Genomic DNA, 121896 nt, shown 5'->3' on the forward strand with positions numbered 1-121896 from the left:
GCACCAATGTGTTGGAGGAAACACCGTTCACCTGACGACCGAGGTCAGCCTGCAGGCGCCCGGCCCGCCACAAGGAGTCACTAGAGCGCGATGAGCCAAGTAATGCCCCCCCGGCCAAACCCTCCCCTAACCCGTACGACGCTGGGCCAATTGTGCGCCGCCCTATGGGACTCCCGATCACGGCCGGTTGTGACACAGCCTGGGATCGAACCCAGGTCTGTAGTGATGCCTCTAGCACTGCGATGCAGTGTCTTAGACCGCTGCGGCACTCGGGAGGCTGCTACCCTGTTGTTTTGACCCAAAGTTGCCAAAGAAATGTTCTGTTTCTTTAAGTACAAAAACATCCATCACATTGTATTAAAGTGTCTCTTTGATAAACATACTGTGAATCCCATGGTTGTGGCACTTCACTTGACTTGGTCCAGTAAAAAAACCTAGCTGTATAAATGGGATACGCACAATAAGATCCTGCACAAAGTCAATGGCCTCGGATATTTGCCTTCCACTGAGCTTAGAAAACCTCACAACCAGATTGGTGAGTTTGTACAAGGCTTTCCTCTCTCTGTCCCGAGTCTCGACCCTGGTCAGAAACATCATCATGCAGTTTCATTGTTCTGCCCTCTTCAAGACAGACTGCAAAAAAAAACAGTCTCACCATGGTTTGCGTCATTTACTGACACCACAGTTTGTTTGTGTGGATGAGTTATTGACTTACCCCACTGGTATGTTCTTTGTTGTGATTACAAAGGCCTACTGTGACTATGTAGCCTGTGCAAACTGTCACACAGATTTTTTTGTTTTGAAGGGAGATTCAGGGTGATGGTACTCGTATGGGAAAACTTGGAAGCATACACCCCCCTTACTGTAAACGTGCCAATCCCTTTGGACATGCGGCCCCTTTACATAGTCAAACAATAGCCTGGACCTTGAGAGAGTGAGAGTGCTAGAGTTTCATGGGTGAATCTGGAATATGTATTTCCCACAATACTTATGTGTTTCCTCATTTGGAATGGACTATGCTTGAAATTTTACATTTGTTTTGTGGGGGAAAATTAGTCATCTTGTGGTTTTTCCATTTTTTGTGTGAAAATCTTCAATTCTTTGATCCGTTGCAAAATAAATCTAACAAGCCGAGTAACGCTGTGGCTTGGTAGGGCTTCAGCTAGCAAACCTCTGTGTACCACTTTGTGTATCCGTGTGTGTGTTTGTGTGTGTGTGTGTGTGTGTGTGTGTGTATGAGTGCATACACATGTTCGTCTACAGTAGTAACTGTGTGCCTGCCTGTGTGTGTGTTGCTCTGAGAGGGTAAAGGGACGTTGCAGCTGTGATTAGCTATAACGTCCCAAGCCCTCAGCCCTGCTAACCAAATGTGTGTCCAAGCACAGGGCTCTATACAGCACAACACACACTGCTTCCTGGTGGCCTGCGCTTCATAATTCCCATCCACTTCTGCCAACATCTGTGGCTGCCTTTGACACGCACACGCATGCACGCACACACAGAAATAAGCGCCTTCGCACAAACACACTTGCATACACACACTGGGTCAAACATCATGCTTTATAAATAGCGTTATGAAAAATACTTAACTCATCCTTTTGTCTCAGACGTGAGAAGGACATCTTTAGAAGACAGGAAGGAGAAGAGAGGAGGGAGAGCCAATCATCTCCTGTCCACTCCATCAATCAGAGAGCAGTATGAGCTGCCCATGACCCATTCCCTGAGATATGTAGTCGGCTTCTTTCTTTCTTTCTTTTCTTTTCTCTTCTCTTTCTTTCTCTTTTTTTATTTCCAAAATCTGCCATGCCCAGAAGGAATGGATTTCCAGGGTCCCCTTTGATCCTGTCTTTATGATTATTTTATTTGCTTTAACCACATCCTTCTCTCCACCGCACTCGCCCCAAGATGCTTTGAATTAGGGTGGTGTGGGTGGGAGGGTGGTGTTGCAGGGGAGGGAGGATGGCATTCACACTGAGCTCCAGGAGATGAAGAGGTGCTGGATGGCGGTGCTCCTCGGTGCGACCCGTGTAGAACGAAGCCATGAGGCAAGTACAGGAGAGACCAGGGGCGTTTGCAACATGTGATTATTTTTTTGATACAAAATGTATTCATTTATAACGTCTATGAGCATTGAGAACGTGGTCTCAATCACACCTTTTCCTTCCAAATGGAAATTAATCGCACTTTCACATGTCGAGTTCAATGCTAGCCTCACGTCTCACGTTGAGGACTGTAGGCTGTATTACCGTTGCGTGCCACTTGGTTTCCTTATTCTCCGGCAGCTCAGTCTGCTGATGATCCCCTGAGTTTTACAGAGTAAGAACAGCAGCTTCAGTCATTTCTCTATTTTCCTTTCAGTAATGTTTCTAGAAAATACATTTCAACAAAGAGGCTTAAAACGATAAGGACAACTCTCCGGCTAGGTGTCAGTGTAAGTCATTGTGGTGGATGATACTCTATTCTCCTGTGGTCTCTTTCTGGGTGTGTAGCTACTTTCTGCTCCTCTAACTTCTACTGCCTTTATTCGTTTTCCTACTGTATGGTAGCAGGAAGCATCATGTCATACGGTGTATGTGTATGAGAGAGGGGGTGTACAGTATGTTTATTTCCGAACATGCGTGTAATTGTTTGTATGCATGTGATTATGGATGTATATGTGTGTGTGTGCTTGTACATGCACGCTTGTGTGTGTCACCTTGAACAAGAAAGTACTGTGTGTGGGTGTACAGTTGCGTGTGTGTTTGAATGTATATAGAGATCCCATATACAGGCTACTCTCATGGGAAATGACCTGCAAGTGAATAGAAGTAGAATAAATAAACACAAATGATAGATAAATAAATAACACCCATTTTGGAAATACAGGGTCTGTTTCAGCAGCTGCCTATGATACTACGGCATTGGATCCGCATCCTCACAACAGACAGGAATTGTGACAGTTACTATACAATCTCCAATTTGCAGAGAGAAAATATAACCATTATTTTTAATGTGTTTCCCTAAATCTATCTACATCTTTCAAATTAAGGGCTGCCTGAATTATAGGAACTCCTCAGACAGAGAGGGAATGTATACACTGGGAATCAGTGGACAGGCAGGCCAAGACCAGTTACCGTGAAGCACACACATCGCATGCGGTGCTTTCCGCCTTTCATGAACCTGTGCTTTACAACACTGTCAAAACATTCCAAGCGCTACACTGTTTCCAACGTCTGGAATAAAGGATCATGATTTAACTCAACCTAAATGTATGTTCCTTCTCCTCAGGTAAAGCAATGAAATATAAGAGCAGAAGCACATAAATTTTAGTCATTTAGCAGACGCTCTTATCCAGAGCGACTTACATGAGCAATTAGGGTTAAGTGCCTTACTCAAGGGCACATCGACAGATTTTTCACCTAGTCGGCTCGGGGATTAGAACCAGCGACCTTTCGGTTACTGGCACAACGCTCTTAACCGCTAAGCTACCTGCCGCCCCATACATAGGAAGGAGAGATGCAAGATCTGTAAAGTTGCAAAAAGCGCTGGATATCTCCTGTGGGATGACAACGGCTGCAGACGGGGAAGGTGGAGGGCATTGGTGTGTGTGTGTGTCATATAGTGTGCTTTGGAATAAGCAGTCTGGTTCGACTTGTAGCTACACCAGTCTCTTTGCCATTACAGTATGTGACATAAATTGCCACAATCTGCCATATATCCATATCCATGCTTGCATCCATATTTAGTAACTGTCTGCTCAGCATATGCGGACACTTATGAACTGATGTGGACCCGTTTTGAAACTATGTGGACATGTGAGAAGATTTTGACACATTAGCGTCTACAGTAAAATGCTAATATTGACATGTGGTCGACATACTGGTATGTAGGTTAATAGCCAATACTTTAGGCTCTTAAGCTAGTGGTTAAACGGTCTTGTAATTAGGTCAAGGTGTGAAGGGATCTGTCTGGGTGTGGGCAGGTGGCTGCGGGCATGAGGGGGGCAGGGGAGGAAGAGGTAGCCAGGAGGGAGTGCACTCCCAGAGCAGAGGGAAGATGGAAGGAAGTGTGTATGGGGACACATTTGACACCATAAACACACACACACACCCTGGGCACATGTAACAGTATTGCTTCCGTCTCTCTCCTCACCCCAACCTGGACTTTAACCAGGGACCCTCTGAACACATAGACAACAGTCTCCTGCGAAGCATCGTTACCTATCGCTCCACAAAAGCTGCGGTCCTTGCAGAGCTTGGGAAACAACTACTTCAAGGTCTCAGAGCGAGTGATGTCACTGATTGAAACACTACTAGCGCACACCGCTAACCATTTCACACCGTTTTACGCACGCACGCGCTCACGCACGCGCACACGCACACGCACACGCACACGCACACGCACACGCACACGCACACGCACACGCACACGCACACGCACACGCACACACACACACACACACACACACACACACACACACACACACACACACACACACACACACACACACACACACACACACACACACACACACACACACACACACACACACACACACTCGCAGACACTCAGTCCGGTCTCTGGCTCACTGAACCGGACCTGGACCAAAATAAAACACCCATTGTTTATGATAGTAGGAGTGATTGGGTGGTGGTGGGTGGGAGGTATAGGAGTTTGGGTGGGTCTTCATGGTGCTTTGTCCTGGACCCCCTGACAGCAATGCTACTGGCCACAGGGAGGGGTTAGGAATATGGAGGCCAAACCAGAGCTCCTGAACCACCTCCACTTCACTCCAATGGGTTTTTGACACAAGGGTCTCATTCCTTTCTGCTTATGACTTTTTACATCAAATCCATTGTTATTATCATTAATTAGTGGTACTTCGCAAGAATACCAATGTCTGATTTTAGGCACAAAAAGGTCCTAATAAGGAATATTTATTTAGTTGCCTTCCACAAAATCTTGATCTCTTGAACCATTGCTAATATTGGCCTTCACGTAAAATCATGCATGACTGAAAACAACTCTATAAAAAAGTGAGATGCTCGGTGGCTTGGCTGAAATGATCAGGTTGATTTAGAGGTTGAATGAAAAATCTGATGTGTGTGTGCTGATCAGCTCTCTGCTCTCCTGTCTCTCTCTGCTCTCCTGTCTCTCTCTGCTCTCCTGTCTCTCTCTGCTCTCCTGTTTCTCTGCTCTCTGCTCTCCTGTCTCTCTCTGCTCTCCTGTTTCTCTGCTCTCCGCTCTCCTGTCTCTCTGCTCTCCTGTTTCTCTGCTCTCCGCTCTCCTGTCTCTCTGCTCTCCTGTCTCTCTCTGCTCTCCTGTCTCTCTCTGCTCTCCTGTCTCTCTCTGCTCTCCTGTCTCTCTCTGCTCTCCTGTCTCTCTCCGCTCTCCTGTCTCTCTCCGCTCTCCTGTCTCTCCTGTTTCTCTGCTCTCCGCTCTCCTGTCTCTCTGCTCTCCTGTCTCTCTCTGCTCTCCTGTCTCTCTCTGCTCTCCTGTCTCTCTTCTCTCCTGTCTCTCTCTGCCTGTCAGGGAGGTTCAGGCTGGGGGCCACAGAGTTCACACACACTGTGCTGCTGGCGTGTGGGCGAGAAAATGAGAAGTGAGGCGAGTGCCGTAAATTGAGCATCCTGCCTTCTCTGACAGCTAAATTACAGAGGCTGCATGCGCTAATGGTCGCCTGTCCTCTTGATTAGGGGGAGGACAAATCAGTAGATGAAACAGCGAGAGGAGGATTCACAGGCCAGTCCTAAAAAAAAAAGCTGCTCATGGCTGTTGGTGTGCCCCAGTGCCCTAAGTCTTTAACTGGGTAGGACACCACCATCACCATACCAGGTGGCAAGATGGAGGGACTTGTGGCCTGGTTGTTGCTACTAAAACTGCTGTTAGTTACTTATGATACAGCAGGAAACTCTCTTCTGTACTAAAAAATAAGCTGGATGTACATACCATTCTAATGTAACATTATAGTGTAGGCTAAATGGTAACAGAGACATTAATCTCTCAATATATGGTTATCTTGGTTACGGTTCAAAAGGCTGCTTGCACTAACAATGTATTCACACCACAAAAATATTGTCATCAGCAATATGATCGTGATACCAAGTGGTTGAGTACTTCTGGAATAATTGAGGGAGTCCTCCTGTGTTCAACTTTCTACTCTTACAGTTGGAAATTATCCACAAAATACACACAAGCTGCTTCAATCAAGATTAGGGAAATCTGGTTTGCAAGCAGGTTGGAATCCCACATGAAAACCATAAGAGATTCAGACTTGTCTAGTCATACCAAGAACATTGAGAACAGGCCACATCATACCATTTACTAATACACCACACTATTAACCGATTAATGGTGGGCAATGATGGGCATTGGGAAATGTCAGCCATCTACACTGTACCCATGTGCAAAGCTCCTATGTCTCTCTCATAATCATCTCATCTCTGTCTCATCTCTGGCTTGGTCTCAGAGAAGTGATACTGCTCGAAAGAGCATAAATCAAGCATTCTTCCCCTGGACTTCAGAAAGTGTTCGGAAACCACAAGAGCCGCGTACTCCAGTATGGAATTCACTGAAGACTGGATTCTGGCTTCACTGTCACGCAACGCTCCACACACATCCAGATTCCAGATCATTCCACTCCTCTTTCTTCGGAATATGAGTTGTGGAATACTGTGGCAGAAGTGAATTTCAGTGAACAAATAATCCCTGCAAGTGAGAAATGTTATGATTTGTGCTTTGGATGAATGTTAATTGGAATGAATCTTTTCAGTAACACAGGTGCTCAGTTGAGGTTCCCTGGTAATTTATGAATCACGATAAGCGACACATACCTGTAGCAGGCGACACACACCTTTAGCAAGCGACACACGCCTGACAGCTCTGTCCATGTATGAGGAACGTCAGGGGGACGTATGTGACAGAGTGGGGAGGTTCAAGAGGGCAGAGGCCCTCAGAAAGCCATGCGTGGGTTTGTTGCTGTCAAGGGACCTAGTGTTACATGTCCACTGTTGCCTGCATTTCCACACACAGACTGTTTTCAGTATAATCTTTTCTCAAAGGCATAATGTACTCAAATCAAATGTTATTTATCACATACATGTGTTTAGCAGATGTTATTGCGGGTGTAGCGAAATGCTTGTGCTTCTAGCTCCGACAGTGCAGTAATATCTAACAAGTAATATCTAACAATTTCACAACATACAGTGGGGAAAAAAAGTATTTAGTCAGCCACCAATTGTGCAAGTTCTCCCACTTAAAAAGATGAGAGAGGCCTGTAATTTTCATCATAGGTACACGTCAACTATGACAGACAAAATGAGAGAAAGAAATCCAGAAAATCACATTGTAGGATTTTTTATGAATTTATTTGCAAATTATGGTGGAAAATAAGTATTTGGTCACCTACAAACAAGCAAGATTTCTGGCTCTCACAGACCTGTAACTTCTTCTTTAAGAGGCTCCTCTGTCCTCCACTCGTTACCTGTATTAATGGCACCTGTTTGAACTTGTTATCAGTATAAAAGACACCTGTCCACAACCTCAAACAGTCAAACTCCAAACTCCACTATGGCCAAGACCAAAGAGCTGTCAAAGGACACCAGAAACAAAATTGTAGACCTGCACCAGGCTGGGAAGACTGAATCTGCAATAGGTAAGCAGCTTGGTTTGAAGAAATCAACTGTGGGAGCAATTATTAGGAAATGGAAGACATACAAGACCACTGATAATCTCTCTCGATCTGGGGCTCCACGCAAGATCTCACCCCGTGGGGTCAAAATGATCACAAGAACGGTGAGCAAAAATCCCAGAACCACACGGGGGGACATAGTGAATGACCTGCAGAGAGCTGGGACCAAAGTAACAAAGCCTACCATCAGTAACACACTACGCCGCCAGGGACTCAAATCCTGCAGTGCCAGACGTGTCCCCCTGCTTAAGCCAGTACATGTCCAGGCCCGTCTGAAGTTTGCTAGAGTGCATTTCGATGATCCAGAAGAGGATTGGGAGAATGTCATATGGTCAGATGAAACCAAAATATAACTGTTTGGTAAAAACTCAACTCGTCGTGTTTGGAGGACAAAGAATGCTGAGTTGCATCCAAAGAACACCATACCTACTGTGAAGCATCGGGGTGGAAACATCATGCTTTGGGGTTGTTTTTCTGCAAAGGCACCAGGACGACTGATCCGTGTAAAGGAAAGAATGAATGGGGCCATGTATCGTGAGATTTTGAGTGAAAACCTCCTTCCATCAGCAAGGGCATTGAAGATGAAATGTGGCTGGGTCTTTCAGCATGACAATGATCCCAAACACACCGCCCGGGCAACGAAGGAGTGGCTTCGTAAGAAGCATTTCAAGGTCCTGGAGTGGCCTAGCCAGTCTCCAGATCTCAACCCCATAGAAAATCTTTGGAGGGAGTTGAAAGTCTGTGTTGCCCAGCGACAGCCCCAAAACATCACTGCTCTAGAGGAGATCTGCATGGAGGAATGGGCCAAAATACCAGCAACAGTGTGTGAAAACCTCTGAAAACGTTTGACCTGTGTCAACAAAGGGTATATAACAAAGTATTGAGAAACTTTTGTTATTGACCAAATACTTATTTTCCACCATAATTTGCAAATAAATTCATTAAAAATCCTACAATGTGATTTTCTGGAGAAAAAAATTCTCATTTTGTTTTAAGTGGGAGAACTTGCACAATTGGTGGCTGACTAAATACTTTTTTCCCCCACTGTATATCTAATACACACAAATCTAAGTAAGGAATGTAATTTAAGAATATATACATATATGGACAAGCAATGACAGAGCGGCATGGACTAAGATACAGTAGAATATTATACAATACAATACAGTATATACATATGAGATGAGTAGTGCAAGATATGTAAACATTATTAAAGTGACTAGTGTTCCATTTCTTAAAGTGGCCAGTGATTTCAAATAGGTAGCAGCAGCCTCTAATGTGCTAGTGGTGGCTATTTAACAGTCTGATGGCCTTGAGATAGAAGCTGTTTTTCATTCTCTCGGTCCCAGCTTTGATGCACCTGTACTGACCTCGCCTTTTGGATGATAACAGGGTGAACAGGCAGTGGCTCGGTTGGTTGATGTCCTTGATGATCTTTTTGGCCTTCCTGTGACATCGGGTGCTGTAGGTGTCCTGGAGGGTGGGTAGTTTGCCCCCGGTAATGCGTTCGGCAGACTGCACCACCCTCTGGAGAGCCCTGCGGTTGCGGGCGGTGCAGTTGCCATACCAGGCGGAGATACAGCCTGACAGGATGCTCTCAATTGTGCATCTGTAAAAGTTTGTGAGGGTTTTAGGTGCCAAGCCAAATTTTTTCAGCCTCCTGAGGTTGAAAAGGCTCTGTTGCGCCTTCTTCACCACACTGTCTGTGTGGGTGGACCATTTCAGTTTGTCAGTGATGTGTACACCAAGGAACTTGGAGCTTTCCACCTTCTCCACTGCGGTCCCGTCGATGTGGATAGGGGGGTGCACCCTCTGTTGTTTCCTGAAGTCCACGATCATCTCCTTTGTTTTGTTGACGTTGAGTGGGAGGTTATTTTCCTGGCACCACACTCCCAGAGCCCTCACCTCCTCCCTGTAGGCTGTCTCGTCATTGTTGGTAATCAAGCCTACTATTGTTGGGTCGTCTGCAAACTTGATGATTGAGTTGGAGGCATGCTTGGCCACGCAATCATCGGTGAACAAGGAGCACAGGAGGGGGCTGAGCACGCACCCTTGTGGGGCCCCAGTGTTGAGGATCAGCGAAGTGGAGATGTTGTTTCCTACCTTCACCACCTGGGGGCGGCCCGTCAGGAAGTCCAGAACCCAGGGCCTCGAGCTTAATGATGAGCTTGGAGGGTACTATGGTGTTGAATGCTGAGCTATAGTCAATGAACAGCATTCTTACATAGGTATTCCTCTTGTCCAGATGGGATAGGGCAGTGTGCAGTGTGATGGCGATTGCACGTCTGTGGATCTATTGGGGCGGTACGCAAATTGAAGTGGGTCTAGGGTGACAGGTAAGGTAGAGGTGATATGATCCTTGACTAGTCTCTCAAAGCACTTCATGATGACAGAGGTGAGTGCTACAGGGTGATAGTAATTTACTCACAGTATAGGTTCAGCTTGGAAGCAACTGTTTTTGATTGAGATGATGGGAGCAGGAGAGGGCAGCTTACCTGACAACTCCCTTCTATGATGGACATCGCTACAGCCCTTGACGCAGAGGGAAAGTGGAGAAGCCTTGGAACAGGAGGGAGCTTCAGCCCAAATTGTGCCTTTTGCCAGAAAGAGCCCTCTGAATGTCTCTTTCCCCCTCTTTCGTTCATTATTTCCCCCTTCTCTCCGTCTTTCTGCTTATTGGAGATCTGGGAAGCTCCTTATCCACAGGAGGAAATGTTTGATTTGATGTGGCGCACAACCGGGGGCTTGGAGCTGGGCCCCTTCTCTGTCAGACCTGGGGGTCACTCACACACAGTTGGAGAGAGTGAATGTGCTGCTAAAAAGGCAAATCCGGGAAGCAAATGCAGGGGACGCAGGTGAACGTAACGAACAAACTACTGTTCATGATTCCACTCATTCACAAAGAGGCAGGCAGGATTAGAACTCAGTCAGATCAAGAATATAAGTGTTCGGGGCTTTGATCAATGCTGGGAGCAATATTTAGATGTTGGCCCGTAATAGATTTTCTTTACTGTTTACAAAATATATACAGTATATATACATTGAGTGTACAAAACATTAATAACACCTTCCTCATATTGAGTTGCAGCCCCCCATCCCTTTTGCCCTCAGAACAGCCTCAATTCGTCGGGACATAGACTCTACAAGGTGTCAAGCGTTCCACAGGGATGCTGGACGATGTTGACTCCAATGCTTCCCATGGTTGTGTCAAGATGGCTGGATGTCCTTTGGGTGGTGGACCATTCTTGATACACACGGGAAACCCTCAGCGTTGCAGTTCTTGACACAAACCGGTGCGCCTGGCACCTACTACCATACCCTGTTTAAAGGCACTTAAATCTTGCCCATTCACCCTCTGAATGGCACACATACACAATCCATGTCTCAATTGTCTCAAGGCTGAAAAATCCTTCTTAAACCGGTCTTCTCCCCTTCATCTACACTGATTGAAGTGGATTTGACAAGTGACATCAATACGTGATCATAGCTTTCACATGGATTCACCTGGTCAGTCTATGTAATGGAAAGAGCAGGTGTAATTCATGTTTTGTACACTCAGTGTATCTTAGCTGGCATGCCTGCTGGCAAAGTTGGTAGACTTTAGAAAAGCAAGCAATAACTATATCCCACTGGGCACAGACATCAGTTCAACATCTAGTTTTCATCTACATTTGGTTGGGTTGTCAACTAATGTGAATTCAATGTGAAATCAACAAAACATTTCACCATGTCATTGGATTTAGGTTAAAAGTTCAAAAAAAGACTAAATGCCTTTACGTTGACGATCAGTTTTTCCACATTGATTCAACGTCATAACATTGATTAGGAGGATACAGACAGCTCAAGAGGTATGCTTAGATATACAGAAAAAAATACATATTTTTGGACATAGAATTAAGCATAATGACTATGGCTATAGACTGCAGGATAAAGCTGTTTCAGGTGTTTCAAAAATGCAAAACTCTCCAACCACCCCCCAGCAATCCTCACGTACTTTGTGCCCCCTCAGATTTTTGGGATGCATGATGCCCCTGATAGGAATATTGGTGCCATGGGCTTGAGTTACACAGGATGTGTGTGTGCAGTATGGGTCTTCAGTGGTACAATATTGGTGCCATTGGGCTGGAGTGTCACAGGATGATCCATGATGCGGTGAACTCATCCTGTGCGGAGCCCTGTGAACCGCTCTGCCTGGACCGTCTGATTCACACACCCCTCGGATAGGCCTCCTCTCCCGGGATACGGGCCTTTCTTTCCATGCCTGCAGGTTCCAGTGTGGGATTCCTGGCCGGGAGCCTCCAGGAAAACACATTTCACAACATTCCCACAGTGGTGGCCACGGAATTACTCTTCCTCTTATTCTCTTGTTTTTCTTCCTTATTTTCTGCGGTCCTGTTGTCAGATGGTGGTATTTAAGCGGAGTGTTGATTCCCAGTTAGTTTGGTGAGGAGGGGCAGTCTGTGTCCCCTCAGACACCACGACTCAGGCTTTGTTCACCCGCCAACGTTTCTCAGCTGTGGAAAAATCTCCCATGAGCCCCCATACTCTACAGAAGCAATAAGGTAGTTTGGCATAATCGACACTGTCATTACAGATTCCCCCGGTCCCCACTTTTAACGAACAACAACATTAAAAGGTGTAATCTTTTGTAAACCTTTTACAATGTCCACATATCTGCTTCACCAATGATAGTATAGTATAAAAAGGGTTAAATCAGGTCTATCCATTTGGCACTTTGCCAGATGTGGCATAACTCTTTTCCCACCAGTAACATGGCTTCTATGAGAGCTTTATAAAATGTTCATGAATTCTTCATTTAGTCTTTAAAGTTGTTTGTTTATTGTGTGACCGCATTCAAAATGTGGAACATTGCTGTTTTCAGTGGGTTGAGTAACAGATGAAATTAGTAGATAAAGGTGAAGTACTATAAGCTGAGTAGGTACACTGAGTGTACAAAACATTAAGAACACCTGCTCTTTCCATGACATAGACTGACTAGGTGAATCCAGGTGAAAGCTGAAAGCTATGATCCCTTATTGATGTCACTTGATAAATCCACTTCAATCAGTGTAGATGAATGGGAGGAGACGGGTTAAAGAAGGATTTTTAAGCCTTGAGACAATTGTGACATGGATTGTGTATGTGTGCCATTCAGCGGGTAAATGGGCAAGACATAAAATTTAAGTGCCTTTGAACAGGGTATGGTAGTAGGTGCCAGGCGCACCGGTTTGTCAAGAACTGCAACGCTGATGGGTTTTTCACGCTCAACAGTTTCCCGTGTGTATCAAGAATGGTCCACCACCCAAAGGACCTCCAGCCAACTTGAGACAAATATGGGAAGCATTGGAGTCAACATGACCCAGCATCCCTGTGGAATGCTTTCGACACCTTGTAGAGTCCATGCCCCAAAATGGGGGGTATACTGTTTGGTATATTCAGTGTATATTAAAGGATAACATTCTGTCTTTAACAATATGTTGAAAAACGGTGACAATAATTACAGAAGCTATGACTTCCTTCCTGCGTAAAGCCACATTTCTCAACTACCGGTGCCTTTGGAAAAAGCCAAATGAAACACCATTAAGCCATTTTGGTTTCCTTTAATTACAGACACACATTTACTGGTAAATAAGCCTTGTTCAATATTTCCGGCCACATAACTTGCTTAATGATTTTAATAAAGCTCTAGAGGCTTTCCTCTCTTTTCACACCAGACCATTAAGACTGGGGAATTTTTGTGTGAAACCTGTGTGTGTGACCAATAGACAGAGGAAAAGAGCTCCCGGACGTACTATTGTACTGTAATTCACATGTAGAGCTTACATTATGACACTTCAATAAAAAAGTATCAGTATTATTTTTATTCACTCACCACACCCTGTCCTTCCTGTTTAATTTACCTGACACGGCTTCAAACAGAACATTTTGTTTCTCTTGGACTGTAAATCATAAATATTTGATTTTGTGACGGTCTTCTGTTCCTGCCGGCTTTTTATGTATACAACTTCAATTGTCTTGGATCCAAATGTCAAGTATTGGAAACATGCACTTGTCTGTTGTTTGTGTGATGTGAAATAAACACAGCAGAAAGCAGTGTGTCTGTTTGAGGAAAATAAGAGTGCTGGAAAGTCTAAGGTAGGAGATCATACAAACAAAGGTGCATGGCAATTACAGACAGGGTAAAATGCCAGTGCAACTGCAAGTAAAAAGGAGTCTCGATAAAGAGGTAGACAAAAAGAGATTGTGTGGAACTAACAACTTGCAGCTGTTTTTGCTCACAATAAGAACAGAAAGTTACTCTCTCACACACACACAAGTGTACATGTGCACATACACGCACACATGGAAGCAAGCTTAATTCCAGTTTCCTACTTAACTACAGTAAGTGCTGTGGTCATTCCTTGAAGAAAAGCCATCTGGAAAAGGAGGCCACAAAACAGTTAACATCTCTTGCATGTCAAATAACAACAGAACACTGTGGTGATATTTGCAGACAGACCCGATTTTAATTGCATTTTGTGGCACAAATAAATTCTAGAATAAACAATATAACACAATAAAATAGGCTACATAATATAACACTCACAAGTTGTTTGATAGGATAAGAAAACGGAACTGAAGTCAGAGGGCCTTAATCATACCGTATTCAGACCTGGGAAACCAAATGCGTGAACTTGCTGGCCAATCAGTCATAATTGATCGAATAACTACAATGTACAAAAGAAAACAGCAATAATTCGGCCCTTGTTACATGAGCTGATTAATCTAGATATGTGTGAGGGCATCCACAAGATTGTGTGTGTGTTGAAACCTTGGGGGGGAAACTACCTAGGGGGGTAAGGGTTAAAAACCTCTTGAAGCACCTCCTTGCAATGGAAACTCACCACAGAAGGATATTGGTTTGCCAACTTTCCATTCCTCACAAATGTTCCTCTAATGTAGTGCACAGGAGCTAATCTGTGAGTGTCTGTGTGTGTATGCCCTGTTATTGACAGACCTGGTTTAATGACATCCGAGATGAAGCACTCACACAGATACTGAGGTTTCCAGCTGCTCCTCTCCCCTTGAGGAAAGAGAGAGTGTAAGGGAGAGAGAGAAAGACAGACTGCCAAGCTTGACATGAAGAGAGTGCCATCTAGAGCCCTCCCTGAGACATCCCTGAGCCTTTCATTGACACAAATGCATCTCTCTCTTAAACCTCTTTCAAACAGAGAAAAGCATAATATCTTAACGTTTTCAGGCATTGTATGACCTCCATTCACACAGCCTGGTATTGAAGAACAATGGTACAGAGGACAGGACAATGGACACAAATGAGCTGTCTAGCCAACTCTAGCACTGTTTTACTCCTCAGTACAATCTATAGCGTGTTCCTCCGTCAGATAACTGGCATAAATAAAACAAAATACAAATGTTGTTTAACTGCAGTGTAAGCCAGGAGGGTAGAGGTCCAGAGAGACGGCCTGATCCTCAGCCTCTCATGTGGGGCTTGTGGCAGGCAGCTTAGTGGCTCCCCTCCAGCTCCACTGATGAATGGCGGAAATGAGAGGCATTACTACATTAGGGCTGTCCCTCTGAGCTGGCTTCAGAGTCTACCTTGGCTCAGTTCCATCGCCATTTGAGTATTTTGCCTGACACGTTTTGTTGGACTGGATAGGTGTAAACAATATGAAAACGATTGGAGTTCCACCTTGCCCTCCAATAGCCTAAGTCGAACTTCCACTGTACTGCTTTTCAAGTCTGTGATTGCTACGGTGGTACAGAGCAGGCTGAGAGAAAGGATTAGACTTCAGAGAAAGGGGCTATGAACAGAAATGGAACAAATCCCAACTCAACTTTGGGGACTGACCGTGGAATATACCTCCAATACAGGAGTAAAGAGAGGTTCTGAGTGTGGGTGTCTGAGTGTGTGAGAGCCCTTCTCTCCCCTCCTTGGCCAGACCAGCTGGACCAAGAATCCCTGGTTTCTACAGTGCTGCTGTTCTCCAGTACCACTGGCTCGGCCAAGAGTTCCCAGGCCCTGCTTTTTCCCCCCACTGTGTGGTTTACAACCCCAACAAGATGTGGTTCACTGTCACAGCATCCAGGAACAAACTGTATGCCAAAGCTCCAGTCACATCCAGGGATTGTTGGTGAACTGGACATAAAGCATCATGGGAATCTTTGCAGACGTCTTCCCCAAAGCTCAAAGGAGCCTTCTATTATATCCAAGGCCTATTTTTAGCGATGGATGTCATCTTGATATTTGCCTAGAGTTCTGTGGCTAAAGCTGTGGGCAGCTGCTCCAGTCTCTATTTCCTCAGTTCAATGTCAATCAACATTATGCTATATTTATATAACATGACTCAGCACTTAGCTTGTACTTCCTGTTGTAATGTCTTCTACTCAGATTGGAAGGGTCGATACTGAAAGGCTTTTGGGCAAAAATGGTTCTAGCTCAGTGGATTAGCCAACAGTTAGATTGGTGAATTTGCCAAAGGTCAAATCAAATCAAATTTGAATTGTCACATGCTTTGTAAACAACAGGTGTAGACTAACAGTTAAATGCTTACTTACAACACCCTTCCAAACAATGCAGAATACAATAAAAATAATAATAACATAAAAAATAGTAACCTGAGGAATAAATACACAATGAGCAATGATAGCCTGGCTATATAGTACATGCCTGTCTGAAGTTTGCCAATGAACATCTGAATGATTCAGAGGAGAACTGGGTGAAAGTGTTGTGGTCAGATGAGACCAAAATGGAGCTCTTTAGCATCAACTAAACTCGCCGTGTTTGGAGGAGGAGGAATGCTGCCTATGACCCCAAGAACACCATCCCCACGTCAAAGATGGAGGTGGAAACATTATGCTTTGGGGGTGTTTTTCTGCTAAGGGGACAGGACAACTTCACCGCATCAAAGGGACGATGGACGGGGCCATGTACCGTCAAATCTTGGGTGAGAACCTCCTTCCCTCAGCCAGGGCATTGAAAATGGGTCATGGATGGGTATTCCAGCATAACTGTTTGGGCTACAAACGAATGTTCTCACAAACAAGATGGTGTTCCCCGTTTTGCTCTACGACCCCCATAAGTGTCATGGGACACGTCTTAAGGTAACCGGTACCGTTTAAAAAAAAATTAATGGAAGTATGGAGGTAGTGTTGTGCTTACCCAAAAAAGGGGGTTAAATGTTTTTTTTAAAGATATATATATCCTGAGCTTTCTTATATCACCTAGATATAGGACAGACACTTCAAAACCTTATTCCTTATGATTAATTTTTTTATTGTATTTCTGCCATTTATGAATGTGTTATTCAATGCGTTTCTATAAGCTATAGTAGTAAAGGCCAAATTCAATATTTTAACAAATAATGTTTTAATATATATATATTTTTATACCTAAATCTAAATCAAATAGCTAAATTATCCATAGTATGACCATCTTAAAACAATTCCATATGTCAGCTTAGAACCAACCCCCCCCCCTCCAACGGCTTAAATTTACAGGGGTTAAAAGATGCATTGTGAACTGATTTTGATCAGATCTTATAAGTGTGAATGGACAAGATCAGGACACAAGACCCATGTTAGCGCCAGGTATAAACGGGACTGCCTGTCATTAAAGATGTGCTTTTCCAAAGAAAATGAAATTGGAAACAGGTGTGGGAAAGATAAATAATTGCTCTCTTGTTCTGCAAAAAGACAGAAGACGGGAAGAAGGGGGAAACAGATGTTGCTTTAGTGGCAGATCGCTTTACAGGTGGTACAGTAAGCCCTATTATAGAGAAAATGTGGGAGGTATGCAATTAAGGCAAGAAGCAACTCATTCAGAGTGTAGGCCTTGTCACAGCAAACAAGCAGTAAACAACTTTTCTGATGCACTGTACATTGAGTGTACAAAACATTAGGAACACCTTCCTAATATTGAGTTGCACCCCCTTTTGCCCTCAGAGTAGCCTCAATTCATCGGGGCATGGACTCTACAAGGTGTCGAAAGCGTTCCACAGGGATGCTGGCCCATGTTGATTCCAATGCTTCCCACGGTTGTGTCAAGTTGGCTGGATGTCCTTTGGGTGGTGGACCATTCTTGATACAAATGGGAAACTGTTGAGCGTGTAAAACCTAGAAGCGTTGCAGTTCTTGACACAAACCGGTGCGTTCTTGACACAAAAACTTTTGGCACCAACTACCATACACCGTTCAAAGGCACTTCAATCTTTTGTCTTGCCCACTCACAATCCCATGTCTCAATTGTCTCAAATATCCTTCTTTAAACGGTCTCCTCCCCTTCGTCTACACGGATTGAAGTGGATTTAAAAAGTGACATCAATAAAGGGTCATAGCTTTCACCTGGATTCACCTGGTCAGTCTATGTCATTAGGTGTTCCTAATGTTTTGTACACTCAGTGTATTTGTATAGAAATAAATTATTGATCTATTGTGAATTATTATTTGGCTATATGGATTCATAAACTTTTTTTGAGGCCTTTTTTGTCAACAATGTGGCCTCATTAATAAGCAAAACTCCCCTTTCCCATTTGTTTCAATTATGCCCAGCTCACAAGGTCCCTTGATGATGTGAGGCCTGAGGCAATTGCCTCTTCTGCCTTATGGTAAGTCCGCCACTGCTCATAATTGCATAACGATCATCAAAGACAAGGCCTGCCAGAGTCAGTTCTGGTGAAGCAGGAAGTTCTGAATGGGGTCCGGGAGCGGTAGAGAAGGGATGTATTTTAGCCGATGCTTCCCCATCACTTTCCTAATACTGATCCGACATTGGTAGGTCAGCCTACGAGGACATCCTGGGAAAAAATAAGGAATTTATTATCAACAGGATAAATATACATTTCAACGGTCTAACATCACATTTTCCATTAAACTTGAATGATACACATTAACAATAATCTGATGGCATTCATGAGAAAATATCGTATTAATCTACAAAACTCTTCCAATGGTGCATGGGAGTAGCCTACATGTATACTACCGGTCAAATGTTTTAGAACACCTAGTCATTCCAGGGTTTTTCTTTATTTTTACTATCTTCTACATTGTAGAATAATAGTGAAGACATCAAAACTATGAAATAACACATATGGAATCATGTAGTAACCCAAAAAGTGTTAAACAAATCACAATATATTTTATATTTGAGATTCTTCAAATAGCCACCTTTTGCATTGATGACAGCTTTGCACACTCTTGGCATTCTCTCAACCAGCTTCATGAGGTAGTCACCTGGAATGCATTTCAATTAACAGGTGTGTCTTAAGTTAATTTGTGGAATTTCTTTCCTTCTTAATGTGTTTGAGCCAATCAGTTGTGTTGTGACAAGGTAGGGGGGGTATACAGAAGATAGCCCTATTTGGTAAAAGACCAAGTCAATATTATGGCAAGAACAGCTCAAATAAGCAAAGAGAAACGACAGTCCATCATTACTTTAAGACATGAAGGTCAGTCAGTACGGAACATTTCAAGAACTTTGAAAGTTTCTTCAAGTGCAGTCGCAAAAACCATCAAGAGCTATGATGAACCGCCACAGGAATGGAAGACCCAGAGTTACCTCTGCTGCAGAGGATAAGTTCATTAGAGTTACCAGCCTCAGAAATTGCAGCCCAAATAAATGCTTCATAGAGTTCAAGTCACAGACACATCTCAACATCAACTGTTCAGAAGGGACTGTGTGAATCAGGCCTTCATGGTTGAATTGCTGCAAAGAAACCACTACTAAAGGACACCAATAAGAAGAAGAGACCTGTTTGGGCCAAGAAACACGAGCAATGGACATTAGACCGGTGGAAATTTGTCCTTTGGTCTGGAGTCCAAATGTGAGATTTTTTGTTCCAACCCCCGTGTCTTTGTGAGACGTGGTGTGGGTGAAAGGATTATCTCCGCATGTGTAGTTCCCACCGTAAAGCATGGCGGAGGTGGTGTTATGGTGTGGGGGTGCTTTGCTGGTGACACTGTCTGTGATTTATTAAGAATTGAAGACACACTTAACCAGCATGGCTACCACAGCATTCTGCAGCGATACACCATCCCATCTGGTTTGGGATTAGTGGGACTATCATTTATTTTTCAACAGGACAATGACCCAACCCACCTGCAGGCTGTGTAAGGGCTATTTACCAAGAAGGAGAGTGATGGAGTGCTGCATCAGATGGCCTGGCCTCCACAATCCCCTGACCTCAACCCAATTGAGATGGTTTGCGATGAGTCGGACCGCAGAGTAAAGGAAAAGCAGTCAGCATATGTGGGAACTCCTTCAAGACTGTTGGAAAAGCATTCCAGTTGAAGCTGGTTGAGAGAATGCCAAGAGTGTACAAAGCTGTCATCAAGGCAAAGGGTGGCTATTTGAAGAATCTCAAATATAAAATATATTTTGATTTGTTTAACACTTTTTTGGTTACTACATGATTCCATATGTGCTATTTCATAGTTTTGATGACTTCACTATTATTCTACAATGTAGGAAATAGTAAAAATAAAGAAAAACCCTGGAATGAGTAGGTGTGTCCAAACTTTTGACTGGTACTGTATGTCATACATGTTCAAATGCAAAGACAACAGCACACTGTATTTGTCTCATTGTGTTTATTAGTAATCAGTGCGATCATCATTTGGCAGCCCCTCACCCATGACAGCGTTAATAGAGTTCAACCTTTTTAAACGACTGATCTCCTTCTTAATTGATCTGAAGGATAGCACAGCTCTAGCTTTGTCTACACCAAGTAGCCTACCCCTTCTCCAGATCTAACCGATAATAATGGGTTAGACACCTAGTACCATAGAGATACATTAAATAACTTTCTATAGCTAGGTTTCCATCCAATTGACGACAGATTTTCATGCGAATATTCAAAAATCTGCATATAGAAAATATGTGCATTTTCCCAACAGTGGTGTTTCCACCAAAGTCAGTGCATGATGTGCGGATAAAAATCAGTGTGTGATGACGTAGTGATGATATGATGGTTATTATATCAATATTTGCGCATAAAGGAATTTCCACCTCCATTTCTCGCATTATTAATTTTACCAACACAAAAAGATCCCACCAGGTTGAACGAAAAATTATCTGTCAGCATTTATAAAATTGTACTGAAAATTCCTGTTTCCTTCACAGCTGTCATTATTTATTTTATTTTATACTCGCATAAAAACTGTGGATGGAAACGTGGTTTATGTTCCATTTAATTTTATGGCTAGTGCACACTGTGCAAAACTTTGCTGACCTGTCAGCAGTTCCCTATGGGGTTTTTTCCGGTAGGTAGGTGGGTCCAATGATCCGAGATAAACTGCTAGAGGAAGTTAGTCTAATTTCATGGAAGTAAGAAAGCCATGAGATAGTCGCTTATCTTATATCAGAGAAGTAAGGAAGTAATCTGATAGATGTGATGTGCAAGTCTTTTCCACACTTCAGTCCACGCTTCAGACAGCAGTGTTATAGCTCAGTGGAACCCCAGCTTGAGACAGATATGATACCTGTCGTGTTACTGTTGATTATCTGCGGGACTGCAGGTAGGATTCTGTTATATACTGATACACAATTGCATTGGTGAGACACATATTAAAGGTTCAATATGTAATTTCAATCGCCTGACCCAACCACTTTGTTTGGTAAGCTGAGGGATGGGGAAATGTAACCAGTCTCTCTCCAATTAATTGACGCAACCCTGGATGCAATGACTGACAGTCCATGAGATAATTTCTTAAGGCAGTCTTAAGCAATGCAGATGTTGATAGATCCGTAAGATAAATGGTGTTATTGCCATCAATGGGTTTGAGAGAAAATAAATACTTAGTGCAGATGTGATATGTAATATATTGTGTGTATATGTAATGTACTAGTCTCGTGTTACCACACCTCCAAATCACGTTGTTGTCACGCCACTCATTTGGAAGTCTGAAGATGTTTGTATTAGCCGAAACGGCTAGACTGGAGCGCGGCATTATTTTATGGTACATTTCAAGAACTCTTCCCCCCACATGCCCGTAGATTGGGTGCTGCGTGTTATGACGTGTGTCACTGGGTGTTCGTGTGCCTCACTCCGACGTTTTAGTTAGTAGGTTCTTGTGAGGACGAGAGTGTGGAGAACACATAAAAATGTACATTTGAGAAGCACTGCACACTCCCGTGCTACTGCATTACCTTACAAAACAAGATAACTACATAAAGCAATCACAAGCTTGTACCACAAGCTTACAATCACCAGCTTGTAACATAATTATCAATGTTCGTGGGTAGCTAGCTAGCTACCAATTCTTTGTCAGTTAGCCTGTGGTCTATGCACATTACAATGGATACTCTAGACAGTTAAACATGCCAAAATGGACACAGTATGTATTTATTAACGTATCAAGATAAAATATTATAGTCAGGCAACATACTGTATGAGATTGTGAGTGGGCAGATGTCGGAGTATATTTTCTATCGCTTTGGAACTCCGCCCAAGCAAGGCAGTTGATTGGTTTGACGTGTTGCCAGGCGTCACTGATTTACACCCTGGGGTTCCAACCCTTTTTAGCCACTTTCTACCATTGACTTCACCAGGTTTACCTAATTAGGGAAGCCTGGTTCTCCACGAGGCTAGTTATGTAAAATCAATAAATAAATAAATAAATAAGTAACGTAAATGAAGAGTTTAATTCCAAACACTATATATCCATTTTCAGAAATGTTGGTAAATTAGCTTTTATTTTTTAGAGAACTTATGAAAGAGCTTGGTGTGTTTTTTCACCATCTAATCATGGCATGGGGTTGTTCAATGACTGACATGTATTTGATTGAAATCAATCACTTGATGGTGTCATTTCAGAGAGACAAATATTCATGTTTTGTTGCAAAATGCTATATATCCACCTCACTCTCAGAGGAATAAGTAGTACTCATGGGTTTTACACAGTCAAATGTGATAACTTGATTCTTTTTTAATAAAGAACTGTACAAATAATACATTTGTGACATCAATATAAAACAATCTATTAATAGAGTGATATGGGATTTGTATGTAAAATATTTACATTTGACATGAGTCATTTAGCAGATGCTCTTATCCAGAGCGACTTACAGTTAGTGTATTTACAGTATATTAAGATAGCTAGGTGAGACAACCATATATCCACAGTCAAATATACAGAATACAAATATTCCATTCCAGCTAAACAATGGATATATAGCGTTTTGCAACAAAATCCATTTTAATACACGTCTCAAATCTTTGAATAAAAAATCTGAGAACAGTAATATTTTACACACACACGAAGTTACCTATAAGCAATCATTTGATGACAAAACACAAGTGTGAAAAATTGGTGGATATAATGTTTTGTAACTTAACTCTTCAAATCCATATTATTTTATATCAATGACCTCAAAGGTATTTGCGAGTGTTCATTTCCTATTTGTGATGTGTGCAATGTATGTTGCTGTTACAGTATGTACATTTACACTTCTGCCATATTGCCATGGTATGTTTTCAATAAACTCATAGGCGATAGTCAAATAGATATAAACAAATATAAACAAATAAATAAAGATGGGCTTTATACACCCAACCCACTACTACCATCATTAATATTTCTGTGACTTTTCATATCATACCGCCTCATGGCTCTGGATAAGAGCGTCTAAGTGACTAAAATGTCAATGTAATGGTGCTGTGTGAAGGTCAGAGGGGATGGAACTCTACTCACTCCTGGCCTCCAAGTAGAGCTGCAAGGCTTCGGAGTCGACCCTCTCTCGCCCCCCGGCGGTCGCCCCCTCTCGGTGGGGCTGCTCCCAGGGTACCAGGCTGGGCTTGGCCCCATGGTCCAGCAGCAGGCTGACGAATGCCGCCTCACAGCCGTGTCTCAGCACCGCATCCAGCAGGCAGGAGGCCAAACCCTTGGCTAGTGCCTCGCGGCTCACTGGTCCGTTGTAGTTGTAGTCCGGCTGGGCGCCAGCCGCCAGCAGCAGGCTGAAGCAGTGGAGGTGGCGATAGGCGGCGCTGATGTAGAGCGGGCACACCACCAGGGTGGTGAGGGTGCGGGCTGCGCCAAACGGGGGCCTGGCACCCAGCTGGTGGTCCACATCTACGTCGGCATGGAACCTGGAGAGATGGGTCGTGTCGATTAGGCACCATAGGGAATTGTTTTACTGAAACATGGAGGGACAACCTGACTGTCCAATAAGAAACGCTAATTTTCTAATTTTCCATTGTGTGCCCTAATGAACACGACCATGGTGATGGGACATGTTAGAAATAGACAACAACACTGATCAATCAGACAATAACACAAAAGTAATGGACAATAACTGCGTAATAAGACAATAAGGTTTTTTCAGAATGTATTGGTTTCCTCCCTTCACCAAGAAAAATGACCCCTGATTCTATTATTGTTCCTAGGCAATTCAATCAACAAATACTAGCAGATGACCCCTCCTATAGCCATTATTGCCTCCTTCATTCAATCCAATTCAATAAACTAAATTGGCATGGAAAGTTAAAGCACTCACCTGATGAGCTCTTGGAGTATGTCCACCCTGCCTACCCGTGCAGCGTGATAGACGGGAGTGCTGCGGTGGTGGCGGCTGCCGTTGGGGCCAGCTCCAGCTTCTAGGAGGATGGTCACACAGTCCAGGTGTCCGTTGACCACCGCCACGTAGAGGGCTGTCTGACCCTTCACGTCCACTAGGTCCACCTTGGCCCCCTGGCCTATCAGGTAGGCCACACAGGCCCCGTGACCGGCTGTGGCAGCGATGCGCAGAGGGGTGCAGGGCAGCCAACCACAGCACCACACAGACTTCTCGTTTATCCGCCTGACAGCCAATAGGAGATGTTAGCTCAGAACTCATACCAATTTAGTAGACTAGTTTAACTGTCAAGACGCTGTTAAATAAAGGGGCGGTATTGCCGATTGGTGTCTTATCCTAAAAATTGTTTCCAATACACACACACACTTACAAACTAAAGAGAGATACAGAAGGGTGGAAGGGATTTTCGTGCAATAGGCCTACGTCTTGAATATGACTGTGTTGGATATGAAAGGGGTAAGATAGTGGCTTTCTGACTTTGCTAAATACAGTATGTGCATAGGATATTTGCATGCATGTGGGAAGTGGGAAGGGTGCAGAACAGGTAGGAGATGGGGTTATATAATGCAGTAAGGTCCAGTGGCCTCCCTCCCTCACTCACTCTCTGAAGCTGTCCTCCTGCAGCAGGTTCCTCAGAGTATCCAGGTCTCCTACGTAAGCAGCGTTGTGGAGCAGGGCATCCTCACTCTGCTCTTCAGGCTTTTTATTGAACTGCTCCTGCAGCCATTCCTTCAGGTTACGGCCTGGAGGAGAAAGAGCTAAGCTAAAGCTCCAAATACCCAGATCAGATGATGCTGTGCTAACTGACAGGCCTACCATTTCCACTACCACTTGGTTGCATAGTGGCTATAAATAAATCATACACCATCCATGCATGCAAATATTGACTTGAGATGTGTCATTGATGTACACATTACCTAGATGAAATAGTGAAAATATAAATTACGAATAAATGAAGTGATAAAAGTGCTCAAATCGATGTAGTTCACTGACATGTTATAATTTGCGTAATTACGCAGGCATATGCAACGCAAGTTTTAACCAAATATAGCCCAGCCTGTTTACTGAGAATTAATCTAGTTTCTCACACTAATGCTAATGCTGCTGTGTTCTCTTGCACAGCTAGGTGGTAGAACAGTGTAAACATTCAACGTGTTGTGTTTTACCTGCAGCTGTGGGGCTGGGTAGGTCCGAAACCGTGACAAGGGGACAGATGATATTCGGCGCAATGGGTGGGTCGACAACATCACCCGCCTCGAAGCCTCCGCCGTCCGCCATTTCTCCCTAATAATAACTTCTCACGCTTCTTTGCAGGGAGTTTACTACGAAAAAGCACCAGAACTATGAAAGTGAATAACTAGCTAGTATTATCAAAACGACTTTGTCATACCCGTCCGTTGTGCCATTGTTGTTGTTATGGAATACATTTATGACACCGCACTGGTCACTCGCTTTCCCTATATGAGAGCCGAGAGCGCGACTTCCTGCTCTTGGGGTCCAATTTAAAAGGGGCAATCTCCAGTTGCTACATCAAATTTTGGATTGATAAATTAATGATATGTACCCATTTGATACTTGAAGAATATAACTTATAAATTCCTCATGAGCTTAGTTAAACTGTCAAAAGCTTGTTTTACTCCAATGTTTGTAAACAAAGTAAACGTAAATAAACACTATAGCCTCAAAACATGGTTTAAACTATAATTTTATATAATGGGTGGTCAGTCCTTGCATCTATTAGCACTGTCTAATTTCAGAGTAGTTACATTACTCCAACCCCATCCCACAGCCTTTTACCGAGATGGCTGCTGATTGCCCCTTTAACTGACTCCATGCATTATAGCTATAGTGAATACAAAAGAACCCCACGGTGGAGGTGTCATAATACCAATACAACCTAGCGGTCAAACAGGAAAATGGTTCCAATAGTTTTTCCACCATTCATTTTTCCCATAGGAGAGTTTAGAAACAGTTAAAATAAGGGCTGTGTTTTGTGTAGGCTTACCCTGGCATGACATTTGGATATCCATGCAAATCTATATCGGACAAGGTGACTTTTATCAATATATTCAGTTCTATTTACTCTCAGATTCAAAAATGCTAATTAGCATCAAAGTAGACATAATACAAAACTACAGTCGTGGTCAAAAGTTTTGAGAATGACACAAGTATTGGTCTTCACAAAGTTCGCTGCTTCAGTGTTATGAGATATTTTTGTCAGATGTTACTATGGTATACTGAAGTATAATTACAAGCATTCCATAAGTGTCAAAGGCTTTTATTGACAATTACATTAAGTGTATGCAAAGAGTCAATATTTGCAGTGTTAACCCTTCTTTTTCAAGACCTCTGCAATCCGCCCTGGCATACTGTCAATTAACTTCTGGGCTACATCCTGACTGATGGCAGCCCATTCTTGCATAATCAATGCTTGGAGTTTGTCAGAATTTGTGGGGTTTTGTTTGTCCACCCGCCTCTTGAGGATCGACCACAAGTACTCAATGGGATTAAGGTCTGGGGTGTTTCCTGGCCATGGACCCAACATGTCGATGTTTTGTTCCCTGAGCCACTTAGTTATCACTTTTGCCTTATGGCAAGGTGCTCCATCATGCAGAAAAAGGCATTGGTCGTCACCAAACTGTTCTTGGATGGTTGGGAGAAGTTGCTCTCGAAGGATGTGTTGGTACCATTCTTTATTCATGGCTGTGTTCTTAGGCAAAATTGTGAGTGAGCCCACTCCCTTGGCTGAGAAGCAACCCCACACATGAATGGTCTTAGGATGCTTTACTGTCGGCATGACACAGGACTGATGGTAGCGCGCACCTTGTCTTCTCTGGACAAGGTGCTTTCCGGATGCCCCAAACAATCGGAAAGGGGATTCATCAGAGAAAATGACTTTACCCCAGTCCTCAGCAGTCCAATCCCTGTACCTTTTGCAGAACATCAGTCTGTCCCTGATGTTTTTCCTGGAGAGAAGTGGCTTCTTTGCTGCCCTTCTTGACACCAGGCCATCCTCCAAAAGTCTTCGCCTCACTGTGCGTGCAGATGCACTCACACCTGCCTGCTGCCATTCCTGAGCAAATACTGGTGGTGCCCCAATCCTGCAGCTGAATCAACTTCAGGAGACGGTCCTGGCGCTTGCTGGACTTTCTTGGGCGCCCTGACGCCTTCTTCACAACAGTTGAACCTCTCTCCTTGAAGTTCTTGATGATCCGATAAATGGTTGATTTAGGTGCAATCTTACTAGCAGCAATAACTTTGCCTGTGAAGCCCTTTTTGTGCAAAGCAATGATGACAGCACGTGTTTCCTTGCAGGTAACCATGGTTAACAGAGGAAGAACAATGATTTCAAGCACCACCCTCCTTTTAAAGCTTCCAGTCTGTTATTCTAATACAATCAGCATGACAGAGTGATCTCCAGCCTTGTCCTCATCAACACTCTCACCTGTGTTAACGAGAGAATCACTGACATGATGTCAGCTGGTCCTTTTGTGGCAGGGCTGAAATGCAGTGGAAATGTTTTTCATGGCAAAGAGGGACTTTGCAATTAATTGCAATTCATCTGATCACTCTTCATGACATTCTGGAGTATATGCAAATTGCCATCATCAAAACTGAGGCAGCAGACTTTGTGAAAATTAGTATTTGTGTCATTCTCAAAACTTTTGACCATGACTGTACAAATCCCTGCAAGCTCCTGCACGCCATCTCTAGCTGACACCTTTGCTAACAGTTATTGTCAATTTAAAACTTGCACAAGACAGCTCACAGAATTGTCCATTTAAAAGAAATGTAGCCAATTTATTCATTACTACATTTAGCTAATCCAGAGATTCTTACCTTTGCCTCGATTCGGCAGTCTCGTCCAGATCATCATGGCATTTGTAGTTCTTTATGATAGCCACATTAGCAGCTAATTAGTATTTCATTTTGGGGGGTAAATACAGGCGAATATATTAATAAAAGTGAAATGAATGGTGGAAAAACTATTGGAACAATTTCCGTTTGACCGCTAGGTTTTATGGGTATTATGACTCATACTGTGGTACTCTATTCTGATACAGGTTGCATCCCAATAATATCACCTTTCTCACAAAGTGTGCACTTGTTCACTTCTCTTCACTGATTTTAAAGGAAATGACTGATATAAGAACTATAGTGGAAACTCCCTCTAGCTAGCCCATGCCTATGTCAATCCAATGCCTTTTGGAAATGTGTGGGAGTGAAGCTTGTGCAGACTTTAGGAGATATTATTGGGCCACTGTGTCACCAATGTAGGTGACCCTAATACAGATTTAACAAGTTATGTTACTTGTCAGCTTGCTGAGATAAGGCTCAAATTTAGGGGACAGAAGGTTGCATTGCCAAATCATTGGTATTTTTTAAATTAAAACACACATTTAATTGAATAGGTCATAGGTTCCACAGTATGCCAATTTCTGATTCAAATATAGCCTAGAGTATAATATTGATCAATACCATTATCATGAATAATATAGTGACCACACGCATGCATAAGATGTCTTCATTTTCATTCATGCTTAGTAGACCAGTGGCATGGCTATTAATAATTTGAAAGGAGTAGGACTTCTCAGCACCTATGGCCTGAGAATAAAGCTTATTTTATGGTTACAAGGAAGCAGACAGACTAGGGTCTAGGACCAACAGTCAGTCTGTGAGTTGAGTGTGAGTGAGTCGGGTGTCTTGACTCGAGGCAGCATTTCAACTCACTGTTTAACTGTGGTAGGTGACTTGATTGTGCCGCTGTTGAAGGTTTCATGTCGGCGGAGGTGGTGTGCAAGAATGGCTTATTGCTGCCTGACGACAGCTGAACCCTGGACGGCGGCCTCTAAAAATAAACAGGGGAGGCCAGGCGGCTCAATGTGTCACTCTGAACAGACTGGACCGTAGGGACCACGAACCCCCAGCTCTGTAAACACCAAGGCTGCTCAACAGTGGAAAAAGGAATCTGTCAAACATGTTGCTCCATTTAAAAAGTCCATGCTTTATATCATGGCTATGTTTGTGTCTAGCTACTCTTTTTAAGCCATTTAGCATCATGGATTTTAGTATGGTTGTGTCACATGAAGCAATATCTAAAATGCAAAACAGTCAGATTTTGAAGTGGTAAATTGTTGGGTATAACTGAAGGGTGGTGGGTATGTTAGGGGCCCACTCACTGAATTAAGCCGCTCATTAGCAAAGCAAACCGTTCTGAAGCTCAGTGTCCAAACACTTGAGTTGGATGAACTCAGTCCTTTTTAAAGGTTAAGAGACAGCCATTATGTAAACCCTACACGTGGCACAAGTCACTTCAGGCTAGTCTTCCAGGAGAGTTGACCCTTTTTTTTGAGTCCTACAACAGGAGGGCAAACGCAGAGGGACAATGGGAGTAGTGACTGCATGTGCAATACTACAGCCTGCACTAATCCAGCTATTCAACTTCAGACCAAGGCCAGAGTCTTTGCTTTAAGCAGGTGTCCACTTACCTTTATAAAGGGGCCTCAAAATCCTAACTTCTATCCCAAAAGACCAGACCAAAACCTCACTTAGAGGTTTAGGGGTTCTTCATTATTTTGTGTGCATCGCAGCTGTTTTATGGCTTGCCAAATTTATGGCTTGCCTAATGTTATAATACAGAGCTTTTTAAAGAAAATGTAAATGTTTTTAGTTATGTCACGTTAGGCCAGCCTTCAAAGGAGAGGGTCTCCATGTGAGTGTGACGCGGTCGTGCAAGACGCCACGAGGACTTTGGGTGAACCGGTCAGAAACACAAACTCGGGTCATTTGTCATTCTGCTCAGTATGCAGCGCTATCCAGAGCAGTTATTAAGATGCCATTGTAATGTTTACCTCACGTTAGCAAAGAGTCTAAAGTATTCCCCAAACCAAACTCAATCCCAGACCCTCCTTGCTTACTTCTTAAAAAATACTATCAAAAGGACAAAGTTATTTTATTGAAATGTAACCATTTAGTTAGTATACCCTGATGCTGTTATTACAGAGTTATTACACATGTTTAAGAGCAACTTATTTTAAAGTGTTAATTCTTTTGCAGTCTAATGTTAACATGTACATTTGATGTGCTAGCAAATACGCTTGGGCAATATACCGTATACTGGGGTATTTGGAAATAGCCATGGGATGGTTTTTCAATACCGTCAATACTGTTTAAACTATTTATTGGAAGTTTTTCAATACATTTTTTATATTTGTAGCTACTTTTTAAGTAAATACCTGCAGTCAATGTTAGGAGTTAAAGCAGATCATGTTCTTCATTTCATCTGTCACATTATTTTACATTATGAAGCTTACCGTACTTCCCCAGAATAGTTGAGCCAGTCAAGTGTTTGTTTGTAAATAGCACAATGGGAGAAAGCGGGAGCAGGAGGTCCAGCTGTGTATTGACAGGGATCACGTTTTATATTGAAAGTCAGTGTTTTTTTGCTTTAATAGAATGATCAGGGACGTGCAACTATAGTTTTAATTCATAGAAAATACATTAGTGCAACACATTCGGCAGAAAATAGCTTCAACAGAAGAGAAACACTATTTGGCTGGCAGCCACACGAGTAAATGAGCTTACAATGAAAAAGCAAAAACGATACATTTTCCAAATGTTTATCATAGAACAAATGTAGCCAGCTACATTTCCAAATGTTTTGCTTAAAGTTAATCTTTCATTTTACCAGAGAAAAGTAGGCTGGCTACACCGAGAAAAGTACCAGAGAAAAGTAGCTCCACATCAGTCAGGCCGCTGTCTGCTGATAGAATGTGTTCGTGAATTCTCATCTGAGTGAAGTGCAACTGAAGCACAAAATTAGTCTGATGCCGAGCAGAATTTACAAGAAGCATTTTAGATCTGCGTTTACAAAACGCAGCAAGATATTTCTTATGCGTTTTATCATTATTTTCCTGTGTGAAAAACACATAATTCTGCTTTAACACGACACCTAAGTTTAACTTGTAAGTTATCTAAGCAAGTGGCTGAATTAATAAGGTGACTGGGCATCATATAGTGTTCGCTTTCTGCCGTGTTTGAGAAATCAAAGCCCTTTGGATGAGTTATCTTTACAGCTGCCACTACTTGATTTCCTTGCGTTTTTCCTCCTCTCCATCCTCGGCCTGTCTGCTCCACCTCCCTCTTCTCTGAGCAGAGCAGGCAGGCCCGTTGCCCTAGTGACTTCAGACATACACAGCGTGTACACATGCTGCTTCAAAGCCAGAACTGTTATTCCTTCTGACAAGTATGTGTCAAAACTTTGTTCATTTGCACAATGTTTCTCGTTCACATTCGCTTGTAAATGTCCAAACTCACCATAAATGACATTTGGTAGCTTGTACCTATATATGTATAACTTTATGAGCTGGATTGTTTGTCTTTGCAATTTGTTTATTTTCATTTGCGCTCGTTAGCATATTTAGCTAGCAGCCTCCATGGAAATTAGCTATTACTTGTGCAAATTTTGTTAGCATTCTGGTAATAGATGCCCAATGGCCTTTTTTTGCGTATTGTGGCGCCCCCTTGGGTACTAATCCGGTAATACTGTAAATCCCGGGATGAGAGAAGGACAGTATGACAATATGAAAATCTGGATACCACCCAACCTTACTAGCTAATAATACTGCTATATAAAATGATGGATTAAAATCTGTACACAGTATTACTTGTTTCCACTTGTGTAAGAAGTTAAATAACTATGTAAATGTAATAAATGTACAGTTTGGTTCTCTATCCAATTGAAGTAACTGTTGGCCAAAAACCTTTAGTGTTATTTTCAGCATGGACAAATAAACATGTTACTGTAAAATGTGTGCTTGTTAGGGAATTGAACTGTGGTCCACTTTTTTGTACATTTATTAACCATGTGGTTTATATTGTACATGTGGTATATATTGTAGTGCAATTTCATCAGCTTAGTATTGCTTCATCTTAAAAATTATTTAGATTTTTTAAAGATTAATAAGAGTATGTAAATTAAACTCCATAAAACATGTCATATTCACTAGGTGGGGATAGATGTTATAAGTTTTTCTGAAAACCAATTAAGATGAAAGAACAATCATGTTTTGAACTTCCAAATCACAAACACCGCAATATGTTTCCACATGCAATTTGGGAACATTATCTACAGAATTTTAAATTGTCATCCTAAAAACATGACTGACAACTAATTATGTTTGCCTAAATATTTTGCTGTGCAATTTGGAATTTGTATTTAGGAGCACCAGTGCGCCTAGAAAAATGAAGGATTCTAGCTTATATATCTCAAATATTTGTCATTGTGCTCCTACATTTCTTTGTGTGCGGCTACATTTTTCAAAATAGGCGCACACGTGCTCCTTGTAAAAAAGGTCATCGTGAGCCCTGCTGTCTTGTCGATGGCTAGTGGTTGCCAGGAGGAACATTCAAAAGGACTGCCATGTCTTCTCCTACTCATTTACATTACATTTACGTCATTTAGCAGACGCTCTTATCCAGAGCGACTTACAGTTAGTGAATACATATCATTATTATTTTATACTGGCCCCCCGTGGGAAACGAACCCACAATCCTGGCGTTGCAAACGCCATGCTCTATCAACTGAGCTACATCCCTGCCGGCCATTCCCTCCCCTACCCTGGACGACGCTGGGCCAATTGTGCGCCGCCCCATGAGTCTCCCGGTCGCGGCCGGCTGCGACAGAGCCTGGATTCGAACCAGGATCTCTAGTGGCACAGTTAGCACTGCGATGCAGTGCCTTAGACCACTTAGACCACACTCGCGACTGCCTAGCCGTTAAGCACACCTCAGATCTATTGCTTTGTACAGGCTTTGAAGAACAGTAGAATTGTTAATTGACAGACATATTTCAATATTACATATGTGTATCAAATGTATATGGGTGGATGTGATACATTTTTTACACTTCAACTGTGAGAGACGAAATCTAAAACAAAAATCCAGAAAATCACATTGTATGATTTTTAAGTAATTAATTTGCATGACATAAGTATTTGATCACCTACCAACCAGTCAGAATTCCGGCTCTCACAGACCTGTTAGTTTTTCTTTAAGAAGCCCTCCTGTTCTCCACTCATTACCTGTATTAACTGCACCTGTTTGAACTCATTACCTGTATAAAAGACACCTGTCCACACACTCAATCAAACAGACTCCAACCTCTCCACAATGGCCAAGACCAGAGAGCTGTGTAAGGACATCAGGGATACAATTGTAGACCTGCACAAGGCTGGGATGGGCTACAGGACAATAATAATAATAATAATAATAATAATAATAATAATAATATGCCATTTAGCAGACGCTTTTATCCAAAGCGACTTACAGTCATGCGTGCATACATTTTTGTGTATGGGTGGTCCCGGGGTTCGAACCCACTACCTTGTAGTTACAAGCGCCGTGCTCTACCAGTTGAGCTACAGAGGACCACAATAGGCAAGCAGCTTGGTGAGAAGGCAACAACTGTTGGCGCAATTATTAGAAAATGGAAGAAGTTCAAGATGACGGTCAATCACCCCCGGTCTGGGGCTCCATGCAAGATCTCACCTCGTGGGGCATCAATGATCATGAGGAAGGTGAGGGATCAGCCCAGAACTACACGGCAGGACCTGGTCAATGACCTGAAGAGAGCTGGGACCACAGTCTCAAAGAAAACCATTAGTAACACACTACGCCGTCATGGATTAAAATCCTGCAGCGCACGCAAGGTCCCCCTGCTCAAGCCAGCGCATGTCCAGGCCCGTCTGAAGTTTGCCAATGACCATCTGGATGATCCAGAGGAGGAATGGGAGAAGGTCATGTGGTCTGATGAGACAAAAATAGAGCTTTTTGGTCTAAACTCCACTCGCCGTGTTTGGAGGAAGAAGAAGGATGAGTACAACCCCAAGAACAGCATCCCAACCGTGAAGCATGGAGGTGGAAACATCATTCTTTGGGGATGCTTTTCTGCAAAGGGGACAGGACGACTGCACCGTATTGAGGGGAGGATGGATGGGGCCATGTATCGCAAGATCTTGGCCAACAACCTCCTTCCCTCAGTAAGAGCATTGAAGATGGGTCGTGGCTGGATCTTCCAGCATGACAACGACCCGAAACACACAGCCAGGGCAACTAAGGAGTGGCTCCGTAAGAAGCATCAAGGTCCTGGAGTGGACTAGCCAGTCTCCAGACCTGAACCCAATAGAACATCTTTGGAGGGAGCTGAAAGTCCGTATTGCCCAGCGACAGCCCCGAAACCTGAAGGGTCTGGAGAAGGTCTGTATGGAGGAGTGGGCCAAAATCCCTGCTGCAGTGTGTGCAAACCTGGTCAAGACCTACAGGAAACGTATGATCTCTGTAATTGCAAACAAAGGTTTCTGTACCAAATATTAAGTTCTGCTTTTCTGATGTATCAAATACTTATGTCATGCAATAAAATGCAATTTAATTACTTAAAAATCATACAATGTGATTTTCTGGATTTTATGATAAAAATTACAGACCTCTACATGCTTTGTAAGTAGGAAAACCTGCAAAATCGGTAGTGTATTACCTCCATAACTTGCTACATTTGCACACACTGTATATATATTTTCTGTTGTATTTCTTTGTTTTTTTTACCACATATGTAACTCTGTGTTGTTGTTTTTAATCGCACTGCTTTGCTTTATCTTGGCCAGGTCGCAGTTGTAAATGAGAACTTGTTCTCAACTGGCTTACCTGGTTAAATAAAGGTGAAATAAAAATAAATAAAATAAAAGTATCAAATACTTGTTCTCCCCACTGTATATACATATACAGTATATATATAGTATATATATATAGTATATATATATATATATAGTATATATATATAGTATATATATAGTATATATATATAGTATATATATAGTATATATATATATATATATAGTATATATATATATAGTATATATATAGTATATATATATATATAGTATATATATATATATATATAGTATATATATATATATATATATATATATATATATATATATATATATATATATATATATACACACACACACATACACACAGTATATATACATACAGATTCACGTCAAGCCTTATTCTATATGCATACAGTATGTAATGTTGAAAAACGAGAAACTAATAAAAACATGTAAAGGTATGTCAATCACCATGAAGTGGATGGAGCAGTAACAAAGTCTCTCTCCCTAGGGGGTTGAATACAAACCCTCTCCATAACCAGTCAGGCACGATGAAAAGAGAGGGGGCGATAAAAGCGGGGCGGGCATTTTTTCTCATCATGACATGACAACCAATGTTCCCTCAAATGTTTTTGGGCACTGAGCTAATTTTAGGTCTTGTGAGCGGGAACTTGAACATTGTGAGAATTTTGTGCAACTTTTACATTGAACTCTGAGGCTGTACCCTTACAGTTTTAGACAGTAGCCAATGGCTATTGTGGCTATTTGAGAATAATGTATGCCTACCAACAAAACCAATGGAGCAAATCCCATAACATTTTCACATAGAAATAGGTTTTGATTTATATGATACAGCCTACCGTAGCCATATGTGGTGTTCAATGCAGGCCTAAATTGCATGAGACTTTAAAAAAAAGATTTAGCATTATGAAGGGCTTGATATTCATTAATTATTTTTGACTTGGTCTGTAACACCATGGGCCAAATAGGTGACTGTAAATTGCATTGTATTGTGTTGTATGATGCAAGAATATTCAAGCCTGTCTCAAAACACAATACTGCCCCTTTAATTAAGACGTAAGCTTTTTATCTGACTGGCTTTTCAAAGACAGCTTGAAATGTTATGGAACGCCGTTTGGGTCTTTGCGTGTCAAAAAAGATACACGTCAAATAACACTATTTGACGCGTCGACGCGTCAAATAAGCTTTTAATTTTACACGTCAAATAATACAATTATATTATAGAATGTTGTGTGTGCTGAATTTGCACGTGCATGCCAAGCGCCACCACTACGATCAGCAGCACTGTCAAAGCTGTACAAAAAAAAGTCTGCAAACAAGCACACACCGGCCACGAACGATGTGTTTACAATACCACGTTGGTAATAAGGCATTATTTGTTCGACTGAATAGGAAAACGTCTGTGTGAGCATTTGAAATAAAATCAGGATCAAACAAGCAGGATAAAAAATGTTTGCAAATATCTTTCATACAGATGTTTTAGCAACTTCTGGGGTAGCTAACTAGCTATAGCTTGGTAACGTTACCTAGCTAGCACTAATGCAACTAGCCTGAAAACAATGACCAATAGAAACTGCAGTCATTTTCAATATTCTTAGCAATGATTTAGGAATCCATGTGAGTAAGTATTATCTAGGTAGCCACTTGAAATTGAACTTCAGTTCATGAAAATAACTAGCTAGCCAGCTACTTAACCCTGTTGCCCAAAGCTAACGTTATAAAATGCCAGTAAACGTCATCTTTCTGGTGATGCTTGACCTGACCGGGTTATGTGTTGTGAAAATAGCCACAATAAGGATTAGCCACAATAGTGGAATTAGCGGTCCGCCTTCAAAATAAAAGTACCACTTTAAAAGTGACGCAGAAGGTTACAATTGGTGGAATCATTCAATATTTAGACTAGATAATGTTAAACAAGGTTGGAAAGTGGAGAAACTAAATGGGGTATCAGTCTACTCGGGGACACCCAAAGAACACAACTGTGAAGAGTTTACGCAAATATTAGCGTTGTAGCTCTTATCGCAGGACTGTGACTGTGTGAAATCACCTCCCCAGTCAGCCTATTGTGTGTACTGACATTCATATTACACTGTACAGCCTTACCTAAGGATTGGAGATCAATGAAATGGGGTATCAGTCTACTCAGTACCCAAGTGCTTTTTCCCCCAACGTCTTCCTCAGAGTTATCAGACTCCAAAACATCCACGTTGTATTGTTTTTCCTCTGGAATAGTGTTCAATACACATAGTAGGGTGACTGGTACAATAAATGTGGCTCAATTCACAGTGGTTTTAGAGTCCCGCAATAAGAGCTACAGTGAGGGAAAAAAGTATTTGATCCCCTGCTGATTTTGTACGTTTGCCCACTGACAAAGAAATGATCAGTCTAATTTTAATGGTAGGTTTATTTGAACAGTGAGAGACAGAATAACAACAAAAAAATCCAGAAAAACACATGTCAAAAATGTTATAAATTGATTTGCATTTTAATGAGGGAAATAAGTATTTGACCCCCTCTCAATCAGAAAGATTTCTGGCTCCCAGGTGTCTTTTATACAGGTAACGAGCTGAGATTAGGAGCACACTCTTAAAGGGAGTGCTCCTAATCTCAGTTTGTTACCTGTATAAAAGACACCTGTCCACAGAAGCAATCAATCAATCAGATTCCAAACTCTCCACCATCGCCAAGACCAAAGAGCTCTCCAAGGATGTCAGGGACAAGATTGTAGACCTACACAAGGCTGGAATGGGCTACAAGAACATCGCCAAGCAGCTTGGTGAGAAGGTGACAACAGTTGGTTCGATTATTCGCAAATGGAAGAAACACAAAATAACTGTCAATATCCCTCGGCCTGGGGCTCCATGCAAGATCTCACCTCGTGGAGTTGCAATGATCATGAGAACGGTGAGGAATCAGCCCAGAACTACACAGGAGGATCTTGTCAATGATCTCAAGGAAGCTGGGACCATAGTCACCAAGAAAACAATTGGCAACACACTACGCCGTGAAGGACTGAAATCCTGCAGCGCCCGCAAGGTCCCCCTGCTCAAGAAAGCACATATACAGGGCCGTCTGAAGTTTGCCAATGAATATCTGAATGATTCAGAGGAGAACTAGGTGAAAGTGTTGTGGTCAGATGAGACCAAAATGGAGCTCTTTGGCATCAACTCAACTCGCCGTGTTTGGAGGAGGAGGAATACTGCCTATGACCCCAAGTACACCATCCCCACCGTCAAACATGGAGGTGGAAACATTATGCTTTGGGGGTGTTTTTCTGCTAAGGGGACAGGACAACTTCACCGCATCAAAGGGACGATGGACGGAGCCATGTACCATCAAATCTTGGGTGAGAACCTCCTTCCCTCAGCCAGGGCATTGAAAATGGGTCGTGGATGGGTATTCCAGCATGACAATGACCCAAAACACACGGCCAAGGCAACAAAGGAGTGGCTCAAGAAGAAGCACATTAAGGTCCTGGAGTGGCCTAGCCAGTCTCCAGACCTTAATCCCATAGAAAATCTGTGGGGGGAGCTGAAGGTTTGAGTTGCCAAAAGTCAGCCTCGAAACCGTAATGACTTGGAGAAGATCTGCAAAGAGTAGTGGAACAAAATCCCTCCTGAGATGTGTGCAAACCTGGTGGCCAACTACAAGAAACGTCTAACCTCTGTGATTGCCAACAAGGGTTTTGCCACCAAGTACTAAGTCATGTTTTGCAGAGGGGTCAAATACTTATTTCCCTCATTAAAATGCAAATCAATTTCTAACATTTTTTACATGCGTTTTTCTGGATTTTGTTGTTGTTATTCTGTCTCTCACTGTTCAAATAAACCTACCATTAAAATTATAGACTGATCATTGTCAGTGGGCAAACGTACAAAATCAGCAGGGGATCAAATACTTTTTTCCCTCACTGTACGACGCTAATGTTCTACAAACAGACACCCATGTCATTGATCCACAATCCATAAGTAAGGCTGTACAGTAAAATAAGTATGCCCCCAATGCAATTCTGAAGTCTAATACATCCAGTGTGATTTCAACAGATTTTTGGCAAATTAACAACTTATTTTCTTTTGTTGAATTTATATAAACAACATTCAAACCTCGTTTAGCATGATCCATGGCATAATTCCACTATTTGTATTCATTTGCATCACTTTAGCTACTGAAACAGATTATGTCATTTTGCTATGTTTTTGGGGAAGAACATTGTTTGCATCCATCAGCTAGCTACCTTTTTTTATGAACATAACTGTCCAGAGCTTCGGGAAGGGCAGTTGCGCGGAGACAAAACTTTACCAGCTTCAGAGCATACGTATCGATGAATCGTTCTGACATATGAAATACGAGTGAGTGTAATCAATGTGTAATATCTACGTAAAATGTATGAACGTGTTAAATTGTTGTGACGTGCAGTCATATTCAGGTCTTGATTGGTCAACAAACTTTTTTGATGCGTCAAATAGTGTTATTTGAAGCATCAAATAGTGTTATTTGACGTGTATCTTTTTTGACACTCAAAGACCCAAACGGCGTTCCATAAAATGTAGCCTACACGTTTTGTGCTCTTGTAGGATGCAGCAACAACCATTGCTGACCTATACTTATCTATAATTGGGCTAATAACTCGCTAACTAGCAAAGAATATCAACAAATGTGCACATCTGAAAAGCGCATTAACTCGCGGGTGATTGAAAGACCACCAGTGGGCTACCCTGGCGGCAGGTAGCTTAGTGGGTAAGAGCGTTGTGCCAGTAACCGAAAGGTCGCTGGTTCTAATCCCCGAGCCAACTAGGTGAAAAATCTGTCGATGTGCCCTTGAGCAAGGCACTTAACCCTAATTGCTCCTGTAAGTCGCTCTGGATAAGAGCGTCTGCTAAATGACTAAAAAAAATAAAATAAAAAAAAATATATATAATTCTACTCTGTTGCACTCTGGCTCTGCCTACAACAAAATAACAGACTCAATCTTGCAAAATTAGATTTGTTTTCGTTTGTTGCATTGAAAAGGGGCTGATATAATGTTGATTCGATCATAGAAAAAACATTGATCTATATACAGTATTTAGTGCAAACTAATGTGGCAAACTCAGTGAAGTTCAATCTCTTGCGTCTCTGCATGGCATGGCATTTCTTCTGCGCTGAAGTCCCGGAGGAGGTGCGGGCACGCGCGCAGTTTACATTTTTCCATTTGAGTCATTTAGCAGACTCTCTTATCCAGAGCGACTTACAGTTAGTGAGTGCATACATTTTCATACTGGCCCACCGTGGGAAACGAACCCACAACCCTGGCGTTGCAAGTGCCATGCTCTACCAACTGAGCTACAACGAATGAAGGTGCAGTTGAGGCCTCCTCTATCATTTCGGATGTTACCAGACTAAGTAAGAACCCAGGCTCACCAGAACATTTAGTGCTTTTTTAAGGGAGCGAACCCCTTTATTTGGACCTTGGCTCCCCCTCATGTTCGCGAAGAGAAGTTGATGCTGGTCACCATCTTCTGGATCTTATCCTCATTCTTCAGGACGTTGGACTTGACGGCGCAGATCTTGTCCTGCTGCTCCTTGATCAGCTGCTCCAGCTCGGCTAGCTCGGCCTTCAGAGGCTCCACCGCGCTGTCTGTCACTCTGGAAATGACACACACCTCAACATGTGATGTCCGCCAAGTCCTGTGTGTGTGTGTGTGGGTGAATGTGTGAGTGTGTGTTGGTGGTTTTCTACATCTGTTGCTGCAGCAGGGCCTGTGCATGCCCCTTTTTCTCCCTCCTTCAGACTAAAGTGTGTAAAGTGTGTGTATGTTTGTATGTATGTGTCTATGTGTGTGTGTGTGTAGCCCTCTAACCTCTGTTCCTGCAGCAGGGCCTGTGCATGCTCCTTGTTCTCCCTCCTCCAGGTGTGTAGCTCGTTCTGCATGGCATCCATGTCCTCCTGGATGTAGTCCATGATCTTGCCCAGGGGCAGGGCGCTGCGGCACACCGTCTGGATGGACGTGCGTAGGCGTTCGATCTCCCTGGACACCAGGTCCCTCTCCTTCTTCCTGGCCGCTTCTGACACCAGGCTCTGTGTCTGGAGAGAGGGATGAAGGGAAGGAGGGATGGATGGAGAGAAGGAGTGATGGATGGAGCGGAGGAGGGATGGATGGAGTGATGGAGGAGGAGAAAAGCCAACAGAGATTATTACTACAACATAGAGTATGGTTACATGCACACAATAATGTTATTATTGTGGATAGATTAATATAATAGTTAGATTCAAAAGTTTACATGCTTTGCAAGAAGAACGATTTCCCTAATAATCCTGTTTACATGGACACATATGAAATAAGGCTACCTGATGGCACTCTGATAAATGCAGAAGCTCGCCAATCAAAATAAATGTTCTACCACAGCGCCCATGTTATTTTTAAATAATATAAATGCAACATTAAAGTGTTGGTCCCATGTTTCATAAAGTGAAATAAAATATCAAAGAAATGTTCCATACGCACAAAAAAGCTTATTTCTCTCAAGTTACGTGCACAAAACGTGTTTACATCCCTGTTAGTGAGCATATTTCCTTTGCCAAGATAATCCATCAACCTGACAGGTGTGGCACGTCAAGAAACTGATTAAACAGCATGATCACTACACAGGTGCACCTTGTGCTGGGGACAATAAAAGGCCACTCTAAAATGTGCAGTTTTGTCACACAACACAATGCCACAGAAGTCTCAATTTTTAAGGGAGCGTGCAATTGGCATGCTGACTGCAGGAATGTCCACCAGAGCTGTTGCCAGAGAATTGAATGTTAAGTTCTCTACCAACGTCATTTTAGAGAATTTGGCAACCGCAGACCATGTGTATGGCGTCGGCATGGGCGAGCGGTTTACTGATGTCAACATTGTGAACGAGTGCCCCATGGTGGCGGTCGGGTTATGGTATGGACAGGCATAAGCTACGGACAACGAACACAATTGCATTTTATCGATGGCAATTTGAATGCACAAAAATACCGTTACTAGATCCTGAGGCCCATTGTGAGGCCACATTTTTTTTTTAAAGGTATCTGTGACCAACAGATGCATATCTGTATTCCCAGTCATGTGAAATCCATATATTATGGCCTAATGAGTCTTTCAATTGACTAATATACTCATATGAACTGTAATCTTTGAAATTGTTGCATGTTGCATTTATATTTTTGTTCAGTAGATTTCTAAGACGCATACATTCATTTGTTTTTCCGAACTCACTTCACTCTCGCTAAAGAGGGAGGCTTGAACTACCGGTGCTGGCACATGCGCAGATCAAATACACAGCTGGAACGCCGATTAAGGTGTTTACATGTTCTAACAATTTCAACGATTGCTCAGAAAACCAGGTGTTTTAATTTGACTTTACACCGATTAAGATAAGCAGAGTAATGTGTTTACATGACAATTGCATAATCTGCCTACTACCACAATCAGTTTAATATCGAATTATTCCTGTATTCATAGAAAATCTGGATAATCTGGATTTTGGCTAGGGATAGGACAGTTTCAATTATATGTGAATGGAGTAGTGTTCGATAAACAGGAATTCTTGAATAATTCTGTAAAATTCACATCCATGAGAGATTGGGAGAAGGATGGCTGGAGGGATGGAGAGAACCAAAGAGAGATTGATGATGATCTTGGACTCTGAAGTATGTAGGGTGGCCGTGGAATGAGAGAAAACCCTGCTACTGCTTGATGTTTCCCAGTGTTTCTGAGGCCAAGTTAAGCAAGCCTTTATTGTCCCAGAAAAGGCAATTCATAGTGATACAATTATGGGCTGCAAAGCAACTCTTCATACCTTTTGGATGTCCATAATTAATTCTCTACCTCTTTGCCACTGCCGCACACCTGCAAAAGTGCACGCACATGCGCACACACACTGCTCTCAACTCTACCAGAGAGGCTACTTCAACCGAATCATATAAACATTAAGGAATTTTACACTGGCCAGCAAAAAGTATAAAATGCACGGAGCCAGGCTCAGGGCTGCATTTAGTGGTTTAGGATTTCAAGGCAAAAAAATGTTAGGCAGGAATTATACAAACCTAGGCTGTGTATATAAGGATCAAACGCGTGGCTGAATTGTGCTGGCTAATGTGGGGGGACTGGTTGAAGGCCTCCTCTGTATAGTATGTGGTTGGGGGGTCCTGCTCTGCTATGAACCAGCCACCCCACAACCCTCAGCCTCAGGTTAGGAGGGGAGGAGGGCCTCCCCTTGGCACAGTGAAGGCCAGGGATGTTTACTCAGCTGGGTCTGCAGGCCGGTGTGTGTGTGGGACTGCAGACGCGCACACACACACTAGACGGCACCCACCCACACGCCTGTGGACTTAAACCCTTGTTTATTTTAGTAACAGGCTGTGGCAGTGAAGTTATTTTACTACAGTATTCAGTAACAACTACTACACTTATCGCCCTTTCAAGTTTAACTCTTGGGCCAATTTGTGTCATTCTGGCCTCCAGATGGAAACACCTGCTTTTACAGGGCCGGTGAAATACCACTCCCGCTACATGACAGCGTAAACTCCCCAACAACTTCCCCTTCAAAACAGACCAACTGTCATGTAGACTGGGTGTTAGGCCGGGTAGGTTAGCAAAACTTCACGTTGAATGCTATTACGAGCTAACGCAATAATTACAGCTTAGAAACACACTAAACTACATAGAATTTAACAATACAAAAAACACTTCAAACTTCAACGCTGCTGCTTTTCCTCTAGGAAACCAGCTAAAATGTCTGACAGCCCCATCCCCATCCCCCCTTTGTGGTTTGCAAAGTGTGCGAGGATTGAAATGTCTAATGGTCGTCCGCAATGTGGGTGGCTTTCCCCTCGGCCCCATGAACACGGCGGCTACACAAACAGGCCACGGCTCATTCGGCCCGCCGGCCGTGGTGGAGAACCGCGGAAGCCCAGCCGGGCTACGCTCTGTTTACTGTCCTCTTGCACAGCCTCACCCACTCGGAAATTCAGGAAAATAGAACAAAACGAAAACTAGTCCCTGGTCTGCTTGGTGCACTCTGTCCAGGCGAGCATAAATCAACCCTTTATAGGGGCGTCTAGTTGGGCTCAGCGCGCTGCCTTTTCTATTTTTCACCCCGACCCAAGAACAATATTATCTTTCTTTTTTTTGGGGGGGGGGGGGCAGGTTTTCCCATTAGCTCATCCAGCCCCGTTGGCCCTGGAGACCAGAGCCGGCGACCCTTCCTCGGAACAGGTGGCTCCCAGCAGAGACCTTGGAGCGTTGCGCATCAATTCCCTTTCTATCGGTCTCTCCTGGTTTTTACAAGGAGCCCCTAGTCAATCCATACAGGTAAGGGGTTGTCAGGGATATGTCATGTATTGCAATCTTGCTTTTCCTTGCACAAGAAAGTGTAAGGAAAAGTAACTACTCAGTCCCCTCTGGTTTCACATTGTAAACAATGTGTTGCTGAGTATATCAATCCAAATCTGAACTTTTGCAAGTGCCAGAATGTTTTATTGTTACGTCTTGTGGAAACTGGGTTTGATGGGCCTCTAGTCTCATGCCGGGGCTTTAGATCAAAACTCCACACAGACCTGCTGGCCTGGCTGCAGTGCAGGCTGCTAAGCTACAATGTGGAATTCATCCGAACCCTCTCATGCATAATTTGCTTAATGAGAAAATGCATGCAAAGCACATGATTTATGGAGGGGTAATAAGGAGCTGGTGAGACGGGGTTGGAGAATAACAGTCTTCAAAGTAAGGCTTTTGACAAGAAGAATGGGTTGCATGCGTGAAACCTGTTAGAGACCTACCAACCTCTTGGGCGTCATTAATTAAATAAACATTAACTTAGCCACTGCAGGACCGTTTCAGGGCGGAGTATCAGCTTTCATTATGATGTAATTAGCCACTTCATCAACCTCAATTATCAGGCGACAAATGTATAAACTGCACACAACAACGGTCTAACAACGAGTGGCATGACATACTTATGGTGTATTATGACAAATTACATTTCCAGTGACCGTGGTCAGGTGCACGCATGTTTCCTCCGATTGTCTGAGTACTACCATGGGTCTCAGTAGTCTCAACTGGATTTCCTCGTCTTGTATTATTTCCTTCACCCCCACTTTTATTAAAAAAATGAACAAGTTTCCTGGCTCTCTTGGGCTTGCGATATTGCTTTCAACCCATTCTCTTGAGTTTAGATCAGCACAGGCAAAGAAAAGGAGGCGAAAAGGAGAGACCTCATTGTGGACTTTTAAGACCAGGGGTGTAGTGCTGCCGGTGTGCAGAGGAACGTCGCTCCGCCACTTCTCAGAATGGTGCTTGTTTAATCAAGTTTAGATGAAAGTTGAATCAATATGTCTCACAATATCACTTAATGATTAATTAGTATTCTACATAAACCGAAAATAATAGCATAAATATTAGGCTACTGTTAGCCCAAAAACACCACATAATTCCTTATGACAATTTAGGATGATTGTTCTGAAATGTAGATTTTTTTTCTTCTCATGCAGCGAGAACTAAATATGCTTTGATTGAAACAAAACACAGGTGGCTGCGTAGCTTTTTAACTCCATCTGCTCGAACATTTTATTTGAACAGTTGTTAGGCTACTTACATTATTCAAGAAGATCGAAATGCATAATCTCATGAAACTGATTGTGATAAAATGATTGACATGCAGATGCAGCATGGACGTTTCCCCCATAAAACATGAAGAATGATCATTCACAATTGACAGTGATGATGGCCTAATTTATAATAATGTATGCCTAATTAGAATGTTGCATTGTATGTATATTAAAAAATGATATTATACAATGTCGGTACCAACTTGCGCTCAGGTACCTAAAAAAACAACACTACACCACTGTTTGAGACCCAACCACCTCCTGGCTACTGGCTCTAATTTGGAGACATGGTAGGATAGCCAAGGGTCCTGAAATGTGTCCCCAGAGAGGGTGTCAGAGGTGGGCCAAAAGGCTAGGTATTACACCATGACGATAAGTCCAGTGTTGTTCAGGGGTTTCCTCTTTTTCGGGTAAAGAAGACATCGTCCAAATGTCCAGCCAGATCATAAAAATAGCTAGGAGTCAGTGAGGTGAAGAGTGAGGCTAAGGGCAAGGGGGGTTACAGGATGTTAGGGTCAGTGTATATCCCCCTAAGAGGCCACAGCTGAGCTCCCCGCCCTGGACCCAGGAGTACAAGGGGGAACCTCACCTCCCACTAGAAAAGACTGTGGACAGAGAAAAGGACTTGATTAAATTATGTAGGCTACATCACAAAGGTTGAAGCTGATAAGACCTCAAGTTTTTAAGGTTATGGGGTTGGAATCGTTTGACGTGATCGAAGCGACTTGAGAAAAATAACACCTGCAACGACATGGTCTGCATTGGAGTCCAATCTCCGAGACTCAGAAAGGTATTTCTCAGAAACATTTTCCACTTCCAGTTGAATCTCAAAATGCTGCACTTGCAAAGGCAATATGGCTAATGGAATTCAGCCGGTTCATTTCCTTACGTTTCCACAAAAAAAGGTGAATGTTTACAAAGACACAGGCCTGGTGGGGAGAGGAGTATTTATTTTCCTGCCATTTCTGTAGAGTATTCTGGCATTTCTCCTCCGTGACTCTCACTCAACAGTCATCCATTTGTGTGCCACGTTTATTTATACATTGCAAACCTTCATCAAGGCTAATTTGATGGGGTAAGAAAAGGGAGAGGGTACAAAAACAATCTTATGAAAACGCAGCTGCTACGAGGGCCTGAGTCTGTCTAAATAAAAAGACGGCCTCCGAGAAGTATCCTAGAATAATATACAAGTGTTCTGCAAGGTCATAGGGAAGGTCGTCCCCATAAATATAGAGCAAATTCTTCTATGGTGCACTTTGTGTGGCGGGATATGGCAAAATACAAGTGCTTTAACTACTCCAAAAGCCCTTTTATTTACAGCAGTTCAGACATTTTCTGAAAAAGCATTGGCATTAACAATAGCAAAACTGATTCAGGGAGACGGGAAAAAAAAACATATATAGAGAAGTTATGACATGGAAAGAATGAAGGTCCTATTTCCCTAAAATTCATAAATGGGACCAAGTTAGGGTAATCCTAAATCAAAGAGTAAGAAAGTCATTCCTGATCAGGGTGTCTGATAAACGTCAGCATTTAAGAATTAATCATGGCCCGCTGTAATTTCAGACCTGTCACACCGGGGGACGGGGGAAGCTCAATATTTACATTTTTTAACCCTCCATGTTCCGCCGTGATTACAAGAGAGCAACTACTCTATTACACTGACTCTCAACCCTTTCATGTCAGGAAGGAAACCATTATAGTCCTTTTATACAGCTGACGAGGCAAGGCCAGCAATGTCGAGGGGGGGGGTTAGGTAGTGCATAGCGTAGCCTGTAAGAGTAGACATACCTTCCATTCAGACTGCAGTGCGCCCCAGCAACTCACAGCCCTCCATTAGATGCCCTATAATAAGGGGCCTGGAATCCCAAAAACTGATGAGGCTGCAATTAGGATAACCCTGTGGGCTGTGCTCAGGTTGCACCGGACAACCCGGGGGGGGGGGGGGGGGGGGGGGAGTTGCTAGGGCGCACTGCAGTCCAAATGGAAGGTATGTCTACTCGACAAAGGGAAATTCAGTCGGATTATTTTGAAATAAAAACCACAAGGGCCACAGTGCAATCTGCAGTATTGGGGCGGGTGTATGGTGGGGGAGCCGTCCATCCGAAGGCCAGCTAGGAATGGGCGGCTCCATCTGCTCTGTCTGCTGTTGAGTCTCTATGAGCTAAACCCGTGTCGGAGTGGAACGCCGGACGGAGCCTGGCGCGCGCCATGGAGATCGGAGCACTCGTTCTTCCCGTTTCCCGCTCATCAGCAGCTGGCCTGGGACAGACGACCTTGTTGGAGAAGAGGGATGGATGAGGCCTGGGGTTGGGAAAGGGGGGAGTGGACGGTAGACAGGGCCTTTCTGCATGAGCGACGGGCGAAAACACAGCATCCATCAGAGTCGGGTGGTCAGCTGGGCAGGGAGCGGAGGAAGCAGCACGCTTGGGCAGAAAGGACCACCCAAAACAGGCCGCTTCGTACAACCCACATTGCTGGAGCATGGACAAGAGGCCTTCACACCGATTCACTATCCAAATATTGACTGTGAAAACTCTCTTTGGCCAATAAACACGCTCGGGGGAACAGATGAGGGGCAGCAATAATGACGTTACGTCAGACTGGAAGTCATGTTCAGAGTAATGAAAAGCCTATCAACTATGAAATGTGGAGACAACAGTTTATGGTTGAAGCACAGGGAGAGGTAGGGCAGGAGGCCAAGGTAGTGGGATGCAGCATGCCCCCAAAAGGAGGATTTATTTCTAAGGAATATTCCACAATGGGCATGTAATGTAGTTAAAGGAGTAGTTTACTATTTCTGAAGGAAATCAAAGAAGTACGTAAATGGTATGTTATAGAAGGGTGCAGACACTTTGTGATTTCACTTGTTTTTGAGAAACTTACCACAGCCGCAATATATTTCCTCATTGCTCGTTGTGCACTGTGGGGGCGACCAAAAGCTCCAAAAACACCCAAATATGTTATTTTAGAAACAGACACGCTCTCAGTATAGCGATGTAGGTCTTTAGATGTTGTACACATGAAATTGTGTCATTCCGAACTTTATCCGCAACGGGATATTCCATTTTGTGCGACTCAAGCAACTTCCCCCTCCACCAGCTGTGCTGCTTCTCCGTGTAGCCTGCGCAGCACAGCTGGTAGAAGAAATCTCTAGAATCGCACAAAATGGAACATAACGTTGCAGATAAAGTTCGGAATTACACAATTTCATGTGTACAACATCTAAAGACCTACATCACTATACTGAGAGGTGGTCTGTTTCTAAAAGGACATATGGTGGGATCTGACATTATTGGACACCCTTGAAAAAGATTACTGTATTAAATAATTAAAATACTGAGCTACACTGAATGTACAAAACAATAGGAACACTTGCTCTTTCCATGACATGCACTGACCAGGTGAATACACGTGAAAGCTATGATCCCTTATTAATGTCACTAATTAAATCCACTTCAATCAGTGGTCACCAACCTTTTCTGCGTCAAGATAATTTTCTGAATCAAAATGCAAGCCGAGATCTACCTTTTTTTAATTTAATTTTTAAAAACATGACTTAAAAAACATAAGCCTATGCAACATTACCCAATTAAAAACAGTTCTGTAGCAATGAGGTATGTGCTGTAGGCTATAGGCCCAAAACATTATCACCGGCTATTCCCTGCCAATATTGTTATTCACAGATCATTTTGAAATAATATTTAAAAAATATAGGTACTGTATATGATCACACTGGTAATAGATAATTTGTTGTATTTGTTGTGAGGCACAGTTGAGTGAGCATATCTAGCTTTTTTTTGGGGGGGGGGGGGGGACTGATGGCCTGGATCTGATAGTCAGTCTGAGGGGAGGGAGGGAGCAGCGGCGATGCTGCCTCTCACCCAACTCACCGTCCCGCCACTCTCCCTCCGAGAGAAAAGGGGACACAGTCCCGCACTGCATTATTTCTGTCTCATGCACCAATTCATGTTGTTACTCCTATGACCAGAGAAAGTGAAATATTCCTCAATTTAAAAAAAAAGACCCAAGCCGCTAATAATAACAACGTAAGCTTATCGGAACACTTTGCTACATTGCAGCTGCAGTGCTGGTTGTAGGTTGAGTGGAAGTAGCGAGAACGCACATTTTATGGCTTTATAAAAGTGTTGACAGTGCTGAATAACATAAACATGAACTTACTCATAAAAACCGCAGCTCTTTGCTGTAAATGTTGAGTCTCTCTCTAGTCATGGTTTTAAAAGTTTTGAAATCTCACAGTATCAACTTTGCTGATTCAAGGCTTCTTTTTACAGTCTATGGCTCGAGAAAACTGTGCAGACACGGTGATCTGAGCTATCTGATTGGCTAGCGGTAGGCCTATAGGTGCACTTGATTTGCTCTCTGGGCCTGCCGGGTAGGTGGAGTTCTACCTTCAGACACATGAAAAGGTTTAAAATGGGAACACTTTGCCTTCCCGGCACTAGGGCTACTGAATCATATGCACCTACCACCAACAGTGTGAAACAAATTTAAAAAAATAGGAACGCAAAGCTTTATCCGTTTTTTTCCCCAGAAATGTTTGGTGATCAACTAGGAATGCCTTGGAGATCGACTGGTTGGTGTCCACTGGTGTAGATGAAGGGGAGAAGACAGGTTAAAGATGGATTTTTAAGCCTTAAGATAATTGAGACATGGATTGTGTGTGTGTGCCATTCAGAGGGTGAATGGGCAAGACAAAATATTTAAAGTGCCTTTGAACCGGGTATGGTAGTAGGTGCCAGGCGCAGTGGTTTGAGTGTATCAAGAACTGCAACGCTGCTGGGTTTTTCACTTTCAACAGTTTCCCGTGTGTATTAAGAATGGTCCACCACCCAAAGGACATCCAACCAACTGTGGGAAACATTTGAGTCAACATGGGCCAGCATCCCTGGAACGCTTTCGACAGCTTGTATTCCATACCCCGACGAATTGAGGCTGTTGTGAGAGCAAAAGCGGGTGCAACTCAATATTAGGAAGTTGTTCCTAATGTTTTGTACACTCAGTGTATATTGTATGCTCCATTTTTTAAATATATATTATTTTATACTAATACAATTGCTCAGAGAAAGATATTTTAACAAGTAATATATTTATTTCTCAAATTATTGGACACCCCTGTTTTCAATACCTCACCTTACGAGTATAACGGCACTGAGACTTTTTCTAAAATGTTTTATGAGTTGGAGAACACATTGGAAGGCATATTTGACCATTCCTCCATACATAATCCTTCCAGATCCTTGATATCCTTCACTTGCCCTTATGGACTGCCCTCTTCAATTCAAACCACAGGTTTTCAATGGTTTTCAAGTCCAGAGACTGAGATGGGCATTGCAAAATTTGGGATTTTGTGGCCAATTAACAATTTCTTTGTGGATTGTTATGTGTCCTTGGGGTTATTGTCTTGCAGGAAGATCCACTATCGGACAAGTTTCAGCCTCCTGGCAGAGGCAACCAGGTTTTTGGCTAAAATATCCTGGTACTTGGTAAAGTTCATGATGCCGTTGACCTTAACAAGGGCCCCAGGACCAATGGAAGCAAAATAGCCCCATAAGATTAAAGATCCACCACCATATTTTACAGTAGGTAAGGGGTTATTTTCTGCTCATGCATTCTCATTTCATTTTACATTTTAGTCATTTAGCAGACACTCTTATCTAGAGCGACTTACAGTTACTGAGTGCATACATTTTTCATACTGGGCCCCCGTGGGAATCGAACCCACAACCCTGGCGTTGCAAGTGCCATGCTCTACCAACTGAGCTACAGGAGGCTATTTCCACACCAATCCCACGATAGCTGTGCTTGACCAAAGAGCTCAATTTTCTCTGAGCAATTGTAATGTATAAAATACAATTGTATAAAATAATATAATTTCAACAACAACAAAAAATAGCATACAATATAGCTCAGTATTTTTAAAATGTATTTTATAAAGTCATTTTTGCTCATCTTTATCAAGGGTGTCAACTTCGGACCCCACTGTATTTGGGTGTTTTTTTTAGCTTTTATTCATGTCTTTTGGTCGCCTCCACAGTGCACGACAATCAATGACGAAATCTATCGCAGCTGGGGTAAGTTTCTCAAAAACAAAAAAAGTATCTGCACCCTTCTATAACATGCCATTTACATCAAAAACAGAGATTTACTTCAGAAATAGTAAACCACTCCTTTAACATAAGTTCAATCAGTAAGGCTGGTCTGAATGCTTATCCTTGGCCTACAACATAATTCACATTGCATCCTTTATCATGGGCACAGCGGGAATTTACATCTGTGATGTGTACAAATCTTCTCATCAACAGCACAGCGCCATGTCAATCCTCCTCCTTTACTATCAATTAGCCACGTGCAGAATGTCAGTCACCTATTACCCTATAGCCAATGAGCACAGCTAAATAATGCAACTTCACCATGCTTGCTAAATAACCTAGGGCCAGTGGAGGCTCCTCCGAGGAGGAAGGGGAGGACCATCCTCATCAGTGAATTTCCTTTTTTCTTTTTTTTTTTTTACATTAGAAAAGTTATCCTTTTTAGATAAAACTATACAAAATATATTCACGTCACCAAATAATTGATTAAAACACATTGTTTTGCAATTAAGGTCTACAGTAGCCCCACCAGCACTCTGTAAAATGAAATCACATTTGATTTGTCACCGAATAGAACAGGTTTAGACCTTACCGTGAAATGCTTACTTACAAGCCCTTAACCAACAATGCAGTTCAAGAAATAGAGTTAAGAAAATATTTACTAAATAAACTAGAGTCAAAAATGGTATACAAAGTAACACAATATAATAACAATTACGAGGCTATATACAGGGGGTACAGGTACCGAGTCAATGTGCGGGGTACAGGTTAGTCAAGGTAATTTGTACATGTAGGTAGGGGTAAAGTGACTATGCATAGATAACAAACAGCGAGTAGCAGCAGTGTAAAAACAAAGGACGGTGGCACCATGGTGTAGCTGGAGGACAGCTAGATTCTGTCCTCCGCTGGCTACATTGACTTCAATACAAAACCTAGGAGGCTCATGGTTCTCACCCCCTTCCATAGATTTAAACAGTAATTATGACAACTTCCGGAGGACGTCCTCCAACCGATCAGAGCTCGTGCAGCATTAACTGACATGTTGTCCACCCAATCAAATGATCAGAGAATGAATCTATTACTGAAAGCATAAGCTACAGCTAGCTAGCACTGCAGTGCATAACATGTGGTGAGTAGTTGACTCAAAGAGAGTGCAAGACAACAATTGAACAGTTTTGAACAGATTAATTTAATTTAAAATGAAGGAGAAGCAAGAGAGGGAGAGAGAGCTAGCTATATATTTTGTACACTTTCACTTAGCTAGCTAGTTTAGCCTACTCAAATACCCGGTTCAAAACAGAGAGGAATGCTATGTCAGCTAGCTGGCTATGGCTTCAAATTGTCTCATTCATCCCCCATCCCCTCCCCTGTAACTATTACCCAGGTCGTTGATGTAAATGAGAATGTGTTCTCAGTTAACTTACCTGGTAAAATAAGGGTACAATAAAACAATGTAAAATACAAACTCTTCCAAGTCAAGGTAAGCTTTTGGTTTTATAATTGTATTACCACTGTGGCCCGCCAGTGTAACTGCTAAACTGCTTGCTGACTGTACTGCATGCTGGCTTACTAACGCATTAGTTCTAGTAGCTATGTTGACAACGATGTAGGCTGTGTGTCGCGGTTATGATATGAAGGTTTGGCTTGTAAAGTTTTTTTATATGTGGCTGCTATGAAAGTGAGCTGTGTTTGCATGTGATCAGGGGTGTATTCATTCTGAGACGATTCTATTGATAAACGTTTCTTAAAATGGAAGAAAACGGAACCAAACAGGGATAAACAAACCTGAATTTGTCCAACAGAAACTCTAATTTGCAACTGTTGGACTAATGATTACACCCTAGATCAGCTAGATGCAGGCAAGAGTGTGTAAGGCGGTACTGAATGTCACTGTTACCTTGATTACTGTAATTTTTCTCTCGACCTGTGCACCTACGTTAAAAACTTTCATTCATAGGCTAGGTTGTAGCAACCTTATGATGTGTATAGGGAAAATTCCAGTATCATGTAGTAGCCTAAATCTGTCGATGCTACATTGAGCTGGGTGAATGGAATATGAATGACAGTGATCCAATATGCTGTAATAGAAATAAGGCCATGCTCAATAAAAAAAAATATAATCCGCCCTCATCTTAAACGGCACCGACCGCCACTGCTATGGGCACAATCACCTTGCTCTCTTTTCACCAATGGGCATACATCTTGTGATGTATTTAAATTATGTCTTGCCCCTCGATTCTCTCACGGCAAAGTTTCACCGTCGACCCTCCACCTCCCCACCGCCACCAGCTGAAGGCTGTCATCGGAACCTCTTTCTCCCAGCTGGTGGGTTTCGTTGCCAGCTGCCCAGCATAGGGCTACCTGCCATCCCAGCATCTGGCTATGGGGGTCATCTATTGGCGACAAGGCCATCTCTCAAACTATTTAATAAACTTTCATATTTGCATTTTTGTCTCCGTTGTTCATTCAGTTAAGCCTGTACTCGCCTTTAAAATCGGTGCAGCTGATTCAAATTAATTTTCCATTAATTATCAAATTCTGTCATTAGGCATGGGAACTAGACAGATGAGAAAAATATATACATCTATATACTTTCTCTCAAACTGGTTGTTGTGACATTGCGCTACATAAGCCTAATTTAGATGCCTTTTCGCAACACTCTCAGCCAATAACACTTACAAAACACAAAATGTGAAACGACCACATCAACTTAGTACACAAAGGGTTGAGACATCTCGCTGATGCAATCAACCCACTTTATGTTTTTGTTGTTTCTCTACTGAACTGATCAAGATTTTCAATAGGTTTTTGCAATTACACTTCTTCACTCCATTTGCGAGATGCTTTCTTTAGCTAATAGACTGTATGCTTTCGGTTTTGCAACCCCACATCCCTAAGGTACTGAATTTCCAGAAATAACAGTTTGTACGCTGATTGAGAGATACGGAAACGTCTAGAATTGAATCACAGGAGACGAATGAGAGAGCCAACAACTTGGAGCACAGCCGTTATGGCGTCATTGCATTGCCCTCTAGTGGAGATCAAGATCACTACATCTGTAGGACACCATTGACATCTTACCTGGTCTTTGGACTTTGGAGATAATGGTGATGTTTCAAAGTCTTTCTTGGTTTCAAGGATTTTTTTCACCAGCCCACCTGTGGATAAACAAGGTGCAGGAGTTTTAAAGTGTTGGTAATTTACAGTCCCATTGATATAAACCAAGATGTAATTAAGTTATTGGGCCGACTCTTTTCTCTGTGTATATATCAACGACGTCGCTCTTGCTGCTGGTGACTCTCAGATCCACCTCTACGCAGACGACACCATTTTGTATACATCTGGCCCTTCATTGGACACTGTGTTAACAAACCTCCAAACGAGCTTCAATGCCATACAACACTCCTTCAGTAGCCTCCAACTGCTCTTAAACACTAGTAAAACTAAATGCACACTCTTCAACCGAACGCTGCTTGCACCCGCCCACCCGACTAGAATCACTACTCTCGACGGGTCTGACCTAGAGTATGTGGACAACTACAAATATCTAGGTGTCTGGTTAGACTGTAAACTCTCCTTCCAGACTCACATTAAGAATCTCCAATCCAAAGTTAAATCTAGAATCGGTTTCCTATTTCGCAACAAAGCCTCCTTCACTCATGCTGCCAAACATGCCCTCGTAAAACTGACTATCCTAACGATCCTTGACTTCGGCGATGTCATTTACAAAATAGCCTCCAACACTCTACTCAGCAAATTGGATGTAGTCTATCACAGTGCCATCCGTTTTGTCTCCAAAGCCCCATACACTACCCACCACTGTGACCTGTACGCTCTTGTTGGCTGGTCCTCACTACATATTCGACGCCAAACCCACTGGCTCCAGGCCATCTATAAATCACTTCTAGGCAAATCCCCGCCTTATCTTAGCTCATTGGTCACCATAGCAACACCCACCCGTAGTATGCGCTCCAGCAGGTATATCTCACTGGTCATCCCCAAAGCCAACACCTCCTTTGGCCGCCATTCCTTGCAGTTCTCTGCTGCCAATGACTGGAACAAACTGCAAAAATCTCTGAAGCTGGAGACACTTATCTCCCTCACTAACTTTAAGCATCAGTTGTCAGAGCACCTTACCGATCACTGCACCTGTACACAGCCCATCTGAAATTAGCCCGCCCAACTACCTCATCCCTATATTGTTATTTATTTTGCTCATTTGTACCCCAGTATCTCTATTTGCACATCATCTCTTGCACATCTATCATTCCAGTGTTAATACTAATTGTAATTATTTTGCACTATAGCCTATTTATTGCCTTACCTCCATAACTTGCTACATTTGCACACACTGTATATATATTTATTTCTGTTGTATTTTTGACTTTGTTTTGTTTTACCCCATATGTAACTCTGTGTTGTTGTTTTTATCGCACTGCTTTGCTTTATCTTGGCCAGGTCGCAGTTGTAAATGAGAACTTGTTCTCAACTGGTTTACCTGGTTAAATAAAGGTGAAATAAAAAAATAAAAAAATAATAATAATTTAAAAAAAATATAGAAAAAATAACAAAAAATAACATTGATTGCTTACCATGCTTCTCATCGCCTTGGAGTTCCACTGATGGGTCCTGTGAAAGAACAAAATAGTGGAATAACATTATAAAGATTCAAAATGAACAATGCTGTTACCCTCTTCTCTTGGTTCATCACTTTAGGGCCTTATTCAAACAAAATTAAAAGATTTCCTGATATTTTCCAAAATACAGAAATATGTTTCTATATGTTTCACCTCCAACATTGAACCATGAGAGTTTGGGCCCGGATGTGCAAAAAGTAATAGAGGTATGACATTCTCATATCTATTTTTCATAACAACGTAAAATAAGAGAGATATACAGTACCAGTCAAATGTTTGGACACACCTACTCATTCTATTTTTTTTCTCCATTTGTACTATTTTCTACATTGTAAAGTAATGGTGAAGACATCACAACTATGAAATAACACATATGGAATCACGTAGTAACCCACATTTTTTAAAACAAATATATTTTAGATTTTAGATTCTTCAAAGTAGCCACCCTTTGCCTTGATGACAGCTTTGCACACTCTAGGCATTCTCTCAACCAGCTTCACCTGGAATGCTTTTCCAACCGTCTTGAAGGAGTTCCCACATATGCTGAGCACTTGCTGGCTGCTTTTCCTTCACTCTGTAGTCCAACTCATCCTAAACCATCTCAATTGGGTTGAGGTCAGGTGATTGTGGAGGCCAGGTCATCTGATGCAGCACTCCATCACTCTCCTTCTTGATAAAATAGCCCTTACACAACCTGGAGGTGTGTTGGGTCATTGTCCTGTTGAAAAACAAATGATAGTCCAACTAAGCCCAAACCAGATGGGATGGCGTATCGCTGCATAATGCTGTGGTAGCCATGCTGGCTAAATGAAATCACAGACAGTGTCACCAGCAAATCACCTCCACACCATCACACCTCCTCCTCCATGCTTCACGGTGGGAATCACACATGCGGAGATCATCCGTTCACCTACTCTGCGTCTCACAAAGACACGGCGGTTGGAACCAAAAATCTCAAATTTGGACTCATCAGACCAAAGGACAGATTTCCACCGGTCTAATGTCCATTGCTCGTGTTTCTTGGCCCAAGCAAGTCTCTTCTTCTTATTGGTGTCCTTTAGTAGCGGTTTCTTTGCAGCAATTCAACCATTTTTCTTTTACAGCCCTCTAACCAATTGTACTATTATGTGTGTTTTTTCGCGTTATTTGTAATTTATTCTGTACATAATGTTTCTGCCATCGTCTCTTATAACCAAAAAAACTTTTTTTTTTCCCTTTTTTTTTTTTTGTCATTTATCCAGAGCGACTTACAGGAGCAATTATGGTTAAGTGCCTTGCTCAAGGGCACATCGACAGATTTTTCACCTAGTCAGCTCGGGGATTAGAACCAGCAACCTTTCTGTTACTGGCACAACGCTCTTAACCACTAAGCTACCTGCCGCCCTAGCTTCTGGATATCAGGACAGCGATTACTCACCTCGTATTGGACAAAGATTTTTTCTTCAACGAGGCGGCCGCAAAGGATATCCTACAGACAACCGACAAGGTCCAAATCCCCGTCATTCGCAGGAGAAAGAGACAGAGATATCGTGGACGTAAGTCGGGGTGCCTCGTAAGGATCCGACGGCAAGCGAGTAAACTGCCTCTTCCATCAATCCTATTAGCCAATCTTCAATCATTGGAAAATAAATTAGATGACCTACAATTACGCTTATCCTACCAACGGGACATTAAAAACTGTAATATCTTATGTTTCACCAAGTCGTGGCTGAACGACGACATGGACAACATACAGCTGGCGGGCTATACGCTACATCGGCAGGATAGAACGGCTGACTCCGGTAAGACACTTGTCTGTGTATATTTGTAAACAACAGTTGGTGCACAAAATCAAATACTAAGGAAGTCTCAAGGTTTTGCTCGCCTGAGGTAGAGTACCTTATGATAAGCTGTAGACCACACTATTTACCAAGAGAGTTTTCAACTATATTTTTCATAGCTGTCTATTTACCACCACAAACCAATGCTGGCATTAAGATTGCACTCAATGAGCTGTATAAGGCCATAACTAAACAGGAAAACGCTCATCCAGAGGCAACGCTCCTAGTGGCCAGGGACTTTAATGCAGGGAAACTTAAATCCGTTCTACCTAATTTCTACCAGCATGTTAAATGTGCAACCAGAGGAAAAAAAACTCTAGACCACCTTTACTCCACACACAGAGACGCATACAAAGCTCTCCCTCGCCCTCCATTTGGCAAATCTGACCATAACTATATCCTCCTGATTCCTGCTTATAAGCAAAAACTAAAGCTGGAAGCACCAGTGACTCGGTTAATAAAAAAGTGGTCAGATGACGCAGATGCTAAGCTACAGGACTGTTTTGCTAGCACAGACTGGAACATGTTCTGGGATTCTTCAGATAGCATTGAGGAGTACACCACATCAGTCACTGGCTTCATCAACAAGTGCATCGATGACGTCGTCCCCACAGTGACCGTACGTACATACCCCAACCAGAAGCCATGGATTACAGGCAACATCCGCACTGAGTTTAAGGGTAGAGCTGCCGCTTTCAAGGAGCGGGACTCTAACCCGGACGCTTATAAGAAATCCCGCTATGTCCTCCGACAAACCATCAAACAGGCAAAGAGTCAGTACAGGACTAAGATTGAATCGTACTACACCGGCTCTGACGCTCGTCGGATGTGGCAGGGCTTGAAAACTATTACAGACTACAAAGGGAAGCACAGCCGCAAGCTGCCCAGTGACAAAAGCCTACCAGACGAGCTAAACCACTTCTATGCTCGCTTCGAGGCAAGCAACACTGAAGCATGCATGAGAGCACCAGCTGTTCCGGATGACTATGTGATCACGCTCTCCGTAGCTGATGTGAGTAAGACTTTTAAGCAGGTCAACATTCACAAGGCCGCAGGGCCAGACGGATTACCAGGACGTGTACTCCGAGTATGTGCTGACCAAATGGCAAGTGTCTTCACCGACATTTTCAACATGTCCCTGACTAAGTCTGTAATACCAACATGTTTCAAGCAGACCACCATAGTCCCCGTGCCCAAGGACACTAAGATAACCTGCCTAAATGACTACCGTCCCGTAGCACTGATGTCTGTAGCCATGAAGTGCTTTGAAAGGCTGGTCATGGCTCACATCAACACCATTATCTCAGAAACCCTAGACCCACTCCAATTTGCATACCGCCCCAACAGATCCACAGATGATGCAATCTCTATTGCACTCCACACTTCCCTTTCCCACCTGGACAAGAGGAACACCTACGTGAGAATGCTATTCATTGACTACAGCTCAGCGTTCAACACCATAGTGCCCTCAAAGCTCATCACTAAGCTAAGGATCCTGGGACTAAACACCTCCCTCTGCAACTGGGTCCTGGACTTCCTGATGGGCCTCCCCCAGGTGGTAAGGGTAGGTAACAACACATCTGCCACGCTGATCCTCAACACGGGGGCCCCTCAGGGGTGCGTGCTCAGTCCCCTCCTGTACTCCCTGTTCACCCATGACTGCATGGCCAGGCACGACTCCAACACCATCATTAAGTTTGCCGACGATCACCGACAACGATGAGACAGCCTATAGGGAGGAGGTCAGAGACCTGGCCGTGTGGTGCCAGGATAACAACCTCTCCCTCAACGTGACCAAGACAAAGGAGATGATTGTGGACTACAGGAAAAAAAATTAGGACTGAGCACGCCCCCATTCTCATCGACGGGGCTGTAGTGGAACAGGTTGAGAGGTTCAAGTTCCTTGGTGTACACATCACCAACAAACTATCATGGTCCAAACACACCAAGACAGTCGTGAAGAGGGCACGACAAAGCCTATTCCCCCTCAGGAGACTGAAAAGATTTGGCATGGGTCCTCAGATCCTCAAAAAGTTCTACAGCTGCACTATCGAGAGCATCCTGACTGGTTGCATCACCGCCTGGTATGGCAACTGCTCGGCCTCCGACCGCAAGGCACTACAGAGGGTAGTGCGTACGGCCCAGTACATCACTGGGGCCAAGCTTCCTGCCATCCAGGACCTCTATACCAGGCGGTGTCAGAGGAAGGCCCTCAAAATTGTCAAAGACTCCAGCCACCCTAGTCATAGACTGTTCTCTCTGCTACCGCACAGCAAGCGAGTCTAGGTCCAAAAGGCTTCTCAACAGCTTCTACCTCCAAGCCATTAGACTCCTGAACAGCTAATCATGGCTACCCGGACTATTTGCACCCCCACCCCATCTTTTTAGGCTGCTGCTACTCTGTTAATTATTTATGCATAGTCACTTTAACTCTACCTTCATGTACATATTACCTCAACTAGCCGGTGCCCCCGCACATTGACTCTGCACCGGTACCCCCCTGTATATAGCCTCCCTACTGTTATTTTATTTTACTTCTGCTCTTATTTTCTCAACACTTTTTAGTTGTTGTTGTTTTATTTAACTTTTTTATTAAGGAATAAATGCATTGTTGGTTAAGGGCTGTAAGTAAGCATTTCACGGTAATGTCTACACCTGTTGTATTCGGCGCATGTGGCAAATACAATTTTATTTTATTTGATGAAGGCCTGATTCACAGTCTCCTCTGAACAGTTGATGTTGAGATGTGTCTGTTACTTGAATTCTGTGAAGCATTTATTTGGGCTGGAATGTGAAGTGCAGTTAACTCTAATGAACTTATCCTCTGCAGCAGCGGTAACTCTGGGTCTTCCTTTCCTGTGGCAGTCCTCATGAGAGCCAGTTTCTTCATAGCGCTTGATGGTTTTTGCGACTGCACTTGAAGAAACTTTCAAAGTTCTTGAAATTTTCCAGATTGACTGACCTTCATGTCTTAAAGTAATGATGGACTGTCTTTTCCACAAATTAACTTTGAACAAGGTACACCTGTTAATTGAAATGCATTCCAGGTGACTACCTCATGAAGCTGGTTGAGAGAATGCCAAGAGTGTGCAAAGCTGTCATCAAGGCAAAGGGTGGCTACTTCGAAGAATCTCAAATATAAAATATATTTTGATTTGTTTAATACTTTTTTGGTTACTACATGATTCCATACAGTGGGGGAAAAAAGTATTTAGTCAGCCACCAATTGTGCAAGTTCTCCCACTTAAAAAGATGAGAGAGGCCTGTAATTTTCATCATAGGTACATGTAAACTATGACAGACAAATTGAGAAAAAGAAATCCAGAAAATCACATTGTAGGATTTTTAATGAATTTATTTGCAAATTATGGTGGAAAATAAGTATTTGGTCACCTACAAACAAGCAAGATTTCTGGCTCTCACAGACCTGTAACTTCTTATTTAAGAGGCTCCTCTGTCCTCCACTCGTTACCTGTATTAATGGCACCTATTTGAACTTGTTATCAGTATAAAAGACACCTGTCCACAACCTCAAACAGTCACACTCCAAACTCCACTATGGCCAAGACCAAAGAGCTGTCAAAGGACACCAGAAACAAAATTGTAGACCTGCACCAGGCTGGGAAGACTGAATCTGCAATAGGTAAGCAGCTTGGTTTGAAGAAATCAACTGTGGGAGCAATTATTAGGAAATGGAAGACATACAAGACCACTGATAATCTCCCTCGATCTGGGGCTCCACGCAAGATCTCACCCCGTGGGGTCAAAATGATCACAAGAACGGTGAGCAAAAATCCCAGAACCACACGGGGGGACCTAGTGAATGACCTACAGAGAGCTGGGACCAAAGTAACTAAGCCTACCATCAGTAACACACTACGCCGCCAGGGACTCAAATCCCGCAGTGCCAGACGTGTCCCCCTGCTTAAGCCAGTACATGTCCAGGCCCGTCTGAAGTTAGCTAGAGTGCATTTGGATGATCCAGAAGAGGATTGGGAGAATGGCATATGGTCAGATGAAACCAAAATATAACTTTTTGGTAAAACTCAACTCGTCGTGTTTGGAGGACAAAGAATGCTGAGTTGCATCCAAAGAACACCATACCTACTGTGAAGCATGGGGGTGGAAACATCATGCTTTGGGGCTGTTTTTCTGCAAAGGGACAAGGACGACTGATCCGTGTAAAGGAAAGAATGAATGGGGCCATGTATCGTGAGATTTTGAGTGAAAACCTCCTTCCATCAGCAAGGGCATTGAAGATGAAACGTGGCTGGGTCTTTCAGCATGACAATGATCCCAAACACACTGCCCGGGCAACGAAGGAGTGGCTTCATAAGAAGCGTTTCAAGGTCCTGGAGTGGCCTAGCCAGTCTCCAGATCTCAACCCCATAGAAAATCTTTGGAGGGAGTTGAAAGTCCGTGTTGCCCCAAAACATCACTGCTCTAGAGGAGATCTGCATGGAGGAATGGGCCAAAATACCAGCAACAGTGTGTGAAAACCTTGTGAAGACTTACAGAAAACGTTTGACCTGTGTCATTGCCAACAAAGGGTATATAACAAAGTATTGAGAAACTTTTGTTATTGACCAAATACTTTTTTTCCACCATAATTTGCAAATAAATTCATTAAAAATCCTACAATGTGATTTTCTGGAAAAGAAATTCTAATTTTGTCTGTCATAGTTGACGTGTACCTATGATGAAAATTACAGGCCTCTCTCATCTTTTTAAGCGGGAGAACTTGCACAATTGGTGGCTGACTAAATACTTTTTTTCCCCACTGTATGTGTTATTTCATTGTTGTGATGTCTTCACTATTATTCTACAATGTAGAAAATAGTAAAAATAAAGAAAAACCCTGGAATGAGTAGGTTTGTCCAAATTTGTGACTGGTACTGTATGTACACCACCGTTCAAAAGTTTGGGGTCACTTAGAAATGTCGTTGTTTTCCATGAAAACATACATGAAATGAGTTTGAATAGGAAATATAGCAAAATGCATATGAAATGTAGTCTTTGACAAGGTTAGAAATAATTATTTTTAATTGAAATAATAATTGTGTCCTTCAAACTTTGCTTTCGTCAAAGAATCCTCCATTTTTAGCAATTATAGCCTTGCAGATCTTTGGCATTCTAGTTGTCAATTTGTTGAGGTAATCTGAAGAGATTTCACCCCATGCTTCCTGAAGCACCTCCCACAAGTTGGATTGGCTTGAGGGGCACTTCTTACGTACCATACGGTCAAGCTGCTCCCACAACAGCTCAATACAGTTGATATCCGGTGACTGTGCTATAGACAAAATACCAGCTGACTGCTTCTTCCCAACATAAATAGTTCTTGCCTAGTTTGGAGCTGTGCTTTGGGTCATTGTCCTGTTGTAGGAGGAAATTGGTTCCAATCAAGCGCTGTCCACAGGGTATGGCATGGCGTTGCAAAATGGAATGATAGCCTTCCTTCTTCAAGATCCCTTTTACCCTGTACAAATATCCCACTTTACCACCACCAAAGCACCCCCAGACCATTACATTGCCTCCACCATGCTTGGCAGATGGCATCAAGCACTCCTCCAGCATCTTTTCATTTGGTCTGCGTCTCACAAATGTTCATCTTTGTGATCCGAACACCTCAAACTTCGATTTGTCTGTCCATAACACTTCTTTCCAATCTTCTTCTGTCCAGTGTCTGTGTTCTTTTGCCCATCTTAATCTTTTCTTTTTGTTGGCCAGTCTGAGATATGGCTTTTTCTTTGCAACTCTGCCTAGAAGGTCATCATCCCGGAGTCGCCTCTTCACTGTTGACGTTGAGACTGGTGTTTTGTGGGTACTATTTAATGAAGCTGCCAGTTGAGGACCTGTGAGGGGTCTGTTTCTCAAACTAGACACTAATGTATTTGTCCTCTTGCTCAGTTGTGCACCGGGGCCTCCCACTCCTCTTTCTATTCTGGTTAGAGCCAGTTTGCGCTGTTCTGTGAAGGGAGTAGTACACAGCGTTGTATGAGATCTTCAGTTTCTTGGCAATTTCTCGCATGGAATAGCCTTCATTTCTCAGAACAAGAATAGACTGACGAGTTTCAGAAGAAAGTTCTTTGTTTCTGGCCATTTTGAGCCTGTAATCTAACCCACAATTTCTGATGCTCCAGATACTCAACTAGTCTCAAGAAGGCCAGTTTTATTGCTTCTTTAATCAGCACAACAGTTTTCAGCTGTGCTAACATAATTGCAAAAGGGTTTTCTAATGATAAACTTGGATTAGCAAACACAACGTGCCATTGGAACACAGGACTGATGGTTGCTGATAATGGGCCTCTGTACGCCTATGTAGATATTCCATTACAAATCAGCCGTTTCCAGCTACAATAGCCATTTACAACATTAACAATGTCTACACTGTATTTCTGATCAATTTGGTGTTATTTTAATGGCCAGAAAAATTGTTTCTCTTTCGAAAACAAGGACATTTCTAAGTGACGCCAAACTTTTGAACGGTAGTGTATGTGCTCCCTCACCATCTCCATGTTGGGCATGTCGGGGGGAGGAGGGGCAGCCTCCTCCACCACAAACTGCTCATCTTCATCCTCCTCCTCATCTTCAGAGAGCTTCTTCCCCTCCATGATGACAGCCGTAGGGGGCTTGGCACTGGTCAGCCTGCAACATACACAGGGCTTAGAGGTGGCCATGGAGCAAAGCACATATCATTTTCTCTGGGCCAGGTTCAGTCGCTAAACATTTTGAAACATTGCAGATATAAATGTCATGAATAGAGCTGACGTGACTCCTAAATCTACATGTCAGAGAGGCATGTTTTTGCTAAGTCATATATTTCGAAAAGTTCCAAAATGTTGTGCCCTTCTGAATGCAGTGCTGCTATGCTGACAACTGTATCATTCAAAGTGACACAGGAAGTAAAAAGTATGAGGGGAGGTCACCTTTCGGCTGGGGTCACGTCAGTGTAGCTCTCCTGCCTCTTGAACCGAGGAGGGGCGGGCCGTGCGCTGTTGGGACGAGGTATCCTTTTGTTGCTGGTTGGGAAGATGAGAAGTCAAGCCACACTAATGAATGATCAGCCACAGTCAGTGTAATAGGGATTATTTAAGATTAATAAAGTTAATATTTAGTTAACAGTAAATAACACAATGCTTAGCATATTTATATGTTTTCCCTTTCTGTAATACACATCATTTCAAGTGTTCTATTTGTGAGAAATATTTGTGTCACGGGTTGATGGTCACTTGACTCGACTGTTATTTATTCAACTCATATCTGTCGATAGTGATTGACGTCAGACTGGAGGTACACTTAACCGAGGACACAATGATATTATATTAATGACCTTATGACATTTTTTTGATTCTGTAGCAGCTGGCAAAGTCACGGTCTTTTGTTGTGACTTTGTACAAGGTTCTCTGGCTGGTGTTTACAGAACATTTGGTACTGTCTGATTAGAGGGCCCGTTAGACATTTTCTATGCTGGAGGGTGTTTTCCATGTTGCAACTTGTATTAAACAGAATTGATTTATGATAGACCATATATCCTCGACTGCTCTCCTTTTTGTTCACCTGGAAATTCCTTTAACAGTCAGTAAACCCACTCTCTCTCACCAATATCAGCTATTATATACAGTTGAAGTCGGAAATTTACATACACCTTAGCCAAATACATTTAAACTCAGTTTTTCACAATTCCTGACATTTAATCCTAGTAAATATTCCCTGTTTTAGGTCAGTTAAGATCACCACTTTATTTTAAGAATGTGAAATGTCAGAATAATAGTAGAGAGAATTATTTATTTCAGCTTTTATTTCTTTCATCACATTCCCAGTGGGTCAGAAGTTTACATACACTCAATTAGTATTTGGTAGCATTGCCTTTCAATTGTTTAACTTGGGTCAAACGTTTCAGGTAGCCTTCCACAAGCTTCCCACAATAAGTTGGGTGAATTTTTTGCCCATTCCCCCTGACAGAGCTGGTGTAACTGAGTCAGGTTTGTAGGCCTCCTTGCTCACACACGCTTTTTCAGTTCTGCCCACACATTTTCTATAAGATTGAGGTCAGGGCTTTGTGATGGCCATTCCAACACCTTGACTTTGTTGTCCTTAAGCCATTTTGCCAAGATGGCATACATGTTTGTTATTAAGGCATATGAAAGTTCATATGTTCGAGAAGGCATTTCTGCAACAAAATAAATCAAATGCCTCTCCTGTGAAGTAGTGATGTGCGACATACCCCTAGCTTCCTGAAACGGGGTCACAAATAGGAACCTGCCGCACATGGCAGAGGCTACAGTCCATTACAGATTACAAAGGAAGACCCAGCTGTGATGCCTCTCTACCAGACAAACTCAATGCATTTGATGTACGCTTCGACAAAAACAACACTGAGCCATGCAAGAGGTCCCCCGCTGACCCAGAGAACAGGGTGATCTTACTCTCCGAGGCTGACGTGAGCAAGGTTTTAAATGAGGATAACACTCGCAAGGCCGCGGTACCACGCGGTATTCCAGTGCACGTTCTCAGAGCATGTGCAGAACAGCTGGCAGGCATATTCACGGTAATCCCCACATCTCAAACTGACCACCATCATTCCTATTCCCAAAAACTCTAAGGCTACCTGCCACAATGACTACTGCCCTGTAGCACTGCAATCTCCAATCATGAAGTGCTTTGAAAGGCTGAATATAGCACACATCAACATAATGTAAGTAAACACACACCGCCCTAACAGATCCCTCAGCAAGCATTGCCAGTCTGCACACACACACACACACACACACACACACACACACACACACACACACACACACACACACACACACACACACACACACACACGTGTGAAATTACAGATGCTCATTCTATTTTTGTTTGTTTGATACAGTTGAAGTCGGAAGTTCACATACACCTTAGCCAAATACATTTAAACTCAGTTTTTCACAATTCCTGACATTTAATCCTAGTAAAACGTTCCTGTCTTAGGTCAGTTAGGATCACCACTTTATTTTAAGAATGTGAAATGTCAGAATAATAGTAGCGAGAATGATTTATTTCAGCTTTTTTGGGTCAAACGTTTTGGGTAGCCTTCCACAAGCTTCCCAAAATAAGTTGGGTGAATTTTGGCCCATTCCTCCTGACAGAGCTGGTGTAACTGAGTCAGGTTTGTAGGCCTCCTTGCTCAAACACGCTTTTTCAGTTCTGCCCACAAATGTTCTATAGGATTTAAGTCAGGGATTTGTGATAGCCACTCCAATACCTTGACTTTGTTGTCCTTAAGCCATTTTGCCACAACTTTGGAAGTATGCTTGGGGTCATTGTCCATTTGGAAGACCCATTTGTGACCAAGCTTTAACTTCCTGACTGATGTCTTGAGATGTTGCTTCAATATATCCACATAATTTTCCTTTGTCCCAATGTGCAGTTGCAAACCGTAGTCTGGCTTTTTTATGGCGGTTTTGGAGCAGTGGCTTCTTCCTTGCTGAGCGGCCTTTCAGGTTATGTCGATATAGGACTCGTTTTACTGTGGATATTGATACTTTTGTACCTGTTTCCTCCAGCATCTTCACAAGGTCCTTTGCTGTTGTTCTGGGATTGATTTGCACTTTTCGCACCAAAGTATGTTTATCTCTAGGAGACAGAACGCGTCTCCTTCCTGAGCGGTATGACGGCTGCGTGGTCCCATGGTGTTTATACTTGCGTACTATTGTTTGTACAGATGAACGTGGTACCTTCAGGCGTTTGGAGATTGCTCCCAAGGATGAACCAGACTTGTGGAGGTCTACAATTTTATTTCTGAGGTCTTGGCTGATTTATTTTGATTTTCCCATGATGTCAAGCAAAGAGGCACTGAGTTTGAAGGTAGGCCTTGAAATACATCCACAGGTACACCTCCAATTGACTCAAATTATGTCAATTCGCCTATCAGAAGCTTCTAAAGCCATGACATCATTTTCTGGAATCTTCCAAGCTGTTTAAAGGCACAGTCAACTTAGTGTATGTAAACTTCTGACCCACTTGAATTGTGATACAGTGAATTATAAGTGAAATAATCTGTCTGTAAACAATTGTTGGAAAAATTGCTTGTGTCATGCACAAAGTAGATGTCCTGACCGACATGCCAAAACTATAGTTTGTTAACAAGAAATTTGTGGAGTGGTTGAAAAACAAGTTAACGACTCCAACCTAAGTGTATGTAAACTTCCGACTTCAACTGTATAGCAGTGTTTCTCAAAGCTGATCCTGGGGACCCACTGTGTATGCTGAATTCTACTCTAGTTGAGCATCAATTCATCACTAGTAATTAGTCATCAACTTGGTTGGTTCAGCAGAACCATTTAACCAAGAGAACCATTTAACCAAGAATCAAAGCTATTCAAAGACACATTTTTCATGCTGTCCTGATCCAATCTATGTATTTAGTTAGAATAAATATTCACATACTGGCCAGTTCATTGAGTATAATTGGAGTAGCTGGTTGTAGTGAGAACCTGAAAATACAGTGGTCCCCAGAACGAGAGTTGAGAAACCGTGCTCTATTGGGACCTCAAGTGCAACACTAACCTCCATTCAGTCAGTCAGTCACTCACTCTACCATGGGATAGCATGTGTTTGATGTTACGCTGAGAATAATATAATTGAGAGTGGGGACTAGCAGAGCAATTTGTTGTGGTGTAAAGAGAGAAAGTGGATAATCAAATGTAATGAGGGTGTTGAGAATACGCAGTGGCTGTGTTCCAAACGACACCCTATTCACTATATAATGCACTACTTTTGACCAGGGGCAATAGGGATCTGGTCAAAAGTAGTGCAGTATATAGGGAACAGGGTGCTATTTGGGAAACAGCCAGTGTTAAGTGCTCCCGTCGAGTGTTGCGGTTGATCAAAAAGGAGAAAGTGGATGGTTCGCATCAGTGAATGGAGTTCTGTTCTGTAGCATGTTTCGAAACTCTTTCTATCCCACCGAGAAGAAATTGGTCTAAAACTTCAGTTTTAAGCAGTGAGGTTATGGGAGAGACCATTTCCATTGTTGCTGACTGTTTAAATTGAGCAGTGCCCTCAACAGGGCATAGAATTAACACCCGCCAAATGCGGGTAGATTTAGGTATTGGCGGGTACGAATGTCTATTTCACCTGGCCACTTAGGCGGGTGGTCAATTTGCAGGGCTCTACATTGCGAGCATTATATGTATGTCAAAAGCCAAGTAAGGGCACATGTGCAAGTTGTAATTTATAGCAGAGACATGCTGCAGTAGCTGTTTTCAAAGTATGTCTTCCGTTTTGTTTCATAGCTGCAACACTGCATGCATGGCTGGGGAGCTGTGCACACTGAGTTAAGTGCAGATATATTTATTTTTGGAGGCGCTGCGGACAGGCTTAACAGTTGGTCTAATTTACTCAAAAGTCTACAAAGTAAGACTGTCCTCATATTTCTTGGCTATTTAAATTGTTTTGTTCATAAGCTCGGTTGTTTTTCCATGTTAGTTTGAGTCTGCTGCTTCAACTGAGAGAAAATAAATCTACATTTTACATTTTTTTTACATTTTAGTCATTTAGCAGACGCTCTTATCCAGAGCGACTTACAGTTAGTGAGTGCATACATTTTTTCGTATTTTTTTTTTCATACTGGCCCCCCGTGGGAATCAAAACCACAACCCTAGCGTTGCAAGCGCCATGCTCTACCAACTGAGCTACACGGGGCATCTAATACTAGTCAGTTCCAAAATCTCACACACACACAGACAACTTGAGTGGCCCCCTTACCACGGTGACCTCCCGCCCTTAAAGGGGCAGCTGAACATTTTGTCTCATCAGATATTTTGGTTAAAAGACTCAGGTCACAAAAAAATGAAATGAACTGACTTTCTTACTAATACATTTCTTGTTTTAGAAATATTACAAAGCATGGTTGGTCATCAGTTTTTTGTGTGTTTCTTTATATAATTATGGCCCATAAATATTTTGGCTGGTAAAAAATCTTAGTGGCTGGTAGATTTTTTAAATCAACCTGAAACAGTGGCTGGTGGACCAAAAATAACATGTTTGGCCATGGCCCTCAAACCCTGCTAATTTGCTTAATCAACCGTCAACAGTCACAGAACGCACAGACCTGTGTGCCATGTGGGCTGGCACTGCGTCTGTGGCATCTCCGTTCTCCAGGGGGACCGGCCTCTCTGCCAAAGGTGTGTCTCCATCTACAACAACACAACATGAAGCTGACATGAGAACACACCTTCTCACATCTTTCATTGGAACTTACAATCGACGGACTTGATAGCAAGAACTGCTGATGACTAGGGCTTTTAGAACAGAGACACACAAAAATGCCCCCCCTGGATCACTAAATGAAAAAGACACACCAGCGCCATCTACTGAGAGAAGGTATTGGATGCAGGGACAGAAATACTCACCTCCTTCACTGTCAGACTCTTCTGGAAAAGATGCGACAAAAAAAGTATTTTTATATATTTTTATTTATCTATTCATATTATGGTGTAAACAGAAGTATGACATTTACATTTTAGTCATTTAGCAGACGCTCTTATCCAGAGCGACTTACAGTTAGTGAATACATATTTTTTTATACTGGCCCCCCGTGGGCATCGAACCCACAACCCTGGCGTTGCAAACGCCATGCTCTATCAACTGAGCTACATCCCTGCCGGCCATTCCCTCCCCTACCCTGGACGACGCTGGGCCAATTGTGCGCCGCCCATGAGTCTCCCGGTCGCGGCCGGCTGCGACAGAGCCTGGATTCGAACCAGGATCTCTAGTGGCACAGTTAGCACTGCGATGCAGTGCCTTAGACCACTGCGCCACTCAGGAATACATGACTTTAGTGAAAGGCGAGAAGGCTGGGATATTTGAGAGTAGCAGAGGGTTTGGAGATAGGGGGTTTTACCTTGTTGGACTCCCGCTTTGGGCATGCGCCTCTGCCCCTTAGCAGATGAAGGCCGGGGTATTCTGGCTGGACTGTCAGACTGAGGAGAGGAGGGGAGGGGAGGGGAGGAGAGAAGGGAAGAGAGATGGAGGAGGAGAGGGAGGAGAGTAGAAGAGAGGAGGATGACTGAGTAAGTGTGTCCAATTCATCTTTATAAGTGGGCATGTGTACACACTTATAAACATTCAGGGCCATTCTTAGGAAAAGAAGGACAAAGGCAGCCCCTCTTTGAATAGAAGAGGTTACCTGCTTGTCTATGACTTCTGCGGTCTATAAAAAAAAAGAAAGCATAGGGTAAACATCTGATTAGCAATTGAATCCAGGCCTGTCCGAACGTTCCACCAAACGGAGCTACAATGCAAGTAAAGCGGTAGGAAACCAAGATCCTATGGTAAATGGTATAGCACCATTTCTACACCATGGCATGACAAGCTATGCTAGGGAACCACAGTAAACTCCCACGGAAAATGCTCAGAACGGTAAACCTACCAAGCACTCATACTGTACTACCCAGTTCTACCCAGAGTACCCCTTCCCAGTTCTATGCTATATAGCTAGACTAGGGCGCATTAGGCTGGATGGGCATGGAAGAGATACCAATGAATTGTGGTCAGTATAGGAGGTTATTGCGTATGTGAATAATTTCACTAAGTCAATGAACAAGTGTTTATTTCTCCTGTTTAGCCAATAGTGGTTTTAGCTATATTGTTATAGAAATGATGTCGGCCTAAAGGCCTTTTTAACCATTGTAGCACAGAAACTGCACCAAATAGCTGCAGCACATTTTTTAAAGTTTTTTTTTAACCTTTATTTAACTAGGCAAGTCAGTTAAGAACAAATTCTTATTTACAATGAAGGCCTACACCGGCCAAACCCGGACGACGCTGGGCCAATTGTGCGCCGCCCTATGGGACTCCCAATCACGGCCGGTTGTGATACAGCCTGGAATCGAACCAGGGGGTCTGTAGTGACGCCTCAAGCACTGAGATGCAGTGCCTTAGACTGCTGCGTCACTCGGGAGACCAAAAGTATGTGGACACCTGCTCATCGAACATCTCATTCCAAAATCATGGGCATTAATATGGAGTTGGTCTCCCCCTTTGCTGCTTTAACAGCCTACACTCTTCTGGGAAAGCTTTCCACTAGATATTGGAACATTGCTGCGGGGACTTGCTTACATTCAACCACAACAGCATTAGTGAGGTCGGGCACTGATGTTGGGCGATTAGGCCTGGCTCGCAGTCGGTGTTCCAATTCATCCCAAAGGTGTTCAATGGGGTTGAGGTCAGGGCTCTGTGCAGGCCAGTCAAGTTCTTCCACACTGATCTCAACAAACAATTTCTGTATGGACCTCGCTTTGTGCACGGGGGCATCGTCATGCTGAAACAGCAAAGGGCCTTCCCCAAACTGTTGCCACAAAGTTGGAAGGTTGCAACCGAGACTCGTCAAAGTCCAGACCTAAACCCGATTGTTGCAGCGACTATAATTAGCAGGTCATGCTCGAAAACTCAAAAATGTTGCTGAGTTAAAGCAGTTGTGCATGGAAGAGTGGGCCAAAATTCTTCCGCAGCGATGTTCGAGACTGATCAACAACTACTGGAAGTGTTTGGTTGCAGTTATTGCAGCTAAAGGTGGCACAACCAGTTATTGACTTTCTCACACAGGGGCATTGGGTTTTGCACAACTTTGTTTTTAAATAAATGAAATAAGTATCACATTTCTGTGTTATTTGTTCACTCAGGTTCCCTTCATCTAATATTAGGTTTTGGTTGAATATCTGATACTATTCAGTGTAGAAAATATGCAAAAACCGAGAATATCAGAACGGGGGCAAAATGATGATGATCGGGACCTGTTTGTCATAGTTTTTTTTAACTTACATTAAAAACTATTTTTTGGTTAGGGATTTTTAAAATAATATTAATAATCCCAATTTCGTTTAAACATTTTTACGTTAATCATCTTCACCATTGGGGTTGAAGGTCAGAGTACACATGCTAGATCAGAACCCGTATTCTTTGTATTTTGGTTATCACAAAAAAAAACTCAGAGCAGGCTTAACTTGCCCGACTGCCATAAATGCCACAAATTGTCTGTCTTTCACTTAAACAATGGGGAGGAACCAAAAAGATCAGTTTTAGGCTACTAGAATTCTTTGCAGTTTGGTTGTTTTCACTTTTTTATTTTATCACCTACCAAAATGGGGCAACCTCAGAGCAGGCTCAACTTGCACGACTGTTCAGATCACTTGCCCTAGACAATAGGGCAGCCCGTAGCCCTTTACACTCGTACCCGTATATGGGTTGAAAATGGCAGATTTGGGCACCCCCCCATCTCTCCTGCTAATTGGGCAACCTTTACAAATGTTTTTTTTTTTTTTGTCTGAGTGAGGGAAATGCTGTAAATTAGGAGGACTATGTATTTTGAAAGATGGGACATTGAGGATTATAATAAATACTGCTTTGACTTCACATTTCCATATCATAAAACTCATGTCATATACAGTGTCAACGTTTGTGACCACTATGTTTGATGTACAGTTACAAGATGACATGGCGTCATACCCTGGGTTGTTCTGAACAGAATGAGCCTACGTTTGTCTATTGTGATGAAACTTCGCCGTGGCACACGCACCTGAATGAACTTATGACTAGGGCTGTTGCGGTGACCGTATTACCGCCACACCGGCATTCATGAGTCATGACCGCAGTAAAATTCTACATGACCGTTGAGTCACAGTAATCTCCTTTTATGCACTCTGGACATGCATTAGTAGTAGCCTATCCAACTCGCTAAGGATCATCAGGCTAATGGCCTGGTACTCAGGGCTCTATTGTCCCTCTAACCACTCTGACATCAATGCAAATGCAATCAAAAATCACATCAAACACTTATAATCAAAACACTATGTGCTTTTAAAACTCACCGCACTGTGATTTATCAATTTGAAGAAAGAAGTTCAACAATAGGTTGAAACTGAGTGTAAAACATGGTCGTTGTGGATATTGTTTCAAAGCCTAACAACGAAATGGACAGCTGCTTTCTAAGGTGATGACTAATTAAAAACCTCCATATTAGAGATTATTAGAGATTATGCATAAACATAGGCCAATATATATGAGCCCGAAAACCCCCCTGAATTAAAATAATGATTCTGCCTTTATACAATACATAGCCAACCGTATATTACACATGGCAGAAAAACATTTAAAAAATACCCCTCTCTCCTTAATTCCTTTCTCCAGCACGCAGAGAGAGGGGCTGTGTGGTGGGAAAATTACAAATTAGACATGCTATGCTGTTCTTTATTTAGAGAATTGTCTCTTGTTATATGCCAATGTTTTTTTCTAACCTGATACATGCGTATAGCTAAGAGCCGTTTGGGTGCGACCACAGCATTTGACACATCCCGTGTTTCACTATCTGCAGGAACAGACAATGGTGTGAGCTGTGGCTATCTTAATCTGCACAGACAAGCTAATCAACTTTTACACTATGTTCCCCCCCCCCTGCTAACTGCCACGTAAACAAAGAGGTTGTACTTCCCTATAAAAGCTGACACCAAACTCTGTTCTTCGGGCTCTTAACTCTGCACCATTGAGTGATCGTTAACTGCTCCATTTTTGCAAATCTTATAATAAAGTTGTTGTTTGTAGAATCTACAGTCTTTCTTCCTTTTGGTTAGAATTTCCACGACAGCTGTCAACAGCTTAATGAAATATGTTTAGTTGTGAATACATGTTACGATTGATGTTCCCGAACAGATTGAACTTGTTTTCCCCAAATTAAGCACTGGGTAGCTGCAGGAACAGGGTTGGAGAGCCCATGTCATACAGAGTTTGGGTGGAATATAACCTGTGGCGCAGCGAAATTACCTGAGTAGCCTACCCAACATGAGTGAAAAAAACGTACCGGTGGGAAAGTGGCCTCCATTCACTATTCCAGTGCATATGGACTACATGTCTTTTTTGTCTTGCCTCTTTGATAATGGGCCACATTAAATCAAAACTAATTTTACATATTAGTAAAAACAAGATTAAATTGAGAATAGTCTGATGGGTGAAAATATGATCACTTGATGAGAGAACAGCGTGTGCAGCCTGAGGCAAGGAACAGAGCGCAAGCTTTTTTTTGCGACTTTTTCAAATCATCAATAGCCTATAGGTCGCATCATGCAGCCCATATATATTTTGATTTCTAAGGCATTCTAAGGTTTGTATCATTCACTGAAGTTGCCAAATAACTCTAAATCTAGCATTAAGGACCTGTTTCAAATGATCACTTTTACGCTCAACATAGCCATTCTATTTTATTCAGCTAAGTTCAAATATATTATTCTTCCTAGAAAATATAATATAAAACAATGGCACGGGACTTATAAGCATATCTTTGTCTGCTAAATTAACAAGCCTACAGCCTATGGCATGGTGCATAACCAGATAACATACAGTAGGCCAACTCATATTCTGTTCTTCTGAAATAAATTTCCTTCATACCATAATGTTTCTTTAGACCTGCCTAAAATAAATAATGAATTTATTGGGATGGTGTATATTCAATTGATTTATTATACTTTTAAAAAATGTAGATGTTCCAAAGGTGCGCATCAGAGGCGTGTATGCTGCTTGTATGAGTGGAGCCTGGAGATGCTAAACATGTTTATGTTAATTAACAGTCAATTACTGTCAGACCGGCAGTGTTTTGTATGACAATAACCAGCTGACAAAATTTCATGAACGCCACAGCCCTACTCATGACTCCTTTCTATGCGCACCAAATGATGACTGACAATAGTAGATACTGCTCATAGGAGAGAGGGTAGAGCTTACCGCTTGTTCAGGTTTGGTCGTTTTACTGGGCTCCTCTGGATGTGGTCGGTGTTTTGACTCCTCTGACGCTCTGGCCTAAAAACACACACACACACACACCGCAGGATCTCATAGAAGCACTTGCTGCTACTGTTACATTAAGGACTTAATGGGACAAAGCCATGGAATGACTGACATGCTCTACCTTTCTGTCGCCTTTCTCTGGCACTTTGGTCTTCTCCTCCCCCTGTTTGTGTCTGGGCTCTCTCGCCTTCTCCCTTTCTCCCTTGTCTCGCCGTTTATCCCTGTCTCCATCTTTCTCCTTATCCCTATATCTGTCTCTCGCTCTGTGTGACTCCTTATCTTTGCTCTTCTCTCCGTCTCTGTCCTTCTCCCGGTCCTTCTCTCTCTCCTTGTCTCGTTCCCTGTCTTTCTCTCTTCTCGTGTCTTTGTCCGTCTCTCGGTCCCGGCTCTTGTCCTTGTCACGGTCTTTGGTCCGGTCTCGTTCGCGGGCCTTCTCCGACCTCTCTCCCTCGCGGTGGGGCTCCTTCTCCTTGTCGCCCCGCCTGCCCTCCTGCTTTTTGGGCTGGTCCGGGTCCTTCTGCTCCCGGCCTCCACCGACGCTGTGCTCTCGGATCTCCTTCCTCTCCTGGAGAGACACATATATTTTCATTGTCACCCTCAACACATTGTGGTAAAATAAACTGTCACAGCAGTACGGCCCCTGTATGACTAGTCTAGAGGCAGTTAGAGGTTGAAGTTCAGGTTTTAGAATGACAAAAACCGGTGGTGACAGATATCTATATCTGGCATTCTCATCCACAGAATTAGAATGCTCTGAGGGGATAAGTCTTGTCCACTCTGAGTTCTAGGTGTCTGGTCTCACCTCTCGGTCTCTGTGGTGCTCTCGTCCCTCCCGGTTCTCCTTGTCCTGGGAACGGGAGGTGCTGACCTTCCCCTTGGGGTCCAGCTTGTCCCCCGCCAGCACCCGCTTCACTGCCTCCTCACTGGACAGCTGGGGACGACAGGCATGACACAGGGGACAGACATGACACAGGGGACAGACATGATTGTCAACTCACATTCTACCATACTGTGTACATTTTCATAAAGCTTGTTTATTGGGAATTTAAAAAAATAATCTAGGTGATGTATTGTAAGAGGAGTGTACATTACTAGCACACATCAATCTTTGTCCAGAATAACCTGCCCACCTGTCTGTCTATAATTAATTTAATATATTTTTTAAAGACATCTAGTTGCCTCAGCCATTTGAGTACAACAATACATAAATGACTGAGGATTTTAAAACACAAAGTCTACAGACCTTTCCATTGTGGTCCTTGTTATAATCAATGTTGTATATGCTAGCTAGCTAGCTAGCTAGCTACTCGATTAACCTACATGTACAGTATATGAACAGTCTGCTACAATGAGACCTCGGGGAGGCATGGCAGAGTTCCCCTGAGCTCGAAGCCCTCTATTCACACTGGCTGTCTCCAGGGTCCAATTAAAATGTACTAAACTGATCCTCTTCAGACTTCACCCAGGAGCTTCATTAGTGTGCGTAAACATGCATGACCTTTATCTGGACTATTCTGTTTGAATATTTTTTCAGCCAAAAATTATGATCCAAAATATTTGCAGCAAGAATTAGCCTATCTTGTGTTCTTTACTGGGAGAAGTGCCCTCTCATGTCTATGTAAAATGTATTTGGGCAATGTTACAGTATGTTGCTTAGGCTGTATTTGTGTTCATGTGTGTGTGTTCATGTGTGTATATGTTGTGTAGCTACGTGCGTGTACGTGAACATGGATCTTTCCAAACAGACAGACCTTGTTGAGGCAGCACTTGGCTATGGCCTGCAGCAGCTCGTTGGTCTTCTCAGGCTCGTGGCCGGCTACGATGCGTGCCGGCTTGGCCGACAGGGGCTCGCCGCTCACCAGCATTACCACGTCCATAGCCTTCTGCAGGAATGCTATCTTAGCATCCTTATCCTGCAGGAGAGAGAGAGAGGAAGAGAAGGATTGAATGAAAGACTGAGAACTACTACTTCCAATGGGAATGTTAATTTCCTCTGAGGTTAGCGTAATAATACCGCTCAGTAGGGCTGGCACAATTACCGTATAACCGACTGTTATGGATGAAGACAGTCAAATGGATGTAGACAGTCAAAATAAAATAACCGTCAGAACCATTTAAGAAAACTTTTATGGAACGGGCTTGGAACCGCTAACCCTAGCAATTTGACTGGTAAACTAATGGGTACACTCGCAATGGCTGCCTGGTATTGTTATGCAATAATTTCCATGGTAATGTAGAATGTTCAATCAAATGTCGGTAGCCCTTTACACTCATACCCGTATACGGGTTGAAAATGGCACTGATAAGCGCCTAAATTGGAACGCAGTGGCTGTACAGTTACATGCTATACATGACGTCAGAGCTCAGGGTCAGACGTTCTGAATTTGAGCACCACCCGCGACAAGAAGCTTCCCTAATTCCTCCCGCTAATTGGGCAACTTTAGCAAATATTTTGTTTTCTGAGTGAGGGAAATGCTGTAAATTAAGAGGACTATGTATTTTGATAGATGAGACATTGAGGATTATAATAAATACCGCTTTGATGTCATACAAGCAAGCCAAACAACTGTGAGTCTAAATGTGCACTTCACATTTCCATATCATAAAACTCATGTAATACTGTATACGGTGTCAAAGTTTATGATCACTATGCTTGATGTAGAGTTAGTTACAAGATGACCTGGTGTTATACCCTGGGTTGTCCTGAACAGAATGAGCCTGTTTGTTGTACTGTGTAGAAAATATGGAAATGTGAAGTGCACTCATGACTCCATTCTATACACACCAAAATTAAAATCTGTTTCTCTGAATTGCCTTGTGAAAGCCTAACACTGTAAGATCGTATTTTATAATTTAGCTAGTCATGTTGGCAATAGAACAAGCTTTCAAATTATTCCAGTTTTTGGATTGCGTAAACAACAAGAGTAATTGTGTAAAGACGGGGATACAGGGCTGTGTTCCAAACAAAAAAAAAGACAAGTGTACTTGCTCTAGTTCCTCAATGGCATAGCTAGGAGAGCTAAAAAAAAGCACTATATAGTTGAAGACTCTTCTTTGAGTCATAAAAGTGCATTGAAATTACTTAGGAACTGTGCACACTTTGGAGATGTACAGTGGGGGAAAAAAGTATTTAGTCAGCCACCAATTGTGCAAGTTCTCCCACTTAAAAAGATGAGAGAGGCCTGTAATTTTCATCATAGGTACACATCAACTATGACAGACAAAATGAGAGAAAAAAATCCAGAAAATCACATTGTAGGATTTTTAATGAATTTATTTGCAAATTATGGTGGAAAATAAGTATTTGGTCAATAACAAAAGTTTCTTAATACTTTGTTATATACACTTTGTTGGCAATGACACAGGTCAAACGTTTTCTGTAAGTCTTCACAAGGTTTTCACACACTGTTGCTGGTATTTTGGCTCATTCCTCCATGCAGATCTCCTCTAGAGCAGTGATGTTTTGGGGCTGTTGCTGGGCAACACAGACTTTCAACTCCCTCCAAAGATTTTCTATGGGGTTGAGATCTGGAGACTGTCTAGGCCACTCCAGGACCTTGAAATGCTTCTTACGAAGCCACTCCTTCGTTGCCCGGGCGGTGTGTTTGGGATCATTGTCATGCTGAAAGACCCAGCCACGTTTCATCTTCAATGCCCTTGCTGATGGAAGGAGGTTTTCACTCAAAATCTCACGATACATGGCCCCATTCATTCTTTCCTTTACACGGATCAGTCGTCCTGGTCCCTTTGCAGAAAAACAGCCCCAAAGCATGATGTTTCCACCCCCATGCTTCACAGTAGGTATGGTGTTCTTTGGATGCAACTCAGCATTCTTTGTCCTCCAAACACGACGAGTTGAGTTTTTACCAAAAAGTTCTATTTTGGTTTCATCTGACCATATGACATTCTCCCAATCCTCTTCTGGATCATCCAAATGCACTCTAGCAAACTTCAGACGGGCCTGGACATGTACTGGCTTAAGCAGGGGGACACGTCTTTCACTGCAGGATTTGAGTCCCTGGCGGCGTAGTGTGTTACTGATGGTAGGCTTTGTTACTTTGGTCCCAGCTCTCTGCAGGTCATTCACTAGGTCCCCCCGTGTGGTTCTGGGATTTTTGCGATCATTTTGACCCCACGGGGTGAGATCTTGCGTGGAGCCCCAGATCGAGGGAGATTATCAGTGGTCTTGTATGTCTTCCATTTCCTAATAATTGCTCCCACAGTTGATTTCTTCAAACCAAGCTGCTTACCTATTGCAGATTCAGTCTTCCCAGCCTGGTGCAGGTCTACAATTTTGTTTCTGGTGTCCTTTGACAGCTCTTTGGTCTTGGCCATAGTGGAGTTTGGAGTATGACTGTTTGAGGTTGTGGACAGGTGTCTTTTATACTGATAACAAGTTCAAACAGGTGCCATTAATACAGGTAACGAGTGGAGGACAGAGGAGCCTCTTAAAGAAGAACTTACAGGTCTGTGAGAGCCAGAAATCTTGCTTGTTTGTAGGTGACCAAATACTTATTTTCCACCATAATTTGCAAATAAATTCATTAAAAATCCTACAAATGTGATTTTCTGGATTTTTTTTCTTCTCAATTTGTCTGTCATAGTTGACGTGTACCTATGATGAAAATTACAGGCCTCTCTCATCTTTTTAAGTGGGAGAACTTGCACAATTGGAGGCTGACTAAATACTTTTTTCCCCCACTGTATGTGGCAACTTGGAAACACCAGTTAGACCTATCACTCAAACCCTTGTCATTCTTTTGTCTTGTCTTATGTTGCACCTACCCCAAATGTTCAAAGAGTATTCTTTTCATGTTACTGAAATCCACATTTCGTTATCAACAAATGCAGCAAAAACTACAGTAAATGTAAAATGCACATAAAATCAACAGTGTAATGTTTGGATTCAGTCTTGTGTCAGGTGAACTGTCCTCACCTTTAGTCTAATAATTTCCCCATAATCTCCAAACTGCTCCCTTTTAATTGCTACCATGGTTATGCATATGCTTTCCATATTTCATCTGTAAGAAACGTTTCCATTTAGCCCTATCCATATAGGGCAATTCCCACGAGTGTAAGGGGTTAACTGATGCGGCTCATGCAATGGAATGAATTTTTTGTAATGTCAGTTTAGTTGAATCAACAAATCACAGCACATGGGTATACTTCCTGCTTTGCTCCTTTGGGTACACTCGCCAGTCCTCCCATTATGCCATCCATTGGGGATGCCTGTTCTATTCATTATTTTCCGATGGCAGCACATTTTTTGCTATTCAAATTGTTATTACGATTATGGTCATTTCTGCTATTCAAAATGGTCATTTGGCTGGGCCCAGTTTCCCGATAGCGACGGAATTTAGGCTTACGAGTGTTTTAATGATGCATATTTCCTACAACGGCGGGGAAATGTAACATGCGTTTCCCAAAACACCACACTGAGAGAACAGTCGCCTAGATCATCGTTGGCGCATGTGTCAATACTGATAGGATTTCTCAATTCAGATCTTTCCTTAACATTATAATTATTTCACAATACTGATGACGGATCAGCTCCTAGAGAGAAAGCATTCTAATGCTTACCCAATAAACATGAAATAAATCACAGATTTGGCACATCATTGTGCACGTCAGGCTACACATAATGAAATATATTGAGACAAATTACAGACAGTAGCCTACAATTAGCAAAACAGAACTCAATTGATTGAACATTAAATGTATTTCAATATGATTGAAATAGGCCTATAGCGTACTGTTTATATTTTAATGCAGTCATCTTGGTTTTCATTTGAAGCATATATTTATACGACGCTTGTTTGTATCAACTGCAAAGACATTGGCAACTTTGTATTTCTAGTCAACTTTGTTCTGAAGTTATCAGCGGTCACAGAGAGACAGATAGATACACCATGTGATTCTTTGTTTAGCGGAGATCTTCTGTGTATAAAGTGAAGCGGGAGGGCAAAAAAGCATCTAACGACGCACTTTGCTGTTCTACGTGTGATCTGAGGCAGGCGTTAGATTACGAGCGTTTTCAAGTGCAATGTTAATAACAATAGTTTTGGGAAACAGCTCTGAGATTTAACAATGCACCTACGAAGGTTCTAATGATGAACTTACTTAGCCTTAAGATGCTTTTGGGAAACCGGGCCCTGGCCAATTACCGTGATCAAGAACCGCCACAGCCCTACCGCTGAGCCCTGTTTCTTTGCATCATTTTTCTCGAGTGCGCCCTCGATTGATATCATAGTACAAATGACTACTGGAGAGTTTATGCAGACGTGTGTGAAACCAAACTATCTGAAGTACCCCTTTTCACCATGTGCACTTGAAAGAAATCTCAAACTTTTCTAGTTACACACCGACGCACAATGGAACTAAGGGTGTTGCACTGTACAGACAGCCCATTCCAAAACTGTGTCCTCATCTGTGATCGGTTTCCAGACAGGCAAAGTTGAGACTACAACCTAAGCTCCATGCCAACAGTGTAACATTACGCTGGCCACTAAAGTAATCTGGGCTTGGTAATAACGGATATCAAGCAGGGTGCTCTATTATCTCCACCCAGCCCCTGAGCACTCCAGAACCTGGATTTCACAACACAGCTGACATTTAAAGGCCTGAGAGAAAGAGCAGTGGACGAGCCAGAGCCAAGAGTGTCCCTTTCATAGAATTAGGAATACGAATACTAGAATGACATGAACCTTCTTATGATGGAATAAAGGTCAGCCAATTTGGTCAGGGAGTTGGTCAACCATGGTTTGCCAGTGCTGTGATAAGATAGTGTAAAATAATGAATTTGAAGAATGTATCTGCCCTGTATGTTTATTAGCTAGCTAACCAGAACGTTTTATTTCCATTAAACTTTCTAAATAACTGCCAATATGCCAACATTTCATTCAAACAATGCAGTCAATCCACAGCCATACACTGAAATCAGTTTATGATAGGACTTGAACAAGTTGTAAATGCAGCAAGTACTGATATTTATTATATAAATAGCACTCACAGCTTCCAAGAAAACACAAAATTAGACATTTATGGTCTGTTTATGTATATTTGAGGCTATTTATACCTAAAATAGGTATAAAACCAGTATAAACTTTTTTTTAAATATATTCTTTAATATTTACACCATTATTACTTTCCAACCCCACCACCCCTTCCCTAATTGGAGTAAACTAGTGAACAACAATGCTTAGGCCTCTACTTCCAGCTTATACATACTATATACATTTTATGGACACAGTCAATTTTACAATAATTCCATTTTGTTTGTTTTTACTCCTGAACTTCCTCTACCCTCAACCTCTCCGATCATTTTCATGATGTCCATCCGGTTTGCATCTATATGCCATATCTTTCTAACTGTGTTCTTTCACAAAAGCTCTCAACCTTTAACCTACAGTGGGGAGAACAAGTATTTGATACACTGACGATTTTGCAGGTTTTCCTACTTACAAAGCATGTAGAGGTCTGTAATTGTCATCATAGGTACAAAAATCCAGAAAATCACATTGTATGATTTTTAAGTAATTAATTTGCATTTTATTGCATGACATAAGTATTTTATTACCTACCAACCAGTAAGAATTCCGGCTCTCACAGACCTGTTAGTTTTTCTTTAAGAAGCCCTCCTGTTCTCCACTCATTAACTGTATTAACTGCACCTGTTTGAACTCGTTACCTGTATAAAAGACACCTGTCCACACACTCAATCAAACAGACTCCAACCTCTTCACAATGGCCAAGACCAGAGAGCTGTGTAAGGACATCAGGGATAAAACTGTAGACCTGCACAAGGCTGGGATGGGCTACAGGACAATAGGCAAGCACCTTGGTGAGAAGCCAACAACTGTTGGTGCAATTATTAGAAAATTGAAGAAGTTCAAGATGACGGTCAATCACCCTCGGTCTTGGGCTTCATGCAAGATCTCACCTCGTGGGGCATCAATGATCATGAGGAAGGTGAGGGATCAGCCCAGAATTACACGGCAGGACCTGGTCAATGACCTGAAGAGAGCTGGGACCACAGTCTCAAAGATTAGTAACACACTACGCCGTCATGGATTAAAATCCTGCAGTGCACGCAAGGTCCCCCTGCTCAAGCCAGCGCATGTCCAGGCCCGTCTGACGTTTGCCAGTGACCATCTGGATGATCCAGAGGAGGAATGGGAGAAGGTCATGTGGTCTGATGAGACAAAAATAGAGCTTTTTGGTCTAAACTCCACTCGCCGTGTTTGGAGGAAGAAGAAGGATGAGTACAACCCCAAGAACACCATCCCAACCGTGAAGCATGGAGGTGGAAACATCATTCTTTGGGGATGCTTTTCTGCAAAGGGGACAGGACGACTGCACCGTATTGAGGGGAGGATGGATGGGGCCATGTATCGCGAGATATTGGCCAACAACTTCCTTCCCTCAGTAAGAGCATTGAAGATGGGTCGTGGCTGGGTCTTCCAGCATGACAACGACCCGAAACACACAGCCAGGGCAACTAAGGAGTGGCTCCGTAAGAAGCATCTCAAGGTCCTGGAGTGGCCTAGCCAGTCTCCAGACCTGAACCCAATAGAACATCTTTGGAGGGAGCTGAAAGTCCGTATTGCCCAGCGACAGCCCCGAAACCTGAAGGATCTGGAGAAGGTCTGTATGGAGGAGTGGGCCAAAATCCCTGCTGCAGTATGTGCAAACCTGGTCAAGACCTACAGGAAACGTATGATCTCTGTAATTGCAAACAAAGGTTGCTGTACCAAATATTAAGTTCTGCTTTTCTGATGTATCAAATACTTATGTCATGCAATAAAATGCAAATTAATTACTTAAAAATCATACAAATGTGATTTTCTGGATTCCGTCTCTCACAGTTGAAGTGTACCTATGATAAAAATTACAGACCTCTACATGCTTTGTAAGTAGGAAAACCTGCAAAATCGGCAGTGTATCAAATACTTGTTCTCCCCACTGTATATACATACATCCATATTTCCCTTTATTACTTTCAAACCCCACCACCCCTTTCCCAATTGGAGTAAACTAGTGAACAACAATGCTTAGGCCTCTACTTCCAGCACATAAATACTATATATTTATGTTTTGTTTGTTTTTACTCCTGAACTTCCTCTAATCATTTTCATAATGTCCATCCGGTTTGCTTCTATATGCCATATTTTTCTAACTGTGCTCTTTCACAAAAGCTCTCAACCTATAACCTATATACTTATTATGGACACAGTATGCTTTACATTAGTTATCTTGTTGTTATTAGTTGTTGTTATTAGTCCCATCCTTCAGCTCCATTCAACACCTCCCATCTATCTCTTAACACCATCCATATTGGATTTCTATTTGCCATATATTTCTCAACTGTACTGTTTTACAAAAGTTCTGAACCTTTCTATTCTCATTGTTTCTACAGATCGTAAATTGAAAATAAAATTTTTGTCTAAGAGTATTACTATATTATTGATCGATTGACTATAACTTTTCAGATCACCCAGTAGTGCTATCTGCAGGGTAAGCTCCAGGTAAATATTGTAATCCTTTAGCCATTCCTGGACCTGTGTCCAAAAACAAGCTACAAATGGACAGTACCAAAACAAATGATATTCGCAGCAAAATCTGCAGAGCTGGGAAGATTGTATCCCCCATATCAACAACATTCTATTGGTAGCAAGAATTGTATATACAGTGGGGGGAAAAAAGTATTTAGTCAGTGCAGGATTTGAGTCCCTGGTGGCATGGTGTGTTACTGATGGTAGGCTTTGTTACTTTGGTCCCAGCTCTCTGCAGGTCATTCACTAGGTCCCCCCGTGTGGTTCTGGGATTTTTGCTCACCGTTCTTGTGATCATTTTGACCCCACGGGGTGAGATCTTGTGTGGAGCCCCAGATCGAGGGAGATTATCAGTGGTCTTGTATGTCTTCCATTTCCTAATAATTGCTCCCACAGTTGATTTCTTCAAACCAAGCTGCTTACCTATTGCAGATTCAGTCTTCCCAGCCTGGTGCAGGTCTACAATTTTGTTTCTGGTGTCCTTTGACAGCTCTTTGGTCTTGGCCATAGTGGAGTTTGGAGTGTGACTGTTTGAGGTTGTGGACAGGTGTATTTTATACTGATAACAAGTTCAAACAGGTGCCATTATTACAGGTAACGAGTGGAGGACAGAGGAGCCTCTTAAAGAAGAAGTTACAGGTCTGTGAGAGCCAGAAATCTTGCTTGTTTGTAGGTGACCAAATACTTCTTTTCCACCATAATTTGCAAATAAATTCATTAAAAATCCCACAATGTGATTTTCTGGATTTTATTTTCTCAATTTGTCTGTCATAGTTGACGTGTACCTATGATGAAAATTACAGGCCTCTCTCATCTTTTTAAAGTGGGAGAACTTGCACAATTGGTGGCTGACTAAATACTTTTTGTCCCCACTGTAATAATTTAAATTGAAAAATTCTAAGTTTTGAATCCGGCGTCGTTTTGCGTATCAATTCATAAACACTATGCCATGGAATTGGTACGTCAAAAATCTCTTCCCAACTATTTTGCAATCTATATGGAACGGCTGTCAATCCTTTGGTCTTTAAATGAAACTGGTATTCTTTTTTATTTATCACAATTTTCTTTAACAAATTATATTCTTTAATGCAAGGCCGACAGACAAGATCCTTACTTTTCCCCCCTTCCACTTGCCTCTTCCATTTTTGCGGTAATGCTGCAATTATTTGGTTGTAATTTTGGGTAGAGCAGACATTTCCATATGTTTTTGTTAGCTGCATGTGCAAAATAACTCCACCAGTCCTTCCTATGATATAATTTACGAAGATTATATATTTTTTATCAATTAGTATATTTGAGTTTAACCACAATATTTGATGCATTATTTGTTCTGTCGTTTCTGGAGGATTAAATTGAAATTGCAACCAACTTTCTATGGCTTGTTTTAGAAATAGTGATATCTGGGAGATGATTTGACACCTTTGTTTTTAAGCCCTGGATTTCTAATCCCTTGATATTATTGTTGGATCTGATTTTAATAGCTAACATCTCAATGGCCATAATAAATAGATATGCCGATAGTGGACAACCTTGTTTCACTCCTCGACAGTTTAAAACTTTCTGAGAAATAGACATTATTTACTATTTTACACCTAGGGTTACTGTACATGATTTTAACCCAATTTATAAGAGATTCTCCAAAATTGAAATGCTCCAGGCATTTATATAAACCCCAGTCATACTTTAATGCAAATGCCCTTTCGAAGTCTGCTATGAATACCAGGCCTGGTTTCCCAGATTTTTCATAGTGTTCTATTGTTTCCAGTACTTGCCTTATATTATCTACAATGTATCGTCCATGTAAAAGACCTGTCTGATTAGAATGAATAATTTCCGACAATACCTTATTAATTCTATGAGCTATACATTTTGCTAGAATCTGTAATTTCACCTTCACATGAGTCTTTCTGTATGGCTGTTAATTTTACATTATCAATAGAAAAAAATCTCTACAATTAGCTTTAGTTAGAGGAGATGGAGGCGACTGAAATGAAAAACATATGCTTAAAGTACTTTGTTTCCTCCTTTAAAATATAATTTGGTGAATCATGGGTGACTCCATCATCTGTAACCATTTTCAGTAAATTATTTCTGGTAGCATTTCTATGTTGAAGATTAAAAAAGTATTTAGTGCATTATTCCCAATATTCCATCCAGATCAGACCCCCCCTCTTTTCACCTGAGACACAAACACTCTGGTCCCCCGTTGTAACCATTTTCCCCAAGCATCTCTGTGCAGTCAGCCTTTGATTATTTTGTGCCACAATAATAATCCCCCTCTCTGATTGTCCGAGTGTGACCACCTCCCCATGGGTTACTGCAGCCAGTGTTGCCAGCACTGCCACTACCTGGGTGGGGGTACCCCACTGTAATCCCCACCGGCTAGGTACAAGGTCATCAAAGTTCTCATTAGCAGCTTTGAGAATTTCCTTGTATATTATGCTCTCCCATCAGGGGGCTCTGGCTTTGTAGGACCAACCCTGCCAGGCAGGCTCAGAATCTTGAGGGGGCGGTGCTAATCAAGTAGGTCTCTGACCACATTCATTTTTCCGTTTTGGCTGCCTATAGGCAACTCACTGCAGGCCCATAAAACAAATGGGGACTTCTCTTTGGTGTATGGGTCTCTCAGGTGGGTGTCTAGGATATAGGGTTGGGGATCGTTCCATCATGATAGGACAATAAAAAAATAGATAAGATGTATACTATATTTTAAAATGTATATCCCTCATCTGCACAAAATTGAACGCTCTCTCTCACAACCCCTGCTCACAGACACGCGTTGGTTCTGGGATATACAACCATTTCCTTTCTCACTCACTTAACGCCACACTTTTTCAAAACACAAAAACGCACACCACACCTTCCATCACAATACATCCACACATACAGACATACTGTGCCTTCTATGCATTCTGTTTGCTATGTTTTTATCATCGTCTATGTTGACTGAGTACTTGTGTTCTAATTAGTTGTATTTGAATATGTATTGTTTTGTTTGTTATATTTTCTTGTAATACAGTCTTATCCCTTTATAAAATACTATACATACTATAAATGTGCTTTATTATTACAATCCCAACCATTGCTATTATTTGGAGTTCCATTATTTGAGTCCTCTATTAGAACTTTCAGAAAAGCCATGGAGTAGTCTTTGTGTCGTGGAACATTTGGTTGTCAATATACAGTTTAAATCGACAACGAGAGCAACACGCTTCCCTTTTAATCTATTTTCCTTGAAGATTTGGTACAGAACTTTGCGCCGTTCTGCAATCTCCCTCTGGAACTGATCATTCATGCCTATTTTCGTGCCAGCAAGTCTTTTACCTAGGCTTTTAACATTTACTTTATCCTTTAAAAAATGCAAATTTGGCAACGATTGGACGCTCATCTCTCTGTCCTCTTTGTCCGAAACGGTGTACACGTTCGAGTTGGATTTAATCGACAGCCTCGAGTGGGATTTGAAGCGCTGTTAGAAAGAAGTCCTTCACAATTATTTCGGTAACCTATCCTTCTTTTTCTTGGATACCAGTAAGTACTAGATTTTCTCTCATCGATCTAGTTTGTATGTCTAGTAAGGTTTCTCTCAGAAAGTTGTTCTCCTTTTTAAGTTCCTTAACGTCCGTTTCTACCTCAGTGACTGTTCCTTTTAGTTATTTTGTATCGTTCTCCATTATTGCAGCTTTTCTGTCACTCATTTCAAGACTCTCCTTCAACTCTTTTACATCATTACTGACCAACTCTAAAGTCGTGCTCAAAAGTTTTGAGAATGACACAAGTATTGGTCTTCACAAAGTTTGCTGCTTCAGTGTTTTTAGATATTTGTCAGATGTTACTATGGTATACTGAATTATAATTACAAGCATTCCATAAGTGTCAAAGGCTTTTATTGACAATTACATTAAGTGTATGCAAAGAGTCAATATTTGCAGTGTTGACCCTTCTTTTTCAAGACCTCTGCAATCCGCCCTGGCATGCTGTCAATTAACTTCTGGGCCACATCCTGACTGATGGCAGCACATTCTTGCATAATCAATGCTTGGAGTTTGTCAGAAGTTGTGTGTTTTTGTTTGTCCACCCACCTCTTGAGGATCGACCACAAGTTCTCAATGGAATTAAGGTCTGGGGAGTTTCCTGGCCATGGACCCAAAATTTCGATGTTTTGTTCCCCGAGCCACTTAGTTATCACTTTTGCCTTATGGCAAGGTGCTCCATCATGCTGGAAAAAGCATTGTTCGTCACCAAACTGTTCTTGGATGGTTGGGAGAAGTTGCTCTCGGAGGATGTGTTTGTTCCATTCCTTATTTATGGCTGTGTTCTTAGTCAAAATTGTGTGTGAGCCCACTCCCTTGCCTGAGAAGCAACCCCACACATGGTCTCAAAATAGTTTTGAGAATGACACAAATACTAATTTTCACAAAGTCTGCTGCCTCAGTTTTGATGATGGCAATTTACATATACTCCAGAATGTCATGAAGAGTGATCAGATGAATTGCAATGAATTGCAAAGACCCTCTTTTCCAAGAAAATGAACTTAATCCCCCCCAAAAAAAACATTTCCACTGCATTTCAGCCCTGCCACAAAATGACCAGCTGCCATCATGTCAGTGATTCCCTCGTTAACAGGTGAGAGTATTGACGAGGACAAGGCTGGAGATCCCTCTGTCATGCTGATTGAGTTAGAATAACAGACTGGAAGCTTTAAAAGGAGGTTGGTGCTTGAAATCATTGTTCTTCCTCTGTTAACCATGGTTACCTGCAAGGAAAGACATGCCGTCATCATTGTTTTGCACAAAAAGGGCTTCACAGGCAAGGATATTGCAGCTAGTAAGATTGCACCTAAACCAACCATTTATCGGATCATCAAGAACTTCAAGGAGAGAGGTTCAATTGTTGTGAAGAAGGCGTCAGGGCGCCCAAGAAAGTCCAGCAAGCACCAGGACCGTCTCCTAAAGTTGATTCAGCTGCGGGATTGGGGCACCACCAGTGCAGAGCTTGCTCAGGAATGGCAGCAGGCAGGTGAGTGCATCTGCACGCACAGTGTGGCGAAAACTTTTGGAGGATGGCCTGGTGTCAAGAAGGGCAGCAAAGAAGCCACTTCTCTCCAGGAAAAACATCAGGGACAGACTGATATTCTGCAAAAGGTACAGGGATTGGACTGCTGAGGACTGGGGTAAAGTCATTTTCTCTGATGAATCCCCTTTCCGATTGTTTGGGGCATCCGGAAAACACATTGTCCGGAGAATAATAATAATAATAATAATAATAATAATAATAATAATATGCCATTTAGCAGACGCTTTTATCCAAAGCGACTTACAGTCATGCTTGCATAATTTTTTTTTGTGTATGGGTGGTCCCGGGGATCGAACCCACTACCCTGGCGTTACAAGCGCCGTGCTCAACCAGCTGAGCTACAGAGGACCACTGTGAAGAGAAGACAAGGTGAGCGCTACCATGAGTCCTGTGTCATGCCAACAGTAAAGCATCCTGAGACCATTCATGTGTGGGGTTGCATCTCAGCCAAGGGAGTGGGCTCACTCACAATTTTGCCTAAGAACACAACCATGAATAAAGAATGGTACCAACACATCCTCCGAGAGCAACTTCTCCCAACCATCCAAGAACAGATTGGTGATGACCAATACCTTTTCCAGCATGATGGAGCACCTTGCCATAAGGCAAAAGTGATAACTAAGTGGCTTGGGGAACAAAACATCGAAATTTTGGGTCCATGGCCAGGAAACTCCCCAGACATTAATCCCATTGAGAACTTGTGGTCGATCCTCAAGAGGCAGGTGGAGAAACAAAAACACACAAATTCTGACAAACTCCAAGCATTGATTATGCAAGAATGGGCTGCCATCAGTCAGGATGTGGCCCAGAAGTTAATTGACAGCATGCCAGGGTGGATTGCAGAGGTCTTGAAAAAGAAGGGTCAACACTGCAAATATTGACTCTTTACATACACTTAATGTAATTGTCAATAAAAGCCTTTGACACTTATGGAATGCTTGTAATTATACTTCAGTATACCATAGTAACATCTGACAAAAATATCTCATAACACTGAAGCAGCGAACTTTGTGAAGACCAATACTTGTGTCATTCTCAAAACTTTTGACCACGACTGTACAGTTGAAGTCGGAAGTTTACATACAGTGGGGGAAAAAAGTATTTAGTCAGCCACCAATTGTGCATGTTCTCCCACTTGAAAAGATGAGAGAGGCCTGTAATTTTCATCACAGGTACACGTCAACTATGACAGACAAAATGAGAAAAGAAAATCCAGAAAATCACATTGTAGGATTTTTGATGAATTTATTAGCAAATTATGGTGGAAAATAAGTATTTGGTCAATAACAAAAGTTTCTCAATACTTTGTTATATACCCTTTGTTGGCAATGACACAGGTCAAACGTTTTCTGTAATTCTTCACAAGGTTTTCACACACTGTTGCTGGTATTTTGGCCCATTCCTCCATGCAGATCTCCTCTAGAGCAGTGATGTTTTGGGGCTGTCGCTCGGCAACACGGACCTTCAACTCCCTCCAAAGATTTTCTATGGGGTTGAGATCTGGAGACTGTCTAGGCCACTCCAGGACCTTGAAATGCTTCTTACGAAGCCACTCCTTCGTTGCCCGGGCGGTGTGTTTGGGATCATTGTCATGCTGAAAGACCCAGCCACGTTTCATCTTCAATGCCCTTGCTGATGGAAGGAGGTTTTCACTCAAAATCTCACGATACATGGCCCCATTCATTTTTTCCTTTACACGGATCAGTCGTCCTGGTCCATTTGCAGAAAAACAGCCCCAAAGCATGATGTTTCCACCCCCATGCTTCACAGTAGGTATGGTGTTCTTTGGATGCAACTCTGCATTCTTTGTCCTCCAAACACGACGAGTTGAGTTTTTACCAAAGAGTTCTATTTTCGTTTCATCGGACCATATGACATTCTCCCAATCCTCTTCTGGATCATCCAAATGCACTATAGCAAACTTCAGACGGGCCTGGACATGTACTGGCTTAAGCAGGGGGACACGTCTGGCACTGCAGGATTTGAGTCCCTGGCGGCGTAGTGTGTTACTGATGGTAGGCTTTGTTACTTTGGTCCCAGCTCTCTGCAGGTCATTCACTAGGTCCCCCCGTGTGGTTCTGGGATTTTTGCTCACCGTTCTTGTGATCATTTTGACCCCACGGGGGGAGATCTTGCGTGGAGCCCAAGATCGAGGGAGATTATCAGTGGTCTTGTATGTCTTCCATTTCCTAATAATTGCTCCCACAGTTGATTTCTTCAAACCAAGCTGCTTACCTATTGCAGATTCAGTCTTCCCAGCCTGGTGCAGGTCTACAATTTTGTTTCTGGTGTCCTTTGACAGCTCTTTGGTCTTGGCCATAGTGGAGTTTGGTGTGTGACTGTTTGAGGTTGTGGACAGGTGTCTTTTATACTGATAACAAGTTCAAACAGGTGCCATTAATACAGGTAACAAGTGGAGGACAGAGGAGCCTCTTAAAGAAGTTGTTACAGGTCTGTGAGAGCCAGAAATCTTGCTTGTTTGTAGGTGACCAAATACTTATTTTCCACCATAATTTGCAAATATATAAATTAAAAATCCTACAATTGAGATTTTCTGGATTTTTTTTTCTCAATTTGTCTGTCATAGTTGACATGTACCTATGATGAAAACTACAGGACTCTCTCATCTTTTTAAAGTGGGAGAACTTGCACAATTGGTGGCTGACTAAATACTTTTTTTCCCCCACTGTACACCTTAGCCAAATACATTTAAACTCAGTTTTTCACAATTCTTGACATTTAATCCTAGTAAACATTCCCTATCTTAGGTCAGTTAGGATCACCACTTTATTTTAAGAATGTGAAATGTCAGAATAATAGTAGAGAGAATAATTTATTTCAGCTTTTATTTATTTCATCACATTCCCAGTGGGTCAGAAGTTTACAAAACACTCAATTAGTATTTGGTAGCATTGCCTTTAAATTGTTTAACTTGGGTCAAACGTTTCGGGTAGCTTTCCACAAGCTTCACACAATAAGTTGGGTGAATTTTGGCCAATTCCTCCTGACAGAGCTGGTGTAACTGAGTCAGGTTTGTAGGCCTCCTTGCTCAAACACGCTTTTTATAATAATAATAATAATAATAATAATAATAATAATAATAATAATAATAATAATAATATGCCATTTAGCAGACGCTTTTATCCAAAGCGACTTACAGTCATGCGTGCATACATTTATTTATTTTTTGTGTATGGGTGGTCCCGGGGATCGAACCCACTACCTTGGCGTTACAAGCACCGTGCTCTACCAGCTGAGCTACAGAGGACCGCCCACACATTTTCTATAGGATTGAGGTCAAGGCTTTGTGATGACCACTCCAATACCTTGACTTTGTTGTCCTTAAGCCATTTTGCCACAACTTTGGAAGTATGCTTGGGGTCATTGTCCATTTGGAAGACCAATTTGCGACCAAGCTTTAACTTCCTGACTGATGTCTTGAGATGTTGCTTCAATATATATCCACATAATTTTCCTTCCTCATGATGCCATCTATTTTGTGAAGTGCACCAGTCCCTCCTGCAGCAAAGCACCCCCACAGCATGATGCTGCCACCCCCGTGCTTCACGGTTGGGATGGTGTTCTTCGGCTTGCAAGCTACCACCTTTTTCCTTCAAACATAACGATGGTCATTATGGCCAAACAGTTCTATTTTTGTTTCATCAGACCAGAGGACATTTCTCCAAAAAGTACGATCTTTGTCCCCATGTGCAGTTGCAAACCGTAGTCTGGCTTTTTTTATGGTGATATTGGAGCAGTGGCTTCTTCCTTGCTGAGCCGCCTTTCAGGTTATGTTGATATAGGACTTGTTTTACTGTGGATATAAATTATTTTGTACCTGTTTCATCCAGCATCTTCACAATGTCCTTTGCTGTTGTTCTGGGATTTATTTGCACCTTTCACACCAAAGTACATTCATCTGAGTTTAAAGGTAGGCTTTGAAATACATCCATAGGTACAACTCCAATTGACTCAAGCTTCTAAAGCCATGACATCATTTTCTGGAATTTTCCAAGCTGTTTTTAAAGCCACAATCAACTTGGTGTATGTAAACTTCTGACCCACTGGAATTGTGATACAGTGAATAATAAGTGAAATAATCTGTCTGTAAACAATTGTTGGAAAAATTACTTGTGTTATGCACAAAGTAGATGTCCTAACCAACTTGCCAAAACTATAGTTTGTTAAGAAGAAATTTGTGGAGTGGTTGAAAAACGAGTTTTAATGACTCCAACCTAAGTGTATGTAAACTTCCGACTTCAACTGTATTGATGGAGCATAATGCATTTGTTTTATTCATATGTTTTCATGTACTGGTGACAAATCATGCATTCCCATTCTTGCATAGATTGCAATGGACACATATGATGTGTGTAAAATACTTTTTTGAAGAAGGTTGTACAGATTATGATGTGCTAATGCTAAGCTATTTGCCAGCTATGTGTGGCACCATGTTTGTTGACATCATACAATGCAATCTGGTTGTCACGTAAACGTCTGTCAGACCAAAGATGTTATAACAAAACGAGGTGAAGGGATGGTTCACTCGACTGACTTAGATTATAACTATGGTACCTCAGGGTTGCCAGCTCAAACCCCCCCCTTTCCAGGCTCTTTATTTTCATTTCGCTTATAAACATCTCCTGTGTTTGCCCCCCATTTACTGATAAATCCCACGTCATAGTAATATTTCCTGCATCATATCCCCCCACGATGTCTTCCCCAATTTCTACCCCCCATGGACTTGAAACCCCCCCACAAATTAAATTAGGCTAGGCAGTAGGCTTGTATTTGGGGTGATGATCTGTGAGGTGATAACATTTGATTTGCTTTGTGTTTGTCAAAAACGGTAAACAACTTGTCAAGTAATGTGCTCCGATTCTTGTATACACTGTAACAAGTCCATCGAAGATTTGTAATATACTGAAAAATGGCAAACTAAGTTCATATTTTTAGGTCAACGGGGGCAGCCATTTTTTTTACTTTGACACATACACTGTTTGCACAATTATTAGGCAAGTTGTATGTTTGAGGATTGATGTTATTATCGAATAACTACAGTGCTCTCGGTCAATCCAAAATGTTAATAAACCTCAAACCTGAATATTTAAGTAAGTAAAAGTGAGGTTTTGGCTTTCTTTGGAGAATACAGTGAGGGAAAAAAGTATTTGATCCCCTGCTGATTTTGTACGTTTGCCCACTGACAAAGACATGATCAGTCTATAATTTTAATGGTAGGTTTATTTGAACAGTGAGAGACATAATAACAACAACAAAAATGTATAAATTGATTTGCATTTTAATTAGGGAAATAAGTATTTGACCCCTCTGCAAAACATGACTTAGTACTTGGTGGCGAAACTCTTGTTGGCAATCACAGAGGTCAGACGTTTCTTGTAGTTGGCCACCAGGTTTGCACACATCTCAGGAGGGATTTTGTTCCACTACTCTTTGCAGATCTTCTCCAAGTCATTAAGGTTTCGAGGCTGATGTTTGGCAACTAAAACCTTCAGCTCCCTCCACAGATTTTCTATGGGATTAAGGTCTGGAGACTGGCTAGGCCACTCCAGGACCTTAATGTGCTTCTTCTTGAGCCACTCCTTTGTTGCCTTGGCCGTGTGTTTTGGGTCATTGTCATGCTGGAATACCCATCCACGACCCATTTTCAATGCCCTGGCTGAGGGAAGGAGGTTCTCACCCAAGATTTGACGGTACATGGCCCCGTCCATCGTCCCTTTGATGCGGTGAAGTTGTCCTGTCCCCTTAGCAGAAAAACACCCCCAAAGCATAATGTTTCCACCTCCATGTTTGACGGTGGGGATGGTGTTCTTGGGGTCATAGGCAGCATTCCTCCTCCTCCAAACACGGCGAGTTGAGTTGATACCAAAGAGCTCCATTTTGGTCTCATCTGACCATAACACTTTCACCCAGTTCTCCTCTGAATCATTCAGATATTCATTGGCAAACTTCAGACGGCCCTGTATATGTGCTTTCTTGAGCAGGGGGACCTTGCGGGCGCTGCAGGATTTCAGTCCTTCACGGCGTAGTGTGTTACCAATTGTTTTCTTGGTGACTATGGTCCCAGCTTCCTTGAGATCATTGACAAGATCCTCCCATGTAGTTCTGGGCTGATTCCTCACCATTCTCATGCTCATTGCAACTCCACAAGGTGAGATCTTGCATGGAGCCCCAGGCCGAGGGAGATTGACAGTTATTTTGTGTTTCTTCCATTTGCAAATAATCGCACCAACTGTTGTCACCTTCTCACCAAGCTGCTTGGCGATGGTCTTGTAGCCCATTCCAGCCTTGTGTAGGTCTACAATCTTGTCCCTGACATCCTTGGAGAGCTCTTTGGTCTTGGCCATGGTGGAGAGTTTGGAATCTGATTGATTGATTGCTTCTGTGGACAGGTCTCTTTTATACAGGTAACAAACTGAGATTAGGAGCACTCCCTTTAAGAGTGTGCTCCTAATCTCAGCTCGTTACCTGTATAAAAAGACACCTGGGAGCCAGAAATCTTTCTGATTGAGAGGGGATCAAATACTTTTTTCCATCACTGTATCTATGTGTGCACAATTATTGGGCAACTATTAGTGTGTACAATTATTATGCAACTAAATGAAAAACGAAAAGTTCCCCATCTCACTTGTTTATTTTCATCTGTTAAAGTGAGAATAATAAACAAACAACTCAAAATTTACAAATAAACATTTCTGACATTTCAAAAAAGAATCAGTGACCAATATAGCCACCTTTCTTTTCAATAACAGTCATAAGCCTTCCATCCATGGAGTCTGTCAGTTTCTTGATCTGTTGATGATCAACTCTTTGTGCAGCAGCAACCACAGCCTCCCAGACACTGGTCAGAGAGGTGTACTGTTTTCCTTCACCGTAAATCGACCGTTTAAGAAGGGACCACAAGTTCTCAATAGGGTTTAGGTCAGGTGAGGAAGGGGGCCATGTCATTATTCTTTCATCTTTAAGGCCTTTACTGGCTGGCCAAGCAGTGGAGTACTTCGATGCATGCGATGGAGCATTGTTCTGCATTAAAATCATGGTCTTCTTGAAAGATGCAGACTTTTTCCTGTACCACTGCTTGAAGAAAGTGTCTTCTAAAAACTGGCAGTAGGTTTGGGAGTTGAGTTTGAGTCCATCTTCAACCCGAAAAGGTCCAACTAGCTCATCTTTAATAATACCAGTCCATACCAGTACCCCACCCCCACCTTGCTGGCGGCTGAGTCGAAGTGGAGCTCCGTGCCCGTTACTGATCCAGCCACGGGCCCATCCATCTGGTCCGTCAAGAGTCACTCTCATCAGTCCATAAAACCTGTCTTCAGATATTTCTTGGCCGAGTCTTGACGTTTCAACTTATGTGTCTTGTTCAGTGGTGGTAGGGTTTCAGCCTTCCTTACCTTGGCCATGTCTCTGAGCACTGAACACCTTGTACTTCTGGGCACTCCAGGTAGGTTGCAGTTCTGGAATATGACAGCACTGGAGGATAATGGGTTCCTGGTAGCTTCACGTTTGATTCTTCTCAAATTCTTGGCAGTTAATTTGAGTCTTTTTTTCTCAACACGGTTCTTGCGAACCTGTTGACTATTTGCAACAAAACGTTCGATGGTTCTGTATTCACGCCCCAATATCTTAGCAATTTCAAGAGTGCTGCATCCCTCTGAAATACTTTTTTACAATTGCTGACTTTTCAGAGTCAGTTAAATCTCTTTTTTGGCCCATTTTGCCTGAGGAAAAGAAGCTGCCTAATAATTATACACACCTTGATATAGGGTGTTGATCTCCTTAGGCCACACCCTCCCTCATTACACAAATACACATCACCTGATATGCTTAAATCCAATAAGCATTCCAGTTTATACAGCTTGGTGTTCAGAAATATGCATAATAATGATGATATGGTCAAAATAGTGACTTGCCTAATAATTGTGCACACAGTGTATATGTGATCGTACGCATTAAAGGTTAAAGGGTTAGTTGTCTGTGCCAGCTCAACCCATTACAGGTGGTCTCTCTTAAACTGATCTCAGGTGAGTTTGGGGGACGAGGCCACCGTATGGGTTTACAGTCTCCTGCCCTCTTGTGTGAGAAGATGGTTGTCTCGCAAACACTCACCCCGATACTTATCCGAGGTCAGCCAGTGGTCTGATAACATCCAGCAGTATGGTGTTACGCCACCTGTCTGATAAGGCCAGAGTCACAGCCCACTGGCCACTCTAGGTTATGTAGCTACACAGGGCTGTCATGGGTTACGCTCATGCCATCATGTCATGTCATGGCTGGATGTTTTTCACACCCAGGCAGGTTGCTGGAAGTGACACACACAGAGATAAGTGTGGGCAGAAGCACACTTAAACTCAGTGAGATTATATCTATTCACGCAGTGTTAAAAAGCCCCCAGCTAATCAGATATTGAGTGGCTGATTCATTACCAGCTCACAGAGCAATCACTGTATGAGATAGCCTAGCGCTTAGGCCTATGTATAATTTATTTCATAATAACAGTGCAATTGACAATAATAACCTCACTAGATCTGTCACACTGGAGTATAACAATTAGGCCAAAGGAACATATTCATAGGCAGGGGGCCTACATGATTTCAACCATCTGTTCTGGTGTTTCACAAATTGCCTCCATCAAGTGATCAAATGGAGGAAATGTCTTACCTTCACATTGTCTGACTTCATCTCGGTCTCTACATAGAGTCCCTTCATGAAGCCAGTGGTCCGGATCACCTGTAGGAGAGAGGATAGAACGCATTACAGGGATTGACGTGAAGGGTTGCTCTATTGTCACGGGCAAGTGAACTGAGCAGTCGGGCAAGTTGAGCCTGCTCTGAAGTTGCACCAGGTGATTTGTTTTTGGACTGAATTCCAGTAGCCTTCTTTCTGGTTCATCCCCATTGTTTAAATGAAAGATGGCCAATTTATGGCAGCTGGGCAAGTTGAGCCTGCTCAGTGGTATCCCCATTAGGCAGGTTATTTTTAAAGACTGAATTCCAGTAGCCTAACATAGGGGCTACACTGTTTTTTGTTGTTGTTTTTTACTGCTACACTCGGAAGCGTAACTTTTAGTCAGCGCGAGCAGAGCGCTAGCCACTAGGCCTATGTCCTATTCCTCTCGGCCTTGAGCTGCACGTCGGAATGTTTAAAATAGAACCAAAACGACATTTTAAAAAAATACTGCTGACTTGTCCGATGGGCAAGTGCCTTTCAGACCTTAATGTCAATCCTTGCACTGCCAAATTAGCAAGCCACTATGGTTGAAATGTTCATTGCAAAATGGCATGACTGATTATATGCTGTCCATATTGAAATTATGGTCAACAGAAATCATATTTATTTATAAATAAGACAGATTAACAAGCAGGAGGTAACTTCTATACAATTAGCATAATTTTGATTCAGTGGGGGAAAACACTTGGATAATCAGTACAATGGAGTCACGCTTGCTAACACATATCATCAAATATGCATGAGCATATACTGAAAGGTGAAACAAACTGAACTGAAGGAGGAGAGAGAGAGAAAGAGTGAACAGACTACCTATTGAATGGGGTTAAAGAGTTTACTCAACTCTGCTGAGCCTGGTATAGCCTGTGGCACAGACCCAGCCACTGGCAAACCCTCTACCAGGGAAGCCTTTTGGGTCATTCCAGGGCTCTCCCTGGAATATATATAACACAGAATTACTCTTGCCTGGCCCTCAACCCCGAGACTACGGCTTAGGACACAAACAAGTACAAGAAGTCCTGCTACGACCTCCACAGAGCCATCAAACAAGCAAAAGGACAATATGTGACTGACCGCCTCGATTTGGTCTTATGCAGCAAATTTTTAAATTGTGTTTTTTTACATTGGATAAAAGTACAGACTTAGAGCCAGAAAATGGTATGTCATACGCTGCAGTTGAGGAACAATGGGAAAGTAATTCTGCTTTGAAAGTTGGTAAACTTGTAACCCCACTTTTGAGAAAACGGCCTTTGAATGTTTTGGCACACCTACTGGAGAGCTCCTCTTTGTCTTCACCTATTAAGCAACCTTCACGCCCTCTTAAGCCTTAGCCCCACCCATCTCTAAGGATTCACATGAGGCCATGTGCTAAACAGTGTGAGTAAGATAGTGTAGTAAACAACCAAAGATTTCAAGACTAAAAGTGGTGAAAGTAGTAGCCTACAATAAGGAAAAACTCCAGGTAAAAATACACTTTATCTAGTGCTTGGCCTATATCCTAATCTGACTTTGGTGCAGGTAATGTTGTTCTTCACATTACCGTCTCTGGTAAACACACACTTTATCAAATAAAATCTAAGTTTATTTGTCACATGCACAAGATACAGAAGATGTAAATGATACAGTGAAATGTTTACTTGCATATTTGGATAGTAGCAATATCAAATATAGAAAGTGTTTAGAAAAAAGATGAAAGTAGGGAAAAAGATGAAAACGCTAATGCACATTCTGACTGAGTGACACCAAACTTGGCTGCAAATTGAGGACTCACAAACACAAACCCCATTGCGTGCTGCTTCTAATCTGCATGTTGTTTACAGTGAGAACGTGCAGGGAGGTATTTTGCCAACATCTATTTAGGCATCTTAAAACACTTCAGTTTTTTCCAATCACGAGTATCATCCGATCTGACTATCAACTGTACATTTACGGATACGATTACGAATATGAGTATGGCCATGTCGGCACACCCCTACCAGACACACTTGTCTAAATTGATGGGTCATGTGAAATAAATGCTATAACCACCCCCCCAGCCACATTTAGCTACAGTTGAAGTCGGAAGTTTACATACACTTAGGCTGGAGTCATTAAAACTCATTTTTCAACCATTCCACAAATTTCTTGTTAACAAACTATAGTTTTGGCAAGTCGGTTAGGACATCTACTTTGTGCATGACACAAGTCATTTTTCCAACAATTGTTTACAGACAGATTATTTCACTGTATCACAATTCCAGTGGGTCAGAAGTTTATAATAATAATAATAATAATAATAATAAATAATATTCCATTTAGCAGACGCTTTTATCCAAAGCGACTTACAGTCATGTGCGCATACATTTTTACGTATGGGTGGTCCCGGAGATCGAACCCACTACCCTGGCGTTACAAGCGCCATGCTCTACCAATTGAGCTACAGAGGACCACAAACACTAAGTTGACTGTGCCTTTAAACAGCTTGGAAAATTCCAGAAAAAGTCATGTTTTAGAAGCTTCTGATAGGCTAATTGACATCATTTGAGTCAATTGGAGGTGTACCCGTGGATGTATTTCAAGGCCTACCTTCAAACTCAGTGCCTCTTTGCTTGACATCATGGGAAAATCAAAAGAAATCAGCCAAGACCTCAGAAAAAGATTTGTAGACCTCCACAAGTCTGGTTCATCCTTGGGAGCAATTTCCAAACGCCTGAAGGTACCACGTTCATCTGTACAAACCATAGTACGCAAGTATAAACACCATGGAACCACGCAGCCGTCATACCGCTCAAGGAGACGCGTTCTGTCTCCTAGAGATGAACGTACTTTGGTGCGAAAAGTGCAAATCAATCCCAGAACAACAGCAAAGGACCTTGTGAATATGCTGGAGGAAACAGGTACAAAAGTATCTATAGCCACAGTAAAACTAGTCCTATATCGACATAACCTGAAAGGCCGCTCAGCAAGGGAGAAGCCACTGCTCCAAAACCGCCATAAAAAAGCCAGACTACGGTTTGCAACTGCACATGGGGACAAAGACTGTACTTTTTGGAGAAAAGTCCTCTGATCTGATGAAGCAAAAATAGAACTGTTTGGCCATAATGACCATCGTTATGTTTGGAGGAAAAAGGGGGTTGCTTGCAAGCCAAAGAAAACCATCCCAACCGTGAAGCACGGGGCGGCAGCATCATGCTGTGGGGGTGCTTTGCTGCAGGAGGGACTGGTGCACTTCACAAAATAGATGGCATCATGAGGAAGGAAAATTATGTGGATATATTGAAGCAACATCTCAAGACATCAGTCAGGAAGTTAAAGCTTGGTCGCAAATTGGTCTTCCAAATGGACAATGACCCCAAGCATACTTCCAAAGTTGTGGCAAAATGGCTTAAGGACAACAAAGTCAAGGTATTGGAGTGGCCATCACAAAGCCTTGACCTCAATCCTATAGAAAATGTGTGGGCGGAACTGAAAAAGCGTGTTTGAGCAAGGAGGCCTACAAACCTGACTCAGTTACACCAATTCACCCAACTTATTGTGGGAAGCTTGTGGAAGTCTACCCGAAACGTTTGACCCAAGTTAAACCATTTAAAGGCAATGCTACCAAATACTAATTGAGTGTTTTGTAAACTTCTGACCCACTGGGAATGTGATGAAATAAATAAAAGATGAAATAAATCTCTACTATTATTCTGACATTCTTCAAATAAAGTGGTGATCCTAACTGACCTAAAACAGGGAATTTTTACTAGGATTAAATGTCAGGAATTGTGAAAAACTGAGTTTAAATGTATTTGGCTAAGGTGTATGTAAACTCCCGACTTCAACTGTAAGTGGATGGGTCACTATTGTCTAGACATGTACACATGTTCCTGAAATACAATAGATGGCCGTAATCACTCCCAGACACACCTGGCTAACTTGATGGGTCATGTAATCATCTGGCGAAGTAGAATCTTTTGTTTAGACATGTAGCTAGCTAGCTAAACAATGAACCATAATCCCAACACATACTACTAGCAATACAAACTGATTGTCATAGCTAGCCAACATGCATGAAATGCTGTAGTAACTAGGTTCAATGTTAGCTAGCTAGCTAACATTTCGCTATAACTAGCAAGATGGCATACATGTTTGTTATTAAGGCATATGAAAGTTCATATGTTCGAGAAGGCATTTCTGCAACAAAATAAATCAAATGCCTCTCCTGTGAAGTAGTGATGTGCGACATACCCCTAGCTTCCTGAAACGGGGTCACAAATAGGAACCTGCCGCACATGGCAGAGGCTACAGTCCATTACAGATTACAAAGGAAGACCCAGCTGTGATGCCTCTCTACCAGACAAACTCAATGCATTTGATGTACGCTTCGACAAAAACAACACTGAGCCATGCAAGAGGTCCCCCGCTGACCCAGAGAACAGGGTGATCTTACTCTCCGAGGCTGACGTGAGCAAGGTTTTAAATGAGGTTAACACTCGCAAGGCCGCGGTACCACACGGTATTCCAGTGCACGTTCTCAGAGCATGTGCAGAAGAGCTGGCAGGCATATTCACGGTAATCCCCACATCTCAAACTGACCACCATCATTCCTATTCCCAAAAACTCTAAGGCTACCTGCCACAATGACTACTGCCCTGTAGCACTGCAATCTCCAATCATGAAGTGCTTTGAAAGGCTGAATATAGCACACATCAACATAATGTAAGTAAACACACACCGCCCTAACAGATCCCTCAGCAAGCATTGCCAGTCTGCACACACACACACACACACACACACACACACGTGTGAAATTACAGATGCTCATTCTATTTTTGTTTGTTTGATACAGTTGAAGTCGGAAGTTCACATACACCTTAGCCAAATACATTTAAATACATTTTCACAATTCCTGACATTTAATCCTAGTAAAACGTTCCTGTCTTAGGTCAGTTAGGATCACCACTTTATTTTAAGAATGTGAAATGTCAGAATAATAGTAGCGAGAATGATTTATTTCAGCTTTTTTGGGTCAAACGTTTTGGGTAGCCTTCCACAAGCTTCCCAAAATAAGTTGGGTGAATTTTGGCCCATTCCTCCTGACAGAGCTGGTGTAACTGAGTCAGGTTTGTAGGCCTCCTTGCTCAAACACGCTTTTTCAGTTCTGCCCACAAATGTTCTATAGGATTTAAGTCAGGGATTTGTGATAGCCACTCCAATACCTTGACTTTGTTGTCCTTAAGCCATTTTGCCACAACTTTGGAAGTATGCTTGGGGTCATTGTCCATTTGGAAGACCAATTTGCGACCAAGCTTTAACTTCCTGACTGATGTCTTGAGATGCTGCTTCAATATATCCACATAATTTTCCTTCCTCATGATGCCATCTATTTTCTGAAGTGCACCAGTCCCTCCTGCAGCAAAGCACACCCACAGCATGATGCTGCAACCCCCGTGCTTCACGGTTGGGATGGTGTTCTTCGGCTTGCAAGAAACCCCTTTTTCCTCCAAACATAACGATGGTCATTATGGCCAAACAGTTCTATTTTTGTTTCATCAGACCAGAGGAAGGTTCTCCAAAAAGTATGATCTTTGTCCCCATGTGCAGTTGCAAACCGTAGTCTGGCTTTTTTATGGCAGTTTTGGAGCAGTGGATTCTTCCTTGCTGAGTGGCCTTTCAGGTTATGTTGATATAGGACTCGTTTTACTGTGGATATAGATACTTTTGTACCTGTTTCCTCCAGCATCTTCACAAGGTCCTTTGCTGTTGTTCTGGGATTGATTTTCACGTTTTGCACCAAAGTACGTTCATTTCTAGGAGACAGAACGCCTCTCCTTCCTGAGCGGTATGACGGCTGCGTGGTCCCATGGTGTTTATACTTGCGTACTATGGTTTGTACAGATGAACATGGTACCTTTAGGCGTTTGGAAATGGCTCCCAAGGATGAACCAGTCTTGTGGAGGTCTACCATTTTTTTGAGGTCTTAGCTGATTTCCTTAGATTGTCCCATGATGTCAAGCAAAGAGGCACTGAGTTTGAAGGTAGGCCTTGAAATACATCCACAGGTACACCTCCAATTGACTCAGATGATGTCAATTAGCCTATCAGAAGTTTCTAAAGCCATGACATCGTTTTCAGCATAGTGGGTCAATTTCCGCAACAACTAAGAGCGTTGAAACGCGAGGCTCAACTTATCCACTGTTTTGGTGCCCTGGCTACCACGCTCTAACAGCGTGAAGTGATTGGTACCCGTGCACATGTGCAGATACTGTGTGAGAGCGAAGTCTTGCATTTCGCTCATCTCAAAATCTGCGATGTTGCTCGTGGCAACGTCCTTTCGCTGAGTCTACCTTTAATAGGCCTGTATTCTTTGCATGTTCACTACGAACTATGGCACTTAAGATCCACCTACAGTAATGACATCTTCCTGTATGGAATGTTTTATCTTAGATGCTAATAAATAGGCAAAAGACCCAACCAAGAATCTGTTTGGAAAGAGGTTTGTTGTCTATGCATTTACAGTGCATTCGGAAAGTATTCAGACCCCTTGACTTTTTCAACATTTTGTTATGTTACAGCCATATTCTAAAATTGATTAAATTATTTTTTCCCTCATCAATTTACACACAATACCCCATAATAACAAAGCAAAAACAGATTTGTAGAAAGTTTTGCAAATGTATTAAAAATGTCAAACTGAAAATACATTTAAATAAGTATTCAGACCCTTTACTCAGTGCTTTGTTGAAGCACCTTTGGCAGCGATTCCTGCCTTGAGTCTTCTTGGGTTTGACGCTACAAGCTTGGCACACCTGTATTTGGGGAGTTTCTCCCATTCTTCTCTGCAGATCCTCTCAAGCTCTGTCAGGTTGGATGGGGAGCGTTGTTGCACAGCTATTTTCAGGTCTCTCCAGAGATGTTAGATCGGGTTCAAGTCCAGGCTCTGACTGGGCCACTCGAGGACATTCAGAGACTTGTCTCGAAGCCAATCCTGCGTAGTCTTGGCTGTGTGCTCAGGGTCGATGTCCTGTTGGAAGGTGAACCTTTGCCCCAGTCTGAGGTCCTGAGCACTCTGGAGCAGGTAATCATCAAGGATCTCTCTGTACTTTGCTATGTTCATCTTTGCCTTGATCCTGACTAGTCTCCCAGTCCCTGCTGCTGAAAAACATCCCCATAGCATGATGCTGCCACCACCATGCTTCACCGTAGGGATGGTGCCAGATTTCCACCAGACGTGACGCTTGGCATTCAGGCCAAAGAGTTCAATCTTGGTTTCATCAGACCAGAGAATCTTGTTTCTCATGGTCTGAGAGTCTTTAGGTGCCTTTTGGCAAACTCCAAGCGGGCTGTCATGTGTCTTTTACTGAGGAGTGGCTTCCGTCTGGCCACTCTCCCATAAAGACCTGATTGGTGAAGTGCTGCAGAGATGGTTGTCCTTCTGGAAGGTTCTCCCATCTCCACAGAGGAACACTGGAGCTCTGTCAGAGTGACCATCGGGTTCTTGGTCACCTCCCTGACCAAGGCCCTTCTCCCCCGATTGCTCAGTTTGGCCGGGCGGCCAGCTCTAGGAAGAGTCTTGGTGGTTCCAAACTTCTTCCATTTAAGAATGATGGAGGCCACTGAGTTCTTGGGGACCTTCAATGCTGCAGAAATGTTTTGGTACCTTTCCCCAGATCTGTGCCTCGACACAATCCTGTCTCAGAGCTCTACGGACAATTCCTTCGACCTCATGGCTTGGTTTTTACTCTGACATGCACTGTCAACTGTGGGACCTTATATAGACAGGTGTGTGCCTTTCCAAATCATTTCCAATCAATTGAATTTACCACAGGTGGACTCCAATCAAGTTGTAGAAACATCTCAAGGATGATCAATGGAAACAGGATGCTCAATTTCAAGTCTCAGAGCAAAGTGTCTAAATACTTATGTAAATAAGGTATTTCTGTTCTTTTTTTTTCTTTTTTTTATGCAAACATTTCTAAAAACCTGTTTTCGCTTTGTCATTATGGGGTATTGTGTGTAGATTGCTGAGGAAAAAATAATATTTAATCAATTTTAGAATAAGGCTGTAACGTAACAAAATTTGGAAAAAGTCAAGGGGTCTGAATACTTTCCGAAGGCACAGTATGAACACTTGCAATCTCACGTTTGCTAGAGTAGCTATCAGGAAGGTTAGCCGCCGCCACCATATACACACACATATTGTGCAGCCTAAGGGAGAGGTAAAGGTTTGGTGAGTCTAGCATATAAGTTCTGGGAAGAGCTGCGAATGTCCATTGAAATGCATTGAATTTATGCATATATTGCTATGGTAAAAAAAAAAAAATATGAAATAGTGTCAAATAGATGCTCAGGTAATCTAGTTTGAAGCTACCCAAAGGTGTTCGATGGGGTTGAGGTCATGGCTCTGTGCAGGCCAGTCAAGTTCTTCCACACCGATCTTAACAAACCGTTTCTGTATGGACCTGGCTTTGTGCACGGGGGCATTGTCATGCAGAAACAAGAAAGGGCCTTCCCCAAACTGTTGCCACAAAGTTGGAAGCACAGATTTGTCTAGAATATCATTGAGCCATAGCCCAATGGCGGCGAGCTTTACAACACTCCAGCCGACCATGGTGATCTTAGGCTTGTGTACGGCCATGGAAACCCATTTCATGAAGCTCCCAACGAACAGTTATTGAACTGACGTTGCTTCCAGAGGCAGTTTGGAACTCGGTAGTGAGTGTTGCAACTGAAGACAGACGATTTGTACGCACTACGCGCTTCATCACTCGGCGGTCCCGTTCTGTGAGCTTGTGTGGCCTACCACTTCACGGCTTAGCCGTTGTTGCTCCTAGACGTTTCCAATTCACAATAACATCAATAATAGTTGACCGGGGCAGCTCTAGCAGGGCTGAAATTTGACAAACTGACTTATTGTAAAGGTGGCATCCTATGACGGTGCTACATTGAGCTCTTCAGTAAGGCCATTCTACTGCCAATGTTTGTCTATGGTGATTGCATGGCTGTGTGCTTGATTCTATACATCTGTCAGCAACGGGTGAGGCTGAAATAGCTGAATCCACTCATTTGAAGGGGTGTCCACATACTTTTGTATATATAGTGTATTTCATTTTAACATGCTCATATTATTGTATAACCCCTGAAAATGTTGATAGGACATTCCTATCTTGAGATATTTGAGTCCACCTTTTTATTTTTTTTCACCTTTATTTAACCAGGTAAGCCAGTTGAGAACAAGTTCTCATTTACAACTGCGACCTGGCCAAGATAAAGCAAAGCAGTGCGATAAAAACAACACAGAGTTACATATGGGGTAAAAAAAACAAAGTAAAAAAATACAATAGAAAATATATATACAGTGTGTGCAAATGTAGCAAGTTATGGAGGTAAGGCAATAAATAGGCTATAGTGCAAAATAATTACAATAGTATTAACACTGGAATGCTAGATGTGCAAGAGATTATGTGCAAATAGAGATACTGGGGTGCAAAAGAGCAAAATAAATAACAATATAGGGATGAGGTAGTTGGGTGGGCTAATTTCAGATGGGCTGTGTACAGGTGCAGTGATCGGTAAGGTGCTCTGACAACTGATGCTTAAAGTTAGTGAGGGAGATAAGAGTCTCCAGCTTCAGAGATTTTTGCAATTCGTTCCAGTCATTGGCAGCAGAGAACTGGAAGGAATGGCGGCCAAAGGAGGTGTTGGCTTTGGGGATGACCAGTGAGATATACCTGCTGGAGCGCAGACTAAGGGTGGGTGCTGCTATGGTGACCAATGAGCTAAGATAAGGCAGGGATTTGCCTAGCAGTGATTTATAGATGGCCTTGAGCCAGTGGGTTTGACGACGAACATGTAGTGAGGACCAGCCAACAAGAGTGTACAGGTCACAGTGGTGGGTAGTGTATGGGGCTTTGGAGACAAAACGGATGGCACTGTGATAGACTACATCCAATTTGCTGAGTAGAGTGTTGGAGGCTATTTTGTAAATGACATCGCCGAAGTCAAGGATCGGTAGGATAGTCAGTTTTACGAGGGCATGTTTGGCAGCATGAGTGAAGGAGGCTTTGTTGCGAAATAGGAAGCCGATTCTAGATTTAACTTTGGATTGGAGATTCTTAATGTGAGTCTGGAAGGAGAGTTTACAGTCTAACCAGACACCTAGGTATTTGTAGTTGTCCACATACTCTAGGTCAGACCCGTCGAGAGTAGTGATTCTAGTCGGGTGGGCGGGTGCCAGCAGCGTTTGATTGAAGAGCATACATTTAGTTTTACTAGTGTTTAAGAGCAGTTGGATGCTACTGAAGGAGTGTTGTATGGCATTGACGCTCATTTGGAGGTTTGTTAACACAGTGTCCAATGAAGGGCCAGATGTATACAAAATGGTGTCGTCTGCGTAGAGGTGGATCTGAGAGTCACCAGCAGCAAGAGCGATATCATTGATATACACGGAGAAAAGAGTCGGCCCAAGAATTGAACCCTGTGGCACCCCCATAGAGACTGCCATAGGTCCAGACAACAGGCCCTCCGATTTGACACATTGAACTCTATCTGAGAAGTAGTTGGTGAATCAGGCGAGGCAGTCATTTGAGAAACCAAGGCTATTTAGTCTGCCAATAAGAATGCGGTGGTTGACAGAGTCGAAAGCCTTGGCCAGGTCGATGAAGACGGCTGCACAGTACTGTATTATCGATCGCGGTTATAATATCGTTTAGGACCTTGAGCGTGGCTGAAGTACACCCATGACCAGCTCGGAAACCGGATTGCATAGCGGAGAAGGTACGGTGGGATTCGAAATGGTCGGTGATCTGTTTGATAACTTGGCTTTCAAATACTTTCGAAAGGCAGGGCAGGATGGATATAGGTCTGTAACAGTTTGGATCTAGAGTGTCACCCCCTTTGAAGAGGGGGATGACCGCGGCAGCTTTCCAATCTCTGGGGATCTCAGACGTTACGAAAGAGAGGTTGAACAGGCTAGTAATAGGGGTTGCGACAATTTCGGCAGCTAGTTTTAGAAAGAAAGGGTCCAGATTGTCTAGCCCAGCTGATTTGTAGGGGTCCAGATTTTGCAGCTCTTTCAGAACATCAGCTGTCTGAATTTGTGTGAAGGAGAAGCGGGGGGGGGGGGCATGGGCAAGTTGCAGCGGAGGGTGCAGAGTTGGTGGCCGGGGTAGTGGTAGCCAGGTGGAAAGCATGGCCAGCCGTAGCAAAATGCTTGTTGAAATTCTCGATTATGGTAGATTTATCGGTGGTGATAGTGTTTCCTAGCCTCAGTGCAGTGGGCAGCTGGGAGGAAGTGCTCTTATTCTCCATGGACTTTACAGTGTCCCAAAACTTTTTGGAGTTAGTGCTACAGGATGCACCTGTGTCATTTTGGTGCCAGTTTTGGAAAATGCTTTGCCATCGACTTGTGTATTATCTCTTGAGACCTTTTGACCCAGAATTCGGACACAAAATGTTGTAATATCTCATCAATGGTAAGGCCTACTGACATGAAGAAAATTGCACTATGCTTCTGACAGTGTGTTGTATCATTTGGTATGTTCAGCTCTAAAAGTTATGTTTATTTTCCCCCCCTAACACCATACCTTTAGGGAAGGCAGTTCTATTCCAAACAAACAATCCAGGTGCATTTAGAGATAAGCTCATTGACTGTCACCTAGAATAGAAGGTTAGGACTCATTTGATAACACCCATGTGAAGTAATGACACCCTTACAACACTTGTCCTGTGACAAAACTACATTTCAGTTAGCTAACTAGCTAGTTAGATGGCTAAAGTGAGCAAGTGCAGGGGAAGATATTTCATTTGTTTAATGATTATTTTATTTTTTACCATTTCAGCTAACATTTGCTCCCTAATCAGTTAATATTGTTAATATAAATGCAGAGATAAGTCACACATTATACTACTTCCCTTTGCCACGACTTGGTTTTGCTTGCTAGACCAAGCAGATAGGAGTGCCTAGCAACGAAAAACGACGCTGGTTTGATAGAGGATGGCTAGCTAGCTGAGTTGGTTACAGTAACTACAGTAACGTTTGCTAGCTAATCATCATCATGACTCATTTGCTGCAACGTTAGCTGGCTAGTCAGGTAACGTTAGCTAGTTAACTAGAGAACGTTAACATTAGCTAAACTAGCTACCTAGTTTTTACAGGGGCTAAATGCTAATGTTAGCTAGATATAAAAAATCTTTCAAAACCCATCTATGTAGCTAGCTACCTCTGTAACTGGTAACTAGCTAGCCAGTAAGCTAATCACTCACCTCACTGAATATGTCGTGCAGGTATCGAAACGGCGGTTTGGTGAGCAGTTTTTCAGTAAGCGGCGGTTTCTTTATCACTTTCCCCAAAGTGTCTTGGGTCTTTTTGGCCACTGACCCGTTCATAGCAGCTGTTGGAATGATAAATTCCCCAAAGCTATTGATACAAATAGGAATAAGACTGTTTTTCTAGCAGCTCTCCTGTCGCTATGTCAATAGCGTCCAATCCCACAATGCATCATTCATCTGAAATGCGCCTGCGCTAAGTGTAGTCAAGCACTGTTGGCTGGCTATAGCAACAACTAACAATGCAGTAAAATAACTTAACCAAAACAATGCAAATACTATGGAAACGCGTGGGGAAATATGCTGTGGGCAAAATATCCTGAATCTATCAGCAACATTTAGGCTATTTTTATATGTGTATTTTACAATGTTGAGTTAAAGAAATCGGAGTATAATGCTTGTATGGATGTCAGCCAATCTTCACCAATCAACTGCATTACAGTTAAAAACGACTTTGACTACCACCACTAATTTCTTTATGCTAGCTATGCTACCAGTTTACAGTTTTTATTTTAACACTTTGGTAGTATTTTCAGAAGTATGTGGTAAAATTTCACAACTCTTAGTACAAAACTCAAAACAGATAATCAAAAAGGCAGTTTTTTCAAAACTTTAAGCACATTTTCAATTGATTAAGTACAGCATACAAAATCACACAGTAACTTTTTCACTAAACCTAATTAGCGTTTCATCTAGAAATACCTTTCATATAAAGTAATTGCCTTTCAAAATGCAGTGCTCACAATATTTTTCATATGATTCTCTTCTCATTTGTTTAAATACATTTGACCATCACTTAATCCAACTGCACTTAATGGTTAATCACTTAACCATTTGGTAAACCTATAGATTTTAAACTGGTTTGTCTACTATGGACTACATAAATAAAATCTGTGTTTGTAAATTATAAACATCTAAATGATATGTATGATACATTATAACCATACATAATGACTACTCATCATTGCTAATTGATTTTACATAGTGGTAACCACAATTAGTCAGCATATAAAAAGGTGTGTGTGAACACTTGCAATTTCAACATGAAGCAGGATAGACAGCAAGGGAGAGGAAGAAATCAAAGAGCTCGTGGACAAGGGGCCCGTCAGAGAGGTTTGCATGGGCCCCGTCAAAGAGTTCAAAGAGGTGGGCATGGGCACCGTCAAAGAGGAGGACATCAGAGAGAGGGAGGCAGACGGCAGGGAACTGTTGTGTCTAATGAAGTCTAGGCCATCGTCGTTGACCATGTGGTAAACAGAGGCCTTACCATGGCAGAGGCTGCCAGATTAGTTCACCCCAATCTGAAAAGATTAACTGTCAATTCGATCATTACAACATTTCTCCGGTAAGTCTGCAGGATATGCACTATGCTTTACCATTACATTTACAGTAAATGACATATTGTAATGCATGTAAATTCACAAAACATGTTACAGTATTGTTTCAGTATGATCTATTGACAGTATAGTCTGTTCTACTGTCAGAATTGACAGAAGACCCCATGGTGGTGGCCTTGGCCATGTGCTGACCAACCAGCAAGAGTGGACAGTGGTGGAAATGGTGAGGGCCAGGAATGATATACGGCTGTCCGAAATAAAGCAGGCCATTGAGGAGAACGATGACACCTTTGCCAATGTGGCCTACCAACAATCACCCGCCTTTTGAAGAGGCACCAGGTATCTATGAAACACATTTACTGTACCGGGTGCCTTTTGAGAGAAACAACGACCGGGTGAAACAACTGCGGGGCCGAGTATGTTCAGGTACAGCACTATATACTGTATTACTGTTACTATTTGATGCACATGCTACTTCACAATATCATATTGGAACTATACTGTAACAATAACTATCCAAAATATATTATGTTGAGGGTGACAGTGCTTGATGCTGCTGTGAACCATCACAAGTATATCTTTGTTGATGAAACTGGCTTCAATCTGGCCAAAACTCGGCGCTGTGGGCGGAACCTCATCGGCCAACAGGCTACGGTCCAAGTTTCCTGGACAATGTGGGAGAAACATCTCCATGTGCGCAGCTATCTCTGAAGATGGTGTGGTAGGACGCAGGCCATTACTTGGATCCTACAATGCTGCACACCTCATTGTGTTTGTCAATTAAATTGAGCAGGCCTGTCAAGGTGAAGGGGTCACCTATGTCATTGTGTGGGATAGGTTCCACCATGCAGAGGTGGTTCAGGCATTGTTTCGGGCCCATCCGCGATTCGTGACCCTATACCTGCCCCCATACTCTCCTTTCCTCAACCCTATTGAGGAATTTTTTTCAGCATGGAGGTGGAAGGTGTACTATCGCCATTCCAATGAGCGTGCCACCCTCCTTCTGGCCATGGATGAGGCACATGACAACCTCAATGCAGACCAATGTCAAGCTTGGATTCGCCATGCCAAAAGGTTTTCCCGTGGTGCATGAACAATGAGGACATTCACTGTGATGTGGATGAGAATTGATGGCCAAATGCTCAAGACAGGCTTGATGCAAATTAATGCGTGCTAAACACATTTTATTTTCATTCATTTCATTTGTATAGATTTTCTGTCAATTTTGTCGGGTAATGTAAGTGTATTGCCTAATGTGAAAACTGTGTAATCTACTGTAATTTACAGTACTGTAGCATTTTACTTTCAGCACTTTTAAGGGCAATTTGAAACGCGTATCTTGCATTGTTTGCTATTGGATTAACTGGTAGTTAAAACGACTAAATTGAAAGATCTCATTATGTTGTGTTTTGGTGATTAAACCAATGTTCTCATTACATTTCACAATAAACATATATTTTGAATCAATGGTTGTGTGGTGAGAGATGTTTACAATCCAAATGAATGCACAATGACAGGTTTTGAATGAAAGACTGGCTGCGTTACAAGTGTGACCAGTTTAGAGTTATGTACTAAGAGTTGTGAAAATGTACCACATACTTTTTTTACATAAAAAAATAAAAAATAACTGCATAGGCCTTAATTTTATCTAAATGTCTGTGTGTGTGTGTGTGTTTGTGTAATGGGGAAATGTAAGATGACTAAAGTTAATATTTAGTTTGGAGTGATTAACAACGTGTTTAGCATATTTTGAGTTTCTGTAATACACATTTTCAGGGTTGTTTTTGAGACACTCAAGGTGTGGGTTGATGGTCACTAGACTTGAAGCTGAATGTTATGGATACTTCTCATTTTTGTGGATAGTGATTGACGCCAGACAGAATGTTCAAGGACCGAGGACACACTGATTACTCACTGTTGTATTTTAGTGATGACATTCTGTGGACACGTGTGATTCTGTAGCAGCTGACAAAGTCACTGCCTTTTGTTTTCACTTCCTACGAGCCTCTCGGTCTGGTGTTTACAGAACTGTTGGTGCTGTCTGATTAGGATAAAAGGCCTGTCTCCAAGAGGCCAGTTAGACATTTTCTCTGCTTCTGTGCTGGGTGGTGTATCCCTGTTGCAACTTGTAATAAACTGGATAGATTTTTGATTTACTTTAGCAACGACTTATCTCATTTTGTGAAATTCCTATTACAGTGTGTTTGTGCGCTACATTTAATTTGAATAGTTTTGTGTAATGCCAACCCCATACCTGTTTGGTAAGTTCTGTTGTCTATAAAAAGACCTGAAAATCAAAACCAAGTTACTGTCAGCTTGGACGTAAGCTCCAGACACTCCTCATACGCCTGTGCAATAGGTAAGATATTCATATTATTGAACAACATTTCTCAGTTGAAACCTGTACTATTATTATGTTCACTTGATGCAGCATTTGAATAATCTGGGTAGCGTATATGCCTATCGGTGTCAACATTCAATAATGTTAAAACCTTAATTTTGCCCTGGCCATTTGGCCAAAGAAGAAGCAGAATGACACCGAAATAAATTGTTTGAAGTTATGAATAAATTAACATGATCTATGCTAACTCTAAAATACAGTATACTGGTACGGGATTTTGTTTTAGAATTTAAAAACACTCTAGTCTAATAGACCTATGTCATTATCAGGAAAAGGAATGCTTTGAGGAAATGGGACACACGTAACCAAATAAGATTGGCCTGTTTCAGTAGGCATATAGTGCTATTTGTTAGGCAATTGTATTGAAATAGCACAGAAAATGGCACAAGGCAGGTGTTTTTTCGACTGGGTCCCTTTTTTATGACACTTCACTTTTATATGGTATTACATTGTTATGTGCCCATTCACTGTGCCATTTAGGATTTAAATATTCTAGCACATATATCATTGTAATTAAACCAGCCAAACCTGTTCTGACACAAAGCCTGCAATGCCTTCATTCATTGCTCCATTGTCAGATCCATAATCAGGATCCTTGGCATGCAGAAATTGTCTGATGAGATTGTCTAAGCACGAAGGGTGTGTGAGAGAATTCAGAGACAGATAGTCTAACAGAGTATGATCTGCACCACCCTATCATGAAGAAAGTTTACTCTTATTGTGACAGACTGGTAAAATAAATGTAAACTGGCCAGTGCACCTGAGATTTGGTGCGAGGTTCCGAGATTATGAAGAAGTTGGCTTCTGCAGAGGGCATTGTAGTTGAGATTGGTAAGGATTTTGATGCGATTTTCTTTTGCATCCTTCTCCTCTGTCTCCTCTGTCTCTCCCCCCCCCCCCCCTTCTTTCTCTCTCTCTCTCAGAACTGATGAACAACATGTATCGCTGGTCTCTCTTTGCCTTGCTCTTTGTCACCTGCATGGAAGTGTCCATACAGAAGAAAACAAAGCAAGGCCCTCAAACTCTCTCAAGAGGTAAGCCTGATGTATCAATGTATCCTAGCCACATACCTAACCTCCATTGGACTTTACTACTAAAACTATTCTTCATCCCCATTACATTAACACCAAATTAATTGAATCTGCTCCAATCTGCTCATTTGTAGCTCAGTTAGTAGAGCATGGTGCTTGGTTAGTGGGTTCCATTCCCGCGACCACCCATACATAAAATGTATGCGCACATGACTGTAAGATAAAAGCGTCTGCTAAATGGCTTGTATATTCTATTATATTAATCCTTAATTTTGCCTCAGGATGGGGGGATGACATTACCTGGGCCCAGACCTATGAGGAAGCCCTGACGACAATGACAGAAAGGTAAGACAAGACAAGATATTAGACAAAATACACAACAAGATTGTGCAATTGTGTTGTTTGGTTAGTGGCGTACGTTGAAAATTAAAGCAGTCTTTCAAATGTCTGAGAGTGAACTATTTTATTAAAGCTACACTATATATACAAAGGTATGTGGACACACCTTCAAATTAGTGTATTCGGCTATTTCAGCCACACCCGTTGCTGACAGGTATAAACAATTGAGCACACAGCCATGCGATCTCCATAGACAAACATTGGCAGTAAAATGGCCTTACTGAAGAGCTCAGTGACTTTCAATGTGGCACCGTCATAGGATGCCATCTTTCCAGCAAGTCAGTTTGTCAAATTTCTGCATTTCTAGAGCTGCCCTGAGTAAGTGCTGTTATTGTGAAGTGGAAACGTATAGGAGAAACAACGGCTCAGTCGTGAAGTGGTAGGCCACACAAGCTCACGGAACGGGACCGCCGAGTGCTGAAGAGCGCATAAAAATGGTCTGTCCTCGGTTGCAATACTCACTACCGAGTTCCAAACGGCCTTTGGAAGCAACGTCAGCACAATAACTGTTTGTCGGGAGCTTCATGAAATGGGTTTCCATGGCCGAGCAGCCGCACACAAGCCTAAGATCACCGTGCGCAATGCCAAGCATCGGCTGGAGTGGTGGAAATCTCGCTGCCATTGGGCTCTGGAGCAGTGGAAACGCTTTCTCTGGAGTGATGATCGCGTCACCATCTGGCAGTCCGACGGACGAATCTGGGTTTGGCGGATGCCAGGAGAACGCTACCTGCCTGAATGCATAGTGCCAACTCTAAAGTTTGGTGGAGGAGGAATAATGGTCTGGGGATGTTTTTCATGGTTCGGGCTAGGCCCCTTAGTTCTAGTGAAAGGAAATCTTAACGCTACAGCATACAATGACATTCTAGACGATTCTGTGCTTCCAACTTTGTGGCAACAGTTTGGGGAAGGCCCTTTCCTGTTTCAGCATGACAATGGCCCTGTGCACAAAGTGAGGTCAATACAGAAATGGTTTGTCGAGATTGGTGTGGAAATCGAACACCTTTGGATTAATTGGAACGTTGACTGCGAGCCAGGCCTAATCGCCCAACATCAGTGCCCGACCTCACTAATGCTCTTGTGGCTGAATGGAAGCAAGTCCCCACAGCAATGTTCCAACATCTAGTGGAAAGCCTTCCCAGAAGAGTGGAGGCTGTTATAGCAGCAAAGGGGGGACCAACTCCATATTATGGCCATGATTTTGGAATGAGATGTTCGATAAGTAGGTGTCCACATACTTTTGGTCATGTAGTGTATCTGCTTATGTCACAGCCCTATCCTCACAATTATTAAATCACTGTGCCCCATTAATTCAATGTCCCCAATGAAACAAATCAAATTGTAACTGAAATCCTCATATTTATTCAGTGGCTAAATCCCAAATTGCACCCTATTCCCTACATAGTGCACTACTTTTGACCAGGGCCCTATTACAAGTAGTGCACTGAATAGGGAATAGGATGCCATTTGGTACTGACACAACCTATGTGTTCTCATATATCTTTAATGACACTCAGGCCTTGGGTTTGGTATATTCCCAGAGACATTCTGTGCTTCTCTGTAAGCACATCCACCCACTACCTATTCAGCAGTGGAATATGTTCATATTTTGTCTGTGTCCTCGTGTTCCCACAGTAAGAAGCCTCTGATGGTCATTCATCACATGGAGGATTGTCCTCATAGTCAAGGTAATACTGCTGTACTTTCATTCTCACACATACTTCATCTAACCACAGGGCCCCAACCAAGGTCTTTGTTGCCTTACAATTCAAGTCATTCTGGTCTCTTTGTATCAACATTTAATTATATTCTAGACATTATCATTTGTAAGGTCTTGTATGACAAAGGAATACATTTACAAATTCCACTTTCTGAGGATAAAGTGTGTTGAAGTTGAAGGTGAGGTTCTCACTAACTGTCATTCTGTCACACCTCTTTTCACAGCTCTGAAGAAGGCATTTGCTGCTGATAAAGCCATACAGGAACTGGCCCAAGAGGATTTTGTCATGCTCAATGTGATGGTAATTATCATTTTAATGCTTTTTCAACATGTACTCATTGGAAGCAATGCAATAGTATGGTTAACTATATTCCAATCACAGATCAAACATTGAATCATGCACTTCATTATTTCCTTACCTTTAGATAAATGTTGGATATTAAATGTCAAAGGTGAGATGATAGATGTTGATTATTATACATTTATATTTTGATGTAATTTTGATATATTTCTCAGCATGAGACTACAGACACCAATCTGGCTCCAGATGGCCACTACGTTCCAAGAATCATATTTGTTGGTGGGTCTCTCTTCTTCTACCATGTCATCTGAGGACATCTCTCACTTAGGAAATAAATCACCATTCATTCTGAATCCCCAGTATATCACTCTGTCTAATGCTTGCCGTGAGATATTTGATGTAACTGTATTCAGTGCCTCATACAACTTTAATAGTAGCCATTAGCCTAATATTAATCAGACAACTCACATTTTTGATTAAGGGATCAATGTAATCTATGGGTGGCCATAGTGTTAGAAATTGAATAGTATGAATAAAGCATTACAATCTAGGTATTTATGCACCCATAATGATGTGTTCTGGTTGGAAGGAACATGTGGCTGCAGATATTCTCTAACACCCAACCCTGTCTGGAATGTAGAACTTCTGCTTTGAAGCTTTGGCAAAGTCCTCCTCCATAATTGATAACTGTCTCTGCAACCCCCGCCCCCTTACCCCCCACCCCCTCGCTCACACACACACACACACACACACACACACACACACACACACACACACACACACACACACACACACACACACACACACACACACACACACACACACACACACACACACACAACACACAAACACACAAACACACACACACAAACACACACCTTTTTTCCACAGATCCATCCATGACTGTGCGTGCCGACCTTGTTGGGAAGTACGGTAACCGCATGTACACCTACGAGCCGAGTGACGTCCCGTACTGTGAGTGTACCTCTTCTTCTCTTCTTCCCTAATGAGGTCCTATGAGATTCAGGCTGTTGCTTAACACACATACACATCCTCAAACTTTTTTTCCAATAACACAGACTGCACTTACTTATTAATTCGGTTCTACTCTTTCTTCCTTCACCTCATCCACTAACTAGTTGGGACAAGAGAGAGTTGGGAGATGCAACTGCAAAATAATTAGAATGCTTCAGGGATAGTTCTTAGCTGGAGAGAAGGTGGGCAGGTGAGGGGGTGGGTGAATACTTTATGAAAGTTTTACTGGAAGAGTGTCTCAAAGTTTCTGACAAAATTGCTGAAGAAGTAGGAAAGAGCGTGATAAGGGCAAATCCAGGCGTCAGTTGCTCAAATTAAAATCTGAAAAGGGAAAGCATGATAATTATTAGTCAAGAAATTAAGCAAATGATTACTGTAATTGCTGGAAGTCTAAAATAATTAATTGCTTAGTCTATCTAGACTACTAACAGAATTTGTAAAGCAAGGTTGGGGTCAGGGCCATTTCAATTCAGTCAATTCTTTAATTGGATTCCCAATTCTCTTCCTGACTTGAAATGGAATTGACCCCTTCCCTGGTGAATAGATTCTTACTCTAGCTTCTTGTCTATTGTGCCCCTTTCTCCACAGTGGCCGAGAACATGAAGAAAGCCAAGCGTCTACTGCATACTGAACTTTAACCTCACAGCCTTTTCAACACTGTACCATAATCTACTGGGCCCCTCCCTGTTCTGGGATCAACATCAAATACCAGAGGGGTTCACTGAGTCTTGGATACTCACATGTTTACACAGAATGTATACAATAGATGATCAATAAAGATGCATGACAGTGTGCACTGAATCTGTTGATTTTCATTGACTCCAAATGCTAAAACAGAAAGTGTATTTAACTAAGTTATATGGACATACTCTGTGAGGGCTGTTGACATGACTTTGCTATACCTTTTTGTAGAATGTAAGAGGATACAAAAATATTTTTACAAATAATTTCATAAATATAAGACTTTTATCTGCTCAGTGCTTAATACATTTATAATGAGGGCATGTATACATTAAACACTGTAGACCCTATTATGTATATCTAAGACCCCCTGGACATATCCCTGCAAACATCAAAGTAAACATGGTGTTTGTTAGGTAATACCAAATATACTCTAAGTCAGGGGTTCTCAAAGTGGGGTCGGTCCACGGCCAGATCTCAATTAATCAGACAACTCACATTTTTGATTAAGGGATCAATGTAATCTATGGGTGGCCATAGTTTTAGAAATTGAATAGTATGAATAAAGCATTACATATATATATGGGTGAAACTCCCCAAATACAGGTGTGCGAAGCTTGTAGCGTAATACCCAAAAAGACTTGAGGCTGTAATCACTGCCAAAGGTGCTTCAACAAAGTTCTGAGTAAAGGGTCTGAATACTTATTTAAAAGTATTTTCAGTTTTACATTTTTAATACATTTGCAAAACTTTCTACAAATCAGTTTTTGCTTTGTTATTATGGGGTATTGTGTGTAAATTGATGAGGGAAAAAACAATTTAATCAATTTTAGAATATGACTGTAACGTAAAAAAATTTGGAAAAAGTCAAGGGGTCTGAATACTTTCCGAATGCACTGTAAATGCATGCACAACAAACCTCTTTCCAAACAGATTCTTGGTTGGGTCTTTTGCTTATTTATTAGCATCTAAGATAAAACATTCCATACAGGAAGATGTCATAACTGTAAGTCGCTCTGGATAAGAGCGTCTGCTAAATGACTAAACTGTAAAATGTAAAAATGGAAAGGTCTGAATACTTACGTAAATTAAATATTTCAGTTTAAAAAATGCTATACATTTGCAAAAAAATCTTAAAACCTGTTTTTGCTTTTTCATTATGGGGTATTGTGTGTAGATTGATGAGGAACATTTTTTATTTAACCCATTTTAGAATAAGTGTCACGTTCGTTCATAGACGGGTCAGACCAAGGCGCAGCGTGATATGCATACATGTTTATTTGAACCGAATAAACACAACGACAAAACAACAAACTAAACGAAACGTGAAGTCCAAGGTAGACACAAACAACATACCTTTCACGGAACAAGATCCCACAACCCACTAGTGCCAATAGGCTGC

General features: G+C 42.3%; 3 protein-coding genes across 4 annotated transcripts; 1 reads left to right on the forward strand and 2 right to left on the reverse strand.

Moving 5' to 3' along the window:
* Positions 1–17376: 17376 nt before the first annotated feature.
* asb1 (ankyrin repeat and SOCS box containing 1) lies at positions 17377–25749 on the reverse strand. The gene is made up of 5 exons (XM_084161769.1): positions 25403–25749; positions 24838–24979; positions 24159–24461; positions 23357–23751; positions 17377–18462 (listed from the first exon to the last, which is right to left on the reverse strand). Exons 1-5 carry the CDS (start codon positions 25512–25514, stop codon positions 18332–18334), a joined length of 1083 nt encoding a protein of 360 aa, XP_084017895.1. The 5' UTR covers positions 25515–25749; the 3' UTR covers positions 17377–18331.
* Positions 25750–39907: 14158 nt separating this feature from the next.
* On the reverse strand, positions 39908–111766 carry traf3ip1 (TNF receptor-associated factor 3 interacting protein 1). 2 transcript variants are annotated; one of them, XM_084161456.1, is made up of 16 exons: positions 111530–111766; positions 99239–99307; positions 77687–77848; positions 76738–76866; positions 76057–76500; positions 75873–75947; positions 71290–71313; positions 71005–71083; positions 70514–70534; positions 70213–70297; positions 65042–65134; positions 64622–64760; positions 56251–56287; positions 54740–54816; positions 40768–40991; positions 39908–40552 (listed from the first exon to the last, which is right to left on the reverse strand). In XM_084161456.1, the coding sequence occupies exons 1-16, from the start codon at positions 111650–111652 to the stop codon at positions 40387–40389; spliced, it is 1947 nt and encodes a 648-aa protein (XP_084017582.1). In that variant the 5' UTR covers positions 111653–111766; the 3' UTR covers positions 39908–40386. The 2 variants fall into 2 exon arrangements, with proteins under 2 accessions (XP_084017582.1, XP_084017583.1); XM_084161457.1 differs by lacking the exon at positions 71290–71313 and having other exon boundaries at positions 40304–40552; positions 111530–111763.
* A 3449-nt stretch (positions 111767–115215) lies between these two features.
* Positions 115216–121629, forward strand: agr1 (anterior gradient 1). The gene is made up of 8 exons (XM_084161458.1): positions 115216–115288; positions 116254–116364; positions 116643–116706; positions 118393–118445; positions 118702–118778; positions 118994–119057; positions 119670–119753; positions 120402–121629. The coding sequence occupies exons 2-8, from the start codon at positions 116259–116261 to the stop codon at positions 120449–120451; spliced, it is 498 nt and encodes a 165-aa protein (XP_084017584.1). The 5' UTR covers positions 115216–115288; positions 116254–116258; the 3' UTR covers positions 120452–121629.
* The last annotated feature ends 267 nt before the right edge of the window (positions 121630–121896 follow it).

Source organism: Coregonus lavaretus (genome assembly GCF_964263955.1).
Source record: "Coregonus lavaretus genome assembly, chromosome: 5".
NCBI lineage: Eukaryota > Metazoa > Chordata > Actinopteri > Salmoniformes > Salmonidae > Coregonus > Coregonus lavaretus.

Coding starts and splice junctions, on each gene's coding strand:
- asb1 (XM_084161769.1), bottom strand. CDS start 25,514: ATGGCGGACGGCGGAGGCTTCGAGGCGGGTGATGTTGTCGACCCACCC. Junction 24,462..24,837: donor CAGGAGGACAGCTTCAGAGA/GTGAGTGAGGGA, acceptor ATTGGCTGTCAG/GCGGATAAACGAGAAGTCTG. Junction 23,752..24,158: donor ATACTCCAAGAGCTCATCAG/GTGAGTGCTTTA, acceptor CCATCTCTCCAG/GTTCCATGCCGACGTAGATG.
- traf3ip1 (XM_084161456.1), bottom strand. CDS start 111,652: ATGAACGGGTCAGTGGCCAAAAAGACCCAAGACACTTTGGGGAAAGTG. Junction 76,501..76,737: donor AGCACCACAGAGACCGAGAG/GTGAGACCAGAC, acceptor GTGTCTCTCCAG/GAGAGGAAGGAGATCCGAGA. Junction 71,084..71,289: donor CAGAAGTCATAGACAAGCAG/GTAACCTCTTCT, acceptor TCCTCTCCTCAG/TCTGACAGTCCAGCCAGAAT.
- agr1 (XM_084161458.1), top strand. CDS start 116,259: ATGAACAACATGTATCGCTGGTCTCTCTTTGCCTTGCTCTTTGTCACC. Junction 116,707..118,392: donor CTGACGACAATGACAGAAAG/GTAAGACAAGAC, acceptor GTGTTCCCACAG/TAAGAAGCCTCTGATGGTCA. Junction 119,754..120,401: donor GCCGAGTGACGTCCCGTACT/GTGAGTGTACCT, acceptor CTTTCTCCACAG/TGGCCGAGAACATGAAGAAA.